General features: G+C 44.2%; 1 protein-coding gene across 2 annotated transcripts; it reads right to left on the reverse strand.

Annotated features, from left to right (window-relative positions):
- Positions 1-5,266: 5,266 nt before the first annotated feature.
- LOC309553655 (transcriptional regulator QRICH1-like) lies at positions 5,267-93,924 on the reverse strand. Of its 2 annotated transcripts, none has more exons than XM_082254956.1 (10): positions 93,698-93,924; positions 69,696-69,800; positions 59,624-60,627; positions 37,017-37,185; positions 32,196-32,350; positions 30,105-30,219; positions 29,922-30,030; positions 22,674-22,825; positions 15,984-16,071; positions 5,267-6,674 (listed from the first exon to the last, which is right to left on the reverse strand). In XM_082254956.1, exons 3-10 carry the CDS (start codon positions 60,617-60,619, stop codon positions 6,485-6,487), a joined length of 1,974 nt encoding a protein of 657 aa, XP_082111082.1. In that variant the 5' UTR covers positions 60,620-60,627; positions 69,696-69,800; positions 93,698-93,924; the 3' UTR covers positions 5,267-6,484. The 2 variants fall into 2 exon arrangements, with proteins under 2 accessions (XP_082111082.1, XP_082111081.1); XM_082254955.1 differs by having other exon boundaries at positions 15,984-16,074.
- Positions 93,925-144,179: the final 50,255 nt, after the last annotated feature.

Below are 144,179 nucleotides of genomic sequence, written 5' to 3' on the forward strand. Positions count from 1 at the left end.
GGGGGAACCAGTTTTCCCTCCAGGTCACGGCGTAGTAACTTTGCCCTTGTCACACACACGTTGACTGAATGGGCTACCGTAAACACCGGTCTCAGTGCAGAGCCCGCCAGGGAGTACATATTGCGGGCCACTTGTGAGTGCCAAACGCAACTTGCGCCCCAGTCGCAGCCGTAGCTGCGTCCTCCATTTTCAGGGTCTCACGTTCAGAAACTAGTGCGTCCACCAGCGCCTTATCTTGCGTGGGAGCGGAGGTAGAAATGTCATCCTCGTTGTCAGAGGAGACAGGGCGCGAGGTAGTGGACCCGGCCGGGAGACTCACGTTTGCAGTGGCTGAGTCAAACTTAGAACCTGAGGCAAAAGATGAGGCAGGGGTAAGCGGAGGGTGTTTCTTAGCACCTCGCCCTTTAAAGACCACCTCCACCCCAGGAAACAAACGCTTCCAGGACCGCCAAAATTGCATCAGTAGACAGCTAGGATCCAGAGGGCCCTGGGGCCTCCCCAAGAAGGTCAGGTAGGGACACATGATCTGTAGGGTCCATGTGGCACCAGGGGAACCCGTCAGCAAAAAGCTACTTTTTTTTTTTTAAAGTCCCACTGCACTGCAGTGCCTCCCGAAGGTCAGGCAATCACGCTGGAGCCCCCTAGCAGCCAGATAGAGAGACCCCCAGACTCGCTGTACTAGAATGCAGCAGAAGGCCCCAGAACCTCTGCACGTGTCAGTAGCAAGCTCCATCCAAAAGGAAAACAGCTGAGAAACTGGGTATAGGGAGGGGCTCCACCCACAGAACGCCGCCTCCAGGAACTCCCATACAGATTCCTAGCAGAAGAATCCACCGCAAAATGGCAGTGCCGGGTGTACCAAGATGGCCACCGATCTCCTCAGCAGCACTGGCTACAAGAAAGTGGCGGCCTGCAGAGCAAACGAGGACCCTCAGGGGGAACTCCAGGCTCCACAGCGGGATCGATCACGATTGTTCGTTTGTCCGCCGGCACCCGACCCCTCCCCCTTTTGGCCTAGAAACGCGGTCCCGGCCCCAGGGAGTAGGCCCAACAGCCCCTAGCATGGGGGCCAGTAACAGAGGGGGTGTGTGACAGGACAGAGGGGAACCTGGGATTGCGAGGGACCTGCGTTCACCCCAAAAACCCACCAGGGGAAGAGGGGGGGGAATTTACTCACCATTCGCCGAAGTGGGTGGGGGGGGGTTAAATCTGTCGGCCAAATAGGACCACTGCGACTTGGGCCTAGACCCAGCCGTTTGCGACCTGGCGAGACGTTTAAGTCGCAGGGTCAGTCCCCATCCAGTGGGACTATGACGGGGCCGACCCGGCGCGGAGCTAAGGCCTGCGCACGCTCGTTGGCCGGTTTGGGTGACCACTGGATCTATACATCCAGCTCTTCGCCCAGATCTGGCATAGTTGCTTGTAGATCTCACAGGAAAAAATCTAAAGAAAAGGGAAGTAAAAAAATTAACTAGAAGAAAAAAAAAAAAAAAAAAAAAAAAAAAAAACTTTGCCAGGACCAGATATCCCAGCAGGGAAACTAGGTCCTTACTCCTGACTAGACAGATTAAAACTGACATCCTATGCAGGAAGAGAGAGGGTGGACCCTCGGACTGCCCATAGGCGTGGCCAGAACTTTTTGTCTAGTGTCCTACTCCTGTAGGGGACAGTATAACCCTACTGATCTGCATCAGGAACTGCATCCATCAATGAATGAGAAATTAAGTCTTAGATTTGCTATAAGGGTACAGAAATGTTCTGATAATAGGATTAACCGATCTTGCCTTTCCATTTGTCTGGTCTCTGTATGGCTCCAGGTTTCCCCCACAGCAGGCATAACCCCTTGAAAGTTCTTCAGAGTCTGGGAAACAAATAAATTGATCACTGTCCTGGACCTTTAGAGCACCCTGTGACTTACAACAGACGTTACACTAAGTGCCAAGGTGAGCGCCCTAGCAAGATCCAGTGCCCAGAACAACATTACAGGCTGCTCCCACAGCATGGAGTCCACATACGGTTCCCAAGGTCTTACTGAGAATGCACAGATCCAGATGTACTGCTTCTACTGTTATAGAACAAGGCAGTGAAGAGTTGATTTAAAGAATTCAAAGTAAATAAAAACTAGTTAAGCATAGAAACTTCTCCTTCGGGTAGAATAAGGGCAATAACCTGCAGGACAAAAAACAGATTTCTCAGAGTGGGGTAGGTTTTTTTTGGGGCACATTCAAGGGGGGTATGTCAAAAAGCAATGCCAGTGTCCACTCACCAGAAGGTAGTAGCCTATAACCCAAGGTCTATGAATATCCAGCCTGGCTCCTTTATTCTACTATAAAGAGAAGCTTGCGCGCGCGCGTGCAGTAAACCAGGCCACAAGCAGTAAGTCCAGAGGTTTTTTTTGGGGATTAACCACTTGCCGACCGCCGCACGACTATCTACGGCAGCGGTCAGCCCCTCACAGGCAAAGTGACGTAGGTCTACGTCGCTCGCCTGTGAGGGTTTAGGGAGCGAGCGCGCGCCGCCGGAGGCGCGCTCCCGCTCCCGCGTGGTCACGGACCCCCCCGCGCGTGTGACCGGCGGACCCGATCGCCGCCGGCCACTCTGCGATCGGCGGGGGAGAGGGAGAAAGTCAGGCAGCTTGTGTAAACAAGCTGCCTGTCATTCTCCTCTCTGTATGAGAGCTGATCACATGGATCTACTATGTAGATCCATTGATCACTCTGCATACAGTTGAAGCCACAGCCAATCACAGTTAGAATCACGCCCCTAGGGACACACACAGCCCCTCCCTCTCAAATAAAGTTAACCCCTTCACTACCAGTGTATTTTTACAGTAACAGTGCATATATATAGCACTGATTACTGTAGAAATGTCACTGGTAACCCCAAAAGTGTCAAAAATGTCAGTCAAGGGTCCGAACTTTCCGCCGCAATGTCGCAGTACCGCAAAAAAAATCGCAGATCGCCGCCATTACGCGTTAAAAAAAAAAACAACAAAAATGACAAAAATCTTTCCCTTTGTTAGTAAACGCAATAACTTTTGCGCAAACCAATCAAAATACGCTTTTTGCGATTTTTTTTACCAAACATAGGTAGCATAAAACAAATTGGCCGAAAATATTAAAAAATTTTGATTTTTACATTTTTTTGGGGGAATTTCATATAAAAAAAGGGAAAAATATTGCTATTTTTGCAAAATTGACGCTCTTTTTTTGTTTATAGCGCGTGATCAAAAAATCGCACAGGTGATCAAATACCGCCAAAAGAAAGCTCTGTTTGTGGAAAAAAAAGGACGCCAAATTCGTTTAGGTACAGCGTCGCACGACCGCGCAATTGTCCGTTAAAGTCACGCAGTGCCGAATCGCAAAATACCCTCTGGTCGTTTAGCAGCCAAATCCTCCGGGGCTTAAGTGGTTAAGGTCATGCAGTTCAACCTAAGCAGAGGAAACCATAACTGGAAATACAGGAAAAACACAAAAAGAGCACAGAGACCTTGTGCATTAAAAAGACACACTGGGCTATAGTTGTAAAAGACAATGATTGCACTCTACAAGAGATATTGGCCTTTGTTAAAACTGGTGGTTCAGTAGTACAGCTGCAATAATGATCAACAACTCACAGGGGGTCTCCATCTCTGGGTGGTCGCAGGTACTGAAAACATTGCAGCCCAAAAGGAGCAACATGAACCCTGGGAGTACAAATCTTCTAAGCACATTGGATTCTGAGAAAAGATAGAAGCAGGTTGCAAACTAGTGCATTAAAACTGGTAACACATATAGTTATTAAAAGAACTTACAGATGACAAATTGGGACAAAAGTCACTCCCCTTCCCGTGGCCTGTAATCAGGAACTGTATTTGGATGTTGCCGTAAGCACCTGCTGAAAGCTGGTGTGCAGCAGTGTCCCAATTGCTGGGCTGCATTGTCTGCTTTTGGGGGGGGGGGGGGGGGGAGACGATGCCCTGAGGCCAAGGCAAAGTGTTTTGAAACCCCAATCCTCTTTATTAAGCCAGTCTTCAGGATGAACACTGAACATCAGTTCTCAGCAGGAGATGTCCCAACACCTAGTTACAGCAACTGAATGCAGGCCCTGAGCCCTTTACCCCATTTGTGGTCAGAGTTCTTATCAAATATTATTTAATAAAAAGGGTAAATGCACTATTTTTCACCCTCAATTTGTGTTACTATTTCCCATCAGAATCCAGCGTGCTTACATTTGTACTCCTGGTGTTCACAGTGCTTGTTTTTGGCTATTATGTTTTCAGTACTCCCCACCACCCAGAGATGGAGATGCCCAAGCCTGAGAGTTACAGCTGGTTAACGCAACCTACCCTTCTGAACCAACATGTCAAAGGCAAATATCCCCTGTACAATTGTGAATGCAAATCTTCATCTTTCACATCTATAGCCCAATGTATTTTTTTTTACTGTACAAGGTCTAGCCAGGCAAACTAGCATTTTTAGGAGGAAGCCTTCAATAGCAGCCTAGTTATTTCTATCCTGAACAGTGTACTTGCATTCTAAATCTGTATGACTTTGTCTTTTGGAAATTATGAACCCTTTAAAGCTACATTACATAGGCTATGTATACAGGTATCTGCTAACATACAGTTGGAATTCATGTTTGAAACACTTATGCCTACTTGTGTTTCAGTCTAGTTAACGACATTCAGAAGTGGGGCTGCAGAAACAACCTGGACTGATTAACAGCTTTCAGGTCAGAGAAGTGCAATTTCTGTAAACGTGTGAAAATATAATATTGATCTTCACTAAGCCAGTTGGCCTGATACAATTTTTCCAATTGGGTGCCAATAAGCATATGCTAGTTGCTCCGTCAGCAATCATGTGTATGAACCTTTAGCTGGCATACCGAGAAAACTGAATGCAATTCAAAATGTATGAAAGATCAATCAGTGGAGATCATTAGAAAGACTAAAAGGTAGGATTTAGATAGGGAAATGTACTGTTCTGCACTTTATATTTAACCTATCTTTTGCATGTATGGGTTCCCTGCCACCATCTAACAACAAAGATTAAATGGCTCTTGGTTCTCCTTCAGAACTGAGCAAAACGAAATGTATTGAAGTGGTGGAGCAATTGGTGTTAACATGCCCAGCACACCCAAAGTGTTCCTTTTTTATTTTTCAAAGCTACAAAAGCAGTTGTCAAAAATATATCTGCTTTCTAATATTTGGACCTTCAGGTCTGCCTGGCAGGCAATCCCGATAAATTTTTAAGTACATATATCAAAATATGTTTCTACAGCCAAATTTAATACATTCAATTGCAATTTTATTTCAAATCAAAATTAGTGCTCAATTTGTATTAAATAACAAAAAGGTACCAGAAATCTAGCATACATCAGATATAACAAACTCATTTTGCTATTAGTCAGTGATTTCCATGTTAAATCTTCTGTGAAAATATACAAATCTCCCTGTAAAAGTGAACTTACTAAAAACACAAGTAATCAAAATTTACATTACAGTCACCACTGAAAGAAATCCAAGTGCCTGGATTGTGTTAAGGCACAACAAGACTGGATTTTGAGGTAAGGTTGTATAGTTTGTCTGTCTTTATCTCAGCATGATGTGCAATCCTTCTGTGCAAACACAAAAGTCGGTCTTAACCAATAAAGTGTCAAATCTGTAGTGACATTTTACTTAGGCACGAAGTACACTCACAACAACAAAACACAAAAAGCTGGAAATAATCCAACAATTCTAAAGCTTCCCATAAACCCAGTTTACACTTGCTTTCAAAATAGAGGAAAATGGTGGGGGGAAAAAAAAGAAAAATAGTTAAGTGTTTCATCTCCCGTTACACTTCAGAGGGGTGCAATGGCTGTATTCTTGCTAAAACCAAAGCATTACCTTGGAAACTGGGTTCCACTGCAAACAGGCTAGCCGTGGAAGCATTCTCCTTTTATAAAGGAAAAGAACAGTACAATTCCATAATTTCAGCATGTTTCATTATGAACATGATTATGGCTGCATTGCACTAAAGTGATTAATAAATTATACAACTGCTAAGCGCTTGGTATAAACAATGATTTCATACATACAGTTTTCTACATGATACATCATCCTTAATTATAAGACTTAAGATAAGTGACTTTGTTTGCACTTGTATATATGAAAAATAGTTAAACAATGAATCTATTTACAAAAAAACAAAAAGATAACTCGTGATCCATTTGGAGTGAAAATTTACTCCATACAAGTGATTTCAGAACTGTATAAACATTGTAACATAGGTGCTCAATGTGATGCTAACATAAATAATTTCATAACAAACATCAATTCTGCAAAATGTGCTTCTTGCAAACATATTAACATAGATAATGGTCAACCATTGCTTTGTATAGTCAAAGCACTCAGCTTTTGTGTGGAATAAGGTACAGTAGAGTAAAGATTATATGTGTTTTATCATGCTTTACAAAATGCATTTGTATATACAAAAGACTGAAAACAAGGATACAGAAGTAATTAATATGCAGAAATGCGGGATGAGGCATGTGTTTCCTGGACCTCTTTAACCAATAAAATGCGCGTTAACATTTGCTCCATCACCTCCTCATTCACAGGCTGCCCGGAGTACCAGATTGGGCTATTCGGTGCAACCACGGATTCAGGGACCAAATAGAAGGCATCCGTAGGTCCTCGGGCCCCTTGAGGACTAAAGAAAAAGAATGATTAAAATGGAGAAATCTTAGCCAACCCTATAAAAACAACACATGAATACTTCCTATACATACAGTATATGGACATACATGCATTTCAATTTGAAAGGAAAGCAAAGCAAGACAAAATTCTATTTGGATCCTCTTTCAAAGAATGTCTTCGGGAGTCATAACATTTTCATTTACACTTTAGTAAAACCAAATAAAAAGTTAGCAAGTAAAACATGCTGGGGACACATGGACAGTGCTCTTATTCACTATAAACAAAAACAAAGACAGAAGAGCATCATTCTAAGTACAGTTTCATAAAAAAGTCTGTTTATTTTAGACAATTGGCAACTTACAAGAGGATGAACAATGGAGCGCATGTAAGACCCACCAGGAGTCAGTAAGGCTCCATTCACACCTGGGCGTTTTTGAGCATTTTCAGCTCCAAAAACGCTCAAAAAAAACGTTCCAAAACGCCCAACAAGTAAAACCCCATTAATTTAAATGGCCCCTGTTCACATCTGAGCGTTTTATCGCCTGAAGCAACGTCCAACGCTCAAAAAAGTACAGGAGCTTCTTTTTGGATTGATTACCAGCGTTTTTGTTAGATGTCAATGCCTGACTCCAAAAAGCCTGAAAACACGGTAAAAAAATTGTGGTAAAAAAACACGCGAAAACGCTACGCTGAAGTGGGAATGCAGCCTAAGGCTGTGACACTGGAAGGACATATAGAGCCAGGTGTATCCGAGGAGGTAGTAAGTGAGGCAGAGAACTTCCAAACAGGCACTCCACAAGGCAGCGTGCACAGACAGCAGAATCCCAGCCGGGCGTGACATCAGCACTAGGGGTGGGAAGACTGGACATGGCTAACACGTTTCAGAGCTGCCCACGGCTCCTTTCTCAAAAGGAATTGGTCACTAGCACACCACCTGCATTTATAATGAAAAGGGGCTGAATAACAAGTCGGGAGGGAGGAGTGGAGGAAGGGAAGGGGTGGGGGACTAAATCTGTTGTAACTATTCAAACGAGCAAGAAGCAAATTAACATTTTATTTATCCCAAATGGTCATTATTATATACTGCTGTTAAACATGTTAAACAATGAGTGCACAGTGTCAATGTCAAGACACAAAGCTGGATGTTGCATACATGTAAATAGTGCATGTATACAGTGCACACCTACAAAACAGCATATGCACAGACATGCCCACACAGGAACTGATGCGAATAAAAATCATGTATGTATATTATAATAAATTATCATATATATATATATATATATATATATATATACATACACATACATATATATACATACATACATACATATACACATATACACACACACACACACACACACGTGATGAGATGGGTTCAGATTACTTAACCACTTAAGCCCCAGCCCTATTTCGGACACTTTTTGTTCACAAGTTAAAGCGGAGTTCCGGCCACAAAATCGACAGTCAATTTTGGGCCATCTGCTTCCTATTGGTCACCTGAAAAAGAAATAGGTAGTTAAGATTTTTTTTTTTTTTTTACTTACCTTGTAATTGCAGAAAAAAATACTCACCTTTCTTCCACCTCCTCCCTCGGCCGCATGACCCTTGCCGTCACTTCCGCTTTGCAATGATTCCTGGGAGCGTAACGTCATCGCTCCCAGGAATCAATGCGCCTGCACCGGCCCCGTCAGTTCCGGTTCAGGCGCGTCATACCTTGCTAAACAGCTTCTGGGCATGCCCACAATATGCAGTGACAGGTACTCTTTATAGAGGGATCAAGGGTCTAAAAAGACCCTAGACCCCTCCACTACACTTTCATGTATGCAAAACGCCAAAAACTGCATTTTTGCATACAGCCGTTTTTTTAAATCTGCCGCCTTTTGCAACAGAGTAACCCGGAAGTGACGTCATGGATGCCGCCTCCGGGTTACGTCATCGGAGACCCGATCGAAGCCGCTTCCGGCTTAGATCGGGACTCCATCCAGCCGGCGGATGCGCCGGCTGGGTGCTCGGGTCTCCTGGTGGGACGGGAGGCCCGGGCGACATCCCCTTCCGCTCACCCGGGTAACAATCTAGCGGCTCCCGAGCCGCATCGGTCGTTACCGACGGAAAGCCGACAGTTGCCTCTAAACCACGGTACCAGGATAGTGCCTTTAGCTAGATGAAATCATCCCGGTGTAACCCCACAAAGTCTGCCGACGTAAATATACGTCACTTTGCAGTAAGTGGTTAAGGTGCAACCGAACCGGACTGGTGGATGGCACAGATTGCACAAATATGCGGCGCTTACTCTTTGTGGCCGAAGCCACAGTCCCACGAGCAGGCAGAAAAGACAAAGGCGCCACTGTGGAGCAGATCCTTAATAATTTTATCTGCATAGGAGGTAGGCGTCCACGGTTTTTCCCTGAGACAGGCCAGCAGTAGCCAAGAGATGACACTAGAGAACCAATCAGGGACTCACTTCTGATAGAGGGCAGCAGTGAAGCGCATAGTCACTGGAGGGCCACATGAACATGATGACGCGTGGGGGCGGTAACCAGTTTCGGAGCATGTGTGCTCAATAAAATTATTAAGCATCTGCTCCACAGTGACGCCTTTCTCAATTCCATGACTTTTCCAAAACTTTGTGGGGTTCGGTCATTTTCCAAAACTTTCCCGGGCCTGGAAAGTGCCATTTCAAAATCCCATGACTTTTCCAGGAATTTAATGACCGTACGAACCCTGTTTGTGGCACCCTTTTCCACAAATCTTCTGTGTTCCCCAAAATGAGCACAAAGCGTTCTGGTGGTTCGGCCTACATAGATTAAACCACAAGGACAGGTAAGGTCATAAATGACAAATTGCTAAGAGTAATTTTCAAATGTACGGATATGGTAAAGTTTACCACTGACTGAACATTTTCTGTCCATGAGTAACAAATTCACATGTCAAGCATGTTTGACACATGCCTGTTAACTGGCCAAACATACTCAAGGTTTTCACCGGGGTAACACGAGATTGGGAGATTTTGCTGGGTGCGATTTTGTTTTTGATGCTGGTGACTTTCCTGTATGAGAACTTGGGGTGGTCTCCAATCGAATTCTTGAGATGTGGATCTTGTTTGAGTATGGTCCAATGTTTAGAAAAAACGCTTTCGATTTTCTGAAATTGGGTGCGATATTGGGTAACAAATCTACACGTGGGCTGAGTCGTGTAAGACTTATCGCTGTCTCTCTCTGTGACACTGGGGCAAGATTGAGGGAATGTGCCTCTTCCACTAGCTCAACTGGGTAACCCTGATCAGCAAACTTCCTTTGTAACACCAAGCTTTGCTCAACATAGTCCTCAAATGGGCGGCACAGTGGTGCAGTGGTTAGCACTTTCACCTAGCAGCAAGAGGGTCACTGGTTCGAATCCCAACCACGACACTACCTGCCTGGAGTTTGCATGTTCTCCCTGTGCCTGCATGGGTTTCCTCCCACACTCTAAAGACATGCTGGTAGGTTAATTGGATCCTGTATAAAATAAAAAATTGGCCCTACTATGTATGTATGAATGTGAGTTAGGGACCTTCGATTGTAAGCTCCTTGAGGGCAGGGACTGATGTGAATGTGCAATGTATATGTAAAGCGCTGCGTAAATTGACAGCGCTATATAAGAACCTGAAATAAATAAACATAAATAAAATAAACCCTAGTGCATTTGTGTTTTAGTCTGCAGAATTGGCTTTTGGGGGTGTTGCGTACCCAGCGGGGATTAAAGCAACTAGAGAAGTGTAAGAAGGAGTTACCAGCTGTGGGTTTAAAATCATTTTTTGCAGTGATGGTATGGTCAAGGCGGCCTAGTTCTAGGTTCAAAAATGCCAAAATATTGAGATTGCACACAAAGATGAAAGATAAACCAAAGGTATTATTGTTGCAGTGAGCAACAAATTCTTCCAGTGTTGTAGAACCATCCCATATAATGGCAATGTCATCTATGTACCTGCAGTAGTAAATAGGATTGGAGATGAATGGGGTTGTCCTGCCATATGTATGCATTCTCCCAAAAATACATAGTGAGGCTGGCATAGCTTGTGGCAAAATGAGCACCCATAGCTGTGCCCTCGTGCTGCAGGTAAAATTGGCCATCAAATTGAAAATAATTATGTTTAAGACAAAAGCACGTGGGCTTCTAGGATGAACTGGACTTGTATGTCATTTAAATGACAGGGGAAAGAAAATTAACAACAGCATGTAAACCTGTGTCGTGGGGTATGGAGGCGTTTCCCACTTATGTGTTGAATCCCATATATAGGGGAGGAGTTGGTCTAAAAGATCGATGCTATCGCAAATATAGGAGGGAGATTGATGTGACTATGGGTTGTACGAAAAGGTCGACACATAGGAATAAGCCATTGGTAACGGCCGAAATGGAGGCTATGATGGGTCTGCCAGGGGGATTGGTGAGGTCCTTATGTACTTTTGGTAAATGATCAAAAGTAGGGAACATTATGAAAAGGTTTGTCTAAAAAGGCGACTTCCTGTTTACTAATGATGCCTTCAGCTCTTGCTTGGCTGACCAAATGTTGAATGCGGGTAGAGGGTTACGTGGTAATTGTATGTGGTGGAATCTGATAGTAGCCTATACACCTGGGCCATGTAGTCTGATCTATTTTGTATTACAATACTTTGTCTGCTGACTTAATAATGATGTTTTTATTAGCTATAAGGGAATTGAGGGCATCCTTTTCACCTGAGGTAAGACTAGAAGATTTCTTGTTGGATACATTATTATTTTTTACACATCTTAAGTAGTTTGCTATAGACCACCTGGTAAAAACTCTCCAAATTAGGTCCTTTTAGCCTAGGTAGGGTAAAAAACAAATTTGGGCCTAAATATGATGTGTTTAATGGGTGCAGGCAAATGGGTACAGATGTCTGTACATGGTTTCCTTCTCAGCATGTAGATCTGCAAGGATGTGAAGGATCTGATCATCTAGGGGATTGGTGTCCTGATCTTTGGAGAGCTTTTGTGGTGGGGGGCTGCAAGGGTTAACAAGTTCATTGTGATTTTTTTTTTATGGTAGTATCATTTTACTGTGAGATTCCTAATAAACCTATTGAGGTCTTTACAAATGACAAAAGGGGTAGTAGGGACAAAGTTAAGACCTCTACCAAGCAGGGAAATGTCATGGGGGTAAGGTTGTAATTAGAGAGATTGACAATTTCGCTGTTATTTTCTCTTTTTTGGCGGTTCCTGTGTTTGCCACCTCTACTTCCTCTTCTAGGTATTTTCGTTTGAGGAGAGGTTGGTCACTAAAAAAGGAAAGCTGCTGATGGACTTGTGAGTAGGAGTGAGCGTATCAACGTCTTGGACATGTGGAAGATTAACTGTACAGTTATTGATACTGGGAACCGAATCGGTGTTGGGTGTGGTAGGGGTCTCAGTAGGAGAGCAACTATGTGAGAATTTGAGAGGCATAGTGGGTTGAGCAGTGGAAGTGGATCTGGGTATTAGATCTGAGAGATGATGTGGATTATTGCTGGAAACAAGTGTGGAATTGGAGATCTTATGTGTCGGGTCTACAAATCCTTCTCCTCGTACAGGAAATGATGGGATAGGCTGAAGGGGATTGGAGGGAGGAACAGGACTGGCATTGGTGAAATTAGCTGGATGGGGAGCATTTGCTATGGGGACCCAGGGCATAGTTCCCATGCCAGAATGGGGACTACGGTGGCAGTTTCTAAGGTGAGAAGAGGAATTATGAAAATATTTCCTCATATGGCCAATATGAAAATTTGGGTGAGGATGTAATGGCATAAGGGAAGGAATTAGAGAACCGGGGTGGGAGGGAGGGTTTTCTCTTTTTCCAACAGAAGACTCTGGGAGTTGTAGTCCTTCAGATCTTTTAAGCTTTCCAAATTTTTTTCCTCAAAAGGGAACCTTCCCTTATTTTGATATTCGGTTTCATTAGTGGTAACCAGGCAGAGGATGAGGGAATAATGTGCAGTGGAACTTCATGAATGAGAGACTGGACTTTACTGCGAGGGATTTATATTTCTTTTGGTGTTTTGAAATAATGGGATTTTTGACTTACCGTAAAATCCATTTCTCTGAGGTTCATGGACTGACACAGCTCCTGATCTTCATAACCACTGGGTTATACTGCCCCCTACAGGAGGATGATACTGGGCAGAAAAAGAATCTGGATACGCCTATGGCCAGTCCCAGCAGGTATACTCCCTCTCTCTCTGCTATAGGTACTCAGTTTGGTTACAAGCAGTGTCAAAAGAATTACAACTCCACAGAGGGGTGGGTGCTGTGTCCATCAGAGAAATGGATTTTACAGTCGCCTTCGTTCATTGACGGATACAGCTCCTGCTCTTCATAACCATTGGAACGCGCCCCCCCCCCCCCCCCCAAAGCAGTGTTAAACATGAGGGGTGGGAACAGCAAAAAAATTCCAAAGGCTAAACAGTAGCCAACCAGGCAACAGGAGCTCAACCAAAACAACTGGAGCCCACCTGAGAAACACAATACAACTTCAAAGAGGATCAGGTCCTCTAAACTGCAGCCTTTAAAACCTTGCGGCCAAAAGAAGCATCCGCAGATGCCAACACATCCCTTTTATAAAAGAACATTGTAAAAGTGTGAACTGTCAACCAGGTGGCCGCCTTGCAAACCTGCGTCACGAATGTCTGATAACAAAAGGCCCAGGAGGCACTAAGCTGACCTTAGGAACCTGACCCCTGATGGAATGGGCCCGAATAACCGTCTGTCTAATCCATCTTGAAATGGTCGCAGAGGAAGGCGGACAACCCTTTCCGAGCCCAATCCGTGAGCACAAATAGTGAGTCTGACTTCCTAAAAGACTCCATAGCTGCCAGGTACACCCTAATTGCCCAGACCACATCCAAGCCATGCAGCGCAATTTCCTTCGGATGTTTTGGCCTGGGACACAGGGAAGGCAATACAATGTCTTCATTCAAATGAAAATCAGACAACCTTTGAGAGGAACGTCAGACAGGGGCAAAGAACCACCTTATCTACAGTGCCTTTCAAAAGTATTCACCCCCCTTGACTTTTTACCTATTTTTATACATTACAGCCTTAAGTTCAATGTTTTGTTAATCTGAATTTTATGTGATGGATCAGAACACAATAGTCTAAGTTGGTGAAGTGAAATGAGAAAAATATATACATAAAACTATTTTTTTAGAAAACAGAAAATTGGCATGTGCGTATGTATTAACCCCCTTTGTTATGAAGCCCATAAAAAGCTCTGGTGCAACCAATTACCTTCAGAAGTCACATAATTAGTGAAATGATGTCCACCTGTGTGCAATCTAAGTGTCACATGATCTATCATTACATATACACACACCTTTTTTTGAAAGGCCTGAGAGGCTGCAACACCTAAGCAAGAGGCACCATTAACCAAACACTGCCATGAAGACCAAGGAACTCTCCAAACAAGTAAGGGACAATGTTGTTGAGAAATAAAAGTCAGGGTAGGGTTATAAAAAAAAAAATATCCAAATCTTTGATGATCCCCAGGAGCACCTGGAGAGGGGGGAACAATTACTCACCATACCTGGAACAGGCGGGCGTCATCTCCTGATAGAACCCCTCTCCACCGAAGTTGGGGGGCTGTCAGCCAATAGGAACGCTGCGAATCGGGCCTAGACCCGGTCGTGTGCGACCTGGCGAGACGTTTAACTCGCAGGGCCAGTCCCCGTCCAGTGGGACTATGTCGCGGCTGACCTAGCGCGGAGTTTCCTGGCCGGCTGGGGTGACCACTGGATCTATATATCCAGCCTGTCGCCTGGATCCGGCTTAGTTGCTTGTAGATCTCACAGGAAAAAAATCTGGAGAAAGAAAAACTAACTAGAAAAAAAAAAAACTTTTTGCCAGGACCACAGATCCCAGCAAGGAAATAGGTGCTTACTCCTGACTAGGCAGATTAAAACGGACATCCTATAGCAGAGGGGGGGAGTATATCTGGGACTGCCCGTAGGCATAGCCAGAACTTTTTTCTTCTGCCTAGTAGCCTGCCTACTCCTGTAGGGGGCAGTATAACCATACTGTTATGAAAAACAGAGACTGCGTCCGTCAATGAACGAGAGAGAAATATATATACACACACATTGTTTTTATTCGCATTAGTTTGTGTGTATGTGCATGTGTGGGCTTGTGTGTGCATTCACGGTTTTGTAGGTGTGCACTGTATACATAACACTGTGTATGGGTATATGTATGCATGCAATGCATCTGTATGTGATATATGCAACATCCAGCTTTATGTGTCTTGACATTGTGCACTCATTGTTTTTAACATGTTTAAAATTTTATTTATCCCAAATGGTCATTATTATTTACTGCTGTTAATTTGCTTCTTGCTTGTTTGAATCGTTACAACAGATCTCCATTTGTTTAGAACAATGGTTACAAGCCTTGTCCTCTGCCCCTTCCTTTCCTCACCTCCTCCCTCACAACTTGTTACTCCACCCTTTCACTATAAATGCAGGTGGTGCGCTAGTGACCAATTAGCTTTGAGAAAGGAGCCGTGGGGCGGCTCTGAAACACGCTAGCCACACCCAGCCTTCCCGCCCCTAGCGTGACGCCATACCCGGCCGGGACTCTGCTGTCTAATGAATTACCTGTTTGGAAGCTCCCTGCCTCACTACCTGCTCGGATACACTTGACGCTACATGTCCTTCCAGTGTCACAGCCATACTGACCCCTGGTGGGTCTGACATGCGCTCCATTGTTCATCCTCTTGTAAGTTGCCAATTGTCTAAAAATAAAACAGACTTTTTATGCATACTGCACTTAAGAGTAGCACTCTCCTCTTTGTTTATGCTGCATAGAGATTCCTTCATTTCCTGTGAGCTGCCTTCTATCCATGCCTGTCAGTGCTGCTGCATTCAGTCAGCTGCCCTTGCTATACTTGCACCACTCAGGCTGTCGCTTTGGATCCTATGTCTCATCCATCAATGCGCCATCCACCCTCTATTTCAATTGACTCCGGCTCTTATTAACTATGCCACTGCCGCCAGGCAACCCCACTCTACATAGGCTTGTGGCTGCTGCTAACTGGGTTCCTACAATTTCCTGTTCCTGAATGTGCCTCTTCACAATCACAATCAATAGATAATAGATAATGTAAACATAGGGCAGAATTTAAAATGTATATGTCCCTCATAATTCAGCAGTTTGTAGATTAATACCATGCTCATCATACATGTCCCTGATCATTTTCAAACAACACAAAATGATAAATCAACCCCTTAACAACTACTTCTATGCGATGGCTTATGGACTACAAAAAAAGTGTGATTTATTGACCAACGCTTACCATTTAAAACGGTAGAAGTCATACAGTTTGATTGGACACTGCAAAGGATTATCTGGATTTTCAAGTTGTTCCACGTAGGTTTCTTCTGCTACTAGTTAACAAAAATGAAAAATCAAATTAAAAAGCATTTGAAGAGTGAATTAAAGTATGTTACCATAATAAAATCATTTTTGCCTACGTGGTAGAGCAAAAGCAATAGATCATGATATGCTAAAAAGGAGTATAAATGAATATCAGAACAATCAGACTTGGTGGAGCTCATTTTGCACATATATTGCATATCTAGGTTACTGAATACATTGCATTCATAAAATAGTATTCATCCTTCAGTACCAGGGTAATCATAGGATAGCTTCCAGCCGTTTGTGTATGAATTTTCTAGGAAGTGGTCAGAGCTTGAATAGATATGATGTTTAGGTCTCCAATCAATCACACACATTTTTAGTACGAAGAAGAATAAATTGGTAGCCAATGCATGTTTGCAGACAAAATAAACTAAAAGGAATTTTGGGGAACACAATGTAATTCTCAATATTTTAGTAAAATATAAGATGTGGATGTGCGAAATGGCGGAAAACTACGATACCTAAAGTTTTTCATAGATGGCGCTTTCCCCCCTTAATGACCTGGCCTATTTCTGACACTTGTTGTTTACTAGTTAAAAATCAGTATTTTTAGCTAGAAAATGACTTCGAACTCCCAAACATTATATATATATATATATATATTTTTAGAAAAGACTCTGGAGAATAAAACAGTGGTCGTTGCAATATTTGTCATGCTTCGAAATTGTGCACGCTCGTGGAATGGCGACAAATATTGGTACATGAAAAATCTCCATAGGCGACGTTTTACAAATTTCTACAGGTTACCAGTTTAGCGTTAGAGAGAAGGTATAGGGCTAGAATTATTGCTCTCACTCTAACAATCGCGGCGATACCTCACGTGTGGTTTGCACACAGTTTACATATGCGTGCTCGACTTGCGTTCGCTTTAAGTTTTTTAATTTTACCTTTTATTTTTATACTGTCCCTTTAAAAGAAAAAAAAATTTTTTGAGCACTTTTATTCCTATTACAAGGAATGTAGTGCGGCTCAGTGGTGTAGTGGTTAGCACTTTCACCTAGCAGCAAGAGGGTCGCTGGTTCGAATCCCAACCACGACACTACCTGCCTGGAGTTTGCATGTTCTCCCTGTGCCTGCGTGGGTTTCCTCCGGGTACTCCGGTTTCCTCCCACACTCCAAAGACATGCTGGTAGGTTAATTGGAACCTGTATAAAATTGGCCCTACTGTGTATGTATGTGAGTTAGGGACCTTAGATTGTAAGCTCCTTGAGGGCAGGGACTGATGTGAATGTGCAATGTATATATAAAGCGCTGCGTAAATTGACAGCGCTATACAAGTACCTTAAATAAATAAAAAATAAATAGAAATAAGCAGGACATGTCCTCTTTAATGTGAGGTCAAAAAGACCTCCGATCTCACATCTACACTAAAAAGCAAAAAATAAAAAAAAGTCATTTATTTTTCATGATGAGAAAAATGGTCCCTTTAAGGCCGTTGGGAGGAAGCGACGCAAGCTGGCCCCCACTCGACTTCCTGTCTAGGACGGCTCCGGTAAGCAGGGAAAACGACCAGGAAGCGGCAGGAGGGGGGGCAACTCTCCCGCCGCCCATGAAAGTGATCCCCTGGCGAACCCGCCGCTGTGACCACTTTTATGTTAAAGCCGACCACCAGCCCAGTAAAAAAAAAAAAAAAAATGGGATTTTTGTCTTACCGTAAAATCCTTTGCTCTGAAGTTCACTGACGGTTGCAGTCTCTGTTCATAATAGTAGGAACGTCCCAAAGCAGTGCCTTAAAGATGAGGGGTGGGAACAGCAGAAAATAATTCCCCAAGGCTGAAACATAGCCAAACAGGCAACATAGGACTCATCAGAATAACAAGATGAGACCCATCTGAAAAAAACATTAAACACCCTCAAGGGAGACTAAAAACATCCTTAAACAGCAGCCTGAAAAACTTTGCGCCCAAAGGAGGCAGATTACAGCACATCCACCTTATAAAACTTTGTAACAACCAGGTAGCCGCCTTGCAAACCTGAACCACAGATTCCTGATGGCGAAAGGCCCAGGAAGCACTAAGTGCCCGTGTAGAATGTGCCTTAACAGGGAAAGGTGGAACCTGACCCTTAATTGAATAAGCCTGCACAACCGTCTGTCTGATCCATCTGGAAATTGTCGCAGCAGACGCAGGTAGCCCTTTCCTTGGTACATCCGCGAGTGCAAAGAGCGAATCAGACTTCTGAAAAGATTCAGTAGTCGCCATGTACACTCTGATTGCACGAACCACATCCAAAGTATATAGTGCCAATTCCTTGGGATGTTGAGGCTTAGGACACAAGGAAGGCAACACAATGTCCTCATTTAAGTGGAAACTGGAAACCACCTTCGGAAGGACGGATTCAGACGAAGCACCACTTTATCCCTGTGAACCACCAGATAGGGAGAACGACAGGACAACGCCATCAATTCCGACACCCTGCGTGCAGAAGCAATAGCCACCAAGAAGGCCACCTTCTGGGATAAGGTAAGCAGGGGAATCTCCCGAATATTTTCAAAGAGAGGCTTCTGGAGAACCAACAGCACCAAATTAGGGTCCCAAGGTGGCAACAGAGGTCGCACCCCCTGTATAAAGTTACGCACTAGGGAATGGGTGGCTAGCGGCCTCTGGAAGAAAATTGCCAAGGCTGAGACCTGACCTTTGATAGTACTCAAGGCCAATTTTTGATTAACTCCCCATTGAAGGAAAGCCAAGATCTGAGCCACGAGTAAGAGCGAGGTGGAACCCCAATACACGACTTCCACGTACGATGACAGATCTTTCAAGAAGTCGCTTTTCTCACTTTAAGCAGAGTGGGAATCACTGAAGCAGACAATCCCGTCCTTCAGCACCTAGCTTTCAACAGCCAAGCCGTCAAACCAGCTACTGTAAAGTAGGATGGAAGATCGGCCCTTGAGACAGTAAATCCTCCCTGAGAGGAAGTTTCCAAGGAGCGTCTGCGACTAGCCTGACCAGGTCAGCGTACCAAGCCCGGTGAGACCACTCTGGAGCCACAAGGATGACCGGAATCCCTTTCGCCTCAATCCTGCAAAGAAGAAGTCTTGGCAGCAACTTGAGAGGAGGAAAGGCATACATCAGCTGATACTCTACATCTGGAGTGCCCCAACTCAGGCCCAACTGCTGAAATACCTCCTGATGGAGAGACCATTGCCCTGCATCCAAGGCCTGCCGACTGAGGTAATCCGCCTGCCAATTTTCCACTCCTGGAATGTGAACAGCGGAGAGAGCTAGAACAAAGCGTTTCGCCCATCAAAGGATGCCTGACACTTCCAAGGCCACAAGGACACTTTTGGTGCCCCATTGGTGATTGACATAAGCCACGGCCGTGGCAGTGTCCGATTGAATGCGCACAGGACAACCCTGGAGGCTCGGTCCAGTGGACTAGGCAAAGCCTGATCGATCTCAGCTCCAGAACCTTGATCGGTAACCTGAATTCTTCCAGCGACCAGAAAACCTGCTGAGAACTCCTCCCCACCCGGACAGACTGGCATCCGTGGTGACAATTGTCCAATATACAGGTAGGAAGGATTTCCCTTGCCTGAGCATCGGGGACCGAAGCCACCATATCAGGGACTCCCTGGTTACCTGGCTCAGCTGGATCTGATTGTCCAGGAAATATGGATTCTTGTTCCATTTGAGAAGGATTTCCTTCTGGAGGATCCTCGTGTGGAATTGAGCGAAAAGGACTGCCTCGAAGGACGACATCATCAGTCCCAGAACTCTCATACAGGTCCAAAGGGACGACCACTTGCTGGACAGCAACAGCTGAATCGCAGTCTGGAGTTTTTCCAGAGGTAAAAATACCCTGGCTAAGAACGAGTCCAAAGTCAGGCCCAGATAGTCCAGTCTCATGGAAGGGACCAAGGACGACTTCTGAAGGTTCAGAATCCACCCAAACTCCTCCAGAGTTCTCATGGTGATTGCCAAATTTGTTTCCAGCACCGTTGGAGACTCCGCAAATAGAAGCGGATCATCCAGGTAACCCAGGACCGATATCCCCCACTGTCGCAACAGTGCCAGGACCGGAGCCAACACCTTTGTGAAGACCCGAGGAGCAGAGGCGAGACCAAAGGGTAACGCCACAAACTGATAGTGATCCTCTCCCACTGAAAAACAGAGAAACCGTATTTTCACAACCGTATCGGGATGTGAAGGTAGGCATCTTTGATGTCTATGGAGGCCAGAAAATCCCCTTGCTGTAGGGAAGCCACCATCGTGCACACTGATTCCATCTTGAATTTTTGAACTCGCACAAAGCAACTCAGTGCCTTCAGGTCCAGGATTGGATGTACCTTGCCTTCCTTCCTGGGAACCGTAAACAGGTTTAACTAAAAGCCCGGAAAACATTCCGCACATGGAACCGGAACTATTACTCCCTGTTGTACCAGGTCCTGTACTGCCCCAAAGAGAGCCTGTAAGCGATCCGGGGACAAATCGCACATTGGAAGGGAAAAACCTTACTGGCGGGACGGATCGAAACTCGATCTTGTAACCGGACCGTATGACCTCTTGAACCCATTTGTCTTGTATCCAGGATAGCCACAGGTCCAGGAACCAGCAAAGATGTTCCCCAACCCCAGATACTGGAGAGGGCACACCTTCAGGCTGAAGCGGCCTTGTCTTTAGGTCTGGAGAAGCTCGATTTTTGTTTGCCAGACCAGGGTTGCTTGGAACCACCCGAGGGAGTCTTGAAGGGCTTTGCCTTATTGACTGACCCTGAGGGATGAAAAAACTTCTTGTGTGCTGAAAAGGAGGGACCCAGTCCGCGACAAGGGTCCTTACCCTTGTTAGCCTGTGGCAGAAAGGTACTCTTACCCCCTGTGAGACCTTTGATAATGTCATCAAGGGTAGCCCCAAACAGGCGATCTCCTTGAAAAGGTAGATCAGTCAAGGCCTTCTTTGAAGTCTGATCCGCAGACCAATATTGTAGCCAAAGTATACGCTGGAGGACTACTGCCGAAACCGACAGTCAGCCCAATGTGGGAGCAGTATCCAGGGCGGCATCGCAAACAAATTGCAGCCCCTGTACCAGCTGGTCCAACAGCTCCTCAAAGGCAGGAGGAAGAGGTTTCCCCTCCAGGTCACGGTGTAGTAACTTAACCCATTCAGTCAATGTTTGTGAGACCAGGGCAACCGTAAACACCGGTCTGAGTGCAGACCCCGCCAGGGAGTACATCTTGTGGGCCACAGACACCGCCTTTCTATCCGCCGGATCCTTAAAGGACGGGGATTCCTCCACTGGGATCATGACAGCTTTATTCAGTCTTGAGATCGGAGGGTCCACCATAGGTGGCACAGTCCACTTCTTTATAAGGGACTCCTCAAAGGGATAGCGTCCAGCAATCCACTTAGGCACACAAGGGGAACACTTTGGGCGGTCCCATTCTTTTTTGAACATGTTGTCAAAAAATGTGGGAAAGGGAAAAACCTTTGCCCCTCTGGATGGAGTGCCAAACATGACAGGACACAGGGGAACCCGGGGTTGTGAGGGTCCAATAGTCCTAGGGAGGGGCCCGCATCCACCCCAAAAACCGCCAGGGGAAAAGGGGGGGGGACATTTACTCACCATACCAGGAACAGGCAGGCACCATCTCCTGACAGAACCCCTCTCTGCCGAAGTGGGGGGTTGTCGGCCAAATAGGAATGCTGTGACTTGGGCCTAGACCCGGTCGTATACGACCTGGCAAGATATTTTAACTCCCCATCCAATGGGACTATGTCGCGGCTGATCCAGCATGGAGCTAAGGTCTGCACACGCTCGTTGGCAGGCTAGGGTGATGACTGGATCTATATATTCAGCCGTCGTCCAGATCCAGCATAGTTGCTTGTAGATCCCACAGGAAAAAAATCTGAAGAAAAAGCTAACTAACTAGAAAAAAACTCTTTGCCAGGACTAGAGATCCCAGCAAGGAACTAGGTCCTTACTCCTGACTAGGCATATAAAAACTGACATCCTTTAGCAGGGAGCAAGAGGGTATACCCCCTGGGACTGCCCATAGGTGTAGCCAGAACTTTTTTCTTCCTAGTGTCCTTCTCCTGTAGTGGGCAGCATAACCCTACTGATATGAAGATCAGAAGACTGCGTCCATCAACGAACGATAGAGAAATATATCCCCAAACATAACCCATATGCCAGACTATTCTACATTCCTGTGTCCCTCAATGGACAATAAAAAAAATTTTGGTTACTTACAGGTAAAGAGGAGCATTAGAAGAATAGGTGCTTTGTCTAATATAATGCAGGGGCAGAAAGACAACCCTGCATGAACTCTGACTGGAAATCCAGCTGGCGCGTATACAGTGCTGTCTTTTTGTTTGCCTTGGCAGAACAGTACAGCAGAGGAGAGAAAGGAGTGTATTCTGTTGGGGCTGTTAATATAAACCCACTGCCTTGCCGTGCATGAACAAATCACAAGTTCACTTTAAAATAATTTATCTTTTAAATAAATATGTTCCCAAATCCTCTAACTTGGTTTTTACTAATTTTAACATTTTCTAATACATCCTCTGTAAACGATCCAGCAAATTAACTCAGTTTTCAAACCATAACACTTCAAGAGACTCCACACCTTTTAAGCCACTTTGAACTTGACCATAGAGGCGCAAAAATCGTATTGTACAGTTTTTGTCTTTTCCTATTCCAGGGTTCTTCCTAGTCTGCTTTGTTATCTTGGAGAAAGCTAGTTGTGAATGCTGCTCCACAGTCTTCAAAACGAAATACCTAATAAAAACATAAAAATAGATATCAAGAGATGGAATCTGCATCTGTCAATGAGCGACAGAGAAATACAAAATTAAAAAACACAAGTTTTTTTTTTTAGTTCTCCATTTAAAGAAAAACAAAGGTTAAAAGTAGAACTTTAGGCAAAGCTTTTTTATTTTGGATAGAGAAAGGGGGGGTTACTACAGTCGCCAGATTTTTTATTGCTATCTGTGTCCCATTGGGGAGATTTACCTACACTTCCTGTCCTTTGGGCCCCCCCCCCACGGTCACCAGGATATCACCAATGGAAGATTTCCCCACTATTACTTTTCTGGGAACAAACTAAAATCCCTGACCACACAGACTGCAATGAAAACCTAACAGGTACTAATCCTTCACTCTACCCAAAACTATATATATATATATAAAAAAAAAAAAAAAGTGTCTCATCTTTAGGCTCCATTTACATCTGAGCGTATCATTTTTCAAGCATTTTGGGTTTTTTCAGGTGTTTTTTGGCCTTTTTTTCACGCGTTTTTTGCAGGTGTTTGGAGGCAGGCATTGACATCTAACAAAAACGCTTGTAATCTGCAAAAAAAGAAGCTCATGTACTTTGAGCTTCAGGTGTTTTGCTTCAGGTGACAAAACGCTTAGATGTGAACAAAGACCATTGAAATGAATGGGATTTTGCTTGTTGGGCGTTTTGAGACTTCAGAGATGAGCGTTTTACGAACTGAAATACGCTCAGGTGTGAACAGGGCCCAAGTTCTACTTTACTATCACAATGTCAGAAGCATTAGCAGAGCAAAGCAAAACACAGCTGAGGGAGTATAAAAAGAAAGAAAAAAAAAAAATCCACTTGTGACTTAAGTAGGGGGACAAGTCAGGGAGCCAAGGCCCCTATCGAAGAAAACATCAATCTATACAAAAGTATTAAACTACAAGAATTGAATCTAATTTCTTGCCGCTCATATAATGGCCCTTTACACCAACTATAATGCCAGTAATATACTGACCTGGTGTTTGCAAAAGACAGGATTATTGACCTTGATCCCATACTAATAGAAGGCTCCCACCTACACAGTAGTTGTGCTGCTAACAGGAGTTCAATAATCAAAATGTTTAAATCTCAAAAGCATCTCAAACTCTACTTTAAGCAGACTGTTCTTACCCTATAATACTGTAATATCACACCTTAAAAGGTTTTGTACTGCAAAATTAACCTTACAACTCATGTGCCTATATACAAGCTTTGGAGGATGTTGTACTTGTACCCCTCTGTTCAATGAAAATTACAAGAGACATAAACGAGAAAAGCATCATAAACATATGCCAAGCAGATTAAACCAAAGCAAGACTAATGGTGTGAATACACGATTAGAATATCGCCCGATCATTCGACCACCGACTTTTGAAAAAGTATTTGTCGGGTCGAAAACATTGCCAACATACACGGCCCGAATATCGCCCGACCGGTGCCCGCCGACTATCGAAACAGTGTTCGTCGGTCGAAAAAGTTGCCAACATGCGTGATGAGGTTAAACTGAACGACCTCAACACAAACGTATAGAATATCGTTTTTTCGCAAACGAGACGACAGAATTTTTCGGGTTTTTCAAACGGTATTTTTCGTTCACAATATCGATATCGCTCATTGAAAGCTGGACATTAATGAGTAGAATATCGGCCGATCGCTCGCTGAACGGAAATTTTCGTCCGATATTCTTATCGTGTATTCCGGCCATTAAGCTCAATTATATGGGCCCATAAGCACACTTTAGGCAAGATACAAAAGCTCCTCGTTTTATGGAGAGGTCAATGAAAATTACTAGAGACATAATAAATGAGAAAAGCATCATAAACGTATGCCAAGCAGATTAAACCAAAGCAAGACTAAAGCTCAATTATATGGGCCCATAAGCACACTTTAGGCAAGATACAAAAGCTCCTCGTTTTATGGACAGGTTAATGCAAGCCTGTAACACAATCAAAATAGGGCTAACAGCAGCAACAGGTAGCTATCAGCATGCATTTAGCCTGGTCTAGAGGTAAAGTGAGACCTTCTGCAGCAAAATAAAAAAGCCAGTACTTTGCACAACAATTCAATACACTGGACATTTGTTTTTTGCTTCCTGAAAAACTTGGTAAATTTGTAGACCTTTACAAACTGAGAAATATAATTTCAGAATGACCGTATCATGTATGAATCTTGAGAAATATAACATTAACATTTAATGACTATAATGTAGTAATATGCATAATGTAGTTAATTATATAATTGTTTCCAGAAGTTGAAAGAGTTCAACAGGGCTAAAAATGTTTTGCTGTTGATTTTCATTTGCACTCAGTGTCTGGTGCCTCTCGCTGCAGTGTCCAACAACAGTCAGCCAGGATGGATGGATTCTGGTTGCCCCGATACGGTTTTTTTATTGTGGCAATGTCCTGGTGAAAACTTTCACCAAGTTAGTGCCGGTTCACATTTGTGCGATGCGGGAACGCTGCGAATATGCAGCGTGATCCCGCATCGCATCCGCACCTCTGGCAGTTCACACTGCCATATGCGATACGCAGGGTGTCAATTAAAAGTTAACGACGCTCCCAGTTGCGATCGCATATCGCAGTGCGATCTGCAAGTTCGCACAGAATCCGATCGCACTAGTGTGAACCACTATGCGATCCGATTCTGCTGCGGATAAAAAAGCCTCATGTGCGAGTTTAGTGCGGATGTGGTGCGAATTCAGCCATACAACGTGTATGGCTGAAATTTGCACCGCACATGAGATCGCATGTAATTTAGGAGCAGTGCGCTCCGAATAACACGCGATCTCCGTGGTCGCACTAATGTGAACCGGGGCTAAGTCACTGACTGCACCTAGATTTTCAGGAAAGAAGACCAAGTGTGAATGCAGAAAATTAATCTTCGGGGACATGTGGCGCTTCACGGTCCTGTATGCTCTAAGAAGTTTGTCAATTAGCTGAATGTAATTCGGTAGTCTGTAGTTGCCAAGAAAATTTTCAACAATGTCCTTGAATGCTTTCCTGGCAATTTTCTCTGGCGCCACTAACAGGTCTTCGAACCGCTTGCCATCAGTGATGTATCTGATCATTAGACCAACAAAAATGCCTTCCTTAATTTTGGCATCAGTTATTCTTGTAAGTATCTTTCTCATAACTACAACCTTTACCTTCCTTGTTCATCGTTTTCACAAAATCTTTAGGTCAGCCTGAGTTTTATGTGAAGCAAAGGTAAAAATATCTTTGTTGAGTCAACAAGTGTTTCATATGGCATATTTTTTTGTCTTGGAACCAATTTTTTTGGCATGGACATTTCTTTTAAATGTAATAAGACTCTTTTGCACGGCTGACCATTTACATATGTAACAATACTTGGTATATCCAAGCTGCATTCTAAACAGGAGAACCACTACTTTTGAATCTGCACAGATATTCCAGTTTTACTTGGTATACTGGATTTGCTTTAACAACAGTTTAGGTTTTCATATGTTTCTTTCATGTATGCAGCATGGCCAACAGGTATTACAAATAGGGGAAGGGGGAATGGCTGCAGCTGCTGGAACAGGTTACATGTTCCACCCTAAATACGGGTGTAACATGTAACATGTTCCAAAAGGAGAACTTATTCTTTAAATTACAGATTATTTTTGGGATTGGAAAATTACAAGTCATTTTTAGTAGTTAGCAGCCAAAAAAAAAGTGTAGAAAGCAAGATCTTGAAAGTGATATTTACTTAACTGATGCTAGCTATACATCTGACACTTTCAAGACACGCAAGCCCAAAAGGGAGCTTAAAAAAAGTGGGTCTACATGTTCCTGATAAGTTGGATAAATGACACCAGCTAAGAATAAATGTAGAAATACAGCGGGTAAAATAAATATTGAACATATCACCATTTTTCTAGGTAAATACATTTCTATAAAGGTGCTACTGACACTAAATTTTCACGTTGGTAAAAACCCATGCGACCTATACATACAAAGATACCAAAAAAACAAATACATTCAGAAAATAAGTTATGTGTAGTAAAATGGAATGACAAGGAAAAAGTATTGAGCACGCTAACTGAAATGGATTTAATACTTTGTACAAAATCTTTTGTTGGTAATGACAGCTTCAATACACCTCCTATATAGGGGAACCAGTCGCATGCATTGCTCAGGTGTGATTTTGGCTCATTCTTCCACACAGTCTTCAAATCTTGAAGGTTCCGTGGGCCTCTTCTATGAACTCTGATCTTTAGTACGTTCCATAGATTTTCGATTAGATTCAAGTCAGGTGGTTGGCTGGGCCATTCTAGCAGCTTCATTTTCTTTCTTTGAAACCAATTGAGAGTTTTCTTGGCTTTGTGTTTGGGATCATTGTCTTTACTGAAATGTTCACCCTCATTTCATCTTCAACATCCTGGGTGATGGAAGCAGATTTTTATCAAGAATATCTTCGTTTTTTTTTTTCCATACATCCTTTCTTCAATGATATGAATTTTGCCAGTACCCTATGCTGAAAAGCAGCCCCACACCATGATGTTCCCACCTCCAAACTTCACTGTTGGTATGGTGTTTTTGGGATGATTTGCAGGTGCCATTTGACCTCCAAACATGGAGTGCTATGGCATCCAAAGAGTTCAATTTTTGTCTCATCTGACCAGACTATATTCTCCCAGCATTTCACAGGCTTGTCTAAATGTTTTGAAGCAAACTTTAAACGAGCTTCAACATGCTTTTTCTTCAATATTAAAAACCCATTGAAGGGGCCAACCCAGTGTAAGTGAAAAAAAAAAAACCTACCAAATAACTGCCGCCCCTTTAAATGTGAAACACACGTGCACACATAAAACAAACAGGTGAGTATACATCGAACCCCCTGGTCCCATTGACCACCAAGCTTTATAGGGGCTTTATAAAGCTTAGTGGTCCCTGGGACTGGGGGACTCTGGAAGACGCATATATTTTGCCTTTCACGAGGATTGAGCACTTTAAGGAAGAAGAGCACATTTATTGGTTGTGGTCACAGTGATTGGAGATCATCACAGATTATTGGCACTTTATTTTTTAGTGGACGGTCACCAATATAAATATATTTCTGGTTATCAAGTGCTAACATTTTGCATTTATTTTTCAGTTTTTCACTTGCACTTCATGTTATTAATGGGGAGTTGATGTATACTTACCTGTATGTACACTGTAAAATGCAAGTTATGTCATAACAGCGCCTTTATTAGAAATGTCCTGCTTTTTCTTCAGCAATGGAGTCTTGCGTGGCGAGAGTGCATACAGGCCATGGTAGTTGAATGCAATACTGTACTTACAATTTTCTTTGAAACAACTGTACCTGCTTATTCCAGGTCTTTCTAAAGCTCTCCACAAGTGGTCCTTGGCTCTTGGACAATTCTTCTGAAAATTTGTTTCACTCTTCTGTCAGAAATCTTGCGAGGAGCACCTGGTTGTAGCCAGTTTATGGTGAAATGATGTTCTTTCTACTTACGGATTATGGCTACAACAGTGCTCACTGGAGCATTCAGAAGTTTATAAATCCTTCTGTAATCAATGCCATCAGTATATTTTGCAACAATAAGGTTGCAAAAGTATTGGAAAAGAGCACTTTGCTTTTACCCACATGAGAGGTTTTTTGTGTGACATCTTGGTAATGAGACTTTTTTGTAGGCCGTCTGTTGAGACTGAAACAGCTGATGTTAATTTGCACTGACAAGGGGCAGGATTGCTTTCTAGTTACTGACAGATTTCAGCTGGAGTCTTGGTTTTCCATGCCTTTGTGCACCTTCCTTTCTTCATGTGTTCAATACTTTTTCCCTGTGTCATTACATTTTATTACACATAATTTCTGAACTTGTTTCTTTTGGTTTCTTTGTATGTATGGATTGCATGGGTTGTTACTGACATGTAGTGAAAATTTAATATCAATAGCACCTTTATAAATAAATTTACTTGGAAAAATAGTGATGCGTTTAAAACCTATTTTTTACCTGCCTTTATTTTCACTTTGCTTTCAATGGGGACCATGGCCACGAACCCACATCAAAATAATGGCTTCTGGAGGTGTGTACGAGAGAGTAATCGATTATCTTACTTACTAGCTATGGATTATAAAGTCAATATCAAGCTAAGACTAAACGTAATATACTGCACTTTACCTATCCCTAGATGTTGTCGCTACCTTAGCTTTCATTCTTCAAGCTAAGAACAGGTTTAGCAAGTACAGAAAATACCTATTGATCTTGTAAGAAATCCAGCATGCTTGTAATGTCTAATGAGCTGAACTAGTACAAAAGACAGATATATTTTAAGTTCAGCTTAGCAAAGAAACAAAATTAAATTTTGGGACTTTGTGTGACCAGTTTAAAAAATGAATATGAACGTATTTTGTAAACAAGAAAAAACGAAAGATGGATAGAAATTGTATGTTTATTATACATTTGAAAACTAATGATAGTAAAGCCAGTATCTCTAGATAAAAACATGTAACCAATACATTTGGGGTAGACATGAATAATAATCATGTAGGTGTAAATGGTATAGTAGAACCATAACAATAGTACAAGGTAGTGGAACAATGTCCGAATAGTAGATATTGGCATAAATACATAGATTGGAGAATTGAAAAAAATGTAAACAGTTGGATACATGATAGAACTTGCAATAATAAAATTGCCTCCTATTAGGCTTAAACACGTTTTTTTTTTTTTGTTTTGTTTTTTTTTCCAATTCTCCAATCTATGTATTTATGCTAATATCTACTATTAGGACATTGTTCATGATAGGACAAAATACAATCGTTGGCTATGCTATGTATGTCCTTTAAGTCATAAGTGGAGAAGGAACTCCATTTTATATTTAGTAAAGGGTCTGATAGGAAGGACACTTGTTTAATAACCTGCCTAACTATTCCACTGCTTAGAAAGAAAAAATATACTGTTTTACTGTTTAGCAGCACCATAATTCTGTATTTCTGCAATGTATATCAAAACATGTTTTATAAGCATTGATTCCTTTGGGTCTACCAATATTAAAGATCATAAATGAATAAAAAAAAACTTGCTATTTTTCCACTGTAATGCATATGTTCTGTAAATTGACTTACTTGGTATTGAAATACATTAGAGTGAAAAGTAACGTAGTAGGTGAATGGGCACCTAACTGCTTGCAATCCCATAGCATTTCTTCAGATATGCAGCTTGCAATGATATAACCTGCAAGAAATGTAATTCAATTATATTGGGTATACAAGCTTTAAATACATCAAAGTCATTTTTAATTTTCATACCAAATGGATTTACGCGTGGACACCATCCTTTAAGCACTTCATGAAGTTTTTCCAAAAATTTTGAATAGTATAGGTCAGCAAAGATATTGTCAATTCTGTTGTTATCAAACATATGCTAAAAGAGAGAACAGATTCAAAAGATGTTAGTAACACACACATTAAAGCCTAGCTCACAGAGACAGTTTATATACAGTAGTATGAGGAGCAATGTGTATCAAAGACATTTGCAAAGCATTTCTCACCTTCAAGCATCTGTCTTAAGGCAATTAAAGTGAACCAGGTTTAAATATTTCTAAAAGTAAAAACGCTGATGTTCAGCCTTTTACAGTATGTGCAAATACCTGCTAAGTCTTAAATATGGGTTTCACAGGCTTTGCTGAGGCAACAGGAGCCATTGGCTCCCACTGCTGTCAATCAAAGCCAGTGACAAGGCTTGGCAGCGAGCATTCACAGGTGCCCCCCCATGGGAAGCAGCTTCCTATTGAGGGCACTAGCCAGAGAGGAGGAGCTGGGAGGCTGGGAGCGCCAGCGGTGGAACCCAAAAAGAGGAGGTTTGGGGCCGCTCTGTGAAATTCTATTACACAAAGCAGGTAAGTATAGACATTTTTTTTTTCTTTTATTCTTAACCACTTTAAGATTTACGTCAAGTCAGGGTAATTTTAAAGACATTTTTAGCTCTAGTCTAGGACTAATGATTACACATGTTAAAGCAACTTTTCCCTTTGCCAATGTTTATAGAAACCACTGCTAAATATGAGCTATTAAGCTTATAAATAAAAGTCACCACTGCATAACCAAGGAACAAAAACACTACTCCAGTCCATCCCCAGATACCCAGTTATTGGGTACGATGGAGATGAGGAGTTAGCACTGACTTCTGTTAAAAAGACAAATTTGCTAATGAGTAACTTCAATGTTAAGTCGGCTGGAGATTCACATTAACACGCATTAGTCAGTGTCAAAATGTAAGAGAACTTTCTGCAGAAACATTGCTTTAATGAAAAACACTTTTATATCACTCAGACTAGCTGACCTCAACTTTAAAGATTTATTTTCAAACCCTTTATTAATGTAGGCTGCGAGTTCTTAAAGATCTATTATTCTTTGTACAGTTCTGTCTGCTTTGGGACAAAGTACACGCAGTACTTTGTCCTTTGTCTTTAGGTGCTTTCTAACCTTCGGTATGAGGTTCAACCTGCCACGGCTTAGAATGAAATTACTAATTTATTGCTGCAACTTATCTTGACTGTAAGCACTTTCCCTAAGACAAGTTATGGCAAAAGGAATGCCGATTATGACATGCCTCCTCCCTCTGCATTTCTCTTGCTTCTGTGGAAAGTGGTCCCAGTCAAGACGAGGTGCACTTGTAAATCAGCTGTCTCTTTCAAGGCGGTTGTTTGAATGGCCGTGAAAGGAGGGGAGTGGGGGCAGGTAAGACCTCATAACTAAGGTTAGAAAGCACTTGGAAGAATAGCAAAAAGTACTACATGTACTTTGTCCCATAGGGGGCAGAACTGTAAATTAAAAATTATAACGATAAGTCTTCTTTAAAGGAGGGGTTCCTTGGCCCTCTATCTGCTATGGTTTGTATAGATCCAGAAGCTGTATACAGTGTTGGTGCCACAGTAGTAATGCACATTATCTTTTCAGCTTAGGGTAATTTCAGATGTTGCAGCCCCTGCCTGCTCGGCGGGGGATCTGTCCACTAATCCCCCGCTGAGCAGGCAGATGACCGGTCTGTGTCCACCTTGCTTATGCAGAGCGGACACAGACACAGCCAGCTCTCCTCTATAGGTGGATGGATACAAATGGACCACCTGTCCATTTGCACCAGACTTCCATGCGATCCAATCCTCTGGATTGAAGGGGAACGGATCCCCATCCATTTGTTTTGAGCAGATCAGATAGGATTTAGAGGGGGGTAAATATGCACATCCAATTACAACCTTCGCTCCATAGAGAATAATGGAAGCTCCAATCGGGTCCGCCAGAAGAATGGACACTACAATCAGTTCTGTCCGAAAAATGGAAAGGTGGACCTAATCGGAACATTCATGTGAAAGAGGCCTTACTAAAATAGACAATCCTTACCTTTTGTAAACAAAGTAGCAAATAAAACAACATGTCTGCATCAAATGGAGAACCATCTTGCCTTTTTGCTTCTTTGGTTATCAAACACAACCCAAAATTTAGTTCTGCAATTGGCACTGAAAGAACATCTTCTTTGAAAATTAGGGGTTTTCTTCCTGTAATACATGAAAGGAATGTCAAATGACAGCATTATATTTGTGTTGTTTGCAGATCTCCACCTTTAAGAATGACTTGTGATTTAATACAGCAGGCTTTAAGGAACACTTCTTTCTAAACAATAGCTTAACCTTTATCTAGCATGAAAAGTGGATGCGGGATGGGCATGTAATGCAAAAGCGCACAGATAAATATTAGGACTCGACGCTGCTTGCCAGCAAACTGATCCCAGTAAGACCTATTTATCATGTTTTATTAAAAACAGAGGTGTATGTTGCATAAAATTTGCTAATACAGCTGTAAGCCTTACACAACACCTAAGGTGTGTTTGCAACTGTGGTTCTACTCTGATCTATAAGAATACCAGCAAAAAGTAGAACAAGGAATAGATAGCAGAATATAATGCAATAAGTAATTTGAGTGCAAGCTTAGCTTCTCAGACACATGCTGACTATACACCCAGTTCTCACCAAACAGGTTTCTTAGACTGATAAGGCAACATAAGCCTTCCAGTGTGATGTGGTAAAATGTTATGTTTGCAATTTCCGTCAGTTCACTGCACCACATCTCTTGGCTGCACTACAGTGTTAACAGAACACATCAAAAACAAATTGTTTTCTATGTGCCCTATTCTTAGGCCGGCCATATACGTACATTTTTTTGGGGTTGCAGGAAATAAATATGCACGATTCCCCTATCAACACAGAGTGCTGACAGAGGAATCCCTCCTTCCGAGCCAGGCAGTGATTATTGCTAGCAGCTATAGACAAGTTATAAGACAATCGGGCAGGCTGGCTGTACCAAGTTGATCAACTTGGTACATTCTGCCTGCCCATAACGGTTTTTGGACGGATAGTGCTGAACCGGCAGAGATTCAAACCATGTATGGCCAGTCCCAATATGTGAACGAGTCCTTGTGAACAGACAATACAATGTTTATCTGCAAAATAATCTCAGGTTTTTAAAATGTTCTCTCTAGTGGTCACTTTGTGACTTGCTAAAGGCCTGTTGAGACCGGCTCATTCAGGTCTGATCTGGCTTACACGCAGCACTTCTAAGCAGGAAGCAGAGTCTGCATATGTAATGAGACAATATGGCTATTCCAATGTACATATTCACAGAAACAAAGCTTTAAAACTATTAAAACATCCCTGATTTCTTCCAATACTAAAACCCTAAAACCTCCACATCTCTTTAAGGGACTACTGATATCAAGGGGTTAAGATAATTGAAAACAACTTGGCTCTGGTTGTAATTTACACAACGCAGAACCACTTGTTTTGGAGCAAATCAAGGGACTTATCAGGCATGCAGGCAACCTATGGTGTAATTTATACAGTCCAGGGGGCCTTCTTTAAAAGGATACTACTAGTTTACTTTAAAACTTGAAAAATGTACAAATAAAAAAGGTTTTACCTGTCACAATGCAGGGAGTATCCTAAATACAAAATCCAACAATGAGAGAAGGAAGCAGTGAGAAAATGATCCTAGGGCTCATTCAGACGGCAGATTAGTGCCATTCTCCATGCAGAGCTGCTGGCAGAGGTGTGTGCATCCATCCTGGAGCTGCGTGCAGGCAGCCCATAGAAGTCAATGCACATGTAATGCCACAATTGCACGTCAAAGTCTAGCTTGAACCAGACTAACTATTTAAAGTTCATTTAAACATGGCGCTTTAAATGATTTGCATTTTTAAAGAACTGTACAGTTTGATGTGAAAATTAGCATGAAATATTTTAAACTATTTTTTTTTTTTTTTTTATTAACTCTGTTATCGTTGGGATGTTCAATATATATATGTATTTATATGTAATATGCAGCTATACCAGAGCTTCAACTCTTCTGGGAAGGCTGTCTACAAGGTTTAAGAGTGCGTCTATGGGAATGTTTGACCATTCTTCCAGAAGCGCATTTGTGAGGGCAGGCACTGATGTGGACAATAAGGCCTGGCTCGCAGTCTGCACTCTAATTCATCCTAAAGGTGTTCCATCGGGCTAAGGCCAGGACTTGCTTTGTGCACTGGTCCAAATCATTTGGTGGAGGGGAGATTATGGTGTGGGGCTGTTAAAGGGTTGGGCTTGGCCCCTTAGTTCCAGTAAAGGGAACTCTTAGCATGTCTTCGTTGTTAGCATACCAAGACATTTTGGACATTTTCATGCTCCCAACTTTGTGGAAAAAATTTGGGGATGGCCCCTTCCTGTTCCAACATGACTGCACACCAGTACCCAAACAAGGTCCATGAAGACATGGATGAGCGAGTTTAGGGTGGACGAACTTGACTGGCCTGCACAGAGTCCTGACCTCAACCCACTAGAACATCTTCGGGATGAATTAGAGCAGAGACCGCGAGCCAGGCCTTCTTATCCCCATCAGTGCCTGACTTCACAAATGCGCATCTGGAAGAATGGTCAAACATTTCCATAGACACAATTCTAAACCTTGTGGACAGCCTTCCCAGAAGAGTTGAAGCTGATATAGCTGCAAAGGGTGGGGCAACTCAATATTGAACCCTACGGAGTAAGACTGGGATGCCATTAAAGTTCATGTGCATGTAAAGGCAGGTGTCCCAATACTTTTGCTAATATAGTGTATATATACACTATTATATATGAATAAGGATTTAATAAATATGAAAAACTTTGTGTAGGTTATTGGAACGGAAGTTATTTAAAGTGGAACTTTAGTCAGAAACTTAGATCCTGATAGGTCACTCTTTAGGCTGGCCCCTTTGCAGGCTGCTTAAGCCAAGACAACTTAATTGCAGAAAGCGACACATAGTTTTTGAGACTGAGGAGAGGAGAGAGTTTCCAATAATAGGGAAGTGAATGATCTGGGCATCAACAAAATGGCAGCCTCCAGCAAGAAGAGGAATCAGGAGCAATGCTGCAGGCAATTTACAGCACACACTAATTTTGGTAACCAAAATAATGTAGAATGTATGTTATTTTGTTAAACAACATTAGTTGTCCTCAAACTGTTATGGGTAAATGCTCTGCTTTAACCACTTCACCTCCGGAAGGTTTAGCCTCCTTCATGACCAGGCCCATTTTTTGTGATTTTTTTTTGCCATTATTTTAACTGCCAATTGCGCGGTCATGCAACACTGTACCCAAATAAAATTGATGTCCTTTTTTTCCCACAAATAGAGCTTTCTTTTGGTGGCATTCAATTACCTCTGCGGTTTTAAAAATAATAAAATGTAAAAAAATCGAAATTTCTTCATCAAATTAGGCCATTATGTAATCCGCTACATGTTTTTGGTGAAAAAAAAAATCCTAATAAATGTATATTGAATGGTTTGCGCAAAAGTTATATAGTGTTTACAAACTACGGGATATTTTTATGGAAAATGTATTTGTTTTTTTACTAGTAATGTCAGAGATCAGCGACTTATAGCGGGACTGACATTGTGGCAGACAAATCAGACACTAAGTGACACTTTCTTGGGGACCAGTGATACGAATACAGTGATCAGTGCTAAAAACTATGCACTGTCATTGTACTGACACTGGCAGGGAAGGGGGTAACATCAGGGGGCGATTAAAGGGTTAAATATGTTTCCTGGGAGTGTTTGCTGTGTGGGGGGGTGCTTTGATTGGGGGAAGACAGAGATCCTTATTTCGGCTTACCATTAACACAGGATCTTCATCTCCTCCTCTCGCAGAACGGTGATCTGCCTTGTTTACATAGGCAGACCGCCGTTCCGCCTCTCTCAGGAATGACCGCCAGGTGGCGGCAAACATCGGGTCCACCAGACCTGCTGACTGGCTCCTGCTGTGTCCAATCTCAGCTTGAGCGGGGGTTGCTGGTAGGGATGCACCGTTTCGATATTCAGATCGGATATCGGCCCCGATGCGGGCAAAATAGCTGGATCGGAGATCAGTAAAATTTAGCCGTCCCACGGGCCGATCCGGGGCGTCGCAGCACCTACGTCATTAATCAGCCTCGTGTGTGTCGCGCCAAAGAGTCGGCAGTGTGGCGATATTACACGCTCGCCACGCCAACGAGTTCCACAGCTGTTTGCAATGTCTGCAAAGTGAATGTTTCGAGGGGAGGTGGTATAACTGCCAAGTTCAATACTACCAATTTAATCAGGCACATCCAGAAACACCCCAAAACAGTACTTCCGGATAGGACTCGGGATCGGGACCAAAAAAGTCAGATCGTTGCATCCCTAGTTGATGGCGGTGTCCATGCGCCGCCATCCAGTCCAGAGTCCAGAAATGTAAATGACATACAAGTATGTGATTTCGCGCTGAAGGACATGTACGTGGGGCGGTCCGGAAACCGTAAAAATTCAGGTAGTATTGAAGGTGTCATTTTTGCCAACATAATGTAACAGACAGTAGAGGAATGTTAAAACGGTCAATTTTTGTCAAGGGTGTGCATACACAGATTGAATAACTAATGGAGTAATATTCACACCAGTGTATGTGCACTATAAATAAAATACCCACTGGTCAACCAAACCCAGCGGCAATTTTTCCTTTTTCCTTTTTTTTAAGCTTGCCCAACAAATATTTCATATGATCACAGACTAGGTTGGAAATCACACTTTTAGTAAATCAACTTATGTATTTCACATGTGAGGAGTCTTCTAGACTGAAAAGCAGGATACTTTGTGTTCTTTAGACAAACAGTATATTTTACAAGCAAAAAGCATACTTCCAAACCACAATTTGTTTTCAGCTTCTTTCAATGTTTCTGCATTTTTGATCTGTGCCCAAGTCTTCCATAGTAAAGCTCCTTCTTCTGGTTTAAGGGTACAAGGAAAATCAGCATTACTTTGTAATCGGAGGTGTGGCTCAGACGTGGAACATTGCAGCCCTTGAGGCTATGTGGGTAAAAAAATAAAAACATAAAAGCACATTTTAGTATTTGTAATGCAAAGAAAAAAAGATGACAAAGAATGCAGTTTATAAGTTTAAATAGATTCACCCCTTGAGGAAAAAATGAGAAACAACTGCTACCTCTTCCTGCTGTTGAGGCACTGCTCTAGGACCCCTATCATTTGGCTAACAAAGTGCTTATTTTTTCAGGGCCCATTTGCACTGCCTGTACACACACAGCTGTCAATTTAGGGCTGCAGTGAGGCATGGTAGGGGGCGGAGTGATGCGTATTTTAGCACATCACAAAGTTCCCTTTTTTTTTTTTTTAACTTTATTTGAAGCGCACAAAAAGGTACACTTATTCATGTCTGCACACAGCAGCGCGATGCCTACCTGTATGCTGCAAAAAATGCAATATGTGTGCATTTTATCACAGCTCACCACACAGCACCTCCAGCGTTCCAGTGTGGAAAAACACCAGTCACAGCACTATGTGGTTGATTTACTAATACGGAGTGCAAAATCTGGTGCAGCTCTGCATAGAAAGCTTAAGGCCCCTTTTCACACAGGCGGACCGTTCAGATCCGCCTGTCAGTTTTTTTGGTGGATCTGAACCATCCCCCCCATGCATCTCTATGGGACATGTCTGCTGACATCCGATCCCTCAAATCTGGACGGATGGAAACCCTATTTTCCATCTGTCCAGTGGATCGGATGAGAATGGACCGACGGTCCATTCCCATCCGATTCCCCCATAGAGATGCATGGGGACCTGACAGCTGTGTCTCCGCACACAGCACGGAGAACAGATGTCATCCTTCTGCTCAGCGGGGGATCGGCGGATCGATCCCCCGCTGAGAAAAACAGAGTCCGCCGACGGACTCCCTAGTGTGAAAGAGCCCTTAATGAACAAGCTGAAAAGGCTACCATGAACAGCTGAACCAGATTTTGTACTCCGCTGATTTAGTAAATCAACCTCTACGTGCGAACGAGCCCTTAGTCCAGGTTCACACTTGTGCGATGTGGGAACGCTGCGAATATACAGCGTGTTCCCGCATGGCATCCGCACCCCTGGCAGTTCACACTGCCATATGCGATACGCTGGGGGTGTCAATTAAAAGTTGTATCTTTTCGTTCTTTAGATCAAAGGAATGAACTTCTGGCTGTAAGGGAGAGCAGTTTAACCTCTTAAAGTATTTTTTGCTAGAAAATTACTTAGAACCCCCAAACATTATATATATTTTTTTAGCAGAGACTCTAGAGAATAAAATGGCGATCATTGCAATCTTTTATGTCACACGGTATTTGTGCAGAAGTCTTTCAAACGCAGTTTTTTGGGGAAAAAATACAAGTTAGCCCAATTGTTTTTTTATATAATGTAAAACATGATGTTGCGCCGAGAATCGTGATCTTTATTCTAAGCAAAAAAAATCGTGATTCTCATTTTAGCCAGAATCGTGCAGCTCTAATACAAAATCTGAATGGGAGTGACTCATTTTAATCAGCTGGTGTACTCTGATAAGCGCTGTTGTGTCTCCATCCCCTTAGAAGTATTTATCCCTTAGGGAGTATCTCACCAAAAATGAAATTTCTTTTGCAGAGCATGCCTAAAACCTGATTTAAGCCTTAGTGCAGACTTATTCACACAAGCAAGAAATTACATTTCTAGGAGAGTTCTGTAAACCAAATGCCTCCAGAAGCAATATTGCATTGACTTTATAGAAAATTACAGAGGCTGCAGTTTTAAAAGGAAATTTAATTTTTAATAACATTAAATTACAATATGACTTGTGTAGCAATTGTATGTTATATTTTCCTTTTTTCTTTTCTTTAACGCGCTATATTTAATTTCTTTCCACACAAGTGGAGTTACCCTTTAATGTGACAATTTCTCTGGGACCAATATGCATACCACAACATTTGGTTCTTTTTATGAGAAATTGACAAAAAGAAAAAAAAAAAAAAAGTTCATAAAATGCATTTTAGGTTGTTTTACAAATAGATCGCAAAACTATGCGTGAGCATCTATTCTGAATGCAGTAAAACTAAAAGACATTTACTTAGTTAACTAAATATTCAAGTTTGTATGGTGGCATTTTTTCCCCTTTACAATACAAAAAAAAACTAATTATAAAAACATACTCTATAAAAAAGGCAAGAACTGAATCAATCAACTGAAAAAAAAAAAAAAAAAACACTGCAAACCATCCAAGATTAAAAAAAAAAAAATTAAATAGCAAGGCAACTTCATATATGTCTAAGGCAGGATTCACATCTGTGCAGGTCCTGCATGTCACGTTTGCACGGGCACAGCATATCATTCTTAAATGTGCTGTGCTACCTGCAGAAAACGCTGGGCCCTTCCTTTTTTTTTTTTTTAAAAAAAGCAGATGCATGAAATCGCATGGTGCTGCTGCACAATACGATATCACTTACCTGAAAACGCAATGCAATTTCAGAAGTGTTGGGGGTTCCATTAAGATTTAAAAAAGAAAAAGAAGCTTTGCACCCCGCCGCCGCCCCTCCAGTCGCCAAATAAACGAAGGTGTGCGGACACCATCTACATCACTGGGTGAAACTGCCCCCTCGTGATGTCATTAAGTGGGCAGGCTGGGTCGATTACATCACATGGGGGGGGGGAAGGAGATGACATCACCAGGTGGCCCCTTTCCCTTAGTTTATTTAGTGACAGACTGCAAGAGCCAGCGTTGGGTGCAGAGCATTCATTGCAACTGACACTGGATTTACTTTGGGGCATGTTTTTATTTAGTTTTAAAAAGGACTTGTCAAAAACGGTTATTTATTTTTTACACTTTTTTTGGTGAATGAGTAGCGGTACCCCTACTCATTCAAATGGGGGAGGCAGGATGTGGGGGCCCCCTTGTTAAAGGGGTCTCTTGGATTCCGAAAAGCCTCCCGCCCACAGACCCCCACAACCACCACCCAGGGTTGTAGGGAAGAGGCTCTTGTCCGCATCAACAAAGCGCTAGTTTGTCCTGCATGCACGTATAAGGGCCTGGTATAGATTGGGGGGACCCCATGCTGTTTCTTTTCTCAAGCAACTGCCAGCAATTATTCTGTTTACACTCAGCTGTCAGGGAGGTCTGCTCACAGAGGGGAGGAAAAAAAAAAAAAAAAAAACGCTGACAACCAGCTCTTAGCAGTGATTAGCAGCGTTTAGCAGAGTATAGCATTCAGCGTTTTTTTTTCTGACGACAAATCACTCCCAAAAATGCAGTTTGTTTTCTGCTCCTAGAAGCTGAAGCTTCAAAAATGCTTTTAGCATAAAATAGCGTGCATGGACACAGGATAACACTGCTTCTAGAGGCAGAAAAAAAAGGCTTACAAGCAGCTGCTAGGAGCTTTTTCTTTTTTTTTTTTAGGGAGGAGAGGGTGAGCGCTAGGGGGAGCACATGCAGGCAGGTGACATGAGTAGCTATGGACTAGGGAAAACAAGAAGTGGTGGGTACACAATATCAACAGTAAGGCCCCTATCACACTTGTGCGTCCTGAAAGTCGCGCAACTTAACTTGAAGCAATGCCTGTGTAATCTTGAGGTCTATGCATCTCACGTTGCATCAAAGTCGGACCAAAGTAGTTGCACAGAAATGAACAGTACACATTGGAAATCATGGGGTATGACCTGTAATGCGACTTTCCAGTACAAAGTGACAGGACAAGTCGCACAAGTGTGAAAGGGGTCTAAAATAAAGGCAGTCCAGGCTAAAAATGTCCATAGGTTCTAAGGAGTGTCACTGTGTGACACTGATGTAGACAGGTAGCCAGCCAACAGAGAAGAAGTTGTGGCTCTGTAGAAACAAGAGTAGGAGATAAGCAGCAACATAGAAACAAGAGTAGGAGACGAGCAGCACTGCTTGTCTCCTACTGTTGGCTCCCGACTGAAACAAGGATTGTACTGACCGTGGTTTATCTCATGGCAATTATTTGGACCTGTGTTCCTTAGCTGCGCCTCCATATTTTTCTGGAGAGCTATATTAGCCAAACACTGCTCTGCATTTGCCTTCTGCACCGCAGCATTAACTACAGGCACTGTTTTAATATTTCCTCCATTGTTCAATCACCAGGAGGGTATTGTCCCTTTAATGACTTGCTTACCAGGCCAATTCTGAAACCTCACTCATATGTAAAATACAAGATTTTTGTAAGAACTTACCGTAAAATCAGTTTCTCCGATGTCCATTGATATACGCAGCCTCATCTTCATGAGCCGTGTGGGTTACGCTGCCACCTGCAGGAGTAGTCTAGTAGGTAGTACAAAGTTTTAACATATACACGCCCATGGGGCTGTCCTTCCAGACATAACCCACACAGACACAGCCCAGCACATCAGTTTAGTTGCAAGCAGTGAAGACACAAAAACCAACCCCATCAGAAGGGCAGGTGCTGCGTCTGTCAATGGACATCAGAGAAACAGATTTTACAGTAAGTTCTTACAAAAAACTGAATTTTTGTAAAATCTTACCTGTAAAATTCCTTTCTCTGAGTCCTCCGACAGTCGCCGCCTCCTCTAAGTCATCACAATTGGGTATTGTCCACCTATCCATAGGAATAGCTAGGCATATAGACTTAGTCAAAAGACATTAGCATGTACACACCCACGGGGGCTGTCCCATCTGGTCAATACCCCCCCTGCATCACCACTCCCAACTCAGTTTGGTAGCATAGCAGTAGGTAATAAGAACCCCAAAAAGAGGGGCGGGGGCGGCGACTGTCGGAGGACTCAGAGAAAGGAATTTTACAGGTAAGATTTTACAAAAATTCAGTTTTCTCTTACGTCCTCCGACAGTCGCCACCTCCTCTAAGTCATCACAATTGGGATGTCCCAAAGCAGTATAGACATGAGGGGTGGGAGACGCAACCGTAGAAAAGGCAACGCAGGACCCACAGAGAAAGGAATCTTACATGCACTGTAAGAACCAACTGGGCAACAGCAAAAAAACAAAGCTCAACAGGAGCAACAGCCCAGGAAAGCAAATGCCAACAGCCAGGGACCCAGAGAAAAAAAAAATCAAGGGTCCATCATGGCACAGCCGCACTGAGAACTTTGCGGCCAAAAGAAGCATCAGCTGATGCCAGAACGTCTAACTTTGTAGAACTTGGAAAAGGTGTGCACCGACGACCAAGTCGCCGCCTTGCACACCTGGGCCACCGAGGCCCGATGCCAATAGGCCCAGGAAGTACTCAAAGACCTGGTAGAGTGTGCCTTAACAGGGAAGGGCGGAACCCGTTCCTTCAAGGCGTAAGCCTGTTCAATGGTCTGTCTGATCCATTTGGCAATAGTCGCTGCGGACGCAGCCATGCCCTTCCGAGGTCCCTCAGGAAGGACAAAGAGGGAATCCGTCTTCCGAAAGGACTCCGTAGACGACAGTTAAACCCTGATCGCCCTGACAACATCCAAGGAATGCAAGGCAATCTCCTTTGGATGTTTAGGCTTCGTACAAAGCGAAGGCAGGACAATGTCCTCATTAAGGTGATAATAGGAGATCACCTTGGGAAGGAAGGATGGGGGTGGTCGCAAAACCACCTTATCCCTGTGAATTATCAAGTAAGGGGAGCGGCAAGACAACGCCACCAGCACCGACACTCTGCGAGCCGAAGTGATCGCTACAAGAAAAGCAACCTTCTTCGACAGCAGAGGCAACGATATCTCCCTGATATTTTCAAAGGGAGCACGCTGTAATGCGGACAGAACCAAGTTCAAGTCCCATGGAGGTAAAGGCTCCTTCCTAGGAGGAGCCAAATGTCGCACACCTTGAATGAATGTGCGCACCAAAGAATGAGACACCACAAGGCGTTGGAAAAGGACCGCCAGTGCTGACACCTGGCCCTTTATTGTGGCCAGCGCCAGGCGCTGATCCACTCCAGACTGGAGGAAAGCCAAGATTCTCAACACCGAGTAAGAACGAGGGGAAAACCCCCTGGACTCACACCAGGTGAAGTAGGCTTTCCAGGTACGGTAATAGATCTTACCAGAGGAAGATTTCCTAGCCTTGATCAAGGTAGGGATAACCTCAGAGGATAGACCCTTGTCCTTCAAGACCTGGGTCTCAACAGCCAGGCCGTTAAAGCCAGCGACTGTAAAGCAGGATGGAAGATCGGACCTTGAGACAGAAGATCTTCCCGCAGAGGCAGACACCACTGCCAGATGAACAACGTCGGCATACCAGGACCGGCGAGGCCAGTCCGGTGCCACCAGAATCACCATGTGCGGTTCCGAGGCCAATCTGCGAAGGAATCGGGATAGCAACTGAATCGGAGGAAAGGCGTACATCAGACGATACTTATGCCAAGGGGCCACCAACGCATCCGAGGCGTCCGCCAACGGATCGCGCGTTCTTGCCACAAAGCTTTCCACCTTTCAGTTTAGCCGGGATGCGAACAGATCCACATCTGGGGATCCCCATTTCGCACACAGCATCTGAAAAACCTCCGGGTGAAGGGACCATTCCCCCTGGTCCAGGGTCTGGCGGCTCAGATAGTCGGCCTGCCAATTGTCCACACCCGGAATGTGAACTGCCGAGATCGCCGGGACATGAGTCTCAGCCCAAGACAGAATATTGGTCACCTCCCGGGCCGCTCGAGCACTCCTGGTGCCCCCCTGGTGGTTGATGTAAGCCACCGCGGTAGCATTGTCCGTCTGTACGCGAACAGGCAGGCCCTGGAGATGGTCCGACCACTGGAAGAGACAGTTTTATCGCTCGTAGTTCCAGCACATTTATCGGGAGGGAGGATTCCTCCTCCGACTAAGTGCCCTGGGCAGACAGGTTGCCCAGGACTCCACCCCAGCCCGACAGGCTGGCATCCGTGGTAACCACTGTCCACACCACCGGGCGGAAGGACTTGCCTTCCGCCACCGCCGGGGACTGGATCCACCACAGAAGAGCCAATCTGGTCTGGCGACTCAAGGAGACATCCAGATCCAAGGACTGAGGAAGTCTGTCCCACCTGGCCAGGATCTCCGTCTGGAGAGCCCGCATGTGGAACTGGGCAAAAGGAATCGCCTCGAAGGCCGACACCATCAGCCCCAGGCCCCGCATGCAGGTCCTGAGTGACGAGGACGGATTGTCCCTGAGGGACCTGAGTTCGTCCCGCAAAGTCCGGAGCTTGTCCTCCGGCAAGAACACCTTCGCCTGAGCAGAGTCCAGAACCATTCCCAGGTAGGGAAGGCGAAGTGACGGAGACAACGCTGGTTTCTGAACGTTGATGGTCCATCCGAACTCCTGGAGCGTCTGCACCGTGATGGACAGATCGCGCACAAGGTCCTGGCTGGCCCTCGATCTCAGAAGCAGATCGTCCAGGTACCCCAGGACCGCAACGGCCTGGGCCCGAAGCAGGCCCAGGACCGGTGCCAACACCTTGGTAAACACCCTTGGTGCCGAAGCGAAACCAAAAGGCAACGCCACAAACTGGTAGTGGTCCTCTGCGATAGCAAACCGAAGGTACCGCTGATGACCCTCGAAAATGGGGATGTGCAGGTACGCATCCTTCAGATCTATCGAAGCCAGGAATTCTCCCGGACTCAAGGAGGCCATAACCGAACGGAGAGACTCCATTCGAAACTTTCAAACACACACGAAGCGGTTCAGCGCTTTCAGGTCCAGAATAGGACGCACTTTGCCCTCCTTCCTGGGCACAGTGAACAGATTTGAATAAAACCCCCGAAACCTGTCCCGATGAGGCACCGGGACAATCACTCCCTGAGTAAGCAGGTCCTGCACCGCCCGATGCAAATCCTGCAGACGCCCCGGAAGCAGATGGAGATTGGAGGGAAAGAATCTGTCCGCCGGCCTGGAAAGGAATTCGATCTTGTATCCTGATCGAACGATTTTCTGGACCCACCTGTCCGATATCCGGAGCAGCCAAGGTTGGAGGAAACCGCGCAAACGTCCCCCCACCCCTGAAATGGGTGAGGGCGCCCCTTCAGGCAGAGGCGGATTGTCCCGCCGAGCCGGCATTGCCGGCCTTCTGCTTACCCGCCCAGGGCTTCTTCTGGTTGCTCTGGGCCTTGAAGGGCTTGCCCTTGGATTGGTTCCGAAAGGCACGAAAGGACCCCTGATTGGATCTAGGCGCAGAACCCCGCTTGCCTCGGAGAGACTTGTTCTTCGGGTTCTGGGGCAGCATAGTGCTCTTGCCCCCCGTGACGCCTTTCACCAGGGTATCCAATGCCTCGCCAAAAAGGCGAGAGCCAGCATAGGGAAAATCAGCAAATGTTTTCCGTGAGGACTGGTCGGCCAACCAGCTCTTCAGCCATATCAGTCGCCGGTTCAGCACCGCGACACTCGAGAGGCGAGCCACCAAGGGGGCCTCATTTAAGGCTGCATCACACAAATACATGACTCCTTGGTGGATCTGGTCCACCATTTCCAGTCATGCAGGCGGCACGTCATCAGACACTAGGGTGCTTCGAAGCACCTTGATCCAATCAGCTACCGCCTGAGCCACCATAACGGACGCGAAAACTGGTTTGAGCAACGAACCCGCCACCGTATAGGAATGGCGGGCTAGAGACTCCAACCGCCGGTCCGTGGGATCCCGGAAAACCGGAGTATCCTCAGTAGGAACCAAGGTAGCCTTGTTCAGCATGGCCACAGTGTGATCTACCTGTGGAGGCACACACCATCGCGATTCCGTAGCCGGTGCAAAAGGATAAAGCAATTTGAACCGACTAGGCACCACGAATGGACGTTTTAACGTGCGCCACAGTTCATTAACAGTGTAATGTGGTGTGGGGTGCGCTAAACAACAAATAAATAATGAATATATAACATATCTATGTGTGAACCAAATCAACAAAAGTAAATATATATAACATATATCAATCTGTGAAGCCAATTAATAATGCAAATCAATTGGTGCAAACGTAAAAGTTCATAAGTGTCCATAAATGTGCTGAAAAAATATCCAATCTCCTTGTGAACAAACACCACGTGTAAATCACCAAGAATTAGCCTCTTACCAGATGGTAATAGGTATGCACTTGTTCAGTGAAACCACCGCCTTGCTTCCTCTTTAAAATCCTGAAGTGGGATGTAGAACCGCTCTACCTTTCTTTCTCCACTAGATGGCAACGAGTACCAGCAAGAAACACAGCCTCATCCTTCTTTACAAGCTCACAAAACCACCGTGTATTAAAGGAAAAAAAAGGGCTAATAGTGTATTACCCTTGAGATTTATTCAAAAAACAGTTGATAATGCACTTACAATTAGATGTCTTGTATTCAGCATAAACATAGGCATACGAATTCCTGCAAAGGCTTGCGGCCGGCTGCAGCACGGACCGCAAGTTGTGTGTGACGTGTGCGCCTCCTAATCTGACCGGTTTCTTCCCATAGGACTTCTACTGAGACAGGAGTACTCCTGTCTCAGTAGAAGTCCTATGGGAAGAAACCGGTCAGATTAGGAGGCGCACACATCACACACAACTTGCGATCCGTGCTGCAGCCGGCCGCAAGCCTTTGCAGGAATTCGTATGCCTATGTTTATGCTGAATACAAGACATCTAATTGTAAGTGCATTATCAACTGTTTTTTGAATAAATCTCAAGAGTAATACACTATTAGCCCTTTTTTTTCCCTTTAATACACGGTGGTTTTGTGAGCTTGTAAAGAAGGATGAGGCTGTGTTTCTTGCTGGTACTCGTTGCCATCTAGTGGAGAAAGCAAGGTAGAGCGGTTCTACATCCCACTTCAGGATTTTAAAGAGGAAGCAAGGCGGTGGTTTCACTGAACAAGTGCATACCTATTACCATCTGGTAAGAGGCTAATTCTTGGTGATTTACACGTGGTGTTTGTTCACAAGGAGATTGGATATTTTTTCAGCACAAGAAAATATAGTTGCACCTTATTTATTTCCGTTTGGTAAGGATGAATTTCACTCGGTGGTGGATACACGTATTATTCGGATAGAATACAATTCTACTCACCTGCAAAATATTTATGGACACTTATGAACTTTTATGTTTATGCACCAATTGATTTGCATTATTAATTGGCTTCACAGATTGATATATGTTATATATATTTACTTTTGTTGATTTGGTTCACACATAGATATATGTTATATATTCATTATTTATTTGTTGTTTAGCGCACCCCACACCACATATACATTTATCTATATTCAAAAGCACTGAATACCGGGAGCAGCTTCAACACACTATCAGCGCACCCATCCCCCCTTACAACATTAACAGTGTAATGAAATTCAGCTGGGCAGGGAAAAACCTGCGCAGACTTGCGGGTCCTGTGCGTCCCAAAAGAGGACACAACGCCTGGAGGAGTGGGCTCATCCTCTAAATGCAAGGTTTCCTTCACAGAAACAATCAACTCATCCATGGTCGCCCGTTCTTCAGGTGACCCAGGGGAGGATGTGTCAACACCCTCAATTTCAGCCTCCCCCTCAGACCCCGGAGGGTCCAGGGATGAGCGGGACCCTGAAAAGGGCACGCCCGCAGCAGCAGCAGCCATATCCCCATCTGAATCAGAAGAGAGAGACAGCCTGGGCCGTTTTCTCGCAGCCCGTTCAGACATCAGCAGTTCCATATTTGCCACTAAAGTCGCAACCACAGCAGCCAGATCAGGTCGCAGCGGAGCCACAGGAGAACTGGGGCCCCCCACTAAAGCTGGAGGAAACTTGCTTTCCTGAGAATCCATGGCTCAAGATAAGAAAAAATTAGTGTACTGTCCCCTTAAATAGCGCTGCGGAGTGCGCAGCCCACCGCTACTGTCACAGCTATGAAGACCCTCAAAAGGAGAAAGAAAACTGAGCCAGAGGCAGTATACAGAAGAAGACAGAGATACACTGCAGAGCCCGCAGAGAGTTGCTACCTGTGTCCTTGCTGCCTGAGAGGAAAAGGAAATGCTGCTGGAAGGGGCTGGCTATAAGCCAGACCTCAGGGAAAATGGCTGCCCATAGGAAATGCATTGGAGGCTACACTAAGATGGCCGCCGACATGCGGCCGAACCGATCGTTCTACAGCCCACAAAATGGTGGCGGAGGGCGCCAAAACGATCTGTATACTCGCCCCAGAGGGGCCATATCCATGTGCAGTAAAAAACATGGCGGACCGCGCAAACATACCCCCGCAGCGGTCGCCGCACAACACTCAAGTCTGTACCCCCAAACATGCACCTACGGTGACACAGGGACAGGGACCCCCAGCAAAAACATACAGATCTGCACAAAGCGAACCCCGCAGGGATTGCACAGGGAGTCACACAGGCACAGACATGGGGACACACAGCAACACAGACTGACACCCCAGACAGAGACCCCACACAGAAAAGTACTTACCTGTACCCGATGGCGTGGGTGAGCCTCTATGCATGGATAAACCTCTGTCCTCTCCTGACAGGGAGTGCCGTGAGCCAGGGACATGAGGCTGCAGCAGCGCAGATGAGTCCTGTGAGGTAGCCACCTCACGGCTGCATCCCTGCAGCGAACAGGGATGGGTCGTTCTTAATGCCAGGGCGAACCATAGCTGAACGCTCGATGGCGGGCTGGGGGTCCATCGGACCCTCTGTGCCCTGGAGAACCAGGGCGGCCAGTCCGAATCCCAGCACCGCATGATCCATCTTCATCCGAAGAATAAACTAACACTAAAGCTGACAAAAATAAACAGCTAGTAAAGTGAGAGAAAAAAACACTGACATTTAAAAAGAAAATCAAATAAAAGATTTAGGAAGGCTGAGACTGAAGCCCCAGCACAAGGGAGCCTGAACTATTCCTGATGCTAGGCAAACTAAAACTTATTACCTACAGCTATGCTACCAAACTGAGTTGGGAGTGGTGATGCAGGGGGGTATTGACCAGATGGGACAGCCCCCCTGGGTGTGTACATGCTAATGCCTTTTGTCTTTTCACTAAGTCTATATGCCTAGCTATTCCTACGGATAGGTGGACAATACCCAATTGTGATGACTTAGAGGAGGCGGCGACTGTCGGAGGATGTAAGAGAAATCTTGTTTTCTCTATCGTCCATTGACAGATGCAGCCTCATTTTCATGAGCTGTGTGGGACGTCCCAAAGTAGTATAGGCATGAGGGGTGGGAAAAACGCAACCAGAAAGTAACGTAAACTCCAAAGGCTAAGCGTAGCCAACTGGGAAACAGGAAGCTCAACCAAAACATGAGCTTACCCAAGTAAAAGACCCCTAAGAGAATAAGAAAAAAAAAACAGAAGAGAAAACAGCAGCCTGCAAAACCTTGCAGCCAAAAGGTGGCATCCGAAGAAGCCAACAAATCCACCTTGTAAAATTTGGTGTGCACAGACAACCAAGTCGCTGCCTTACCGTCTTGTACCACTGAGGCCTGATGGCAAAAAGCCCAAGAAGCACTCAGTGCTCTAGTAGAATAAGCCTTCACAGGGAAAGGAGGAACCTGACCCTTGAGTGAATAAGCCTGAACATCTGTCTACCTGATCCATCTCGAAATGGTCGCAGCGGATGCAGCCAAACCTTTGCGAGGGCCTTTCGTAAGCACAAAGAGAGAGTCCGATTTCCTAAAGGACTCAGTAACCGTCAGATAAACCCTTATCGCCCGAACAACATCCAGAGAGTGCAAGGCAATCTCCTTGGGATGTTGAGGCTTAGGACATAAGGGAAGGCAACACAATGTCTTCATTAATATGAATGTAGCAGGATTTCCAGGCATTGGGCCTGATGTGGGTCTGCCATGGTTACCGTTAACACCAACAGCACATTTAAGCCGATAACCCAAGTGTGAGATCTGAGACAATGAACAGTCCGTCATCTTTGGTTTATTTTGTTTATTTTATATGGGGATGGAAGAAAGAAATGAGTGGGATACTCCTCTGGCTCAACTAGGTACAAATCAGGACACTTTGAAGAAAAATGTCTTTCAGCGCTGTCTTGACGCCGGCTGAATGCTGACCAACGCTTGCTGGCGCTTGAAATCACTGACTTGCTGTACTGTAATGAAAACTGACTTCTGACACTCTGGTTAGCTCAAGAGTCCTTGACACTGCGCTTCCTCCAGTCCTTCCTGACTGAGGTAGCCTCTTGTAGATACTGCTACAAGTCTCAACACTAACATTGTACACTTCAGGGCCCAACCGCTGGCACCCCCTTTTACTCCTCAGGGTTAAACTCTGGCACCCCTTTATTTCTCCACTGGCTAGCTAGCTCCTGGATCCCTCTGACCTTCTCCGGAGTGGTCCCCTCTGACAGGCAGACCCCCAGGGACAGTTCACAGTACTCATGACTCAGAATGCTTTCCTGGAACTCGACCCCCACAGCTCCGCTGGTCCTCAGCACACTGGATCCTTCCTGCAGCTCAGCCCTGTATCCCCTCAGGCAAGCCGCCTGGGATACCCGATTCTTCCTGACAGGAGGAGAGACAGCCGTACACTCCCTCCTGGGACTCTGCTTCCCGCCAAAGACAACCTGTCATGTGCTCCCCACAAACTTATACCCCCTCCCAGAATGCTCTGCAGCTGAATCTGCCCTTTCAGGATGGATACAAGCCCTGGTGTGCTATTGGTCAGGTTTCCTCCACTGCCCAATAAGAGCCCTCATTGGGACACAGTGGGGAGACTCCCTAACTCAACAGGCACACCTGGAAACACATGCCAGCCTAGGTGAAAATCATGGCCATCCTGATAAGCAGACAAGGCCCACTATACTTTACCTAGCACCTACCTTGGAGGGTGCTACATCAAAATCCGACACCACCTTAGGAAAAAAGGACGATTTTGGCCAGAGGACCACTTTATCCCTGTGGACCACCAAATAAGGTGGACAGGATAGCGCTGCCAATTCAGAAACTCTGCGAACAGAAGTGATAGCCACCAGGAAGGCAACCTTCTGTGGCAAGGTAGGCAGAGAAATCCCCCTAATATTCTCAAAGGGAGGCTTTTGAAGAACAGACAAAACCAGATTGAGATCCCAGGGCGGTAACAGGGATCTCCTCAAAGGAGCCAGGTGACGCACCCCCTGGATGAAAGTGCGACTCAAGCTTTTAGTAAGCCAATGGACGTTGGAAGTAAATAGCCAAGGCCGACACCTGGCCCTTAATAGTTCCAAAACGCCAAGCGCTGCTCAACCCCTTATTGTAAAAAGGCCAAAACCCTAGCTACAGAAAACAAACGAGGGTGCAGTTGCAGCGATTCACACCAAGAAATGTACAATTTCCACGTACAATGATAGATCTTCCCGGAAGTCGACTTCCTAGCCTTCAAAAGAGTCTGAATCACAGAGTCAGAAAGACCTCTATCCTTTAACACCTTGCTTTCAGCAGCCAGGCCGTTAAAGCCAGCGACCGTAAAGTTTGGTCCTTGAGATAGTAGATCTTCCCGCAGAGGAAAACGCTATGGAGGACCCACGACCATCTTTACCAGCTCTGTGTACCAAGACCGCCGAGGCCAGTCTGGTGCCATCAGAATGACCGGAATGCCTTCCATCGCCACCCAGCGAAGAAACCGCGGCAGGAGTACGAAGAGGAAAGGCATAAATCAGCCGATACTGGCTCCAAGGAGCCACCAGAGCGTCTGTGGCGTCGGCCAGAGGATTCCAAGACCTGGCCACAAACTGCTGAACTTTCCTGTTGAGGCGGGACGCAAACAGATCCATGCCCGGGATCCCCCACCAGACACACAGGAGATGAAACACCTCTGGATGAAGGGACCATTTCCCTTGATCCAAAACCTGATGACTCCGGTAATCCGCCTGCCAATTCTCCACAACCAGAATGTGGACTGCGGAAAGAGCCGGAAAAAAATTGGCTTTCGCCCAAATCAGAATCTCGGGCACCTTCTTGGCCACCAGAGCACTCTTGGTACTCGCTTAATGATTGATGTAAGCCACACCCGGGGCATTGTCCGGCTGAATCCAAACCGGACAGCCACGTGGCCGACTCGTCCAGTGAAGCAGGCAGAGCTTGCTCGCTCTCAGCTCCAGAATATTGATCGGCAAAGAAGACTCTTCCTTCGCCCAAGTCCCCTGGGCACAGAGCTTCCCCAGCACTCCACCCCAGCCTGACAGGCTGGTGTCCGTGGTGAGCACCGTCCAAAACACCAGCAGGAAGGACTTGCCCCGGCACAGGACAGGAGACTGGAGCCACCAAGAAAGAGACGCATTTGTAAGATGGCTCAAGCAAATCTTCTGGTCCAACAACCGAGGATCTCTGTTCCATTTCGCCAGAATCTCCTTTTGCAAGAGTGAGACTGAGCAAACGGGACCGATTCGAAGGTTGATACCATCAGACCCAGGGCACGCATGCAAGCCCCCAAGGAGGACTGATCGATCTCCATCAGCAATCTGACTGCTTTTTGCAGCTTCTGAAGTTGTCCAGGGGGAAGAAAAACCCTCACCAGAGCAGAGAGTCAGCCCCAGATAAGTGACCCGTATTGAAGGCGTCAGAGCAGATTTTTTAAAATTGATCGTCCACCCGAATTCCTGAAGGGTCTGAATAGTGATAGAGACCTTGCCCAGCAGATCTAAGTGGGAGTCTGCTCGCAACAGGAGATCGTCCAGATATCCCACATATGGGATACCTTGCTTACGTAACAAGGCCAGCACTGGGGCCAGGACCTTGGTAAATACTCTGGGAGCCGAGGCCATACCAAAGGGTATCGCCACAAATTGAAAGTGCTCATCTGCCACCGCAAAGAGGAGGAATCGCTGGTGTCCCTCAAAAATGGGGACGTGAAGATGCACAACTGAGATCGATGGAGGCCAGAAAATCCCTGATTCAATGAGGACACCACTGACCGAATGGACTCCATTCGAAACTTCTGCACCCGCACAAAGCGGTTCAGAGCTTTGAGGTCCAGAATTGGGCACACCTTGCACTCTTTTCTGGGCACTGTGAACAGATTTGAATAGAAACCTTGAGAGTGTTTCCTACAGAGGAACAGGCACAATCACCCCTTGAGCCAGGAGAGCTTGCACAGCCTCCCGCAGATCCTTCAAATGCCAGGGAGACAGGTATAGATTTGACTGAAAAAACCTGTCCCCTGGCCGGGACCAGATTTCGATCTTGTACCTGGAACAAATCAGTTTGCAAACCCATTCGTCTTGAATGAAGGAAGTCCAGGGTTCCCAAAAGAAGCACAGGCGCCCACCTCTGAACCGGGTGAAGGCACCCCTTTATCCTGAAGGACTTGTCAGCAGCACCTGATGGACCGGACTTGGGTTTGCCCTAATGCTTTTTAGCCCCTCCAGAAGCTCTGAACGGCTTACCTTTTTCTTGCGCCCCGGAGGCATGAAAAAAAAAAAAAAAGCTTGTGAGCAGTAAAAGGACCCCGCTTAGTACGGGGAGTCTTACCCTTGGAGGATTGAGGAAGAAGAGTACTCTTCCAGCCAGTCAAGGCCTTGATCAAAACTCATCCAATGAGTCGCCAAACAAACGCTCTCCCATTGAAGGGAGGTCAGCTAGGGCCTTCTTAGAAGCTTGGTTAGCCGACCAGCTCTTCAGCCAAACCATGCATCTCAAGGCAATGCCCACGCCCGAGACCCTGGCCACCAGGGGAGCCGTATCCATAGACGCATTACACAGGAACACCAGAGCCAGGATCACCTGGTCTAACAGTTTCATCTGTTCTGAAGGAACAGTCTCGGGGTCCAAAGACTCCCGCAAACCCCAAATCCATTCCGTCACCATCTGTGAGACTAAAAACAGACACAAACACCGGTTTCAATATGGAACCCGCCAACACGTGAAGATGGCGGGAAAGGGATTACACCCGCCTGTCCACTGGGTCCGTAAAGACTGGTGTATCTTGCACAGGCACAAGGGTAGATTTGTTTAATCTGGAGACAGGATGGTCCACTTTAGGAGGGTCCAACGTTTGGAAACCTTTTCAGCAAAAGGATACCGGCGTTAAAAGCGTTTTGGCACCACTAACACGTGCTTAACGTGCCCCCATTGGTCATTCACAATAGCGTGAAAAGTGTCGGGACAAGGGAAAACTGTTTTCTGAGACTTCTGGGAGCCGAAAGCCACCCGCGTGCTTGCCGGTGTGGGCTCATCAGCCAATTTTAAGGTATCCCATACTGAAATAATCAGGGCTTCCACGAAAACGCATTCCCGCGCTGCAGCTGAAGACAACAGGTCCTCTTCACCATCAGACTGCGAGGACAATGACCCCTCAGGTAGGGGAGCATCCAGGGAAGCCGCTTAAGCCTCTGAATCAGAGGACACCTCCATAGATGGAGAAGGCAGCGGCTGTTTACAGCTATCAACCTTTGTTATGAATAAATCAACTTTAGACGCCAGGCTTACCAGAGTTGCTGAAATCGCGGCCATCGACTGTGATCCAGACTGTCCGGGAGTCGCACAGAGTGGATCTGAGGGTGACATCACAGTTTGGGACTCCATAGTGCAATTTGCAAAAACCGGAGAACTGTCGCTTTAAGAGCGCCGATCGTGGCACCCACCACCAAACACAGCTGTCTGCAGGGAAACCCTTTAAACCAAACTGACAGCAGAATGTGCAAGGATATGTCCGCAAGGACCCCAAAGTACTGTACCACCTCAGACAAACCCTCCTCCTGATTGCTCCAGCAGCATGGCAATACAGGAAGCAACCTCAGTCCGCAGCAGGAAACAAATGCACAGGACGTTATGTCGCCTGAGGAAAGGTCACGCTGCTCAGCATAACACAAAAGCTACACAAAAATGGTTGCCCATACAGATCAATAGGAAGTTCAGGGAAAATGGCTGCCCCATACAAGTCTATGGGGGAAAAAAATTGCATTGCCCACACTTAGGATGGCGGCGCCCACTGCGAGCCATGCAGCCAGGGACCAACACATGGAGGCCTCAGGAATCACAACAGGAACCAGCAAGCCCAAGGTACCATGTCACCCCCCCCCCCCCCCACCCCAGGGCTCCAGACACACAGCCACCACAGGGAAGAGGAGGATAGGCCACACAGCCCGGGCACCGGGCAGGCCAGGGGGATCTTTTAGGAGGCACAAATCCCATTATACCCAGGAGAGGGCCCACATTCCCCCCCCCCCCCCAAGGCCAGCAGGGGCAAAGGGGGACACATTTACTCACCATACCATGGACCGGGTGGGCTCTGCTCTGGGCAGACTGCCTCCCACCCAAAGTGGGGGTGCTGCAGCCGAGGGGTACGCTGGAAATGAGGGAGTTCCAGGTCATCGCGTCCGGGCGAGGCATCCGCTCGCAGGCTCGTCCCCATCCAGAAAAGGGACACTGTCGTGGCTAGGCCTAGGTCGGCACTATAACCTGTCTACACTCGTAGGCCTGGCTGGGGGGACCATAAGGATCTAGATTATCCAGTGCGAAGCCCCAGCCGGCATCGTTGCTCATAGATCACCAGTAAAATTCTTCCCTGAACATTAGCTAGCAAGTGAGTAAAGAAAAATAAAATATTCTAAAAAGAACAAAAACCACTGAAACTGGAGTCCCAGCAGTAAACCTAGGTCCTACTCCTTCTCTAGGCAGAAAAACTGATGTGCTGGGCTGTGTCTGTGGGGGTTATGTCTGTAGGGACAGCCCCGTAGGCGTGTATATGCTAAAACTTTGTACCAACGTACTGCCTAGACTACTCCTGCAGGTGGCAGCATAACCCACAAAGCTCATGAAGATGAGGCTGTGTCTGTCAATGGACGATAGCGAAATCAATGTTTTTTGCTAGACAATTACTTAGAACCCCCAAACATTTATTTTTTTAGCAGGGGCCCTAGAGAATAAAATAGTGGCTATTGCAACTTTTTAAATCACAAGGGATAAAATGCAATTTTTGGGGAAAAAATACACTTTAACCACTTCCCACCCATGCTATAGTGACGGCTACAGCACGGGCTCACATGGCTGGGAGGGTGTACACAGATGTCCTCCCGTGATCACGCTTCCTGTATGCCCCCTGCAGCCCGCATCTGCATGGATCTGCGATGGCCTTCAAACACAGCTTATCACAGATCGGGTAAAGAGCCAATCGCAGAGCTCTTTACCATCTGACTAGCTGTGTCCAATCATGCTGAGGAAAGGAGAACCGATAACTGGCAAATCCACACAGGGGACATCTACACTGATAATCAGGGCACTGATCCGAGTGCTGCCCCATCAGGGCCGCCTATCACCCCACCTCTGTGCAGCCTCAGCGCACATCAGTGAAGGAGAAAAATTACTTATTTAGAAAACTTAACAGTAAAGAAGGAAAATCCTATCTTGATCTAATGCTGTACACCGTAATCCTGTAAAAAAAAACAAAAAAAACAAATGGCCTTGTTAACATTGGGCCAGAACCGGATGTGACCTCATGACATGGATCCAGTCCTCCTAGGCCATAGGGGTGAGTGGAGGCCATCTTTCCTCATCTCTATGACAGCAGCCACAGGATCGGTTTTAGTCTTCCTGATCCACCAGGTAAACCCGAAAACCACCGGGAAGCGACCACTCAAGAGGCTTCTAAAAAGTGATCCAGTGGCAAATCCGACTCTCAGACCACTTTTATCAGTTAGAGAATCACCGGCTGATAAACAATACAGGGTTAAGGCACATTGCTGCAGCCATAACCCCGGTATTCCACCTGGGACATCTTGACTATGGCCCAGTAGGGAGTGGGTTAAATGGCATGTCTTTTTATTTATTTTTTTTTTTTTTTTAAGTTTTACCAGCACACCTGTCCTAGCACCAGCTATACTTGGGGGGTCATCAAGATCTCAGGACACAGGCTTCTTGAAATAAAATGCTTTATTCAACTCAAAAGGCTTGTATGCAGAAAATAAAGTCCATAACGGGGACTCAAAATGCTCCTTGTATGAGAGTCTTCTTAACATTACAGAAGTGTGCCTACATCACTAAGATAAAGTCCAAGACAACAGAGTCCATTTCAGAAAGGCACCACAGAGCCCAGCCATAGGCAGAGGTTTCTTGCCAATCTCCCAAACTCACACGTGTAACTACTAACAGTCCTCCCAGAACTCTTTCTAATAACTTTAAAAAGGTTGTAAACCTGAAGCATGAAATCTGAACATAGCACATCCTTCTATACTGTGTACTTGTCTCTATCAAAAGCTCCAAGTGTGATTTCTCTTCACTGCTCCTTTCCTCTAGTTATCTGCAGGAGTCACTCCTAACAGATTTTTGGACACCAAGACTGACAGCCACAGCTGTGCTTATTCTCTGCGCAGTGTGTGTGTGTGTGTGTGTGTGTGTGTGTGTGTGTGTGTGTGTTCTCCCTGAGCTGTTCAGTGTTTGAATTCATATCCCCTCTCCTTGCTTTGTGCTGCGGAATGATCCTGTGTGTTGGAGAAGACGGGAGGGGACAGATAGCTGCAGATAAACAGACACAATGCATAGAGGAGAATTTGTTTAATCTTTGTGTATCTGAGACTATTCGCTTCACTGGGAATATGTAAGGGTTTACAACCCTAACCCTTGTTGCATCTCTTAAAAGGTTCCTGCACCTGTTGCCCAAAACAGAGGGAATACATACCCTACCACCCAGCACGCAGTATACATATTCATGGACTACCCTGAAGCAAAAATTCATGCATTTCAGTTGTGTATGCAGCTACAGCTGTACAGATAGATACTAAATATATTGTCTAAGGGTTTTTTTACACCAGAAATTCTGCAGCAGAGACCTGCAGCAGCCACAAATATATATGCTTGTTTTCTCCAAAGACTACAAAAGCTTATCCAATCAGCTAAAAGTCGCTGGTGTGTAATTGCCACTGGCAGCTGAATTGGCTAAAAGGAGCAGTCACTAAAGTAGATTCTGTCACAAGTTACAAATTCTGCAAAAAAATCAGCCAATGAGTGAATTGACCTTCAAATCACTTGGAGCAGCAATTCCGCAACACAGATCTTTTATTGACTGCAATGAGTTTCCTAACAACATAAATACTAAACTCGGCTATCATGTAGTGGCTACAAACCACTGTCACAACATCGCCAGAACATTAAAATCCCTAGAGCATGCATGTAGCCATTGTTGTACAGTAGCCATATCTGAAAGGCACACCACTTGCAATCGCTAAAGCAAAGTATGCATGTATGATGTCTACGCTACAATGTGTGACCTCTGAGCACTACCACTGTGATCCTCTTACGTTTATCAGCGTGACGAACTTATACACCAGGAGAACCCCTAAAGTTACAGGTGAGATTGTAAAATAAGGTAAATATCCCCCCCCCCCCCCCAAAAAAAGAATTCTTGGTAAATAGCAGTACACATGGAACAGGCAGTTTAAAATCCGATCTGAACAGAGAAAGGTTTCATTTATAAATTCAATGGGATATATACATTGAGGGGAATTTGCTAAGACTGGAGGAACCAGAATCTGGAGCAGATCATTGGTGCAATGTAAACGGTTAATTCATTTTATTTTTTAAAATTTTTCTCTTTCAACTTTATCTGACTTGTTTGCAGAGCTCCCTGGTCTTCATGTTGCTTAGTGGTTTTGCAAACTCTGGGGCATTTCAGAAGAGGTGTATTGTATTTATACTGACATGTGACACTGGTTGCATACAGGTGTATCTTACGTAATCATGGGACTTCTGAAGTCAATTGGTTTGACCCAATATTGTTCGGGTGATTCATAGCAAAGGGGGTGAATACTTCTGCACTCTCAAGATTTGTCTTTGTCTTAGTTCTTGTTTGAATCACACTAAACAATTTTGCACTCTCAAAGTAGTAGTACAGTTCTGTACATCACATAGTGCAAAGTCCCCGGAAATGTATTTTCATTCTGGGTTGTAATGCAACAAAACAGGAAAACAAAGAGGGTGAATACTTTAAGGCACTGTATGGTTTTTTTTCCCTTTCGGTCTCAAAAGCCTTTTTCCCCTACTGTGGTTTTCCTTAATAAGCCTCAGTATATTTGCATAGGGATGACTTGGAATGCTATGACTTCATTCCACCTAGGTCTTGGCTGTGTAAGACAGCTTATAATAACTGCTGTATTTAACCCTTTTTCTGCTATCGACGTACAGCATACGGTGGCACACAACTTCCAGCTTACCAGGTCACTAGGCATTATGTCAGCTGCATTTCCCACATGCTACAAAGTTTATGGTCTCTTCAGCAACCATGAACTTCGATCAGAATATCTATCTGGAATGGACATCAGTGTGATCATTCATAAATACAGTACTGACACAAAAAGTGTGGAATATCCCACGATACCTTATAGGTAATATATGGCTTGTCTTGTGATGGGTGGCTGTGTTTGTGTGAACACATTTAGACAGTACTGAAATAAACATGAATGGCCATTCGTGTTTAATATTTTTTCTTTTTGTGAATGAACCGGAAGCACTCTGTACAGAGCACAATCTGTTCAATGCGTGAGTGTGGCTGCAATGGAGAAAAGAGTACTCAAAAAAAAAAATTTTAAAAAATTTAAACTATGCTATAAAAAGATTTAGTGCAAGCAAAATAAGCATAGGATCATTTATTTCATCATCCATTATAGGTTAACCAACCTGCACTTGCTGATCCCAGTATTTTGAAGACTGATATACCCGTCCCCCTGTTTGCAAGGGTAATGGAATTTGAATATTCCCGTTCATGTTTAGTATTGACATAGGAAACCCAGATGTGCCAGCATTATGTGTCGTTTTATCAGAGATGTTCTTTTTTGCTTCAAAAGTCTCTTTGCATTCTTCCAATTTAATGTTGCTTGGATTCATTGGAATTTCTCCCATCTGTACTAATCCACAGTTATCCTGAGGAACAGAATTATTTATTAAAGTTTGAGACTCCGGGCAAGTAGCATGGGCAGAAAATATTGCCCAAGACTCCACATTAGGCAACTGTCCAGCAGTCGAAGAACTCGCAGGTACTAGTCCATACAACTGACTACTATCTACAGTTAGCAGCTCTTGGCGAAGAGGAATGTAGGCTTGTTGCTGGCTCTGCACAGGCAGTGCAAGGACTGCAGCAGGAGCATTTTGTATGGATGTGTGATTAACAGTGTAGCCATCTTCAATTGGCAAATCAAATTTTCTTTTTTTTACTGGTTGAGACAATCCTGATGAACATGACCTCCTATCCTGTGAGGTTGATGTAGCATTTTGTCCATCAGAAACAGTCTGTACATCAACCTGCTGCTGCAAAGTCTTATTTGTCTGGCCTTGCTGAACATCAATATTGTGGCTCTGTCGCAACTGCACATGGTGCATTGGGAGGTGATGCTGATCAAGCGGAACTCCAGGACTTACTGTAGGATGCTGTAAAGGGGATGCAATGGGCCTAGCAAGCTCCAACAAAGACCCAGCCACATCTGCACTATCCATGTAGAAGAAATGGTTCCTTTGTTGATAGACAGAAATCGGAGAGTGTACAAACTGCTGCATTTCCTCAGCTCCCTTTCCATTGAGTGAATCTAAGAATTCCTTCATGCGGTGTGGGGGTATGGTCTGGGCTTTCATTCTTAAGTAATCTTCATATGGAATGGAGTTTTCTAAAGAATGGTTCATGGTTCTGGCTATTAGAAACAAAATATATAAAATCAGCATACAGAGAACACTGATCAATTAAACATCACACAAGCAAAACAAAAAAATGTATTTAAAAAAAAAAAAAAAAAAAGTAAAAGACCCTATACACAGTGGGGAAATTATTTGATCCCCTGCAGATTTTGTAAGTTTGCCCACTTGCAAAGAAATAATGGGTCTAAAATTTTTTATCATAGGTGTATTTTAAAACTTGCAAAGAAATGAAGAGTCTAATTTTTATCATAGGTGTATTTCAAATGATAGAGACAGAAAATTAACATCTTACAAATGTTAGAAATTGAGTTGCAGTTCATTGAGTAAAATAAGTATTTGATGCCCTACTAACCAACAATAATTCTGGCTCCCACAGCCTGGCTACAGTATGTCCTCATGTGGTACACAGATTAGTCCTGTCAATTTAAGAAGGTGCTCCTAACTACAAATCATTATGTGTATAAAAGACACCTGTACACATTTGTACACGCTTTCTTCCATTCAAACTTCACCATCATGGGCAAGACCAAAGAGCTGTCAAAGGACGTCAGGGACAAGATTGCAGACCTGCACAAGGCTGGAATGGGCTACAAGATCATCAGAAAGAAGCTTGGTGAGAAGGAGACAACTGTTGGGAGAGATTATTCGCAAATGGAAGAAATACAAAATAACCATCAACCGTCCTTGGTCTGGAGCCCCATGCAAGATGTTGCCTCATGGAGTAAGGATGATCATGAGAAAAGTGAGGGATGAGCACAGAACTATATGGGAGGAGCTTGTGAATGATCTCCAGGCAGTTGGGACCACAGTCACCAAACCATTGGTAACACGATACGCCACCATGGAATGAAATCCTGCAGTGCCCACAAGGTCACCCCCTCCTGAAAGAACATGTACAGGCCCATCTGAAGTCTGCCAATGGACATCTAAATGATTGAGAGAAGGATTGGGAGGAAGTGCTGTGGTCAGAGAAGAGCAAGATTGAGCTCTTTGGCATTTACCCGATTTGCCATGTTTGGAGGAAGAAAAAATGGTGACTATGACCCTAAGGGCTCATGTACACACAGACAAGGTTGACCGCCGGCCGCTGGAAAACTCCAAACGTGGCAGTCAAAACTTCCCTATCCCGAACGGGATTCTTCCACTTTCAGGAGAGGGAGATTGAGCCTCCCCTAACCGCAGCAGCTTCTAAACTCTAGTAAAAGCCTATGTGTACATAGACAAATAGGCTTTTTAGGGAGTTAAGTTTGGGAGCTTTGACAAAAAAAAAAAAAAAAAAAACAATGCTGAAAGCTCCTAAATTAATTTAAAATTTAGAAGCTGTAGTGTACAGGAGCCTTAAGAACAACATGGATGGGTCTCCCAGCATGACAATGACCCAAAACATACAAGGCAACAAAGGAGTGGCTCAAGTAGAAGCACAATAAAGGTCAAGGAGTGGCCAAGCTAGTCTCGAGACCTTAATCCTATAAAACATTTATGGAGGGAGCTGAAACTTCGAGTTGCCAAGCGACAGCCAAGAAACCTTAAGGATTTAGAGAAGCCCTGTAAAGAAGAGTGGAACAAAATCCCTCCTGAGATGTGTGCAAACCTGGTAACCAACTACAAGAAACATTTTACCCTCTGTGCTTGCCAAGAGGGGTTTCTCCACAAAGGGCAGCTGTACTGGGAGAGAAGATGGCCGAAAAGTTAGAGGGGCTTTTTAACTGGGTGATGGGGGGGGGGGGTAGCAAGGTTCAGTGGGCAATAATGGGAGCATTAGCAGAAGGGTTACCAGGGTGCATTCCATACAGACATTTTGGGATCGAACTAAGTCATTTTGAGCCTTCAGATCCAAGATTGGGTGTATTCACCTATTGCTTTTAGAACCGTGAAAAGGTTAGCATTAAATCCTTGGATCCTTTTCAAAATAGCAATTGGGGTGAAAACCTCTTGCTCCAGAATAACCACCAAAGCTGCTAATCTGAGAGATGACTGAGACTGGAATGTTGAAAGAGTGAGGTGCGGGTTGGAAGCAGACCTCTCACTTGTAGCCTGTTACAACCACCTCTCGTACCCACGCCTTTGAGTTGCGGTCTGTCTTAATGTCTGCAAAAAGTAAGCGACTTCCTCTACTTTGGAAAGTGGGGAGACCCCTTCAGACTGAAGAGGACTTGTCCGCAGGTTTGGGGGGGGTTTAAGGGACCTAGGGCTTGCAGTGCAGTAACCAATGGAATTCTTCTCAGAGGAGGGGTGATTCTTCTCAGCTAATAATGGGTAGACGAGTACGCTCATCCCCCCTATCCTCCTTGATGGGGAGGGGGGGGGGGTTTGAGGGGTCCAAGGGAGCTCCAAAGCTACATTTACCCCTGAAGAGCATGTGCAGCAAATGCGTTCAACATGCCCACTCCGCAGCCCCACATTTCAACCACAGAGTTCTCTACATTTACACTAATAGGAGACCTATATGGGAGACATCCACTAAACATCTACACACAACTTCAGGGCTGTCAGCATAAACTCTAAACACTCCACAAATGAGGGTTTAGTGAGGAGTAAAGCTGGATACCTTGCCACAAGTTTAGTCTATTTCCCTAATGCTTGTCAGACTATTATTGGCCATGGCAGGTTCTAATGAAAGGGCCTGCCAGGGAAGATGGGATTTTTGACTTACCGCAAAATCCATTGCTCTAATGTTCATTGACGGACACAGCTCCTGATCTTCATAACCATTGGGTTATACTGCCCCCTACAGGAGTAGGACACTAGGCAGAAAAAGAACTGGACTATGCCTATGGGCAGTTCCAGAAGGTATACTCCCTCTCTCTGCTATAGGTACTCAGTTTTGTTACAAGCAGTGTCAGAAGTATTACAACTCCATAGAGGGGTGGGTGCTGTGTCCATCAATGAACATCAGAGAAATGGATTTTACGGTAAGTCAAAAATTGAGAAAATTTTCTCTTTCTTTCATTGACAGACACAGCTCCTGATCTTCATAACCATTGGGACGTCCCAAAGCAGTGTCAAACATGAGGGGTGGGAACAGCAAAATTTCCCAAGGCTAAACCGTAGCCAACCAGGCAACAGGAGCTCAACTAAAACAACTGGAGCCCACCTAAAAAAAACAATACACCCTCAAAAAGGATCAGGTCCAACAGCAGCCTGCAAAACCTTGCGGCCAAAAGAAGCATCCGCAGATGCCAACACATCCACTTTATAGAACTTAGTGAACCGGCGACCAGGTGGCCGCTTTGCAAACCTGCGTCACTGACGCCTGATGACGAAAGACCCAGGAGGCACTGAGTGCCCGAGTAGAGTGACAGGGAAAGGAGGAACCTGACCCCAGATGGAATAGGCCTAAACCACCGTCTGTCTGATCCATCTGGAAATGGTTGCAGAGGAAGCAGACAAACCTTTCCGAGGCCCATCCATGAGCACAAATAGTGAGTCTGACTTCCTAAAAAAGACCCCGTAGCTCCCAGGTACACCCTAATTGCCCAGACCACACCACATCCAAGGCATGCAAGACAGGATGCCTTGGATCCTTAGGATGTTTTTTTGCCTGGGACACAGGGAAGGCAACACGTCTTCATTCAAATGAAAATCAGAGACAACATTTGAAAGGAACGACGTACAGGGGCGATGAACCTTATCACTGTGAACCACCAAGTAAAGTGAACAACAACCAATTCCAACAACCTGCATGCAGAGGTGAAAGCCAACAAAAAGGCCACCTTCTGGGACAGCGTAAGCAGGGGAATCTCCCAAAGATTCTCAACAAGAGGCTTCTGGAGGACAGAGCACCAAATCAAGGTCACAAGACAGCAACAGAGACCGCACTGGAGTTGTCAAGTGCCTTATTCCCTGAAGAAAATTACGCACCAGGGAGTATGTGGTCAAAGGCCATTGAAATAAGACCACTAAGGTCGACATGACCCTTGAGAGTACTTAAGGCCAGTTTCTGCACATCCCCACGTTGAAGGAAGGTCAAGATCCGAGCCAACGAACAAGAGCGAAGATGAACCCCAAGAGACTCACACCACGCAATGTAGTTCTTCCACGTACCAAGGAAGATCTACCTAGAAGTAGGTTTCCTGGCTTTTAACAGCATTGGAAACACCGACTCATGACTGTAAAGCAGGATGGAAGATAGGTCCTTGGGATAACAGATCCTCCCAGAGAGGAAGCTTCCAAGGAACGTCGGCGACCAGCCGCACCAGATCAGCATACCAAGCCCGGCAAGGCCAGTCCAGGGCCATTAAGATGACCGGAATCCCTTCCGCTTCAATCCTGCGTAGAAGTCTTGGCAGAAGCTTGAGAGGAGGAAAGGCAAAAATCAGACAATACTGACCCCACGGGACACCAGCGCATTTGTGGCATCCACCAGAGGATCCCGTGACTGAGCCACAAACCTCTGCACCTTTCTGTTGAGCCAGGAAGCCAACAGATCCACCTCAGGGATGCCCTACCAGAGACACAACTGATGAAATCCCTCTGTGTGACGAGACCAGTCTCGCCACATTGCATTGGAGGAGCCTGGTTGCCCGCCTGCTGCCTTTGGACTATGGACCAGACTTTAAAAGACTTTGACTCCCTGGCAATTAAACTGTATTCGTGGGGTCTGAGTGCCATTCACCTAATAATGTGCACTCAGACCTGAGCTATCTGGGGATATGTAACATGTCTATGTTTAGTGTATAAAAAGTAACTTTATATATTTTAAAGCAGAATACTGTATTTGGGTCCCCATGCGTGTAATGGAGTCTCGCTGTGAAAACTAGTTCTAGCTGCAGAGAGAGAGAGGGGGGGATTGTTTCCAGCAGCCCCCTCCTGAGGAATGTCTACTGATTAACTGAGACTATTGATAAACATGTTAATGAGCTCACCTGGCTGTCTACTAAGGGAGGAAGCCAGGATGCATTGTGGGGATGTTTTGCTTCTGGGAGTCTGTAATGTGATACATGTCTGTTTGTGTTACAGTCTTCCATCTGGTCCTCTAGGGGAGTGTCCACCAGGTGGGAGACCTGCATAAATACAGGGGCAGGGAGCCCTCAATAAACATTCCACTGTTTGACCTTCCACACGGAGCTTTGTCTCGTCCTTGGGGGGATTCACTGTATGCTGTTGGAGACCGATTGCTAGGAATGTAAGCTGATGTATGCTTCTCCTGTTCGTCTGCTAGCAACTATTCGTGAGGTTCCAGGTTGGAGTGCTATATTGTATCCAGTTCGGGAGTGTGATCTCCTGCAAGTAGCTGTGCCTGTTCTCTCAGAAAGGGGCATATCGCCTAAACGGATTTTAACCCCTTGTCTGCTGAAACGGTCCGTTACATTTGGTGGCAAGCGGCGTGATCGTTCCTACAGCCAGAAGGACAGCTACAGGAGACACCATTGCTCTGGATTTTACAATTGAGGGCAACGCATGTCCCAGTACAGCGACCCTGACAGCACCAGCATGGAACCAGCAGTGGAGTTCGATGAGGGTGCCATGGATGACCGAGATGCAGTCCGTAAAGGCATCTGGTACCAGGCACTGGGCATTGTGGAGTACCAGCGGGGTGAGAGACTCCCCAAGGAAGACCAGCGGTTGCAGAAGCGTGTAGCCCTGCGGATGCCCTTCCTGGGGGAGCAGCCCCGGGAGGAATGGGTAAAAGAATTGGAGCTCCGGGTATGGCAGGAGATGTGGCTGGAGGATGCCTACCAGGCGCTGTGGTGGTGTGTTGCACAGTACCTGCCCTGGACAGCCGAGCATGACAAGCCAGAGGGAGAGGAGTTTGATGGTCCTGGCTTGTTATGGGAGTCTTTTTCAGAGCTGGAATTTGGGAGCCCTACACAAGCCCGGTTCAATGATCTCTTGGAGTGGAGGGAGAGCAGGTATGACTGGGACGACGCTCACGAAATTGAGCAAGACCTGGTCCACCTGGTGACCCGGGAGATGGAGCTAGAACAGGGCTACCAGCAGCTGTTCCAATACTATGAGAAGGCTCAGCAGGAGAGCAGCAGGACAGACCCAGAGCCAGACCCATTCAGAGGGGATGACATGGTAAAGTTTTACTGGGAAGAACCCCAGGTGGCCGGTAGAGATGGGACCGAGGTCTCTCCACCGGTCCTGCAGGGAATTGGGAGCCCAGTCTCCATTCCCCAGCGGCAGTGTAAAGTGCAGGGAGAGGAGAGCAGCGTCCTCCCTCCCCAGCGGCTGGCTGAGTTACAGGGGGCAGAGGTAGTTGTTCCTGCCCCCCAGCAGCAGAGTGATATGCCAGGAAGGCAGTGTGAAGTGCAGGGAGAGGAGAGCAGTGTCCTCCCTCCCCAGCGGCAGCATGATTTGTTGGGAATTGGGAGCCCAGTCTCCATCCCACAGCAGCAGAGTGTCCTGCAGGAAACAGAGAGCCTAGTCTCCTTTCCCCAGCAACAGGACACTGTATTGGGAGCAGAGACAGACGGTCTCCCTCCCCAGGGGCTGGAAGTATATTTGGGAGAGGAGCTTGTTACCCCCTCTCCCCATGGACAGTTTGATTTGTTGGGAATTGGGAGCCCAGTCTCCATCCCACAGCAGCAGCTTAACGTACCAGGGGGAGACAGTAAGCCCCCCAACAGTGCAGATGGGACTGTGGTCTCTGCACTCACAGCACAGGGGGTAGGGACAGTCGGTCCTGACCCCCAGCAACAGGGCTGTTTAGCCAAAGGGAAGACAGTCGGTCTTCCCCCACAGCAGCATGGTGGTGTATCTAAAGGGGAGACAGGCGGTCTCCCCCTCCAACAACCCGTCTCCAACCAGGCTACTTCTGTGGTAGCGCTGGCACCAGGGCAGAGTACCGCTGGTCTCTGCCCACTCAGCAACCCACCAAGGCAGTCTACCAGTCCCCCACACAGCCAAGGTGAGGCACCTGGACATGGACAAATTTCTCTTCTACCCAGGTGTAGTAGCCAGTTCTTTTGGGTGGGCTGTACTGCTGTTTCTGTTTTGTGGGTGGACTGCTGGACTAACAAGGGCACTGACCGGCAGGAGGTCAGGTACCCTGTTAGTCTTTTTGAAAAGGGGGAGAGATGTGACGAGACCAGTCTCGCCACATTGCATTGGAGGAGCCTGGTTGCCCGCCTGCTGCCTTTGGACTATGGACCAGACTTTAAAAGACTTTGACTCCCTGGCAATTAAATTGTATTCGTGGGGTCTGAGTGCCATTCACCTAATAATGTGCACTCAGACCTGAGCTATCTGGGGATATGTAACATGTCTATGTTTAGTGTATAAAAAGTAACTTTATATATTTTAAAGCAGAATACTGTATTTGGGTCCCCATGCGTGTAATGGAGTCTCGCTGTGAAAACTAGTTCTAGCTGCAGAGAGAGAGAGGGGGGGATTGTTTCCAGCAGCCCCCTCCTGAGGAATGTCTACTGATTAACTGAGACTATTGATAAACATGTTAATGAGCTCACCTGGCTGTCTACTAAGGGAGGAAGCCAGGATGCATTGTGGGGATGTTTTGCTTCTGGGAGTCTGTAATGTGATACATGTCTGTTTGTGTTACAGTCTTCCATCTGGTCCTCTAGGGGAGTGTCCACCAGGTGGGAGACCTGCATAAATACAGGGGCAGGGAGCCCTCAATAAACATTCCACTGTTTGACCTTCCACACGGAGCTTTGTCTCGTCCTTGGGGGGATTCACTGTATGCTGTTGGAGACCGATTGCTAGGAATGTAAGCTGATGTATGCTTCTCCTGTTCGTCTGCTAGCAACTATTCGTGAGGTTCCAGGTTGGAGTGCTATATTGTATCCAGTTCGGGAGTGTGATCTCCTGCAAGTAGCTGTGCCTGTTCTCTCAGAAAGGGGCATATCGCCTAAACGGATTTTAACCCCATGTCTGCTGAAACGGTCCGTTACACTCTGGATGAAGGGACCACTCCCCTTGGTCCAACGCCTGCCAGTTTTGAACCCAGAGAATGTATACGGTGGAGAGGGCTGGAACAAACCATTCTGCCTACCCTAGAATGCGGGCTACCTCTTGAGCTGCCAGGACACTTCTTGTGTCCCCCTGGTGACTGACATATGCCACGGCCGTGTCTGATTAAATACGCACTGGACACCCCTAAAGATGATCTGTCCAATGTTCCAGGCACAGTCTGATCACTCGTAGTTCCAAGACATTGATCAGAAGTCTGGACTCTTTCAGTGTCCAGATCCCCTGAGCAGAATATTTGCAGAGGATGCCTCCCCAGCCAGACAGGCTGGCATCCATCGTGACCACTGTCCAATACAAGGTGAGGAACCAGAGACTGCAGATTCTTGTCGCATTTGGCTACAATCTCCCATGCAGAGACCTCGTATAGAACTGTGTAAACGGAACTGCCTCAAAAAGGTAGACACCATCAGGCCCAGCACCCGCATGCAAGTCCTGGAGGGATGACCATCTGCTGGATGGCAGGAGATGAATTGCAGCCTGTAGTTTCTGGAGTTTGTTCAGAGGAAGGAGCACTCTGGCTTAGGCCGAATCCAGAGTCAGACAAAGATAGCCCAGCTTGTGGACAAAACTAGAGCAGACTGCTGAACATTCAGAATTCAGCCAAACTCCCTCAAGCTCGTATGGTGATTTCCAGGTTTTCCACCAGAGCAGTAGGAGACCGCGAACCTCCATTGGCATAACATGAAAGGACTGGGGCAAACACTTTTGTGAAGACCCAAGGAGCGGAGGCGAGACGAAAAGGTAACACCACAAACTGAAAATGCTCCTCTCCCCACAGCAAAGCGGAGGAAGTGCTGAAGACTGACACATATTGGAATGTGAAGGTAAGCGTCCTCGATGTCGAAGGCAAGAAAATCCCCATGATGCAGGGAAGCCAACACCATGCAAACAGACTCCATTCCGAACTTCTGCACCCACACAAAGCAGTTCAGTGCCTTGAGGTCCAGAATTGGATGCACCTGCCTTCTTTACTGGGGACTTTAAACAGGTTTGAGTAAAACCCCTGAAAACTTTCCGAAGTCGGAATCGAGACTATCACCCCGTAGAGAAAAGGTCTTATAGAAGTATTTGCTGCCTCTTCTTAATAAAATTGACAAGTTAAATATAGGTTTCTAAGAATTCATCATACCTTACTCTGACATTGATCATCAAGATAATCACTGTCCTCATGTCCACAATTATCAAGGAAGTCACCAGCTGAGAGATCACTTGCTTTGTTGATAGTACTGGGATTCTAAAATGAAAAAATATATATATTAAAAAAAAAAAAAAAACAACAACAATCAACCCAACATATCTCAGTAGTAGTTTTTTTTTTTTTTTAAAAGTGATTTTTTTTTTTTGGCCCATGTTTTACAGTAAAAAGATGATCTGTAAGTTCACACTAGGAGTTCTAGAAATGCATAACATCTGCATCCTATGGCATGATTTTAGTGAAGTTGTACTTTGCCAATAAAAGGTCAAAGTACTAGTTTTGCTCCTTCAACCTTTTTGCCCACTCCACGGTTTCGCTGCCAGAGCCAGAGTGGAGATCAAAACTCGTTAGGGTCTGTGTGCCCATTAAGAAGATTCACCCTCTCAATTTGTCCCATTTACCATGATCATCAAAAATGAAAGTAAAAGAAAATTCTAAAATTTGGGTTGAACCCCAGAACAGGAATAGAGGGGAAATCTTCCAATAGGGACATTAGTTCTGGTGACACCCCAGGATTCCTCTCACTTTGTTTTGGCTATGGGACAGGATGTGAAGGAAAATCTCAAACACAAATGGCAAAAAAAAAAAAAAAAACTGACAAGGGTTCTAACCCTCCCTTTATCCAAAAAGAAAAAAATGTTTTGCCACTCGTTCTACTTAAAAAGTGGGATCACACATGCTGCGGCTCACAGCAAGGGGTCTGGTGCATCCCTTTTCTGTTTCAGGTGCAAATCGGGTCCGAAATTTGTGCCTGAATTCGGACCTGAAAACGGATCAGAAGATGCACAGGACCCTTTTCCAGTGTGGACCGCAGCTGCCCCGGAGGTGTGTGAACCGCCTCCTGTCATGCGAATTGGATGCGGGGAAACTCACATCAGCCTGAACCTCAAGTCGAATCTGAATAGTATTACTAGAATTGTTCTTCATAAAAAGGTATACAATGGTATATCTGGCTGACTGACAGTGCTACGGTATTACTTAAAAAAAAATATATATATATCTCTCTCTCTCTATATATATATATATATATATATATATAGTATTTTAAATATGGGTATAGATTAGATATATATGTGTGTGTGTATTTTTTAAAGTTAAGAAAAAAAAAAAAAATAGATTTTTAATATTTTGTTCTGTGCTATACTGACTTTACAAAACCTTTATACTTCCATTTCTAGCTTCTGATCTAATACAGATTACAGACAAAGATACAAGTATTTCCTGTTTTCTAAAATAAAAATTTCACCATTCTTGGTAGATGTATGGGAACTCCCAATGCCAGTAAAGAAACAATTCAGGGAATTGTATCACTACAGAATTATGGAAATAAGTAACACGGCACTAGAATTTAGGTAGTAATGCAAAGCATAAGAATTTAGACTAGTCATCTGAAAGAGGCAGCCAATCCCTGTCATAAGGACTACAGCCCATCACTTTCTGCCTACACAATATACATTATCCACTCTATAGCTCATGTTCCTGTCATTGTCGTTTCTGATTAGTTCCTAAAGTGGAACTTCACTCTCCCAATTAACATGATTTTTAATCCCATGCTCCTAGCATTAGTAAAAAGATAAGTAAATATGATGTACTTTCCGGTTTTAAACTAGATTTTTTTTTTTTTTTTTTTACATTTCTTCAGTTACCCCCTGGTTTCATGTCTAAGCAAATTATGTCATACATCCCAGGAGTCTTCAGGAGGGGGTTTCACAGCTCATCACACTCCTGCATACATACCTGAACTAAGGGCAGGAAGTAAATGCTACATTAATCATTTCCCCTTACTCAAGATGGTCACAGCCATCTTGGGGGTGTTTTTCAAAGTGATTTCTTACCAAAGTAAAGCATGGAGACATGGATGGATGGATGGATGGGGGGGGGGGTTGTTTTAAATATTAAAAATGAATTAAATAGTGTTTTTGGTTTGTGGTGCTCAGATGCAGTGAAGATCCGCTTTAAATACATGTAACCAACACTTATCAGTAGTACCACGTCCCTGTCACTCAGGTCTTTGATCACAACTGTACCATTCACTGCTCAGAAGAACCACATCCCTATGCCTACTATGAAATCAATCTTAGTAGTGCTGCAAACTAACTGGGTATTATTTGCTTTGAAAACTTCCATGTGTGACAGGTAACAGGGCCACTATTGCTGTACAACAGCATTTCTGCTTTTCAATTCCATTTTGCTGGTAAACTTTATTTCCTACCTGAACATGCATGAAATTCACCAGGATTCATGCTAATCCACTTCCTAAATAAACCAATTTTCTTTAATTTGCTTTTCTGCTGCATAAATATTGAAAGTTCCAGGTATTGAATCCAAGTAAATAAATAAAAAAAAAAAAAAAAACATTTTTTTTTTATACAAGTACCATTCCCTGTTGCTACATCAGCAACCTGGGGTGTAACCGAGGGAAAGCCAGTCATCTCATTTTTTGATAGAACCTCATCTTTACTTCGGGCCTGTTCACACTGCCCTGTCAGCTGCCGCACATTAAACTGTGGAGGTTTAGTGTATGGCAGCTGTCCGTTCCAGGTGCAGAAAGCTGGCAGTAGGGGGCAGTGTGATGAGCATTTCAGCGCATCACACAATTCCTTTTTTTTTTTTTTTACTCAACTTCATTTGAAGTATACAAAGTGACACTTCATTAAAGAGGAGTTACGCCCCCCATGAAAAAATGTAAAAGTCAGCAGCTACAAATACTGTAGCTGCTGACTTTTAAATATTTGAACTTACCTGTCCAGGGTTCCTGTGATGTCGGCACCCAAAGCTGATTTTCATATCAGCTATCGGGAGCTGCCACCGCCATTAATGGTAAGGGAACTCGGCAGTAAAGTTTTTCGGCTTCACAGCTGGTTCTCTACTGCGCATGGGCGAAGCACTCTGCGCTTTGTAATTGGCTTGGAAGCGGAGGAAAAAGGAGGGGTCCGAACTTCAGAGGGAGAGCGCCGCGGCGCTGTCTCCCAAAAGTGGGGGAAGGGTGCCTGTCAAAAACAGGTCCCCGTTCCCCCGAAAGGTGACAAAGAAGCATATAAGTGGAAGTTCGACTTTTGGGTGGAACCCTACTTTATGAATATCAATGTTGAGCAGCATGGTGGGCTGTGATAAAATGCAGCATATCGTCAACCTATTACAGCTTGCTGGAGTGCAGCTCTAGGCTGCATTGCAGTGTGAATAGAAGAAAAAGAAAACACTGGTTTCCTGTGTGTCCAAAAGGTGACTTGCATTCCTCGAGTGTGGGAAAAACATCAGTCACAGCACTTTATGTGAACTGGCTCTTAGAAAGAACAAATTCAAACATTTTGCTTTCCTTATGCAGATGTTTAAAAACATTATTGCATATTTATGCAAGTGTATTGGAGTGTAAATTCTTCAAACTGTTTCCAGCAATAAAACATTAGCTCGCCAAAGCCTCACATCTCTGAACACGGTTCTATGTTCAACTGAATCAGTATGTAGCCACTGAAACCCTACCAAATGTATTTTTCCTGTTAAGATTGCTGTCTCCATTTTGTAGGACATCTGACATATTTTCTACACCATCGTGAATTGTGCATAAGTAAAACAAAAAGCATCAAATCCAGAATATCTGTACAAATATGGCTGAATACTTCCTGTCCTAATATCTGTCACCTACTTAAGTTAAGGGTCAGTCTACCAAAAAAAAAAAAATTATTTTAGTTATAAGTAAAGCCTGCTTGATACCACAACAATGAGCTCTCCCTGCGATAATTACTACATTTGTTACTGTCCATAGTTGTTTCACTCAACCTTTTATTATTATGTTCCAGCAACTATTGAAAATTCCCCATAAAATAAAATGGAAAGTCCCAATAAAGGCAACACGTGTAGAATCAAAAAATCCAGATTTCCATGCAATTGAAATAGTTTGATTGGGCCAAGTTAAACAATGTTGCTACTTTGTGTGCTAGAATATACTGCAGTAGCATTAGCTATACAAAGCAAGTGGTGCTGTGGCAAGGAGCATTACAGGCAACTTCTGACTACTGCCAGAAAGAGAGTCACACTGAGCATTTCTCTGCATTAGGGGAAAGCCTTGTATAGTTATCAATGTATACAAGGCTTCCACTGAGAGTTGGTGACATGGCAGCGCTCTGTAAGGCTGGGTCACACTGGTGTGATGTTAGGACATTGCATGTGGTTCGCGCCGCACTGCTGTGCAGATCACATGCGATGTCTGTGCAATGCGAATTCAGCCATACAGATTGTATGGCTGAATTTTCATCGCATAAGCACCAAAAATAGTGTGCAGGACCCTTTTTTTGGTCCGCACTGGAATCGGATTGCATGAGTGTTTACACCCACGCTATCCGATTCCTGCACCATTTGGCTGTTCGCACTGCGATTTGATTAGGGGTGACAACTTTGCATTGTCCTCTTCCAAAGATTATGGCTAATACGTTTTCAACCAGAAAGCCCTCCATCCCAGGCTTTTCAATAAAATGGAATCAAATAAGCAACAAGTTACAAATAATAGCCAGTAACAGAAATCCAAGATGGCGCCTAGGCTCCACCCAGAGTGATTACTTCACACCAATCCGTTCACCTTAAGTGCATGCAAATAATTCACTATATACAGTGGGGATCGAAAGTTTGGGCACCCCAGGTAAAAATTTGTATTAATGTGCATAAAGAAGCCAAGGAAAGATGGAAAAATCTCCAAAAGGCACCAAATTACAGATTAGACATTCTTATATGTCAACAAAAGTTAGATTTTATTTCCATCATTGACACTTTCAAAATTACAAAAAATAAAAAAATGGTGTCTGCAAAAGTTTGGGCACCCTGCAGAATTTATAGAATGCACTGCCCCCTTTGCAAGGCTGAGACCTGCCAGTGTCATGGATTGTTCTCAATCATCGTCTAGGAAGACGAGGTGATGTCAATCTCAAAGGTTTTAAATGCCCAGACTCATCTGACCTTGCCCCAACAATCAGCACCATGGGATCTTCCAAGCAGTTGTCTAGAAAACTGAAACTGAAAATAGTTGATGCTCACAAAGCTGGAGAAGGCTATAAGAAGATAGCAAGGCGTTTTCAGATGTCAATATCCTTTGTTTGGAATGTAATTAAGAAATGGCAGTCATCAGGAACAGTGGAAGTTAAAGCAAGATCTGGAAGACCAAGAAAAATATCAGACAGAAGAGCTTGCAGGATTGTGAGAAAAACAAATTCAAAACCCACGTTTGACTGCACGATCCCTCCAGAAAGATCTGGCAGACACTGGAGTTGTGGTATACTATTCCACTATAAAGAGATACTTGTACAAATATGGTCTTCATGGAAGAGTCATCAGAAGAAAACCTCTTCTACGTCCTCACCACAAAAATCAGCGTTTGAACTTTGTAAATGAACATATAGACAAGCCTGCTGCAGTTGGAAACAATTTCTGTGGACCGATGAGGTTAAAATTGAACTTTTTGGCCGGAATGAGCAAAGGTACGTTTGGAGAAGAAGGGGCGCAGAATTTAATGAAAAGAACCTCTGTCAAACTGTTAACCATGGGGTGGATCAATCATGCTTTGGGGTTGTATTGCAGCCAGTGGCACAGAGAACCTCTCACGAGTAGAAGGAAAAATGGATTCAATAAAATTTCAGCAAATTTTGGATGGTAACTTGATGCCATCTGTGAAAAAGCTGAAGTTAAAGAGGATGGCTTCTACAAATGGATAATGATCCTAAACACACCTCGAAATCCACGGGAGACTACATCAAGGAGGCGTAAACTGAAGGTTTAGCCATGGCCTTCACAATCTCCTGACCTCAACATAATTGAAAATCTATGGATAGACCTTAAAAGAGCAGTGCGTGACAGACAGCCCAGAAATCTCAAAGAACTGGAAGACTTTTGTAAGGAAGAATGGGCAAAGATACCTCAAACAAGAATTGAAAGACTCTTGGCTGGCTACAAAAAGCGTTTACAAGCTGTGATACTTGCCAAAGGGGGCAGTACAAGATATTAACTCTGCAGGGTGCCCAAACTTTTGCAGACGCCTTTTTTTTGTTTTCTGTTATTTTGAAAGTGTAAATGATGGAAATAAAATCTAACTTTTGTTGACATATTATAAGAATGTCTAATCTGTAATTTGATGCCTTTTGAGATTTTTCCATCTTTCCTTGGATTATTTATGCACATTAATACAAATTTTTACCTGGGGTGCCCAGACTTTCGATCCCCACTATATACTATTCATGTATTATATATTTTAAAGGTAGAGTGATATGTATACAGATTGCATGTCCATTTCTGAAATTGAGGTTTTGCATATTTTGTAGTTTTAAGAGAACTTCACTATTTCATTTTATACAGTGTTACTATGGTGGCATTCTACCGCTATGGCGGTTAGGTACAATGACTGGCTGCTGTATGTCACCACCACAGCAGTACAATGTCACCAGACCAATCCTGCCAGTCAGTATCCCCAATCGCCGCCACATTTGTCCCAGTGTCCCCAATCTCCACCTTACCACTCCCAGTGTCCCTGATCCCCACCAAACCAGTGTCACCAATTGATGCCAAACAGTTCACTCTTGGTTTTATCAGTCCAGAGAATCTTGTTACTCACAGCCAGAGTCCTTCAGGTGCTTTTTTACAAACCCTAAGCAGGCTTGCATGTGTTTTGCACTAAAAATAGGCTTCCATCCAGCCACTTCTCCCCTGATTGCTCAGTTTGGCTGGGTGACCAGCTCTTGGAAGAGTCCTGGTTGTGCCAAACTTCTTCCATTATGGGAATTCTGGAGGCCACTGTGCTATTGGGAATCTTCAGTGTAGCAAAATGTTTTTGTAGTCTTCCCCCAGATCGGTGACTTTGAATAATCCTGTCTCCTTGCTGGAGGAATCCTCCTAACCTTTCTCCCACTGGGGGAGCTATGTCATTGAGTCTTAGCGGGCTGTTTCCATTTGAGAATTATGGAGGCCACTGTGCTCCTGGGAACCTTCAGCGCAGCAGAAATTCTTTTGCAGCCTTCTCCAGTTCTGTGCCTTTTAAAAATCCAGTCTCTTTCCGAGAGGAATTCTCCTAACCTCTTCTTTCTCTGTGTCACTGGGTCTTAGTAGGCTGTTCAGGGTTAAACAAGATCTCCCTTTTTTTCCCCTGCCCTTGTGCCCTGTCCACCGTTTCTTAGACCTGGCCTCTTTATCTAGCTGGCATTGGGACCTCTGGTATTGACATCATTTTCTGTATACAGATTCTTTTTATTCTCCGGGAAAGCCTTATTCTTGCCGGCCGTGCGCTCCAGCGCATCTTTCAAACGTGGACCAAAGAGATGGTGTTCCGAAAATGGGAGGCTAACCAACAGCATCTTTGATGCTGAATCCCCAGACCAGATCTTAAGCCACACGGTCTTTTGCACTAATTTACCAAAGTCGATGGCCTGGTTGTCACTTTCACATATTCTGCCAAGGTGTACATCAAAAACCCCACAGCATTAACAAGGGAAGAGACTTCAAAATCTCATCCCCGGGGGTACCAGCAGCCAAGTGAGATTGCAATTGTGTGAGCCAGAATTTCTAGTTTCAAATTTATAGCCACATATAGATGCTAGTGCAGGCTTAGGAGATAGAAGAATCCCAAGTTTTCCACAAGAGCACATCACCCCTCTTATGCATGGGATCCTTGAGGTTCCCCTTGTCCTCAAAAGCTAAATCTGAAATTGTAGAGAGGGGTGCATCAAACTTAGGGCACTTGTTCAAAAGATGTGCGAGATCCTCATTTAAATTTCTCTTTAAAAACTGTTGAAGAATGGTTTCTTCTTTGGATCATTTAACTCCAACTAGAAGTAACATCTGAAAGGGTTTTGTGTACTGGGAAAAATCTAGACCGGGGTAGGCAACCTTTGAGAGGGAGAGATCTACCATGACAACATGGAAGAAAGCAAAGACCATCGTGGTTTCGCAACATTTTTTTTTTTTAACAAGGCAACTAGCAAACCCCCGGAGGTTAACAGTGGGTAGGGCAGTAGACAGTAAGAGGTTTTCAGTGTTCAAGGATCAGTAACGCAGATGACAGCAGTGAGCATGACAGAGGTCTGCAGGGCCTCAACAGGGCCTCAACAGGGCAAAGGACAGAGGCAGGTGGGCACAGTGCTGGGTGGGAAGGGGTCAGGAGGGCATAGTTCTGGGCAGGAGGGGGAGAAAGGGTTGGCATGGTACTGGGGGTTAAGAGAGTCCTGTCAGAAGGGCACACTACACGCAGGTCTGGAGGACATGATACTAGGGGGGTCAGGAGGGTATGGTATTGGAGGGGGGGGGGGTCAGGTGGTCACATTACCGAGGTATTAGGAGGCCATGGTACTGGGGAGTCAGAAGGGTCCATATGTGGTTTCCTGATGCAGAGCAACACAGGGAAGATGCTGTGACGGATCCACCTGTTCTGGTGTGCTGATCCCTGATGGTCCTCCTCTCTCATCGCATGATGTCACCCATAAGCACCTTGAATTAACTGGCCTGTGGGGATCAGCACACTGCACACAGGGGGACAAGAGCCCAAACTTGCCTGAGCACTGTCAAAGACAGCGAATCCTAGGTGGCAGAGACTTTCCCTACCCTGCAGCCTCTGCTATCTAGAACTTGCTTTGATTACTTCCTGGCTTGAGAGCTCAGGCAATCATACGCCTGAGCTCATCACTTGTTTGCTCTTCCACTCAGAGTGGGGGAGGAGCACTTGAGAGTCGGCAGGGCATGGACTCAAATGTGAACTACCTGTCACCTGCCAGCGGTCAACAGGTAGATTGCGATCAATGGGTTACCGACCTCCGCTCTAGACTTTTAGCTATGGAGACCCTGATACATAAGGCCATGCTTTGAAAGTTGTACCTTAATCTTCCTCAATTTCCAGCGTATCATATATGGTCTTTAACAAATCATCAACATCATTTAATGACAATTTGCATCTGGAGCCCGTAGGAGGAGGCTCCTCTTCCTCTTTTGAAACCACCTCATTGTGTGCTTCATTCAGGGATGAAGAAAAACATCTGCCATCTCCCCAAGTGCAACACTGTCCAATACAGGAGAGGATTTGGTTGCAGATGGTCTAGGTAACTTTAAAGATTGCAGTGAAGGTATTTTGGGGGGGGGGGTTTATTTCTGCCAGAAGTGATCTAAAATGCATTAAAGTTGGTAGTCAACTCCTTTTTCACTGAAGGCAAAGGCTTAGCACAGGTCGTGGCTGATTTAACCTTCACCCAGTTGCTAATACAAGCAGCAGCATAATCGTTTACTCCAAGAGGATCCCAATTTAGCTGCACAAACTGCACATTTCGTTTTGGGGCCAGATGCCGGACCTTTGTGCTGGGATTTAGCCTGCAATCAACAGAAGAGGCTAAAGCAACCACTAAGGTGCTGCCAAACACCCATGTCAAAAAACACCAAGATATGCACTGTAAGCCTGAGCCCAACACTCAGAGGAGCCCCAGGTGACATAAATAAATAGATCAGAAACCAGAGGATTTGAAAGTGGAATGAATTCCCAAGCTTATTTGAGGAGCTGGTGCCAGAAGAGCCAGTGTCCACCGCCTGAGTAGGAGTTCCATCCATGTAGTGCTGGGCACCGCCGAGCGCAAAGCACTAGCCACCTTCTAGCCACCTGCCTGTGCCACTAAAAGACTGGAACCAGCATCTCTGGTGATGTCACCAAGCCCGGAAGTGATGCCCCTGCATCCTCTGGTCAACAAGCATGGAACACGAATGCTCTGCCCAGCAATGAGTGAGAGCCCATGCTCCGCCAAGAACTAGGATGCCTAACGCTTTCTCCTGCACATACCTCAGAAAGGACAGGCTGCCAAGATGAACACTCACCAGTGCCCTCATCAGGCAATGAAAAATGAAGAGCTGCAGCCACCACCAACACGTAAAGAGGATACATTTTGGGCAGGCATCAGATCAGGTACGGCATTTACCGCCCGAATGACAGGCTTCGCCTATAGGTTCCAAAAGGAAACATTTTACCACTGTCCAGAGAAAACACTAAAAACTAAAACAAAGGCCTGGAGGACTGCCTTTTAACTCTTGTGGGTAACATGTTTCCTGTTCCGATGGGAGGAGCTCACGGGCTGTCCTGGAATACGACTGAGCAAAAAACTTTATCCTACAGGGTTTCTGCTTTCAGTAAATATACCTTTTGGGGTTTAAGCCAACAAGTTCTGTGCATAATAGAACGAAAATTAACTCATTCTGGAAATACCTTAATATCCACTAATCTGTAAACACAGCAGACTAATGTATTAGGTATGAGCTCAAACTGTCCTATAACTGAATGATTTGTCAGGACAGTTTCAGATGTGTCAAATGACAAAAGGGCAGGTTGCATAAAAGGGCCTGCCAAAAAAAAAAAAGGACTAGGAAAGGGGATCTCCTCACTTGTCAACTTGATCCTGAAACACTAGGACCACTTAAAAGGGAACAGTCAGGATCTACCTATGATAAAATCAGACCCTTTTCAAGAAAGGTCTCCTCAAACAGATATTGATCTTTTAAACATTGAAAAATCGAGAGGCAAGCTTGTCAGTACTCTAGTCACCAAACAATAGGTTTTAGTAGGGAGTGTAAAATGTTCCTTTCTTGGGACCATTAAGTGAGCCTAGACCAGTAACAGGAGAAATATGAGATACTAGTTTAAACATATGTAAACTGAATTAATAAGAACCATTATGCGATCTTCAAGCTTGGGCACTATATCAGCAGAAAGATTTCTCAGACAGAGACTTCTCAAAAACAGATTTATGGGACAACACTACCAATAAAGCATCCTCAGCCGAGTACTCAAAGGCTGCTACAGCTGGAGGAATGTCAAATAGAGATGCTGGAGAAGGTGTGGAAGTAACCTTACAGCTCCTGTGTTCTGAGTCCGCTATTGTGGTTGTGATTTTGTTCATAAAACCTAACGAAGATGTAGAAAATGTATTGCGGGATAATGCAGAGAAGGAATCATGCCAGAGGGAGCCAGGCTATCTGCTTCAGGTGCTTGAGAAGAGACACTGTAGGATCCATTAAAAAGGATCTTGAGCTGGAAGACCCGCTGGACTGCATCCTTTACATTTGGGATCATGTTGCCTACAACTGAGGAAACTGAAAAAATATATCCAGGAGAAACTTGCTCACAAACCAGCTGCAGAAAGCAGAATTTAGATGGTCAATGGTGATCGATAGGTGCAAAAAACTGTAGACAGCAGCAAGAACAAACTGAGGTAAAAACCGCATGATATTTGAAAATAAAGCAAAAAAAGGAAAACTACCTTCACGTTGAAGGTGGGAACAGATACTGTAAACTGCGCTCATGTAAAAGCTGTTAGTGACACACCACTTGTTTTTGTAAAGTATTAACCCTTTAGGGAAAACAAAGGTTGGAGAAAAGTACAGTATGTCATGCTCATATAGGACTAAGTCCACAAAACTTTCCACAGCTGTAGATCTGGAAAGCAGCACACACGCACAGTACTAAGGTACTAGAGAGTAACATGCAAAACCCAGTGGGGCCATAGAAGTCCATTGGGCTATAATAGGCAAGTGTGATGAGAAAAGAGGGGTTGCCGCAGGCCTGGATATAAACAACACCTAGAGGTAGCAGCAGTCAGATCGAGAGATATGCGTCTGTGGTGGGATTGATTAAAGTATATGTAAACCCTCTCCTCGTAAAACAGCCCATTCAGTTTAGAGCCAGTGACACTAATACAGTGATCAGTGCTAAAAATATGCACTGTCACTGTACTGACACTGGCTGGGAAGGAATTAAACATCTAGAGCAATCAAAGGGCTAAATGTGTGCCTAGCCAGTGTTTAAGTGAAAGCGGTATTTTTTGTAGGATTTTCTCCTTGTGTGTACTAGGCATAAGCCCCCCGTCTCTAAACACTAACCTGGCTTCTGTAACTGCTTCAGCATCTCAGCTGCAGCACCACTCCCCTCACTTCCTGAGTTAACAAGAGACACCGAGGGCAGTGGGAGCCATAGGCTCTGCTTAGGTCAAACTTCTGTGATGAGGTAGCGGGGACGTGGCTTACCAGGGCTGTGTCTACACAGCCCAGCTCATAAGTATGCAGGCACTGGTGCCTCCATGGCACCTAGTCTGCTAAGGAGGCCCCTGGAGCATGAAGCAGTTGACAGCGATAGCGGGAGATTGCCAGAAGATGATGCTTTCTGTGCAATCGTTGCATAGTGCAGGCAACTGACTTTTTTTTCTTAAATAAAAAAAAAAAAAAAAATTATACTTTAACATCACTTTAATTGTACCATTTAAAGGTTTAAATTTTACATTAAGGTATTTACAGAAGAAAGTCTGTATTCCAAGATGAATAAATTGAAACAAATATAGACCAAAAGGTTTGATGAATCGATGACCAATATTGTGTTTGCTTTTACAGAACAGCATAACAAGCATTATACTGTGTCACACAAAAGCACTCCACATAATTCCATTTATTGATTTTGTGTGTGGGCTCTCAGTACTAGCTCACCATTCTACAGTTTTAGGGCTCTTGCACACAAAACTGGCTGAGCTCGTTCAGCATAATGGAGACATATTTCCTCCACCCAGACAGCCCAGGTGCACAAATGACACAAAGCCCTTTACAATCTGAGCATGGAAGGGGTACTGTGTTAAGTTCTGTGTATAGAGGAGGGAAAGCACATCCCGCTCCTCCTCTGGGCTCTCTCCTCTATGCGGTTATCTGTACTTTTGCCAGCAAGTAGGGAAAGCGGTCTAAATCTGCCACGAGAGCCCCTACGAACTGATGATGTCATCAGTTGCTAAGGGTAGGTCGGGCAATTTTCAGTTTTGCTGACAAAAGTACAGATAACAGCATAGAGGAAGGAGCAGGATGTGCTCTCCCTCTCTGTACACAGAACCTAACACAGTAACCTTGACACAGGACTTTGTGTCATTTTGCTGTAGCAAGGGCAAAGAGGGGATATTGGAAGCGGAGTTCGTGGCTAGTAGGGAGGATCTGTGTCAGGGGAAGGTTTGTGCTAGACGAGGTTTTTTTTTTTCACACATATAAGTAAATGGTGGTAGAACCACAAGTGAAATATCAACGCGAACATCAGAGCGAGCAATAATTCTAGGACCAGACCAACTTTTCAACTCTAAACTGGTAACCTGTAAAAGCTTTTAAAGTGTCGCCTATGGAGATTTTTTAGGTACCGTAATTCCTCACCTTTCCACGGCCATATGTATTTTGAAGTGTGACATGTTGGGTATCTATTTACTCAACGTAGGGCTGGGCGATTTTGCCTAAAAAAAAATCTTCGATTTTTAAAGAAAAATTCGAGTTGATTCGATTTTCGATTTTTTTTTCAATGCACTTAAAAAATGACTGCAGACATCAGATATAGTGTCAAAAGTGCAACTTTATAAAGTGCTTGTAGACTGTCTTGCTGAAGAAAGCATAGTAGAGTTCTATTGGAGTAGTAAATAGAGTGCTTGTTGACTGTCCTAAGCAATGTAGAATGTTTGATGACTGTCTTGCTGGAGAGAGCAGTATAGAATTCTATTGGAGAGAGCAGTATAGAGTCTGTAGACCGACTTTGTGGAGAGAGCAGAATACAGTTCTTAGTGACTGTCCTGCTGGAGAGAGTGGTATAACGTACTTGTTGACTCTTGCTGGAGAAAGCAGAATATAATTCTGTTCAAGAAAGCAGTATAGAGTGCTAAATGACTGTCCTGCTGGAGAGAGCAGTATAGAGTGCTAAGTGACTGACCGTCCTGCTGGAGAGAGCAGTATAGAGTGCTAAGTGACTGACTGTCCTGCTGGAGAGAGCAGTATAGAGTGCTAAGTGACTGACTGTCCTGCTGGAGAGAGCAGTATAGAGTGCTAAGTGACTGACTTTCCTGCTGGAGAGAGCAGTAAATAGTGTGCTTGGTGATTGTCCAGGGGCTGTGATAGGTACAGAGAACTCCCCAGTAACCGGCCACCGCCGAGCCTGGATGTGACGTCAGCTGCCGGGAGAGGAAGCGAGCGGTGCGTCTGTACAGGGGCTGTGATAGGATAGGTACCTATCCTATCACAGCCCCTGGCCTGTACAGATGCACCGCCCGCTTCCTCTCCCGTCAGCTGACGTCACATCTAGGCCGGGGAGTTCTCTGTACCTATCACAGCGCGCCGCAGCCCCTGTACAGACGCACCGCCCGCAGCTGACATCACATCCAGGCGCGGCGGTGGTCCGTTACTGGGGAGTTCGGTTCCTGTGCGGCGGACTAGGAGCTGGCTGGAGCCCAGGGTGTGTGTAGTTACGCGGGGGCTGGCTGCACAAGGCGGAAAAAACAATTGTAGAAAAAACCTCGAGTTTGAAAAAAAAAATCGTTTCAAACTAAAAAATTGATAAATCGATTTATCGCCCAGCCCTAACTCAACGTAACATTTTTTATATTTTACCCAAACTTTGGATATTCTATTATGTTTGTGTGCACTAAAATAATTAAAATGTATTTTCTGCTGTCAAAAATTGGGGGTTTTAAGTAATTTTCTAGCAATAAACAATGCTAATTTTTACAAGTATATGTGAAGTGTTAGAATTGGCCTGGGAGCCAAGTGGTTAACCTAATATTTTGTTACACAAACAGGCAATCACTGCAAACAAGCAATTTCTATAGCGCTCCATGAGCTTTCTGCACCTGCCAACAGGTAGCTTGTCTACTCTTCTCATGAAAACTGCTCAAGCTGTCCCAGGTTTTTTCCTGCCCAGGCCACTTTTCAGTACTATCGCAATTTGAATGACAATTGCATGGTCATGCAACACTACCCATAAAATTTTTTTTTTTTTTTTTTTTTTTTTTTTTTTTTTTTTTTTACGCAAAGCTTTCTTTTGGTGATATTTATTCACCACAGGATTTTTAATTTTTTGCCTAAAAAAAAAGACAACATTTTTAAAAATAAATTTGGTTTGGGTTATAAAATTTTGCAAATAAATAATTGTTCTTCATAACTTTTTACATTTCTTTGGTGAAAACAACCCAAATAAGTGTATATTATTTGGGTCTGTGTGAAAGTCAGAATCCACAAACTATGGTAAATATCTGAAAATTAATCAATCCTGATGTACCCTAAAATGCCAGGACAGTACAAATTCCCCAAATTACCCCTTTTTGAAAAGTAGACAGTCCAAAGTATTTAGTAAGTGGCATGGCAGGTTTTCTTAAAGGTGTAATTTTTTATTTTTTTTTGTCAGGAGTCCTTAAAGAGGAACTTTGCTTTAAATTACAGATCCCAGTCAGCATTGCGCATGCTGATTGTGCTGTGCATGCAAGGGTAGAGACTTAAAGTATAGGAGATTTACATTGCTTGTACGAGCTGGCAGAGGAGGGTGGCTGACACTGCCATCACCAGGCAAAAAGAAGGGACATTAAAGCGGAACTTCACCCAAAAGGGAAGTTCCACTTGTTTTAATTCCCCCCTCCATCCACTGCCACATTTGGCACTTTTTTTTTTGGGGGGGGGGCGATCATGTTACACTGTACCCAAATGAAATTTGTATCATTTTTTTCACACAAATAGAGCTTTCTTTTGGTGGTATTTAATCACTGCTGGGTTTATTATTTCTTACAAAAAGAAAAAAGAAGAAAAGACAGAACATTTTGAAAAAAAAAAAAAAAAAGGTTTTCTTATTTTCTGTGAGTAAATTTTGAAAGTAAATTTTTTTTCTGCTTCACTGATGTGCGCTGATGAGGCGGAACTGATGAGGTGGCACTGATGAGGTACTAATATACCGCACTGATGGGCACTGATAGCCGGCACTGATAGGCAGCACCATCAGTGCCCACAATCAGTGCCCATAGTGCTGCCAGTCAGTGCTCATCAGTGCCTAGATGAGCAGGCACTGACTGGCAGCACTGTGGCCACTGATAGGCACTTTATTTAGATTTTCTGTAATCGGGGCACTGATGATCAGTGTCCTGATTACATGTCCTTGTCTCACCTGCGAGGAGGAGCCGCTGATCAGCTCTCCTCTCCTCACCTCACACAGTCAGAGTAACGGCACTTCCTTATATACATGTGACCGGCTGTGATTGGACACAGCCAATCACATGGGTAAAGAGTAATTTCATTGACTCTTTACCGAGATCGGGGTCATGCCATGTCCTAGCAACATGGCGCGGCCACGATCGCCGTTCTGCGCGCCCCCAGGGGCGTGCGAGAGAGGCTGTTCTGGTGTGCCATCATATGACGGCGTCCCAGAACAATGGATACACCACTCAAATGACGGCGGGCGGGTAAGAAGTGGTTAAGTTTAGTGACATTTTCAGTCAACCACTTTTCAGGAGAAATGAAGCACTGTTTAACCACTTGACGACTGCTCACTGTGCCTCTACTGCGGCACAGTGGCTCGTTATCGTCCAGCGACGTAGTACTACGTCGCTGGACTCCTCCCATTGAGGGCGGCGCTCGCGCGCCGCCGGAGGCTCGCTCCCGCTGTATTCATTCAAAAGTGTCAAAAATGTCAGTCAAGGGTCCGATCTGTCCCCCGCAATGTCGAAGTCCCGCAAAAAAAAAAAAAAACGCAGATCGCCGCCATTACCAAAAAAAAAAAAAACCAAAAATGACAGAAAACTTTACCTTAGTTAGTAAACGCTATAACTTTTGCGCAAACCAATCAAAATACGCTTATTGTGATTTTTTTTTACCAAATATAGGTAGCAGAAAACAAATTGGCCAAAAATGTAACAAAAATTGATTTTTAAATTTTTTTGGGGGGGAATTTCATATAAAAAAAATGTGAAAAATAGTTATTTTTCACAAAATTTACGCTCTTTTTTTGTTTATAGCGCAAAAAGTAAAAATCGCACAGATGATCAAATACCACCAAAAGAAAGCTCCGTTTGTGGGGGAAAAAAAAGGATATAAATTTTGTTTGGATACGGCGTCGCACGACCGCGCAATTGTCAGTTAAAGTCGCACAGCGCCGAATCGCAAAAAGTGGCCTGGACGTAAGACAGCAAAATCCTCCGGTGGTAAAGTGGTTAAATGAGCTGTAAGGGTACCAATACAGTGGGGTAATTTTTTTAAACCCCTGCAGATTTTGTAAGTTTGCCCACTTACAAAGAAATAAAGGGTCTATAATGTTTATCATAGGTGTAATTTTAAATGATAGAGACAGAATATTAACCAACAATCAGGAAAAAACACATGATACAAATGTTATAAATTGAGTTGCAGTTCAGTGAGTAAAAAATGTATTTGATCACCCACCAACCAAACAATTCTGGCTCCCACAGACTGGCTACAGAAAGTACTCAACGTGTTATGTGTATAAAAAAAAAAAAGACACCTGTCCACAGAATCTCTCATCCATTCAATCCTCACCATCATGGGCAAGAGCTGTCAAAGTATGTCAGGGACAAGTTTGTAGACCTGCACAAGGCTGGAATAGGCTACAAGACCATCAGCAAGAAGCTTGGGGAGAAGGAGACAACTGTTGGAGCGATTATTCGTAAATAGAAGAAATACAAAATAACCATCAATTGCCCTCGGTGTGAAGCTCCATGCAAGACTTCGCCTCATGGGATAGGGATGATCATGAGAAAAGTGAGGGGGGGGGGGGGGATAGGCCCAGAACTACACAGGAGAAGCTTGTAAATGATCTCAAGGCACTTTGGACCACAGTCACCAAACAAACCATTGGTAACACAATACCCCACCATGGATTGAAATCCTGCAGCACCCACAAAGTCCACCTCCTCAAAAAGGCACATGTACAGGCTAGTCTAAAGTTTGCCAATGAACATCTAAATTATTCAGAAAAGGATTGGAAAAGAGTGCTGTGATTGGATGAGACCAAAATTTAGCTCTTTGGCATTAACTCGACTCATTGTGTTTGGAGGAAGAAAAATGCTGACTATGAACCTAAGACAGGGCTTGACAAATTTTCCTGAAATCTAGGAGCCAGCTAAAAAAGTTAGGAGCCAGTTTTTTTTTTTTTTTTTAAACTAACAACCAAGCTTATTTAATAAAACGGATACTAAATTTACACATAAATACAACTAGAACCCCACTCTCCTCTAGCGCAATTGGATGAAAACAGACTGTCTGTCTCTTTCCATCCGATGCCATCTGATCCGATCCACGGGATGGATAAAAAATAGAACCACCATCCGTCTGCTTTTGGTGGACAGGATCAGATGGCGGCAGATTACTGCTCCATAGAGGAGAATGAAGGGTCCGATCAGGTCTGCCTGAAAAACTGACAGGCGGACCTGATCAGACAGCCCGTGTGAAAGGAGCCTTCGGCTGTGGCATGGCGATGAGGAAAAAAAAAAAAAAAGATTATATATATATATATATATATATATATATATAATTTTTTTTTATAATAACAATTGTAAAAAATATATATATTTTTTTAATAATTAAAAAAAAAAGAAAAAAATATTATTTAGTTTTTACATTAAAAAAAATAAATTTAAATTAATAATAAATAACCACACTCCCTGTCAAAGGTAACTAACTGGACAGGGAGATGGTAATGCATTGTGAACAAACAGTGGAAACAGTAATTACAACAGTCATTACTCCCGGCCACCACAAGAGGGCGCCAGTTCCCCATTGGAAGCCTCATCTCAAGTAGGCCGAAAAGCCGGGGCCTCAATTTTCGGACGGCCCGGAAGTCCGTGCGCGGAAGTCCGTACAAAAATGACAGGACACCCTCTGCAGGGCACCCCAGGCGCCAGGTCGCTAATTCTAGTCGCAAATGCGACCTGGCGCCCGGGTTTTGTCGAGGCCTGACCTAAGAACACCATCCCTACAGTCAAGCACTGAGGTGGAAAAATTATGCTTTGGGGCTGTTTCTCTGCTAAAGGTACAGGCCGACTTTGCCACATTAGGGGCCAATGGACGAGGCCATGTATTGTAAAATTTTGAATGAAAACCTTCTTCCTTCAGCCAGAAAACTGAAGATGGGTTGGGGATGAATCTCCCAGCATGACAATGACCCAAAACATACCATAAAGGCAACAAAGAAGTGACTCAAGAGGAAGCACATTAAGGTCATGGAGTGGCCTAGTCAGTCTTCAAACCTTAATCCTATAGAAACTTTATGGAGAGAGCTGAAACTTCGAGTTGCCAAGCGACTGCCAAGAAACCTTAAGGATTTAGGCCTCATGCACACTGGATGTTTTTGGAGCTGTTGTTAGCAGCGTCAGACGTTTTTTTTTGTGCAGCTGCAGAACGCCCATCCATGTTATTCTATGGCCTCATGCACACATAGAGCTTTTAGGAGCTCCAAGTGGCATAGGCGTTTTACAGCTCCAAAAAAAACCCAGGAACTGTGCGTTCTGGAGCTGCAGCGTCAAGCTGTAAAAACGTCTGACGCTGCTAAAGGCTGCATAACGTTGCTTAACGTGCGTTAAGCCACATTATACGTTTTTTTTCTTCCATTCAAAATCAATGGTTCCCTATGGGAGCCTATTGATTTGAATGGAAGTCGCACCGCAATCCTGATCCGACTTGCGGCGCGACTTGCGCTGTGAGAATCTTGAGGGGGAACTCCACGCCAAAATGGGGAAAAAAACGGCGTGGGGTTCCCCCCAGGTTCCAAACCAGGCCGTTCGGGTCTGGTATGGAATTTGAGGGTAGCCCCCCCCAAAATCCATACCAGACCCTTATCCGAGCATGCAGCCCGGCAGGCCAGGAAAGGGGAGGGGACGAGCGAGCGGCCCCACCCCCCCAGACCATACCAGGCCACATGGCTTCAACATGGGGGGGTGTTGGTTGGTGCTTTGGGGCAGGGGGAGCTCTGCACCCCCCACCTCAAAGCACCTTGCCCCCATGTTGATGAGGACAAGGGCCTCATCCCCACAACCCTGGCCGGTGGTTGTGGGGGTCTGTGGGCAGGGGGCTCATCGGAATCTGGAAGCCCCCTTTAACAAGGGGGCCCCCCAGATCCCGGACCTCCTCCCTATGTGAATGGGTATGGGGTACACTGTACCCCTACCCATTCACCCCATAAAAGGCAGTATGTGTAAATAACGACAGGAGACGTTTTGGAAAGTTTATTAAAAATCTTCATCTGTTCTTCTCCCTCTCCGGTCTTCTGCTGTTTTGCTGTCCTCTCTTCTTGTCTCCGGTCTCATCGGGAGACCCCACCCCTTATGTCATCTGTGACATAAGGGGTGGGGTCTCCCGATGACGTCATCTGGCGGCCACGCCCCTAATGGCTATATAATAAGCTGCAGAGACCGGCATAATCACCGGAGACGTCGGAGGAGGAGGACCGGAGTAAGAAGAAAAGCTGACAGCAGAAGACCGAAGAGGAGAAGACAACAAGAGCGGACAGCAAAAGAGCAGAAGACCGGAGAGGAGGAGACAAGAAGAGAGGACAGCAAAAGAGCAGAAGACCGGAGAGGGAGAAGAACAGATGAAGATTTTTAATAAACTTTCCAAAACGTCTCCTGTCGTTATTTACACATACTGCCTTTTATGGGGTGAATGGGTAGGGGTACAGTGTACCCCATACCCATTCACATAGGGAGGGGGTCCGGGATCTGGGGGGGTCCCTTGTTAAAGGGGGCTTCCAGATTCCGATGAGCCCCCTGCCCGCAGACCCCCACAACCACCAGCCAGGGTTGTGGGGATGAGGCCCTTGTCCTCATCAACATGGGGGCAAGGTGCTTTGAGGTGGGGGGATGCAAAGCACCCACACGCGTGTGGTCTGGTATGGTCCAGGGGGGATGGGGCTGCTCGCTCGTCCCCTCCCCTTTCCTGGCCTGCATGCTCGGATAAGGGTCTGGTATGGATTTTGGGGGGGACTCCACGCCGTTTTTTCCCCATTTTGGCGTGGAGTTCCCCCTCAAGATTCTCACAGCGCAAGTCGCGCCGCAAGTCGGATCACCCTGATCCGACTTGCGGTGCGACTTCCATTCACATCAATAGACTCCCATAGGGAACCATTGATTTTGAATGGAGGCAGAAAAAACGCTGCTAAAAGCTACTGTGGCCAAACGTGCAATAACGCTAATGGAAAAAGCTACTGAAAGCACGTTTTTACCGCTGCTTTTTCCCGGCGTTAATAAAACAGCTTTAGAGCTCGTTTTTATGACGCCCTGTGTGCATGGAGCCTTAGAGAAGATCTGTAAAGAAGAGTGGACCAAAATCCCTCCTGAGATGTGTGCAAACCTGGTCACCAATTACAAGAAATGCCTTACCTCGAGGTGCTTGCCAACAAGGTTTCTAAACCAAGTACCAAGTCATGTTATGCTTAGGGATCAAATACTTATTTTACTCACTGAACTGCAACTTAATTTTTAGCATTTGTATCATGTGTTTTTTTTGGTTGATATTCTGTCTCTATCATTTAAAATACACCTATGATAAAAAAAAAAAAAAAAATATAGACCCTTCATTTCTTTGTAAGTGGGCAAACTACATTTACAAATACATTTTTTCCCCACTGTATAACTGTCTGTACAATTTACAATTTCTCCATCTTCTCCCCATGGCACCGGCATCTCTAGTGTGGGCAGAGCTTGTGGCTCGAGTCACGCTGCGCATCCTGAATGGACAGGCAATCTTCTGGGACCTGTGATGTGTCCAAAAAGATTGCAGGGAGGGAGGGGGGAGAGGAGAAATACCGCCTAGGCGGCCAGAGAGGAAGTGGGAGCGGGTACCAGTCAAAACTAGGTACCCGCTACCCCCCCCACCCCACCCCCAAGAAAATAACATGCCAAATGTGCCATGTCTGGTGGTCAGGACCACTTAAAGCGGAAGTTAACACTTTTCAGTGGAACTCTGCTTTAACGTGCTTCAGAACACACTAAAAATATATTTCATCAAAAGGTAACTGAGCCTATTCATATTTGTGCACTGCCCTGCAACGCATTTTTGAAAATAGCTCAGGTCCATTTTCCTTTTGTCCGCTTTCATGCATTTTGGAGGACTATAGAAGAAGTCAAGAGTAAAAATATATGTATGATGCATTTACAAGCATTTTCAGCCCCTGATAAGCCTAAATAGTTTTTTCCTTGACCAAAATGAAAAAAAAAAAAAAAAAAACAAAAACATGCCACAGGAAAATGCATAGAAAAAAAAAAAAAAAAAAAAGACACAAACACACACATATAAAACGGGAGAGCAAAATGTGTAAATCCCCAACCATTACCCATTTGATATGCTTCCATAAAAAAATACATATGCACAAACATACAGGTTATCCTGTATCCTTCAGTTATCCTGAGCAGATGTTGCCACATTCCCTAATAAAGATGTGCCGAGACACTCCCAATACTAAAGAGATACAATTACTGCAAGTTCCATAAAATACCAAAGTTATCATCATGCAAGTAAAAATACAGCACCCCTCACCACAAACTATCATAATTACTGCACACCTCATGATGTCTGTCACAAACTTGGGGCTACAGAACCGTTGCCGGGAGAACTCTGTGTTTTAGGCTGGCCATACACAGTTTGAATCGATTTGAACCTTTAATGGGCAGGCTGAATGTACCAAGCTGATCGATCAATCAACTTGGGTACAACCAGCCTGCTGGATTCTCTTGCAATCAGAAGTGGCTGCTATAGCCGCTAGTTACAATCACTGTCTTCTCCCGACAGGGGAAAACAAGGGCCCAGCAGGTGGGATTCCTTCGTCAACACTGTCTGTGTTGATTGGGGAATCAAGTGATTTTCTTTGCTGCAACCATTCCCTCCGTGTTTTGCCAAACCTTACTGTGTTTTCAAGTTATCCAGTGGGAGCTGATCACTGTGACTTTTGGCTTCCTATTTATAATGTATTCCTGTGGAGGCACCGGACTCTCTGAGGTGGGAATTGTCTATGATAATGTGATTAGCTCTTAGCTGATGGTTTTCTATATAAATTCAGCGGGTTTCTCTAATAAAGCAGTTCTTCAGGTTTACTCCAAAAACGGGTGTGGTCTAGTTCTTTGGGGTAGCTACAGCTATAGTCACTTGCCTCATGTTCCAGAGCTTGGGAAGCAACTTCTTGGCGGAGATATCCCAGTCTGGGTGTCCGAAGTCCGTCACAATGTCTTCTATGGTAATTACAGCACCACTTTATGATGGTCTTTATAATAATTACAGCACCCCTCATGATGAGCTCCATTAGAATTACAGCACCCCTCATAAAGGTCTTTATTATAATTACCACATCCCTCATGATGATCTCTATTATAACTACTGCAGCCTTTATGATGATCTCTATTAGAATTGCAGCACTCTTCATGATGATCTCTACTAGAATTGCAGCCCCCTTCAAGGTGGTCTCTACTAGATTTGTAGCCCCCTTCATGATGATCTCTATTAGATTTGTAGCCCCTTTCATGCTGGTCTCTATTAGAATTACCACTCCCCTCATTGTGGTCTCTATTAGAATTACAGCACCCTTCATGATGGTCTCTACTAGAATTGCAGTCCCCCTCATTGTGGTCTCTATTAGAATTACAGTCCCTCTCATGATGGTCTCTATTAGAATTACAGTCACTCTCATGATGGTCTCTATTAGATTTGCAGTCCCCCTCATGATGGTCTCTATTAGATTTGCAGTCCCCCTCATGATGGTCTCTATTAGAATTACCACTACCCTCATGATGGTCTCTATTAGATTTGCAGCCCCCCTGGTGATGGTGTCTATTAGATTAGCAGTCCCCCATATGATAAGCTCCATGATGCTGCCAGCAGTGGATTGCTGTGTGGTGTAGAGGCGATCCCTCCATGCAGTGGTGCCTGTCCTCCTGCTCTGAGTAGGGATGAGTGGTGTGGCCCAGGAGTAGAAAGTTGTGTGGGATGAGGAGATAAGGGAAGTGATGATGTCCTGTGATGGAGCCGGCCCTCCCCTCCCACCCCCGTGCTCCAGGCTGCCTGTGGGTGTCAGTATGGCACGGTCAGGCAGAGAGATGCTCCGGGCCAGGCTGGAAGGCGCTGAATCACTGCCGCCTGTGCCGGAGGTGGCCTCGGCTCGGATGCTCATTTACCTCTTTGTTGTTTCCGGCCTTATTCGCAGAGCGGGGAGGCCTCAGTACCAGACACTGAACCCTCGCCAGGAGCAGCAGTGGCCGTGGTCCGCCTCTTCCCTACGCTCTCGCTCTCTCTGTTTAGTCACCCCTGTCACAGACGGCAGGGGGTCTGGGGCGCGCCGCCCGCCATCTTGTTTTTACTCACGAACTCCGACCCCGAACACACGGCGGCGGGAGCGCGCTTCGCAACGTCACGCGACAACACAACGGTGCGGTGCGCGCGGCCGGCCGCTAATATTGATGTGTGAGGTGGTCAGATAGTTGTCATTGGAGAGGCCGTAGTATAGGGATGGTGACTGGGTGGAATACTGACATGAAAACAGCTCGGCACGTTTCTGTTATGCGTATGAGGAAAGCTGGAGTACACGGTGTATAATGCGTATGAGGAAAGCTGGAGTACACGGTGTATAATGCGTATGAGGAAAGCTGGAGTACACGGTGTATAATGTGTATGAGGAAAGCTGGAGTACACGGTGTATAATGCGTATGAGGAAAGCTGGAGTACACGGTGTATAATGCGTATGAGGAAAGCTGGAGTACACGGTATATAATGTGTATGAGGAAAGCTGGAGCCTTCCTCATGGCTTTCCTCATACACATTATACACCGCGTACTCCAGCTTTCCTTGTACACATTATACACCGTGTACTCCAGCTTTCCTCATACACATTATACACCGCGTACTCCAGCTTTCCTTGTACACATTATACACCGTGTACTCCAGCTTTCCTCATACACATTATACACCGTGTACTCCAGCTTCCCTCATACACATTATACACCGCGTACTCCAGCTTTCCTTGTACACATTATACACCGTGTACTCCAGCTTTCCTCATACACATTATACACCGTGTACTCCAGCTTCCCTCATACACATTATACACCGCATACTCCAGCTTTCCTCATACACATTATACACCGCGTACTCCAGCTTTCCTCATACACATTATACACCGCGTACTCCAGCTTTCCTTGTACACATTATACACCGTGTACTCCAGCTTTCCTCATACACATTATACACCGTGTACTCCAGCTTCCCTCATACACATTATACACCGCGTACTCCAGCTTTCCTTGTACACATTATACACCGTGTACTCCAGCTTTCCTCATACACATTATACACCGTGTACTCCAGCTTCCCTCATACACATTATACACCGCGTACTCCAGCTTCCCTCATACACATTATACACCATGTACTCCAGCTTTCCTCATACACATTATACACCACGTACTCCAGCTTCCCTCATACACATTATACACCGTGTACTCCAGCTTTCCTCATACACATTATACACCGTGTACTCCAGCTTCCCTCATACACATTATACACCGTGTACTCCAGCTTTCCTCATACACATTATACACCGTGTACTCCAGCTTTCCTCATACATATTATATACCGTGTACTCCAGCTTTCCTCATACACATTATACAGTGTACTCTAGCTTTCCTCATACACATTATACACCGCATACTCCAGCTTTCCTCATACACATTATACACTGTGTACTCCAGCTTCCCTCATACACATTATACACCGTGTACTCCAGCTTCCCTCATACACATTATACATCGTGTACTCCAGCTTTCCTCATACACATTATACACTGCGTACTCCAGCTTTCCTCATACACATTATACACCGTGTACTCCAGCTTTCCTCATACACATTATACACCATGTACTCCAGCTTTGCTCATACACATTATACATCGCGTACTCCAGCTTTCCTCATACACATTATACACCGCGTACTCCAGCTTTCCTCATACACATTATACACCGCGTACTCCAGCTTCCCTCATACACATTATACACCGTGTACTCCAGCTTTCCTCATACACATTATACACCGTGTACTCCAGCTTCCCTCATACACATTATACACCGTGTACTCCAGCTTTCCTCATACACATTATACACCGTGTACTCCAGCTTTCCTCATACATATTATATACCGTGTACTCCAGCTTTCCTCATACACATTATACAGTGTACTCTAGCTTTCCTCATACACATTATACACCGCATACTCCAGCTTTCCTCATACACATTATACACTGTGTACTCCAGCTTCCCTCATACACATTATACACCGTGTACTCCAGCTTCCCTCATACACATTATACATCGTGTACTCCAGCTTTCCTCATACACATTATACACTGCGTACTCCAGCTTTCCTCATACACATTATACACCGTGTACTCCAGCTTTCCTCATACACATTATACACCATGTACTCCAGCTTTGCTCATACACATTATACACCGCGTACTCCAGCTTTCCTCATACACATTATACACCGCGTACTCCAGCCTTCCTCATACACATTATATACCGTGTACTCCAGCTTTCCTCGTAAACATTATACACCGTGTACTCCAGCTTTCCTCGTACACATAAGGCTCCATGTACATGGGACGTTGTTAAAAGTCCCTTTGAATGCTGGAATTTTTAGGACATTTGAAACGTCCGTTCGGTCGCGTTTGTACCCGCATGAGGAAAGCCATTGTGTACATGGAGCCTAATACACCGCTTACTCCAGATTTCCTCGTAAACATTATACACCATGTACTCCAGCTTCCCTCATACACGGTGTATAATGTGTATCAGGAAAGCTGGAGTACACAGTATATAATGTGTATGAGGACAGCTGGAGTACACGGTCAGGTGCGTTTTTAAATGCAGGATAAACACTGTACATAGTTAGGTTGAAAAAAGACACTGGTTCAACCTATGATGAGTGTTTGTATGTGTTTGCTATCAATAGTCCATTGTATACCCTGTATATCGTGGTCGTTAAGGTGCCCATCTAATAATTTTTTTAAACTATCAAGGCTTCCTGCTGATACCACTGCTTGTGGAACAGAATTCCACATTCTTACCGCTCTGAAAGTAAAGAACCCTTTATGCAGTTTAAGGTTAAACTGCTTCTCTTCTAATTTTAATAAATGGTCGCGTGTCCTTTTTATATTCCCTTTCGCTGAAAAGTTTGTTCCCTATGCTAGGGTTGCAAGTACGGTATTTGTACATTGATATCATAACCCCTTTCAAATCATCTCTTCTCCAGAAAGAATAAGTTCAATGCTTTTAGTCTTTCCCCATATCCCTTTATTGCCCTTCTCTGGACATTCTTCCTGAGGACCGGTGCCCAGAACTAGATGGCATACTCGAGATGCGGCCGGACCAGAGTCTTGTAGAGTGGGAGAATTATCGTTTTATCTCTGGAGTGAATCACCTTTTTTATACATGCCAGTTTTCCTGCAGCAGCCTGGCATTGCATGCCATTGCTGAGCTTGTTGTCTATTAGGACCCCCAGGTCCTTTTCCATCTTAGATTCCCCCAAAGGCTCCCCCCCTAGTGAGCAACTTGCGTTCGTATTTCTGGCACCCAAATGCATTACCTTACATTTTCCAACATTAACCACTTGCCTACCGGGCACTTTCACCCCCTTCCCATCCAGGCCAATTTTCAGCTATCAGTGCTCTCACGCTTTGAATGACAATTGCGCGGCCATTCTACACTGTACCCATATGACATTTTAATCATTTTTTTCACACAAATAGAGCTTTCTTTTGGTGGTATTTAATCATCTCTGGGTTTTTTATTTTTTACAAAAAAAAAAGAAAAAAGACAGAAGATTTTGAAAAAAAAAAGTTTTCTTATTTTCTGCGAGTAAATTTTGAAAATAAATACATTTTTCTCCTTCACTGGTGTGCGCTTATGAGGCGGCACTGATGGGCACTGATAGGCTGAACTGATGGGCACTGATGAGGTGGCACTTATGGGCACTGATGAGGTGGCACTTATGGGCACTGATGAGGTGGCACTGATGAGGAGGTACTAATATGCCGCACTGATGAGCACTGATAGGTGGCACTGATAGGTGGCACTGCTGGGCATTGAGAGGTGGCACTGCTGGGCACAAAGGTGGCACTGCTGGGCACTGAGAGGCGGCACTGATGGGCACTGGTAGGCGGCACTGATGGGCACTGATAGGCGGCACTGATGGGAACTGATAGGCGGCACTGATGGACACTGACGGGTGGCACTGATGGGCACTGATAGGCAGCACTGATGGGCACTGATAGGCGGCACTGATAGGCGGCACTGATGGACACTGACGGGTGGCACTGATGGGCAGCACCATCAGTGCCCACACTCAGTGCCCATAGTGCTGCCAGTCAGTGCTCATCAGTGCCTAGATGAGCAGGCACTGATGGGCACTGACTGGCAGCACTATGGGCACTGATGGTGGGCACATTGTTTTTTTTTTTTACCTCTGTAGTAATCAGGGCACTGGTGATCAGTGCCCTGATTACATTCCACTGTGTCCCCGACGGCTGATCGGCTCTCCTCCTTCCTCACACTGCAGTCTCCGTGTAAGGAAGGAGCGCTGGCGATGATCTCATATGTTTACATATGAGATCATCTCTCATTGCATGGGCCGATCACGTGGTAAATGGCCGCTGTGATTGGCCATTTACCACGATCTGTGATTGGCTGTGTCCAAGGGACACGGCCAACACAGATTTTCCCCGATGCGCGCTCGCGGGAGCTCACAGGGAGACTGTCTCTGGGAGGCCGTATAAAGACGGCCTCCCGGAAATTCGAGTCCGCACTGTAGCCGTACTTCGGCTATAGCGCGGATGGCAAGAAGTTAAACCTCATTTGCCATGTAGATGCCCACTCCAATATTTTGTTCAGGTCTTCTTGTAAGGTTTCCACATCCTGTGTAAAAGTTATTGCCCTGCCTAATTTAGTATCGTCCGCAAATACGGAGATTGAGTTGTTTATCCCGTCCTCTAGTCTAGATCATTTATGAATAAATTAAACAGTATTGGTCCCAGGACAGATCCTTGTGGGAAACTGTATCAAATGCCTTTGCAAAATCCAGATACACCACATCCACGCTAGATGACAGCTCACTTCTTCATAGAAGGTTAATAGATTGGTCTGGCAAGAGCGATTTTTCATGAATCCGTGCCGAATACTACTAATGATACCGTTTTCATTACTAAAGTCCTCCATCATGACTGTGGCTTGGGCCTAAAAAAGTAAGTGCTGCATTTTGTGCACCTGACTGTGCCATTCATACCAGTCCTCCTGCACCTCCATCATGACTGCCTGAACTGATGCTTTATCCCCAAGCAGGAGCAGCCTCTAATCTTTCTCCAGTTAAAGTATATTGGTCAAATTACAACTGGGGTAACACAGTTTCAGCTAAAGTTAGTGTGTTCACAGTGTTACAGCAATGCCAGGGAAATGCAGCTTTAAAAATGTATGGCTTCATGATGAAAAGTATGAGAGGTGGCTGGAGAAAGATCAGGACCCGGGACGTGCTAAATGTACAGTGTGTCGTAAAACATTTGACATTTTGAACATGGGAGAGGCAGCGCTGTCCAGCCACGCTAAAGGTGCAAAGCACCAGTCTGCAGCTGCATGCTCGACAGCTTCCAATCCGATCGCTGGCTTTTTCACCTGTGCGCCTGAAGTGACACTAGCTCCCAGCTGCGGCAGCGGTGCTTCCATCTCATCCACTGTAAAACAAGGAACCATTTTGAGTCACGCTGTATCCAGAAACGAAACCCTAACTGCAGAGGTACTGTGGGCTCTAAAGGTGGCTAATTCGCACTATTCATACAAGTCTTATGAAGACACAGGCCAGCTTTTCCAGACTATGTTCCCAGACAGCAAGATAGCGGCCAGCTTTGCATGTGGCGAACGTAAGTGCTCATATTTATGCACTTTTGGACTGGCTCCTTTTTTTAAGAAACTGACTTTGACAGATGTATCGAAGCAAAGCGTCTATGTTATGCTCTTTGATGAAAGTCTCAATCACTATTTACAGTCTAAACAGTTAGACATGCATGTCAGGCTATGGAACGGGTCCGAGGTGAAAACTAAATACATCGGCTCAGAGTTCATGGGCCATTCATCAGCTCAAGACATCGCTGAAAAAATGAATAACTTGCTCTCAGAGATTGGAATCAAAAATCTTGTCCAGATCTCAATCAACGGACCGCACGTCAACTGGAAAGTATTCAAAATACTCCAGAAGCAAGTGCAGGAAAGTCCCTAATTAACATTGGTTCGTGCGGGTTGCACATACTGCACAATGCATTCAGAGATGGATGTAAATCCACCAGATGGGAAGTTGAACACTGACTCTCTAGCTTGAACTGGCTGTTCCATGATTGCCCTGCACGTCACAAGGATTTTATGACAGCAACCGGTTGTAAAACTCCCATGCTTAAATTTTGTAAGCAACGGTGGATTGAGAATGTCAACGTTTCAGAAAGAGGATTGCAATTCTGGCCACAGGTCAAACAATACATCGAGATGGTAGAGAGAGGGAAACTATCCAATCCAAAAGTAAAGTCATTTGAAGAGGTGAAGATGCGCTGTGTTGATCCTCTCTTCCCAGTGAAAGTGGGAATATTCAACAGCATTGCAAGAGAAGTCGACCCATTCCTCACCATGTATCAGTCTGACCAACCAATGCTGCCGTTTCTCTCCGGTGATATGTACAAACTGATTAAAGGTAAGGATAAACAAAAATTCTGTTTTTGCTAATAATGTTTATTAATATAATGATATACACTGCAGTTCATTACAATTTGGCTTGTAAATTAGCAAAAAACACTTAATTATACTTTTTCATAGGCATCATGGGACGATTTCTAAAGGAAAAGCATCTGGAAGAGGCCACATCCACTCTAAAGCTCCTCCATGTCCCTTATCAAGACAGCAGTCTGCACAAGGACAGTTCAAAGATTGACATTGGGTTTGCAGCAGAAACCACCCTGACCCAACTCAAGTCTTCCAAAAAAATTTCAGATAGGCAAAAACTAGAGATTAAGATGGACTGCAAGAAATTTTTGATCACACTCCTTGACAAGTTGCTGAAAAAGGCTCCAGTGCATCAAATGTTAGTGAGAAGCATGCAGTGCCTTGACCCGAGACGCATGGCTGGAAGTAAGGAACTCTGCATAACTCAAATGAGGATGTTACACATACTTGTTGAGGCTAAACATGTAAATGAGGCAGTGTGCGATGATATCCTTAGAGAGTTTTGTGATTTGGCTGCTCTTCAGGGAAAGTTCAGGGAATTTGACCCCAAAACTGCTCGAGTGGACACCCTGCTGTATGAGACAATGGGAACAAAACCATCACTTTCCAGAGTGTGGAATGTGGTGAAGCTTCTTCTTGTGTTATCACATGGTCAGGAAAGAGGTTTTTCAATGAACAAAGAATTAATAGTTGAGAATCAGAGGGAAAGATCTCTGGTGGCTCAGAGGCTCATTGTTGACCATGTCAGATCTGTAGGAGGCATAACCAAGGTAGAAATCACAAAGGAGCTGCTCCTTTTAGCTGCAGGAGCCAGGCAGAAGTACCATGGGTACCTGGATGAAGAGAAAGAAAGAACAACAAGCTGTTGACTTAAAGATGTTGATTGTTTTTTTGGCAATGTTTAAGTTAACTTGTTAAAGACTGTTATCGGGTCAATTTATGGCACTTTAAGTTCAGAACAGTGTTGCTGGACACTTTTATTTATTTATTAGTTGCTTCCCCTTGATTTATGTTATATCTCCCATGGATTACGTTAATCCATTTCTAAGCGGTTCTCAGGGTTTGATTATGTTATGAAACGTTGTTACTGTGCAAGCGTTATTTAAATAAAGATTTCATATTCCACTGTACACTACAAAGCATGTCATTTATATTAGTAAAAATATGCTGGGTGTGACATGGATTGTCTTCTTATTTAACATGTTTACATAGACATTTCATGAAACATTAGGTCATGAATATTTACGTGAAGTCATGGAAAAGTCATGGAATTTATTGGTGAAAATGTGTATGAACCCTGTTAAGGACCCTCGGGTGTAAGCCATCTGGTCCCTGGGACTTATTTATGTTAAGTTTTTCAAGTCTAGTTCTAAATCTGTCTTCTGTTAATCATGAGGGTGCTTCCTGTGACGTGTTAATAACACTAACATTACAGTCTAGGTTACTGAACAAATGCAAATACAAGAAAAATGCATATACAAAAAACATGAATGTATTTCAAAGATCCTAGTTAATAACATTGAAGTGTGTTTAACCACTTACCCCCATGCTATAGCCGAATGATGGCTACAGCGCAGCCAGCCAGTTCTGGGAGGCCATCACATAATTTCCTCCTGTGATCCCGTCCGCTGGGGCGCATGGGAGGCACGCTCTGTGATCGCTGCGTCCTCCGGACACAGCTGATTACAGATCAGGATAAAGAACTGATCAATCTCTCTTTACCACATGATCAGCTGTGTCCTATCATAGCTGATCACGGATGCCAACACATGCCAGTTTTTCGACATTTCCTTTCCTCGCTCTCACAGCATGAGGAGAAGAGAGCCAATAACCAGTTTGTGTGAATGGGACATCGGCACTGATTATCAGTGCAGCCCCAAGAGTGGCCACCACATCCTGTGTAGAAGTTATTGCTCTGCCTAATTTAGTATCGTCCGCAAATACGGAGATTGAGCTGTTTATCCCATCCTCTAGTCTAGATCGTTTATGAATAAATTAAACAGAATTGGTCCCAGGACAGATCCTTAGGGGGCCCCACTTTCTACACCAGACCATTCCGAGTACTCCCCATTTATCACTCCCCCTTGGACTCATCCCTGAAGCCAGTTTTCAATCCAGGTACACACCCTATGGTCCATACCTATGTATCTTAGTTTTTACAGTAATCGTTTGTGGGAAACTGTATCAAATGCCTTTGCAAAATCCAGATACACCACATCTGCGCTAGATGGCAGCTCACTTCGAAGGTTAATAGATTGGTCTGGCAAGAGCGATTTTTCATGAATCCATGCTGAACACTACTAATGATACCGTTTTCATTACTAAAGTCTTGTATATAGTCCCTTATCATCCCCTCCAATAGCTCGCAGAATATTGATGTTAGGCTAACTGGCCTGTAGTTCCCAGGGATATATCTCAACCCTTTTTTAAATATAGGTACCACGTTGGCTTTTCTCCAATCAGCTGGTACTATTCCTGTCAGTAGACTATCCATAAAAAAACAGGAACAATGGTCTGGCTATCACCTGGCTGAGTTCCTTTTCGACTCCATTTCGATGGAGAGGGGTTCTGTCTGGAACAATTCCCCCCTGGTTCCTTGTATGTATTTACACAAGTACAAAGCATACATCTATGCAATTTTACAGCCAGCTGTACACCCCCAACTGCAGCATCTTGGTTGCAAGGAACTTTATGCTAGGCAAATTTTTTGCAAACATCTGTGTGCATAAAGCCTTAAAAATAAAATATTTTTATTTAGAGCTGAACCAAACCTAACAGTTTAGCTTTCTCAAAATGGTTCCATTCAAGGCATTCTTTGAATGATAACTATGACATACTACTGTGGTTATGGCATCTCTCAACCAAACTGTCAAGCCATCAAATGGCTGGTGTTATAACTGAGCACATGTGTAACACAATGGCAACTGCAGATCAAACAGAGGCTACAATGGCCGCTTCCTTTGCTAGAAGTGCTTAGCTCTGCTTTAAAGTGGCATTCCACATTTAACTAGCTTTAAAACTGTCTGCTTCTATCACCTATGCCAACTAGCCAAGAAAGATGTATATGCTTTCCTATTTTTCGGCCACTTCATTCTAGTGACATGATCTCCCGGGGTCAGCATACAGCGGCTGCGGGAGAGAGTGTGCCCACAACGGTTGGTAAAGCCTGGAGCAGTGACATTTCCCCACTTCTATCCCCACTTCTATGGCCTATCTGCTGTCTGAGCTCCCTCTCCTGGAAAAAAAACTACGCTGGTTCACACAGGGAAGCAGGATCACAGGAGCGGCCTGAAAATAGGTAGTATATACAACTTTCTTCCACAGATTAGTCATCATAGGTGTTAGGAGGAGAGGGCACAGTTTCTAAGTGCCCTGTTCCCTTAAGTGTATGTATATACAGTGCTTTGTGAAAGTATTCGGCCCCCTTGAACTTTGCGACCTTTTGCCACATTTCAGGCTTCAAACATAAAGATATAAAACTGTAATTTTTTGTGAAGAATCAACAAGTGGCACACAATTATGAAGTGGAACGAAATTTATTGGATATTTCAAACTTTTTTAACAAATAAAAAACTGAAAAATTGGGCATGCAAAATTATTCAGCCCCCTTAAGTTAATACTTTGCAGCACCACCTTTTGCTGCGATTTCAGCTGTAAGTCGCTTGGGTTATGTCTCTATCAGTTTTCCTCCTTGCAAAACAACTCAAGCTCAGTGAGGTTGGATGGAGAGCGTTTGTGAACAGCAGTTTTCAGTTCTTTCCACAGATTCTCGATTGGATTCAGGTCTGGACTTTGACTTGGCAATTCTAACACCTGGATATGTTTATTTGTGAACCATTCCATTGTAGATTTTGCTTTATGTTTTGGATTATTGTCTTGTTGGAAGACAAATCTCCATCCCAGTCTCAGGTCTTTTGCAGACTCCATCAGGTTTTCTTACAGAATGGTCCTGTATTTGGCTCCATCCATCTTCCCATCAATTGTAACCATCTTCCCTGTCCCTGCTGAAGAAAAGCAGGCCCAAACCATGATGCTGCCACCACCATGTTTGACAGTGGGGATGGTGTGTTCAGGGTGATGAGCTGTGTTGCTTTTACGCCAAACATAACGTTTTGCATTGTTGCCAAAATGTTCGATTTTGGTTTCATCTTAACCAGAGCACCTTCTTCCACATGTTTGGTGTCTCCCAGGTGGCTTGTGGCAAACTTTAAACAACACTTTTTATGGATATCTTTAAGAAATGGCTTTCTTCTTGCCACTCTTCCATAAAGGCCAGATTTATGCAGTATACGACTGATTGTTGTCCTATGGACAGATTCTCCCATCTCAGCTGTAGATCTCTGCAGTTCATCCAGAGTGATCACCTCTTGGCTGCATCTCTGATCAGTCTTCTCCTTGTATGAGCTGAAAGTTTAGAGGGACGGCCAGGTCTTCGTAGATTTGCAGTGGTCTGATACTCTTTCAATTTCAATATTATCGCTTGCACAGTGCTCCTTGGGATGTTTAAAGCTTGGGAATTTTTTTTGTATCCAAATCCGGCTTTAAACTTCTCCACAACAGTATCTCGGACCTGCCTGGTGTGTTCCTTGTTCTTCATGATGCTCTCTGCGCTTTAAACGGACCTCTGAGACTACCACAGTGCAGGTGCATTTATACGGAGACTTGATTACACACAGGTGGATTCTATTTATCATCATTAGTCATTTAGGTCAACATTGGATCATTCAAAGATCCTCACTGAACTTCTGGAGAGAGTTTACTGCACTGAAAGTAAAGGGGCTGAATAATTTTGCACGCCCAATTTTTCAGTTTTTTATTTGTTAAAAAAGTTTGAAATATCCAATAAATTTTGTTCCACTTTATGATTGTGTCCCACTTGTTGTTGATTCTTCACCAAACATTACAGTTTTATATCTTTATGTTTTGAAGCCTGAAATGTGGCAAAAGGTCGAAAAGTTCAAGGGGGTCGAATACTTTCGCAATGCACTGTAAGAAGAATCAGGAGCTGTGTCTGCCAATGAACAAAAGAAAAAACTGAATTTTTGTCTTAACGTAAAATCCTTTTCTCTGAGGTTCACTGACGGACACAGCTCCATGTCTTCAGACCATTGGGCTTTATGCTGCTCTCTCTTCAGGAGTAGGACTAGGCGGAAACCTTTTTGGTTATGCCCCTGGGGCAGTCCCAGAAAGTACACCATCACTTCCTGCTATAGAACTCCAGTTTGTAACAAGCAGTGTCAGAACAACATATAACACAACCCAACAGAGGGACGGGTGCTGTGTCCGTCAGTGAACCTCGGAGAAAAAGATTTTACTGTAAGACAAAAATCCAGTTCTCTTTTGTTTACTGACGAACACAGCTCCATGTCTTCAGACCATTGGGATGTCTAAAGCAGAGTCAATATGAGGGGTGGGAAAAAACACAGCAACACGCAGAATTCACAACAAGGCTAAACATAGTCGATCAGGTAAAAACAGGAGCTCAACTACAACAGGAGCTTACCACCAGGAAAAAATTACACCCTCAAGAAGCCGAAGCCTCTGCAACTGCAGCCTGCAAAACTTTGCGGCCAAATGCTGCATCCGAAGATGCAAGTATATCCACCTTAATGGAATCAAATGATCTTCTGGGTATCCACTGAATAGTCAGGGAATATCAAAAAATGGTTATTGCCATGTATAAGCTCGTCCGCCACTCTAGCTGCCTGCAGTATTTAATCCTGGGCTCTAAAGTTAAGGAGTCACAGGATGAATGTGCGAGGGAGACCCCCTACAGTCCCAGCTGAGGAGGCATGCGGTGGGCTCTCTCCCTAGTGAAGTAGGGGGGACAGCTGGGCCGTAGGTAGTAATGTTTTTTTCATCTCCTCTACAAATGTAGTAGAGTTCTTCTCTTTCGCCAGGCCAATTATTCGTAGATTATTTCGCCTGCACCTATTTTCGGAATCCTCTGCCTGGTATTCCAGTGCCTTAACTTTGGTTTGCAGGGAACAAATAGCCACCGCATGCTCTGCTTTAGTGTCCTCCACATGTCCCACTCCCACCTCAGCTACGGTCAGCCTGGAATGGACCTTGCCCAAATCCAGTCTGATCAGTCCAATGTCCAGCTGCACAGCCTCTATTTTATTAGTTAGCTTGACAGGAGGCTATAGCAGCCATCACTTCAGGAATCCCTTGCACTGACCCAGCAGACTCATCCAAGCTTCAATCAGTTTAGGACGCCATATTGGCGCGTAGTGTTAGGCCTTCGCTCACCCGAGGCTCGGGGGCTGGATGTATCAGGTTTTTCCAGTGGAAAACAAAGTTTCTTACCCCCTTTCCCTCTCCCAGATGATTTATACGGCACCCGCAGCCCAGCCAACAGCTCAGAGGTACTTGATAGTCCAGAAAAGGGGTAATAAAACAAATTCTCCCAGCAGAGCTGGTGTAGACATTCCTACTCCGGGGAGTGGTCATTTATTTCCAGATACATTTGTGGCTAAGATCTCTGTAGTCCTATGGAATGTGAGGGGGTTAAATTCCGCGGTTAAGAGGTCATTCATTTTTATCTACTTACAGAAATCTACTCCCCAGATCTGCATATTATAGGAGACCCACCTCCTGGGCTCTCTTGGGGCTTAAACAGGCCTGATTGGGCTCCCATTACCATGCAACATACTCCAGCTACTCCAGGGGAGTTAGTGTCCTGGTGCACAGATCTCTTCCCTTTAGGCTTCTGGATATCATGACTGACCCTGGGGGGGGGGCGTTCTATAGTGTTAAATACTATGATCGCTGACTTCCACCTTGTCTTACAGGGGTTATACTTGTTCCTCCGGCAGACGTCTCCGTTGTATCCACTATTATGCAGCTGGTCATTAGTTATGATGTTGATGATGTGTTGATGGTGGGAGATTTCAATTTGACCCCTTGCTCAGATCTGGACAGGCTCTACTCAACCTCACTGTGGGCACCTGGATTAGCTCAATGGGCAGATACATTTTCACTCACGGATATCTGGCGACATTTTCATGCTACAACTATAGAGTTTACATGTCACTCATCCTCTTTCAAAACACAATAACGGATTGATTTGGCCTATGCCAGTAGGTCTACACTCCACAAAGTCTGTGAGGTGAAGATTCTGCCCAGGGGCATCTCTGATCATGTCCCTATTTTGGTGAAACTATCCTTGGCACCTCCGGGGGGAAAGGTTGTGGAGACTGTCCAGATACTGGGTGGCAGACCCTTCTATTCAGGGGTTTGTCATTACTGGCTACAGAATGACGGGACCACTACCCCCCCCCCCTCCCCAGTGACCTGGGACACATTTAAGACCTGGGCACGGTGGGAATATGTCTCTCGAATCCGTGCAGACCTTGGAGAGATTGGAGGAGCTGCCTAGGTAAGTGACCCTAATCAGAGTAATTATGGGACCTGGCAATTTGCATTGTGGGAGGTTTCATTGCTGCGAGTCGAGTTGACCCAGAAATCCCTCCTTGGTACGGCTCAGCGAAACTTTGAATATGGCAATAAAAAAGGCCGCTTACTGGCATGGCTAGCTAAGGGACAGTTTAATATTAAACACCTTGGGGGCATTAGAAGCTCTGCGGGAGAATTACTGTGCGCACCTGGTGCTGTTAACGAATGGTTCCATCAGAAATACAGACAGCTGTACTCCTCCCAGGTCGAGTATACCCCCTTTGAATTGTCGTCTTTTCTTCACAGGGTTGACATCCCTATTCTTGACCTAGAGGTTAGCTCCTGACTGGACCAAGACATTACCCTGGAGGAGGTCCAACTGGCTATGGGTCAGCTCCAATCTGGAAAAAATCCTGGGGCTGATGGTCTACCGACCGAGTTCTACTCACAACATCTAGACCTGCTTGCACCTAATATTCCTTAAACAATTCCTCACGTTAGGTTTTCTCCCTAACTCTATGGCTGAGGCGGTCCTGGTATTGGTGCTCAAACAGGGGAAGAAACCGTTTTTTTTTTTTTACTTAACGTAGACACCAAGATCTTGGCAAAAATACTAGCTAATCGTTTGTCTACGGTACTGAAGAAGCTGATCCATGTTGATCAAACCGGATTCATGCCTGGGAAGAGTACCGACATTAACCAATGCCGCCTCTTCCTGAAACTTTCCATTGATCACACTAATAGTAGACGTAGGATTATAGCCTCTCTCAATGCCAAAAAGGCATTTGATTCAGTGAAGAGGGGGTTCTTATAGGAGGTTCCGCATCGATTTGGTTTCGGACCTAAATTCCTTCAGTGGATTAAAATGCTATACTACACACCCAGGGCCCAGGTTAGGACGAACAACAACTTATCGGCATCCTTTGTTTTGCAGAGGGGTACCCGACAGGGATGTCCCCCTCCCTCTTTGCTCTGGCCCTGGAGCCACTGGCTATCCTCATTTGAGGATCTTCACTGGTGGAGGGAATGCGGATTGGATCTCTAGAGGAGAAAATCTCTCTATATGCCGATGATGCTCTGAGTAACGCCTCTTCATCCCTGTTGGCTTCCCTTAAGCTCTTCAACGAGTTTGGGCGGTTTCAGGGATATGCACCAATTGGTCAAAATCAATACTTTTCCCATTGGACATTCCCCTTTCCCGGTTGGACGCGGCTGATACCCCCTTGATGTGAGTCGAACAATTTAGGTGTTTGGGTATTCAGGTAGAGAGGGATATTGGGAGATTTTCTGACCTCAATCTGGTTCCTCTGCTCTCTGAACTCTTGTCCAAATGTGCCTCTTGGATGTCCTCCCTTCCATTGAACCTCATAGGCCGTATTAACCTCCTTAAAATGATCTTTCTCCATAAATGTCTTTATTTCTTCTGAAACTGCCCCACCTGGATACCTTATCCTTTCTTTAGAAACATACATAAATGTGTTGGTACTTTTATCTGGGGGAGGGGGTGCTCTTCCCCAGCTGGCAAAGACTCTTTTCCTCCGAGTGAGGTGCAGGGGCTTGGCACTGCCGGACTACCGGACGTATTACTTGGTGGCTGCCCTTGTGACAGTCCGCTGATGGTTTTTTCCTTTCTCAGGCCAATGCGGCTGTATGCCCAGAAGCAGCTGCTTTAGGCTCACTACGTGAGCTGGGAAATTTGGTGTACAGAGGTTTGCGAGCATATGACGATCTCCCACACCCCACGAGGATGACACTCAGGGTATGGGTGGTGGCTAGACGTAGATTTCTTCAGACTAATAGATGGTCACTGTTTTGTCCACTTTGGGGGAATCCCAATCTCCCACATTTCCGCTCCCTGCCTGACCCCCAACTTTGGGCCAGGTATGTGATTAAAACCCTGAGGGATGTGCTGTCAGCAGGGACACTACTTCCTTTACCTGACCTTAAGGCCAAGTTTAGCCTTCCAGGATGGATGTTCTTTCGCTTCCTCCAATTACGCCATGTGACCTGCATTCAGTTCCCTGTTCCCCCTAGCCTGGCCATGGACCCTATTGAAGAATGTTTGGTGAAACTGTCGCTTGAGAAACCTCTCTCTTCCCCTAATCTAGCTCTGCTAAGCATTGACTCTCCCAAGATGGACAGGCTGTTGGAGTCATAGAAGGTTGACCTACCTGACCTTGACAGGGAGAACTGGGAAATACTTACCTTAAAACGAAGCCCCGACACGGATGCCCGGACACCGCTGTGGGTTTGATGGCTCCGGCGCTGTGAGTGACCGGAGCCGCGATGATGTCACTCCCACGCATGTGCACGGGAGCAAGTAGCCGGCAAGGAACTCTGAAGGTCCGCCGGACCTTCAGAGCGCATGCGCTGCTAGTGTCAGTGGCTGCATGCAGGGCAAATATCTCCTAAACCGTGCAGGTTTAGGAGATATTAATTGTACCTACAGGTAAGCCTTATTATAGGCTTACCTGTAGGTAGAAGTAAAAGCATTGAGTATACTACCGCTTTAATAAATATAGAAAGTGCTGCGCAAATACATAATAAAATAGAGACAATCTGATATGAAAACTGTAAATCTATGTAAATCCATAATAAAATTGCTCATGTGATATACTATAACTAGTGAAAAAACATCCAGTTTATCCAGTGATAAAATATATCTATATTTTATATTTATATTTTGCTAAGTTCTACACCCACCAACCATGACAGTGTATATAACTCCTGCTGTGACAAAACGGTTGGGGGGGGGGGGGAGTGGTAAAAACACATCTTAATTATGGGGTTATACCATCCCCAAACTGCAAATGTAAATGAACCCTTACTTTTCTGAGCCCCCTATAAGGCTGGTTTATTTTCTTTGGTTTACCTGCACTGTAGGTGCAGCGCAGTGCATCTGTGGCTTTCCTGAGTTAGCTGCGCTTTGCCGTAGACTTCTATTATATCCTGTAGGTGTAGTGCACTTTCTGAAATACTCCTGCTTTCAGAAAGTGCACCAAACCCACAGGATATAATAGAAGTCTATGGCTAAGGGCAGCAGACCCACAGGAAAGCTGCATGTACACTGCACTTTACCCACAATGTGGGTAAACTGCAGCAAATTAGTGTGAAATCAGCCCTATACTATTATGCACACTGTGCTTCACACTGACCTGAAGATCTTTTCTTTCCTGCTGCTGGCACCACTCTGGAGATTGCTAGCCAGGATAAGAGATGACGTGCAGTTGGTATCACTCCGTAAGGGACAGGAGCCAGCACTACAGAAGCTTATGCAGCTCTTGCTCTTTACTACAGCTCCAACTTTTCAAGTAGTCCCTCTGCATTGCACTCTATTTGATTCTCACGGTTGGCGGGCCAGCAAGCCCCGACCGTGATATACCAGTCACCTGGCCATGATCTATTTGTAGATCGCGTTCTACAGGTTGCTGAACCCTGAAGTAGAGCATGCAGATACATTTAATTGGAACACATTGAAAAGATGAAAATCAGCATTAAACAACATGTAATGCAGAGTACCACATGTAGAAAGTCTGATAAAAAATAGATCTCATGCAAATTACACCTGTAGACTATAGCTGTGTTGTGGGGACATTGGTACACATAAATCACTGTGCAGCTGGGAAGCTAGGGCAGCAGCTGGAGAGCCTTATGCAGGCACCTCTCGCCCTAGGGTACTTTTATACCTTAAACCCAGGGTAATTCACATGAGTGTGATGAAGAGTTGGAGTACATTGTTATTCCAAGTGATACTGAGGACGCTAAGTCATGTTGTGACATCTGTAGACCTGCATGTTCCAATGCCTACGCAAGGATCCTCGATTTCAGGTGATCAAGGAGAGGGACCACTACTTTTGGGATGGAGGTGTATGAAATTTGGACTGGTGGTGTGAAATGTTTTTGTGCACTCTGTTTTAGCATTTTTTTTACACTATTGCAAATTGCATCCAATTCGCATGTTAGGAGCCTGTGACCGGCTCTCAATGGAGCTGGATCACACACCTCCAGGACAGCTGCGGAGCGAATTGCACAGGAGTCTGGTGCATCTTCTGGTCCATTTCAGGTCTGAATTCAGCCCAAAATTTGGACCGAAATCGGACCCGAAATGGTGAACAGGGACGCACTGAACCCCTGCTGTGAACCGCTCTGCATGAAGATGAGAACCCAGCCTTAAAAATTATTCACTGGGGCTTTGCCATGAAACAAACTCACAAACTATGCTACTAAATTATTTTGCTACTGGATAAGTAGCCAGCTACAGCTGTAATTTTTTTAAGATGACACCTTCCTATAATTTTTTGGTCTGTTGTGGTTGCTTACAAATTATGCCATCAAATTATTGTGCCACTGGCCAATTTTAGCCAGTTATAGCTATAGCAGTAATTTTTAAAGACATTCCTAATTTTTTTCTTGGTTTCGGCTTCTACTTTTGCTGGTCAAAGTAGACCCAAAATTGTCATTTTTAACAGGAATTAATCAGACTGAGATGCTACCACTGTATGAAAGCCAAGCTAATTGTCCATGGCAAAACATGCTATTCTGTAACACTACATACAGCCTCAGTGACAAAAGCAATGAGTCCTGATGGTATTCATCCCAGATTTCTAAGAGAATTTCGGGATATAGTTGTTGGACCATTACCAGATCTTTTTAATCCATCTCTTCTAACAGCAGAAGTTTCCCATGACTGGCCGACAGCTAATATTGTACCTATTCACAAGAACTGCAGCAAGGTAGCTGGCAATTACAGGCTAGTGAGTTAAAAATCAGTTGTAGTCAAGTTAATGGAATCACTCCTAAGAAAGAAGGATCATTGATCACTTACAAAATGCACAACTTGCTGAACCCTAAGCAGCAGGACTTTACTGAGGGCAGATCATGTCAGACTAATCTGATTACATTTTTTGACTATATTACCAATGTTTTGAACCAGGGTGGTGCTGTGGACACAGCATATCTTGATTTCAGCAAGGCATTTGATAAAATTCCACATAATGATCCAATACAAAAGTTGTACAAGCTAGAACCTAACCCTTGGGCAGTTCAGTGGATATGCAGTTGGCTAAAGGATGGATACTAGAGTGTGGTTGTAAATGGGGTTCACTCAGAACAGAGACCAGTCACTAGTGGTGTACCACAATGCTCTATACTGGGTCCTGTTCTATTTAAACCTATATGTAATGGATATAACTAAAAGTTTGTTGGGCAAAGGTATGTCTTTTTCCTGATGATACAAAGATTTGCAATAGGTCGATAACCCTGGAGGTGTCTGTAACATGGAACATGATTTGGCATTGCTGGAAGATTTCTCAAATCAGTGGAAACTGCAATTCAATGTTTCTAAATGTAAAATAATGTATATAGGAAGAAAGAATCCCATGAGAGAGTACAACATTTGGGATACAGTGTTAGCCAGCTTTAAAGAAGAAAAAGATTTGGGGGTTCTTATTTCAGATGATTGCAAAAGGAGCAAACAGTGTGAACAGGCATTGGAAAAAGCAAATAGAATTCTAGGATGCATCACTAGCGGGGTCACCAGCAGGAGGAAGGAGGTTCTGATTCCTCCATATAGATCTTCAGTGAGACCTCATTTAGAATACTGTGTACAGTTCTGGAGACTTCACTTCCATTAAGATATTGACAAAATAGAACGAGTCTAGAGACGAGTAACAAAAATGGTGAAAAGTTTGAGGCATAAAACATATCGAGAGCGACTTCTGGAACTTAATATCTACTGTCTGGAGGAAAGAAGGGAAAGAGGAGACATGAATGAAACCTTTAAATACATCAAGGGGTGAATATTAAGGAGGGCAGTTTTTTCAATATGAAACCAAAATCAAGAACATGGGGACATGACCTCAAACTAACTGGAGGAAAGTTCAATACTAATCTTAGAAAGTGTTATTTTACTGAAAAGGTAGTTGATGCTTGGAATAAATTACCAGCAAAGGTACTGAGACAATCAACAGTATGTGGCTTCAAACAGCTTGGGGCAAACATAGATCTATACTCAGACAATAAAGTTAAGGAAAAAAAAATGGGCAGACTCGATGGACCACTCTGTATTTTTCTGCAGTCACTTTTCTATGTTTCTATCAGGTCATGCCCTATAAGATCATCTCAGCAAGGGGAACACAGAACCAGGATAACTACACTATGGAGATTTGTCAGCAGCAATAAGCAAGTCAAGATACAAGCTGAGGTCAGGACAGGAAGCAGGCAAGAGTGATCATTGTTCAAGCATATGTTAGGGCAGGTGGCAGGCAAGAGTAGGCTTGGGTTAAAGTAGACTGCAGACAAAACCTGTCAGAGTCCAAGCAGGTGTTGAGGCAGGCAAGAGCTAAACAGGACTGAGCAGAGTCGGCAATTAGGGCAGGAGATTCTGGCAGAGCCAAGCAGTCCAGAGGAAGGACAGTTGGGTTAAACAAAGGTAACAGGTTCTCTACAGTCATTTGAGTACAGGTTTCCCTTTTTCATAAGACCCAAATACTCCCTAATGTAATGACTAAGCTAGCTTTTATTAACACTATGCTGCCTTCTTCTTTATTTCATTATTGTCTACAGCAGGGGTCTCCAAACGGTCTAAATAAAGGGCCAGTTTACTGTCCTTCAGACTTTTACTGGGGCTGGATTGTGGCAGTGAGAGTAGAAAATGCCTCAGCATCAGTGGGAGTAGACAATGTTCCAGGCTTGATGGTTGGTAGGGTAAATAAAAAGAAATGACATAGCACCTGTGGTCAATAGCAGTGCCCCGTCATTGATGTCAGTGGGAGAAATGATGCCCCATCATTGTTGTCAGTGGAAGGTATAGTGCCTTGTATCAGTAGGAGAAACAGTGCCCCATTGTTGGTGTTAAAGAAAGGAGTAGGGACCCATCATTGGTGTCAGTGGAAGGAATAGTGGCTCATATCAGTGGGAGAAACAATACCCCAAGTTTACAATAGAACAGAAGGAGTGTAAAAAATAAATCCTCCATAAACTATAAATAACTGTTAGGTAGGGATGTCTTGGTCATATAAAATATAGTTCTAGAAAACAAATAATTTATACTGATGTTCAGATGTTGAGAATAGTTGTATAATACAGTAAAACCTTGGATTGCGAGCATAATTTGTTCCGGAAAAATGCTTGTAATCCAAAGCACTCTTATGTTAAAAGCGAATTTCCCCATAAGAAATAATAGAAACTCAGATGATTTGTTCCACAACCATTTATTTATAAGTCTTTTAGTTTATAGTCTATATAAAAAGAATATAGCAATGTTGTGTAACCATTAAATGTCCATCCACTAATGGAAGCCTCCGCATGGGGATTAGAAGCAAAATCCAGCAGGAGCTACAGTGGATAAAAGAGAAGAGAGGTGCCTCTAAGTGTAGCAATATGGTTACATTTAATGAAGGTACAACATTTAGCAACTCACATGGTTGATGATTAAAAGAGGCACATCTAAGTATGCAGGAATCTGCGGTAAAGCTGTCCACATAATCAATCCTTCGCACCGCCCTCAATGTCATCCCTTCCATGCTGCGCTCCACTAGCACTTCAAGCCTCACTTCAGATCGCCCTACTGCAGGGTAGTCTTCCCAGTCACGACTGCAAATTGACAGCGGTGAGAGCCAGCGGTGCGGAGGATGGTATATGTGGACAGCTTTACCTGCCTGCATACTTAGATGTGCCTCTTATAATCATCAAAAATGTGAGTTTCTAAATGTTGTACCGTCATTAAATGTAACCATATTGCTACACTTACAGGCACCTCTCTTCTCTTTTTGACATGACACTACTTGTACACCAACACATCACTATCAAGTCAAAATATATTAAAAAATGTTGCTTGTCTTGTCAAACTAAGCTACTCTCAATCCATGGTTTTACTGTATATATTTATTTTCTTTATTTAGGTTAGTGAGCTTGTTAAATCTTTTCATATAAATGTGTAGTGTTACCCCATGGAACAGATCTTGTGTTACAATAACACTATATTCTATATTGGAAACTGCAATTGTTCTGTCTTGATTATCTAAATGATTATTAACACTATCAGGCTGATAGCATTGACTATCAACACTAACAGGTTAGCCTTGCCTCCTGGATAACCCCATAGGACCGTTTTATAAATGTTTAGTTTAAGTTAAATCACACAGTCTCATGTTTTGGGGTTAAACATTTTAGAACATTGTTAAAAAGAAAATTTAAGTCAAAACTGTGGGGAGGTACAGAAAATATGTTTGCATTAACATATATGCGGCAGATATTCACAATAAATATATATATATTTTAAACCTTTATTTTTCGTTTAAAGGGTTGGTGAAATCCTCGCGCTGTCTCTTTAATTATTATCAAAATAATAACAACTTTAATGCCGCAGGTACTAAAATTGGTAACCTACACAATTCAGATAAATATGGTTGGGGGGAGTACCGCGCTTTAAAGTGCTTAATATAACATAAATCAAATAAAATACATATGTGAAAAAGTGCCTTAGTGCTTCTTAAATATAATATTCATAAATAATGTATCTCAATGTGCATAATAAATACAATCTAATATAAATCTTACAATAAATATGATAGGTGGTAAATCTGTTAAACTAGAATGGATCTCAGTTAAACCAACTATATAAATACAATCCCTGGAAGAAGCTGTGTTGGTACGCAGCGTAACGCGTAGGATAGCCAAACCGGAAGTGACGTATCGGCAAAGGAATGTTTGTTATGTGAGAAACAAGACGCAATGAAATGTGAGTGTTACTCTTATCTTTTTTAATAAAATTTATGGGACGTACTTCACCATGTTTGGCCCAATTTGATTTCTTGGAGATAAAAAGGACCGCATATACCCCCTGGAGTAGAGCTGTCTGTATAAAGGAAATATAATCGAGGATTCAGAATGGTACATATATGCCAATAAGGAGAAAGGCACAGCATACTGAGGCATATAACTTAAGGCTCTCTTAAAAAGAGCATTGAGGTGAGCGCATAGGACACCTAGTGGGCACCGCACGAAAAAGCACCTGCATGCCATATTTGGATAAGAAGATTCGTTTTATCACTATATATTTATATATTTATTTAAAGGACACTTTAGCACCTTATATTTGTAACCACCTATTTGGAGCACATAATTTTATTTTATTTTAAAAAGGTCACGGACTTATAACTTTATTTATTTTTCTCACTATATATTGTATTTATATAGTTGGTTTAACTGAGATCCATTCTAGTTTAACAGATTTACCACCTATCATATTTATTGTAAGATTTATATTAGATTGTATTTATTATGCACATTGAGATACATTATTTATGAATATTATATTTAAGAAGCACTAAGGCACTTTTTCACATATGTATTTTATTTGATTTATGTTATATTAAGCACTTTAAAGCGCGGTACTCCCCCCAACCATATTTATTTTTCGTTGTACCATATTTTATTACAATTTTTTACATTGACTATTCAATAATTTGGTATATGTATTCTGTAACTAACTGTTTGACCACTATATTATATATTGTGTATAACATTTTGGATAGTTTTATAGGTGGAAAATCATTACAATAATTAATGGTGTTTCTCGTGTGGATGTGACATGCTTTGGTTTATTTGCTGAAATGTGAGTTTTTTTTACCATTTTCAATAAAATTTGTGAAAACAATCTGCACATATTATCTTGCCATTGGGAGACGGTCTGTGAGGAATGAGGAAGACTGGAGAGGAGTTACGTTTGTACACATGTAATTCAAGTTCAGTTGGCCTTTTTTTATCAGTGGGCAGATACCCATAAGGTGGGATGAAGGGGACTCTGGTGTGCATGGTGTAGAAACTGTAGCTTCCTTTCACTGTCCAAAGATCGACTTAATTACAATAGGAGATAGCACAAAAGTTGAATGTGTAAGGGACTCACTTTTTATTTTATTTAAATACTTTTTTTTTTTTTACCACTCTTGCACTTTATATTGACTTTGAAATGAATATATTTAATATCACTGTGACATGTGGAGCTATTTGTTACTTTTTCCACTAGATGGCAACCTTTTACAAACAATTGTGTTACTGAGTGAAAGGTAACAGCAATAGTAAAAATAAATTGCTGTATAGTTTTTATGCAGTAGTTACAATCAGAGTGCATTGATTAAGAATCTTTAAATGTAAGAATTTTTAAATCTATACAGCGAATTTGAACATTATATATTTGCTTTAATCTAAGCTTTTAAGTTTGTTAGGTATTTAGGTTTCTTGAATAGCCTATTTTTCTGCAGATGTGACTATTAATATTATCATTATTGTTATGCTCTCGGTAGAGGCATTCTTTGAGGCTGCAGTATCTTTTCCTGTTGCTTTTTCACATGTGGGCTCTATTTTTTGTGTATTGCCATAAAGGCAAATCTTTAGCTCGAATGAAGCTTGTGTGCATATATCTATATTTATGTTCTGATGGTTTTTATTGGAATCAAGGAAACATTACATAAGATACAACATATAATGTACCCTCCTAGATAGGTGCTAGGAATAGTTCAATTTAGTGCTGGCTTGCTGTGTTCAGTGGAGCTGGGTGTGTTTTGATAGGCAAATTTAGCTTGCCTCACTGTACCCAGTGTGGCTGCAATTATTGTAATAGGCAAGTTTAGTTCTGTTGACTGTAGCCAGTGCAGCTGATTAATTAGGTCTGTTCAGTGTTCTCAGCTGCTGCCAGTATGAAAACTCCCTCTGCTTTCCAGAGAGTGTTAGAGTTCTCTGGAACATAAGTGTGGCGCTATCCAGATGGCAGTATGAATATTTATGCACCCCTGGCCAATCCCAGGGATTAGAGCCCTAAAGGCATGCTGGGAGTCTGTATAATTTTTTTGAGCAAACTGAGCTCAGGTCTTTTCCTGGAGAGGATTAGTCCAGCCCAGAGGGCTTGTTGCCCCCCCAGGGTAACACGGCCATGTGCTTGATGTTTGTGGGGCCTTAGGTGGGCGACCTGAGGGCCTGGATGCTGAAGCTAAGGAGAGTTGACTGAGGGGCAGTCTGCCGAAGATCTAGTCTGGTGTCACTGATGAAAGGTGTTGCTTGGAAGTTGGAAGGAAGCAACCAACTGTCCCTGGACATTTTGTGAGTGCAGACTGATAAGAGATCTTAGAGACTTTTGGGCTGCTGCCACCCCTATTGTGTTAGAGAGTCAGCTGTGTGTTTGCTAAAGGGGACATCAGCTGGTGTCCCCAAGAGCTCTGTCTATCTGATTCCTTGTGAAGGGACACTGCTCTTGTTGCTCTGAAGAAAGAAGTCTGCTTCTGGCTGCTTATACTACAAGCCATGTCCACGGTTTGCTTTATGCAAGGATTTTGCTTCAGCTTAAAAGAAAGGAGTTTACTGTCCTCAACCTGTACATAGTTTCTGTTTTTGGAGTATCCCAGTCAATTTCTTTAACACTATCCAAGTTCTCCAAAAATAATAACAACAAAATCAACACTCCTAGACTGGTTATTGAGCAAATGTGGGGCTAAGATGATGTGCCTGGCTGCAGGGCAATCCACTAGGGCGGGGATTCCGAAACTATGGGCCTGCAGTTGTTCAGAAACTACAATTCCCATCATGCCTAGTCATGTATGTGAATGGCTAGAGTTTTACAATGCCTCATGGGATGTGTAGTTCTGCAACAGCTGCAGGGCCATAGTCTGGGAATCCCTTCACTAGGGGATATTTTGAGTGGCTCCTACAGGAGTAAGCTCTACAAATACACAATTGTTTTGGTAAAACACAATGACTTTGTCTATGTAGGCAAATCAGCATTGCACAGTGGATAAACAAATTAAAGAGGAAGTCAAGTCTGATTTTTTTTTCTCACCTGCAAAGTAAAGGCATAATGTGCTAGTATGCATGCATTTATTTTGGGGGGGGGGGGGCAGAGGTGGGGGACTTGAGTCACATGACTTGAGTTAAGTCAGACTTAAGTCACCAGTTTGAGGACTTGAGACTTGCTTGACTAAAATTTATAAAAGACTCAACTTGACTTTGACTTGGTATTCATGACTTGAGACTTGACTTTGACTTGAGACATATGACTTGAAATGACTTTACTTTTTTAAGTTGTTAAATATTTGCATTTTCTCAAGATGTTTTAAAGCAAAATTAATGTGCCCGTTATGTTTCTGACACCACAGTCACTTAAGACACATCAGTGTGTTCTGATTTTAGGACACTGGCTGTTTAACAATGGAAATACTTAACATGTTTTTAGTGACTGTGGTGTTGAAACATGACTGGACGAAGGATTTTGAGCTGTTTGGGCATTCAAAGTGTTTCTTTAATATGCCAATAAAAAAGCACTAAGCACTAAGTTAATGTTGAAAATAAAACAAAACCTTTCCTGACCACTGACTTTTAACTGATTTTAAGGTGAAAATTGGGGTAGATCAGTATTTTGACTTGATTTTTGACTTGACCAAAATAAATGACTTGACTTGCTTGACTTCTAGCAGGGACTCGACTTGACCTGCTTGCTTTTCGCCACAGTAACTTGGGACTTGCTTGAGACTTGAAGATTAAGACTTGAGACTTGCTTGTGACTTGCACATGCGTAACTTACTCCCATGTCTGGGGGGGGGGGGTCATGTGTAGATACTCCTACTTTATTTTAGCCATTTTGCAAATATCTTTGTGGCTAAAATAGAAGAGGAGATCCTATTCACATGCCCTAAAAAGCCCATGGCCTACTTCTATTGCATTGATGATATTCTGGGCTGCAAGTGAGTAGTATCTTTCCCAATTTCAACAACTTCCACCCCACAATAAAACTTAATTCCAATAACTAACAAACAGAAAAAAACTTCCTGAACAATACAATACATATTAAAAGGAATACATTTGCCAAATTCCATCTCCAGAAAACCCACAGACTGTCCTATATTACCTTAGATATGATAGCTTCAGTCTCAGGCACATGAAAGAAAATGTCATCTATAGTTGGGCTATACTGTACAACCAAATCTGCTCAGACACCACAGACAGAAATGCCCAACTAGAAAACCTCAGGAGACATTTCATAAAACAGCGATGTAATCCACTGACAATAAACATACAGATTAGGAAAACAACTAACATCCCCTGAACCAGTTATTTTACAATATAAAGAGAAAGAAAATGAGAAACAGATCCCTTCAGTTGTCACTGACAATCCATGCCTAGAAACTCTAAGGAAGATTAAAAAAAGAGTTCCAGCCTCTACTGTACACAGTTAAAATAAAACTATAGGCAAAACTTTTGTTTTCAGTTTGGATAGAGTAAGGAAGGGTTATAACCACTGTCAGATTTATTTCCTTCCCTCTGTGTCCCTCTGGGGAGATTTCCCTATTCTTCCTGTCACAAAGCCAAACAGGAAGTGAGAGGAAATCCCTGCAAATTAGGGAATTCCTTGGGGACCCCCAGGTCACAGGAACTAGTGTCCCAATTGGAAGATTTCTGCTCTATTACTTTTCTGGGGGACAACCCTTAATTTGGGATTTTTTTTTTTACTTTCAAAGAAAATGGTAAACAGGACAAATATAGAAAATGAATCTCCTTAACGGGGGCACAGAGCAATAAAAACTGATAGGTGTTCTAATCCGTCTCCACTCTATCCAAAACTCAAAAAAAAAAAAGTTTTTCCTTTAGTTATAGTTTAGTGTTACTAAACTCAGGAGCCTGCATACATTATATCTGGTCTCCCACAGTACACAGAGCATGGAAATTAAATAGTTTTAGCAAATATAAACTGCTAAATACCTTTTCTCATCAGCAGTTAAAGCAGTCTTGTGACTTCTATCAGTGTCTGGTTAAAGCATGTAGGAAGAGTTTTCATTCTGCTCTGACTGTCCTATGAATTTGTGGGACCCCTGACCCTCTGTCTGGACTGTGCTGATTGGCCCTGTGCTGATCACATGCACCCTCCCAAAAAAACTCTTTAGCAATACACCCAACTAAGCATGTGCAGCTTGGGCCCAAGGCTCTGTTCTATCAGGAGATGGTTTAGGGACTGTAGAAGGGGAGGATCAGAATGCAGGTTTTTAACCCCTTAGGTCCCACAGTGAGTATAACAAGCATGCTTTACTGCATATATACACTGATTTTACTGTTGTGGGTTTAGTTACAATTTAGGAGACGTCAAGAAATATTCCCAAAACCACCACTATTAGCATATCGACAACCTCCCAATCTAAGACAGCTTATCATCATATGTTCTCTAAACAGCCCAACACTAAATGGAACATCTCCCTGCATTAAGAAGAGATGTGAGACCCGCACACATATCAATGGCACTGATCGGGTACCAATACCAGCCTCACAGCAAAAGTATAGAATACAGGGTGACTTCTGCTGCACATTCTCAAATGTGGTATACCTGATATTATGTGCAAAATTCCCTACAGGACTATATAAGTAGAGAGGTCAAACCATCAGCCAATGCATAAACCAGCATAGATTCACAATTAACAACTATAAAATGGATGTTACTGTAGTGGCCCATTTCTATAGCATAAATGATCCAAAAATGATGTTACTAATGTGGAGCTTCATATTACAGAAAGAAGGATTGGAATGGCAATGTATATTCATACACAAATTCAATGATTTTAATTAACCTTCCGACTTCTCTCAATAAAAGCCTGTTTTCATCCAACCTTTGATCAAAAGCATGGGCAGTTCAAAAGGACTCAATGAGTTGGCATCAACTGTATTTCATTACTTCTATGGAAATCACAAAAGGACTGTCATTTGAGGTAAAAACTGTGCCTTATATTTTATAAGTTACCGGAATAACACCTCTAAACTCTGATCTCTTGATTTTATTTTTTTAAATGTGTATATTTCATTGCCCTCCTTGTAACTCTGTGCATAAACATGTGAGTTTCAGAACCATTTTTCAGAAATGTAAAAAGCCCGACAAAGGAATCTGAGTTCTCCTGAAAGTTTGCTTCTATAACTCAAGGTATCCAATAGAGGGTATCACTTAACCAATTACCCCCTTCATGACCAGGCCACTTTTTGCTCTTAAGCTCTTCAGCACTGTGCTACTTTACCTGGCAATTGCGCAGTCATGCAACACTGTATGCAAATTAAATTTATATAATTTTTTTTTTCTTCACACAAATAGAGCTTTCTTTTAGTGGTATTTTATCACCACTGTTTTTTTTTTTTTTTTTTTGCTATATAATTAAAAAAGACCAAAAATTTTGAAGAAAAAAAAAAAAAACATATTTTCTACTTTCTGTTATAAAACATATCCAATAAAATCAAATTTCTTTATAAATTTAGGCCAAAATGTATTCTACTAAATGTATTTGATAAGAGAAAATCCCAATAAGTTTATATTAATCGGTTTGTGTGAAATTTATACAGTCTACAAACTATGGTATATATATATATAGAATATTTAAAAAATGATAAATCCTGATGTACTGACAGTCTACCCAATTTCTTGAGGTCTTGAAAACGCTACAACAGTACATATACCCCTTTTTGGAAAGTAGACAATCTAAGGTATTTAGTAAGAGGCATGGCAAGTTTTTTTTTTAAATACTGTCATTAGTGTAGTAGAGCGTCATCATATGACTTGTTGTGGTGATCAGGAATACTCACTGATGACAGTATGTAAAAAAAAAATATGAATACATTTTTTTTGGGTACATCTTGTCATCAGCGTAGTTCAATGCCACCATAGTGACATTGTTCTCTGGGGGTGATCATTGATTTTTTTTTTTTATTCTGTTATTGCATATATAGTGATGATTACTGCATAAGCAATAGTTTTAACTGTGTATAAGAAATAGTTTTAGCTGTCATGAATGAGTTAACATTCATGAAGAGCTTGCTTATGGTTGTGATTGGTTGCAGCTAATCACACGATACAGGTAGCCAGGTACCATGTGATTTCTGTGGGCCAATTACAGATCACAGCCCTAAGCAAGCTGTTAATGAATGGAAATCCATTTTTGGCAGTTTGTTTACATTGTTATCGCTATGACTTATCAGTGATTACATGATGCCCGGTTACTGGTAATTGTAATCCACTGTGTCCAGTCACAGGAGCGGCACGCTGCACGCCCCTTATCCCGCATCGGGTTAGATGACGTACAGGTACGTGGTACAGCCTGCCTTTGCCGTCCCCATTTACTGAGGACGGCCCAAAAATAGGTAATGTCCAAACTTTCATAATTTATGTATCTTACATAGAAACATAGAATGTGTCGGCAGATAAGAACCATTTGGCCCATCTAGTCTGCCCAATATATCTGAATCCTATGAATAGTCCCTGGCCCTATCTTATATGAAGGATAGCCTTATGCCTATCCCATGCATGCTTAAACTCCTTCACTGTATTTGCAGCTACCACTTCTGCAGGAAGGTTATTCCATGCATCCACTACTCTCTCAGTAAAGTAATACTTCCTCATATTACTTTTAAAACTTTGCCCCTCTAATTTAAAACTGTGTCCTCTTGTGGTAGTTTTTCTTCTTTTAAATATGCTCTCCTCCTTTACTGAGTTGATTCCCTTTATGTATTTAAAAGTTTCTATCATATCCCCTCTGTCTCTTCTTTCTTCCAAGCTATACATGTTAAGGTCCTTTAACCTTTCCTGGTAAGTTTTTTCCTGCAATCCATGTACTAGTTTAGTAGCTCTTCTCTGAACTCTCTCTAGAGTATCTATATCCTTCTGGAGATATGGCCTCCAGTACTGCGCACAATACTCCAAGTGAGGTCTCACCAGTGTTCTGTACAGCGGCATAAGCACTTCTCTCTTTCTACTGCTTATACCTCTCCCTATACATCCAAGCATTCTGTTGGCATTTCGTGCTGCTCTATTACATTGTCTTCCCACCTTTAAGTCTTCTGAAATAATTACTCCTAAATCCCTTTCCTCAGATACTGAGGTCAGGACTGTGTCAAATATTCTATATTCTGCCCTTGGGTTTTTACGCCCCAGGTGCATTATCTTGCACTTATCCACATTAAATTTCAGTTGCCAGAGTTCTGACCATTCTTCTAGTTTTCCTAAATCCTTTTCCATTTGGCGTTTCCCTCCAGGAACATCAACCCTGTTACATATCTTTGTGTCATCAGCAAAAAGACAAACCTTACCATCGAGGCCTTTTGCAATATCACTTATGAAGATATTAAACAAAATTGGTCCCAGTACAGATCCCTGAGGTACCCCACTGGTAACATGACCTTGTTCTGAATGTTCTCCATTGACTACAAAACTCTGTTGTCTGTCACTCAGCCACTGCCTAATCCACTCAACAATATTGGAGTCCATGCTCAATGACTGCAGTTTATTGATAAGTCTTCTATGTGGGATAGTGTCAAAAGCCTTACTAAAATCTAACTATGCAATGTCTACTGCACCTCCACCGTCTATTATTTTAGTCACCCAGTCAAAAAAATCTATAAGATTTGTTTGACATGATCTCCCTGAAGTAAACCCATGTTGTTTTTCATCTTGCAATCCATGGGATTTAAGATGTTCCACAATCCTATCCTTTAATAGGGTTTCCATTAATTTGCTTACTATTTATGTCAGACTCACTGGTCTATAGTTGCTCGATTCCTCCCTACTACCCTTCTTGTGAATGGGCACGACATTTGCCAATTTCCAATCTTCCGGGACGACTCCTGTTACTAATGATTGGTTAAATAAATCTGTTAATGGTTTTGCCAGCTCACCACTAAGCTCTTTTAATAATTTTGGGTGTATCTCATCAGGACCCTGTGACTTATTTGTCTTCACTTTAGACAGCAATCTTAGAACGTCTTCCTCTGTAAAGACACATGCATCAAATGATTCATTAGTCATCCTTTCAAGTGGAGGTCCTTCTCCTTCTTTTTCTTCTGTAAAAACTGAACAGAAGTATTAATTAAGGCAGTCGGCTAGCCCTTTATTCTCTTCTACATACCTTCCGTCCTTTGTTTTTAATTTAGATATTCCTTGTTTTAATTTCCTTTTTTTCATTTATATATCTGAAGAATGTCTTATCCCCCTTTTTCATAGACTGAGCTAGTTTTTCTTCTGCCTGCGCTTTAGAAGTTCTTATAACTTGCTTGGCCTCTTTCTGCCTAATCTTGTAGATTTCCTTATCTTCATTGCTCTGGGTTTTTTTATAATTACAAAATGCTAGCTTTTTATTTTTAATGATTTGGGCCACTTCTGCTGAGTACCACAGTGGTCTCTTCCTTTTTTTGCTTTTACTGACAAGTCTAATGCAATTTTCTGTTGCCCTCAATAATGCACCTTTTAAGTAGTCCCATTTCTCCTGGACTCCATGTAATCTGTTCCAGTCTGATAAGGACTCATTTATGACTAATTTCATTTTTGAAAAGTCTGTTTTTCTAAAATCTAAAACTTTTGTTTTTGTGCGGTGAGACTCTTTCACAGTTCTTACATTAAACCACACTGACTGGTGATCATTAGATCCCAAGGTTTTGCCTACAATGACATCATATACCGAATCCCCATTTGTGAATACCAAATCCAAAATGGCCTCCCTCCGGGTTGGCTCCTCAACCACTTGTTGCAGAGACATCCCCAGTAGGGAATTTAGAATATCTGTACTCCTGGTAGAACTTGCTATTTTGGTTTTCCAGTTTATATCTGGAAGATTGAAATCTCCCATAATGATAACTTCTCCTTTCATTGTCGTTTTAGCTATTTCTTCAACTAGTAGATCATCTAGTTCTTTAACTTGACCAGGTGGTCTATATATCACACGTACACGAGTTACTGCATGATTAGCAAACTGCAACGTAACCCAAACTGACTCTATGATGGCCTCACCAACTTGTATTAGGTTAGATTTAATGCTATCTTTCACATACAGGGCCACTCCTTGTAACGCTCCTGCGTTTTCTGAACAGTGTGGATTTGCAGCTGCAGAAATACTCCACTCAGTAGTCATGTAGAGAAACGCTGAGATACCAATCCCAACTCCCAAGACTCATCACTGTGGATAGTCTCTGATTCAGCATACAAATATACACACTCAATAAGATGTTCCTGGAGTGATCTATGTATATAGTAGTATAGTGGTGATAGGCTGAAGAGACAGGTTTAAGTAGAGACAATAGTTGACAGACACTTGAGAGGAATGTTCTTGAGAATGAGATGGTAACAGGTAGGATGCAGATAGGTTAGCAATCATGTATGGTAGTAGATGATAGGATAGCAGATGACATACAGGAGAGACTAACCCAGTGCAAGGATAGATGTTAGTAGGCTCAAGAGCTAGCAATCTAGATAGTGCAGATGATAGTAACAGTCCTTAGTATGCAGAGCTAGATAGTGTAAGCTTTAGTATGAAGGTTTATGGAGGATTCCCCTGCGGGGTACTTATCACTAGTAGCAAGCAGTAGTAGAGAGGTTCGGTATGAGCGGGTGATCCGGTAGCGGGATACAGGGATCAGCAGCGAGGTTCCGACAGCGAGGTATGCTTGCAAGCATGTGAGCTTCAAGGCAGGTTATGCGGTGTTGAACGAACAATGTTAGTGAGACCGCCGGCGGTTGAAATATTCGCTCCTGCGGCGCTCAATGATGACAGCATCGGTCTTAAAGGTGTATGCCCACCTTACCAAAAGAGAATGGTGGGGCGCATACACTAAGGAAAGTGGAATTAGGGTACCAAAGGTACCAGAACATTACAGTACCCCCCCCCCTTAAGGCCGGCTCCTGAAGGCCTCTGGAGCTGGTTTTTCCGGGTATTTCGCGTGAAAATTGCGAATTAGTCTAGGGGCATGTATGTCAGAGGTATTTAGCCAGGTGTCGTCTTGGGGCCCATATTTCTTCCATCGGACTAGATATTGGAGTCTTCTTCTGTGGATACGAGAATCCAGAATCTCTTTTATCTCATATTCTTCTCCACCTTCAACTTGTACAGGAGGTGGAGGTGGGATAGTAGGCCTTATTCCTTGGTCAGGAACATGGGGCTTCAGTAGCGACACATGGAAGATGGGATGTATTTTGAGGTCTGTTGGTAATGTGAGCTGTACTGCAGCTTTTCCAATAAGTTTCCTGATTGGGAAAGGTCCCAAGAACAGAGGCCCAAGCTTTTTGCTAGGGATCTTTAATCTTAAGTTTTTTGTTGAGAGCCAAACGAGGTCCCCAATAGCATACTGAGGAGAAGGTCTTCTACGAAGATCATAGTACTTCTTTTGTTGACTATGAGCGTGTGAGATGGTAGTATTAAGTAACCCCAGAGAGTCCTTTATTTGGGTAAGATAGTCTGAGGCTACTGGGTTATTTGAAGGAAGGATGCGTGGTGGAAGAATAGTGGGATGAAACCCATAGTTCAAGTAGAACGGACTCTGTTTGGTCGTACTGTGGGTTGTGTTGTTGTAGGCAAATTCTGCCAGAGGGAGGAGATCCACCCAATCATCCTGTTGGTATGATGTGTAACAACGTAAATATTGCTCGATGCACTGGTTGACTCTTTCAGTCTGTCCGTTGGTCTGAGGATGGTAGGGAGAAGTGAGCTTCCGCTCAATTCGTAGTATGTGACATAGTTCTTGCCAGAACTTGGAGATGAATTGCGATCCACGGTCAGACAAACGAGTTTTCGGAATACCATGTAACTTAAAGACATGTTTCATCAGTAGTTCCGCTGTTTGTTTGGACGAAGGTAGTCTGCGAATAGCAACGAAATGTGCCATTTTTGTCAGATGGTCCACTGACACCAAGATGGTAGTAAATCCTTTGGAAGGAGGTAGTTCTACTATAAAGTCCAAGGACACAACTTCCCATGGAGTCTGGGGTATTGGTAGACTGCATAGTAGACCGGATGGTTTTGTAGTGTCTATTTTGGACCTGGCACAGACGTTGCATGAAGAGACGAATTTCTGTATAGATGTCTTCATGTCAGGCCACCAGAACTGCCTGGTAAGCAAATTAAGAGTCTTTGTCATACCCATATGTCCTGCCATAGGCACATCATGCGACAATTCCAAGATCTTGGTGCGCATGGTAGGGGGTATGTAAAGTTTGTCGTTGTAGTAGAGGAAGCCTTCTCCATCAGTACTTAGTTGTGGTGGGGGTGAATCCAAACTTATACTGTGCAGAACCTCTTCCTTCAAGGAACGGACAACCCCAATAATACGCTTGTAGGGTATTATAGGAACGGAAGGGATTTCAAAGTAATTATCTTCAGTTAGTCGTGATAGCGCATCCGCTTTTTTATTCTTGTCTGCAGGTGTATAGGTCACTAGAAAGTTAAACCTTAGGAAGAATAGTGACCATCGTACCTGCCGGTGGGAGAGGGTTTTGCTAGTCTGAAGATATTGAAGATTTTTATGATCTGTATATATGAGTATTGGTAAGCGGGTGCCTTCAAGTAGATGTCGCCAATTCTCCAGAGCCAGTTTTATAGCAAGCAGTTCCTTTTCACCCACTGGGTAATTTACCTCTGGACTGCTTAAAGATTTAGAGAAGAAGGCGACTGGATGGAGTGGTGAAGTATTAGTTGGTCGTTGGGAGAGTATTGCTCCTACTGCCATGTTTGACGCATCTACTTCCAGAATGTATTGGAGGGATGGGTCTGGATGGCGTAGTATGGGAGCAGAGGTAAAACTTGCCTTTAACAAGTGAAAAGATTCATTTGCTTCATCTGACCATTTGAATGGTCTCTTAATACTCGTGAGTTGTGTGAGGGGTCTCACAATGGCAGAGAAGTTCTTGATGAACTTCCTATAGAAGTTTGAAAATCCAAGGAATCGCTGTAGTGCTTTGCGGGTGGTTGGTATAGGCCAATCCTGAATACAGGATATCTTACTCATATCCATTTTGATTCCTGTTTTGGATATGATGTATCCTAGGAATAGTACTTCTTCTTTATGAAATAAGCATTTTTTTAGTTTCACGTATAGGTTGTGTGCAAGCAATCTGGATAACACAAGTCTTACATGTTTTATATGTTCAGACAAGGATCGTGATTGAATAAATAAGTATATCGTCCAGATATACCACAACACAGACATCAAGTAAGTCTCTAAAGATATCGTTTATAAATCGTTGGAAGGCTGCGGGAGCGTTACATAGCCCGAATGGCATTACAAGATATTCGAACAAACCGTATCTGGTTCTGAATGCTGTCTTCCACTCATCTCCATCACGGATTCGGATTAGATTGTATGACCCTTTCAGGTCCAATTTTGAAAAATAGGTAGCTCCACGCACTTGCTCAATGAGCTCAGGGATAAGCGGTAGAGGATAGCGATCTTTTATTGTAATGGCGTTCAATTGCCTATAGTCGATAATAGGCCTGAGACTTGAGTCCTTATTGCGGACAAAAAAGAGTCCTGCTGCTGTGGAAGAAGTGGAAGGTCTAATAAAACCTTTTGTCAAATTCTCATCCAAGTATTCCTTGAGATGGGAAAGTTCATCCTGCGAAAGAGGATAAACATGACCAAACGGCAATTTGCTATTTGGGAGTAGAATCGAATAGTACAATCATAGTACAATCATAATCCCTATGGGGAGGCAGTACTTGAGCATTTTTCTCAAGAAAAACCTCGGACAGATCCTGATAACATAGTGGTGCAATCTCATCTGACACCACAGACAGGATCTTTCCATAAGACGGGAGGTTACACGTACCCTCGCAATAGCAAGAGAGGAAGGCCAGGGTCCGTTTCTTCCAATCTATACTTGGTTGATGTGTGTGTAACCAGGGAAGTCCCAAAACAATGGGAAAGTGGGGTGAAGGTATTAGGTCGAAGGTGGTGGTCTCCATATGAGACTCGTTAGTGGTGACTAGGAGTGCTTGTGTCTGATCAGTGATCGGGCCAGAAGATAAAGGAATACAGTTAATAAGACTCACTGAGACAGGTTTAGGTTTAGAAATAATAGGGACTTTATTTAAAACAGCAAAACGTATGTCGATATAATTTCCACAAGATCCTGTGTCGATCATGGCCTTAGTAGTAATCCTGGTCTGGTCCCACTGCAATGTCAAGCGAACAAAAAGGTAAGGGTTAGTAATTGAAGTTGTCAATCCCCCTAGGAGGACATATGAACACTCACCCTTTTTTTTGTAGACAAGGGGACAGACGTTTATCATGTGATCCGGGGATGCACAGTACAAGCAGAGATTACTAGATCGTCTCCTGGCTCTTTCAGTAGTTGATAGAGGTGGGCGTATGGTTCCTACCTCCATAGGAGTAGGGTCAATGGCCGAAATCCGAGAAGAACTGGATAATGGCATTCCCATTTTTTCAGCCTTTCTTTCTCGTAGCCTTCTATCTATGGTGATACTGAGTTGTATCAAAGCATCCAGGGTTTTCGGCAAATCCGCTCGGGCGAGCTCGTCTTTAACGGCCTCTGATAGGCCAAGTCTAAATTGAGTTCTCAGAGATGCATCATTCCACCCTGAATCAAGGGTCCATCTCTTGAACTCCGCCACAAAGTCTTCCACAGGTCTCCTACCTTGTTTTAAGGACCTCAATTGAAGATCGGCAGTACTCTGCCTATTGGGGTCATCATATAGACTAGCAAGTTCCGCTAGAAATAAAGCGTAGGAGTTGAGAAGCTGATCGTTTTTCTCAAAGAGAGAGTCTGCCCAGGCCCGTGGATCGCCTGTTAGGTAAGAAATAATAGTGCAAACCTTGATATGATCAGTAAGGTAGGTACGAGGTTTTAGCAAGAAAAGTAACTCACATGCGTTTTTGAATTCACGAAATTTTTTGCGATCGCCTGTAAATACTAAAGGAGGATTTATTTTGGGTTCAGGGTGCTGAGCAGCGGCAAGTTGTGACAGCCTGGTTACCTGCTGCGTCAGAGCCTGATTGTCTTCTTTTAATTCAGTAAGTGCGTGTATTAACGCAGTTACTTGTTGTTTTAATTGTGTCACCTGAGTGGTTAATTCTGCTGAATCCATTTTAAGGTTCGTTCAATCTGTAACGCTCCTACGTTTTCTGAACAATGTGGATTTGCAGCTGCAGAAATACTCCACTCAGTAGTCATGTAGAGAAACGCTGAGATACCAATCCCAACTCCCAAGACTCATCACTGTGGATAGTCTCTGATTCAGCATACAAATATACACACTCAATAAGATGTTCCTGGAGTGATCTATGTATATAGTAGTATAGTGGTGATAGGCTGAAGAGACAGGTTTAAGTAGAGACAATAGTTGACAGACACTTGAGAGGAATGTTCTTGAGAATGAGATGGTAACAGGTAGGATGCAGATAGGTTAGCAATCATGTATGGTAGTAGATGATAGGATAGCAGATGACATACAGGAGAGACTAACCCAGTGCAAGGTTAGATGTTAGTAGGCTCAAGAGCTAGCAATCTAGATAGTGCAGATGATAGTAACAGTCCTTAGTATGCAGAGCTAGATAGTGTAAGCTTTAGTATGAAGGTTTATGGAGGATTCCCCTGCGGGGTACTTATCACTAGTAGCAAGTAGGGATGATCGAACGGTTCGGGTCGACCATCGGTTCGCCCCGAACATTGGATGTTCGATATTCGGCCGAATACCGAACTTTTTGCGGCAAAAGTTCGGTATTCGGCCACCAGAACCGCCCAAAATGCACTGGGACAGGAACTGGGCTTTAAAAGCCCGTGATTGGCCCAGAAACGTCTGCAAAAGCCAATGAGGGGGCAGGAGTCTCCTAGGAACGTGATTGGAGTGACTACGGGGACCAGAGGCCAATCAGGAGTGAATACGCCCCACACTATATAAGATGGCCCCGCCTAACCCCTAGCACAGTTATCCAGAGCCTGTTGAAGAGAGTTGAAGCAGTTCTGTCTGACTCCTGCTTGCTACACTACATTTCCTACATATCGAGTGGTTCTAAAGCTCCATATAGCAGAATTGTATTTAGCTTACAGCCAGTGTAGTTAGATACAGCGATTGTGCTGGTTCTTAGAGTTAAAAAAAAAAAAAAAAAAAAAACTTAAGGGACAGTGTCAGTCTTCTGCTGTATGGAGCTTTCTATTTAGTGGAAAGGGATATCTAGTGTAGTTAGGGAACTTTGTACTACATTAGTTAGATTTGAAAATTTAGTTTCTGTAGGGAAAGTGTGAGGGTTCTGTTTAGTGAGCACGTGGCACAGTGCTGCTGTATCACAGCAGGTATACGTGCTTGCTAGGCAGCAAAATACAGTGACAACTTAACGCCTGTTGTTCAAAGCGTTAGGTGCACTGTACAAAAGCCTTTGCAACTGTGCGTGACACGCAACTGCTGTGCTGTATCCAGCGACAACTGTGGGTCGCATAGCAGTGTGCGTTTTTCACCGCACACAGTTGCCAACGCATCAGTGACAACCTAACGCCTGTTGTTCAAAGCGTTAGGTCCACTGTGCAAAAGGCTTTGCTACTGTGCGTGAACCGCAACTGCTGTGCTGTATCCAGCGACAACTGTGGGTCGCATAGCAGTGTGCGTTTTTCACCGCACACAGTTGCCAACGCATCAGTGACAACTTAACGCCTGTTGTTCAAAGCGTTAGGTGCACTGTACAAAAGCCTTTGCAACTGTGCGTGACACGCAACTGCTGTGCTGTATCCAGCGACAACTGTGGGTCGCATAGCAGTGTGCGTTTTTCACCGCACACAGTTGCCAACGCATCAGTGACAACCTAACGCCTGTTGTTCAAAGCGTTAGGTCCACTGTGCAAAAGGCTTTGCTACTGTGCGTGAACCGCAACTGCTGTGCTGTATCCAGCGACAACTGTGGGTCGCATAGCAGTGTGCGTTTTTCACCGCACACAGTTGCCAACGCATCATTGAGAAATATGCCTGGTAGACCAAGAAAAGGCATACGTGGCCCTGCTGCGGAAAGGGGCACAGCTTCTAGGGTGTCTAGAGGCAGGGGTGGACGTGGTGGTCAGTCCTCAGCCAGGCCACCATTTGGATTGTTCTCCGGCAGTGGCCAAGCTATACGTCCACAGTATGTACAGGAGGTGGTGGACTATATGAACAAACCCTCATCATCGGCATCATCTGCAACTACAGTGACCCAGGCAGAGAAAAGTGGTCAGTCTTCTGCAGTTGTCAGAACAAATACAGATGAGTCCATGTCCACCTCATGTCCTCCCTTAGACCCAATTTCAGACATGGCAGAGGAGTCAGCTGAGCTGTTTGACCACAGTGTCGGCCATCTACTCCAGCCTGATGCTCAGTCCTTTATGGAGTCTGATGTTGGGTCTGAGTTTGAGGAGGAGGCAGAGCAAACAAGAGGGGAGAGCAGACGGCCCGCTCCATCTAAGGCCGCACCTGTTGTCTCCCAGGCCAGGCCTGATGCTCAGTCTTTGATAGAATCAGATGTTGGGTCTGAGGTTGAGGAGGAGGCAGAGCAAACAAGAGGGGAGAGCAGACGGCCCGCTCCATCTAAGGCCGCACCTGTTGTCTCCCAGGCCAGGCCTGATGCTCAGTCTTTGATGGAGTCAGATGTTGGGTCTGAGGTTGAGGAGGAGGCAGAGCAAGCAAGAGGGGAGAGCAGACGGCCTACTCCATCTAAGGCCGCACCTGTTGTCTCCCGGGCCACTATACACACCTCATCTTGCTGGGCCTTTTTTGAGACATCCCATGCAGATAAAACAGTTGCGATCTGCAAGATTTGTAAGAAGGGTATAAAACGTGGCAAAAATGTCAACCACCTGGGTACAAGCTGCCTAAACAGGCATTTGACAACCCACCACTCGGCCCGTTGGCAGGAGCATTTAAAGAACCCACAAAAGGGCCAAAGATTGGTCGGTCGGCCTCCTAGTTCTCCTCGCGCTCCTCCTCATGCTCCATCTGCTCCACCTGCTCCACCTGCACATCAGTCTGTTCCTGGCCCTGCTATAGTCACTCGTCACCTGTTGGCAGCCTCCACTGGCAGGGATGATGATATAGCAGGCAGTGTCGCATCTACCTCCAGCACACCACCAGCTGTATCATCTAGACGCCAAATTTCGATTCCACACATGCTGGAACGAAAAAAAATGTATACTCCCCGCCACCCACATGCCCAGCGTCTAAACAGTAGTTTGGCTAAACTACTGGCTCTGCAACTATTACCATTTAACCTGGTAGAGTCTGCTCCCTTCCGTGACTTCGCAAAATGTGCAGTTCCACAGTGGCAGGTGCCAAGTCGGCATTACTTTTCCCGTAAGGCCCTGCCATCCCTATACCAACATGTGGAAGGCAATGTAGTGTCATCCCTGGCCAAGTCAGTCAGCCGTAAGATACACTTGACGGCTGACACTTGGTCAAGCAAACATGGGCAGGGACGGTACATTTCTGTCACTGCTCACTGGGTGACACTGCTTGCCAGTGGAAGGGATTGTAGCCAGGGCTCGGTGCTGCAGCCAGTGTTGCCCCCACGTCTGCAAACAGCTGGTGGTGTCGCTGATCCGGGTAGATCGATCACTTCTACCCCCTCCTGCTCCTCCTCCTCTACCTCCTCCATGCCCTCCTCTGCAGAATGGTCCTTTGAATATGATGAGATACCACGTAAACGTTCAAAGGGCTATTCTATGTCTCAGGCCAAAAGGTGTCACGCAGTGCTGCAGCTTGTGTGTCTAGGGGACAGGCAGCACACTGCCCCTCAGATTCTTGGGGCTCTGCAGGCACAGGCCCAGAGGTGGTTGACACCACGCCAGCTGCAGCCAGGGATGGTGGTTACTGATAATGGGTCAAACCTCCTGGCCGCCCTTCGTCAGGGAAAGTTAACCCATGTGCCATGCCTGGCGCATGTCCTGAATCTCGTGGTACAGCGGTTTTTGAACTCGTACCCGGGAATGCAGGATGTGCTAAGGATGGCAAGAAGGGTGTGCAGTCACTTCAGGCGGTCGTACAGTGCCACTGCACGTTTGGCCGAAGTGCAGCGCGAGTTTCACCTGCCGGTACACCGCCTCATCTGTGACATGCCCACCCGCTGGAACTCCACCTTGGCTATGCTGCAGCGCCTGTACACGCAGCAGAGGGCCCTCAATGAATACCTATGCGAGTACGGCACCAGCACTGGCTCTGCGCGCCTGGGCTTCTTTTCACCACGGCAGTGGCTTTTGATTAAGGATGCATGCGCTGTCCTCTCGCCATTTGAGGAGGCCACAAGGATGGTCAGCCGGGACAGCGCATGCATCAGTGACACCCTACCGGTACTGTTTTTGTTGGAGCACACTCTGCGTGGCATTATGGACAGGGCACTGGAGGCAGAGCAGCAGGAGGAAGAGGAGGACTTCCTTGCCTCTCAAGGCCCCCTTTATCCTGAGAATCCTGACCCCATTATGCCTAGCTCCCAGAGGCCCGAGCAGGATCCAGGGGTGGAAGAGGAGGAGGAGGACGATTCTGCGGGAACTTTTGCAGGGTTTGAGGAGGAGGAGGAGGAAGACATGCGGCAATCTGCAAGGCCTAGTTTGACTCCCTCGGGACACTTTGGAGTAGTACGTGGCTGGGAGGAGGAGGAGCCCGTTGAAGATAATGTCGTTATGAGTGACCCCGAGGAGTCAGCTTCTCAGGCCTTCGCTAATTTGCGACGCATGGGAAACATCATGCTCCAGAGCCTGCGAAAGGACCCCAGAATCAAGGCCATTAAAGAGACTAACCACTATTGGTTGGCCACCCTACTTGACCCCCGGTACAAGTGTAAAGTCTCGGAGCTTTTCCCATCCACCCATAGAGTCCACAGGATCAAATCCCTTGAGGACAGTCTCAAGAGGAATCTGGTGAACATGTTCCCCGACTCCCGTAGGGTGCAGGGGCGGGGACAACCTACCATGGATTCTACTGGTGGTCACGAGAGGAGCGTTGGAGAAGGCGTGCGGTTGACGGATGCCTTTCGGTCTTTTTTTAGTCCTCACCGCCCAGGCCTCTCAGCTGCCACATCGCATCGACACCGTCTGCATCACATGGTGGACGATTACGTGAGGGCACAAAGTGACACAGAGGGCTTTTCATGTGACGAATCCGATCCACTGGCATACTGGGTCTTAAGATTAGACCACTGGCCAGAACTGGCCCAGTATGCCATGGAGTTGTTGGCCTGCCCTGCTTCCAGTGTCCTATCGGAACGGGCATTCAGCGCAGCAGGAGGATTTGTCACAGACCATCGAACTAGACTCTCCACCGACTCAGTCGACCGTTTGACATTCATTAAGATGAATCAGTCGTGGATATCAAGCTTTGATGCACCTGATGCAGACCTTGTAGACTAGGCTATCGTTGTGATGTGGCAGTTGAGCCTCAGTTTAAGCCTGGACCATGGTGCCACCCTCAAACCCTCCTCTCATTCTCTTTACGTTCACAGAACCTCATTTTGGTTATGACAAAAACGACAATGTTTGCGCACCTGTTCCACAGGTGCACACCTTTACAATTTTTGGGCCTCCTTCAACACCAGCTCTTTGGGGTTAAGGTGGGGAGGCTATGCTAAAACAAAAACGACAATGTTTGCGCACCTGTTCCACAGGTGCACACCTTTACCATTTTTGGGCCTCCTTCAACACCAGCTCTTTGGGGTTAAGGTGGGGAGGCTATGCTAAAACAAAAACTACAATGTTTGCGCACCTGTTCCACAGGTGCACACCTTTACAATTTTTGGGCCTCCTTCAACGCCAGCTCTTTGGGGTTAAGGTGGGGAGGCTATGCTAAAACAAAAACTACAATGTTTGCGAACCTGTTCCACAGGTGCACACCTTTACAATTTTTGGGCCTCCTTCAACACCAGCTCTTTGGGGTTAAGGTGGGGAGGCTATGCTAAACAAAAACTACCATGTTTGCGAACCTGTTCCACAGGTGCACACCTTTACAATTTTTGGGCCTCCTTCAACACCAGCTCTTTGGGGTTAAGGTGGGGAGGCTATGCTAAAACAAAAACGACAATGTTTGCGCACCTGTTCCACAGGTGCACACCTTTACAATTTTTGGGCCTCCTTCAACACCAGCTCTTTGGGGTTAAGGTGGGGAGGCTATGCTAAAACAAAAACTACAATGTTTGCGCACCTGTTCCACAGGTGCACACCTTTACAATTTTTGGGCCTCCTTCAACGCCAGCTCTTTGGGGTTAAGGTGGGGAGGCTATGCTAAAACAAAAACGACAATGTTTGCGCACCTGTTCCACAGGTGCACACCTTTACAATTTTTGGGCCTCCTTCAACACCAGCTCTTTGGGGTTAAGGTGGGGAGGCTATGCTAAACAAAAACTACCATGTTTGCGAACCTGTTCCACAGGTGCACACCTTTACAATTTTTGGGCCTCCTTCAACACCAGCTCTTTGGGGTTAAGGTGGGGAGGCTATGCTAAAACAAAAACTACAATGTTTGCGCACCTGTTCCACAGGTGCACACCTTTACAATTTTTGGGCCTCCTTCAACGCCAGCTCTTTGGGGTTAAGGTGGGGAGGCTATGCTAAAACAAAAACTACAATGTTTGCGAACCTGTTCCACAGGTGCACACCTTTACAATTTTTGGGCCTCCTTCAACACCAGCTCTTTGGGGTTAAGGTGGGGAGGCTATGCTAAACAAAAACTACCATGTTTGCGAACCTGTTCCACAGGTGCACACCTTTACAATTTTTGGGCCTCCTTCAACACCAGCTCTTTGGGGTTAAGGTGGGGAGGCTATGCTAAAACAAAAACGACAATGTTTGCGCACCTGTTCCACAGGTGCACACCTTTACAATTTTTGGGCCTCCTTCAACACCAGCTCTTTGGGGTTAAGGTGGGGAGGCTATGCTAAAACAAAAACTACAATGTTTGCGCACCTGTTCCACAGGTGCACACCTTTACAATTTTTGGGCCTCCTTCAACGCCAGCTCTTTGGGGTTAAGGTGGGGAGGCTATGCTAAAACAAAAACGACAATGTTTGCGCACCTGTTCCACAGGTGCACACCTTTACAATTTTTGGGCCTCCTTCAACACCAGCTCTTTGGGGTTAAGGTGGGGAGGCTATGCTAAAACAAAAACTACAATGTTTGCGCACCTGTTCCACAGGTGCACACCTTTACAATTTTTGGGCCTCCTTCAACGCCAGCTCTTTGGGGTTAAGGTGGGGAGGCTATGCTAAAACAAAAACTACAATGTTTGCGCACCTGTTCCACAGGTGCACACCTTTACAATTTTTGGGCCTCCTTCAACACCAGCTCTTTGGGGTTAAGGTGGGGAGGCTATGCTAAACAAAAACTACCATGTTTGCGAACCTGTTCCACAGGTGCACACCTTTACAATTTTTGGGCCTCCTTCAAAGCCAGCTCTTTGGGGTTATGGTGGGGAGGCTCCGCCAACACCAAAACTACCATGTTTGCGCACCTGTTCCACAGGTGCACACCTTCATAATTTTTACGCCTTCTTCAACACCAGCTCTTTGGGCTTACAGTGGTATGGCTCCGCCAACACCCAAACAACAATTTTTGCGCACCTGTCACACAGATGCATATCATTGTAATTTTTTTCCTTACAAAGGCAATTATTGCTTTCATTACCAGCACTTTCATAGGGATATGGTGTCAAGGCATCGTCCGCACCACCAAATGCCCAATTTTTAAGCATCCTTTACTTCTATTCAAAGTCAAGAGACAACAGTATTCATCCAAAACATCTCTAATCTTGTTCAATCTGCACTACATTATGGCCCCTACCCCTAACCCTCAATGTATCCGTGCATATATGTCTGTTTCTTGTGAGATTTCAAGTTAAAGTGCACCAAACACCATTTTACATGAAATAAAGTGCAATTACATACATCTTTGGACTTCTTGAAACATTTGGTAATAAAAGCCCCATTGTGGAAATACACCCGTTAATTATATGCACATTTAAAGAGACAGCACCTTTTTCCAAAAAAACCTCTAATCTTGTTCCCAGTGCACTGCATTATGTCCCCATCATACACATTGGCTGAGCCGTTGATTAGGAGCAAAAGAAAGGTGCGGTTAAGCAAAAAAGTCATTTTTGAAGGTTTGGTATGCTGTAATTCTGGTTCTGGACATGCTACAGAGCTGAAACTTCACAGGTACACCTTTTAGACCCCCCAGACACTAAATCCAAAGAAATCTCTTTTTTTTTTTTTTTTTTTAATTTTTTCAATAATTGGCTATCTATCAAAAACGACAATTTTTAAGAACTTTTTTTTGTGTGATTAATAGTCCCTGGGGCATGACCCAGAACCCTAGGCACTTTTTAGGGGCATTTATTGGGTTTTAGGGCTTAAAAATTGTGTTTTTTGATTACAGAAGTTCGGGTCCCATTGATTTCAATGGGGTTCTGAAATCCGAACCGAACTTTCGTGAAGTTCGGGTGTTCTGGTCGAACCGAACTTTTCAAAAGTTCGATCATCCCTAGTAGCAAGCAGTAGTAGAGAGGTTCGGTATGAGCCGGTGATCCGGTAGCGGGATACAGGGATCAGCAGCGAGGTTCCGACAGCGAGGTATGCTTGCAAGCATGTGAGCTTCAAGGCAGGTTATGCGGCGTTGAACAAACAATGTTAGTGAGACCGCCGGCGGTTGAAATAGTCGCTCCTGCGGCGCTCAATGATGACAGCATCGGTCTTAAAGGTGTATGCGCACCTTACCAAAAGAGAATGGTGGGGCGCATACACTAAGGAAAGTGGAATTAGGGTACCAAAGGTACCAGAACATTACACTCCTCCTCCTTTCTTGCCTTCTCTGTCTCTTCTGTATAAAGAGTACCCTGGTATGGTTATGTCCCAGTCATTTCTTTCATTAAACCATGTCTCCATAACAGCCACTAAATCTACATTCTCAGATGCCATTATTGACCCAAGTTCATTGATTTTTTTACCTAAACTGCGAGCATTTGTGGACAGGACTCTGAGCTTATCATTTCTTAACCTCTGTGCTTCTGACCTGTTCTGGCATTGTTTCGGGGGGCAATTGGACTCTTGTATTTTCACTCTTTTTCCCCCCCTTCCTAGTTTAAATACTCCTTCGCAAATTCTTGGAGTTGTTCACAAAGTACATTTGTTCCTTTGAGAGAAAGATGCAAACCATCTTTTTTGGACAGTTCCTTTCTATTCCAAGTAGAGCTATCATGAGAAACAAAGCCAAATCCTTGCTCTTGACACCATTTACTAAGCCATATGTTGAACTCCTTTATGCGCCTCTGCCTATCATTCTGAACATTATGCATTGCACAGGCAGAACTTCAGAAAATGAAATGGTGGATGCAAAATGCTGTACGTCATTACCAAGTGTGATAAAATATTTTTTCACCTCTGACACTTCATTGCAAGCCAGGTCATTTGTCCCTAGATGGACAAGAACATCAACGTCCCCTTCCTGCTTTGCTTGCTTAACAATATTAATAATACGTCTTCTACCTCGTCTAGCAGTAGCACCAGGGAGACATCTCACAAAACCATTTTCTTTAAGCTCCACACTTCTTATGATTGAATCACCCAGCAACAGCTGCTTCCTTTGAGACTTCACTTTATCTTTTTTGTCCTTGGCTGCAGTCTTGCATACATTAGACATAGGAGTCGATGGTTTCTCACCCTCTGTGCTTGAGTCCATATCCATGTTGTCCTTACATTCTGAGAGTGCTGCAAATGAATTATGGAGAACCACCGACTGTGGGACATGTCTTCTATCCACCACTCTAAGTCTTCCAGAACCTGCAGTAACCCATCTGCCCTTTCTGGGGGTCCTCTGTGGCAGTGGCATTGCAGCAGTCCCAGCTGGAGTTTGTTTAACAGATAATTTAAATATCTCTAATTTCAAAAATGCAATTTCCTGCTGCAGTAAGGAGAATTGTTTACAGATCTGACAGCATCCGAATCTCCAAAGAGTGCAACATGAAATAAATGCACAACAATTCCTGCACTGAACCAAGTCTGCCATTTTTAAGAGGAAAAAAAAAATTGTAAATTTAAGTCAAACAAATCTTACCTTTTTTTTTTCTTTTTTTTCCCCACCTTCCAGCCTACCTCCTGACTATCTCCTGCAATATCTCTTCACTGTACTTAAAATGTTGTACTTGAATGGAGTACTTGCAGCTAATGAATTAAGGAAGATAAAACATTTTCTATAAATTTTTTGGGAGTGATTAAGGAAGCCCTATGTTTTATTGTGGTTGTGGTGTTCCAGTTGGAAACTTTCACATTAAAGTAAATGGCAATTAAAGGTTGGCTTTTGAAATTGCAATAAATGCAGGTGTATAGTCAATGAGTTTGTTATCTCTCACATGGATGCACTGAGCAGGCTAGATACTGAGCCATGGGGAGCAGGAAAGAACTGTCAAAAGACCTGCATAACAAGGTAATGGAACGTTATAAAGATGGAAAATTACATAAAAAGATATCCAAGCCTTGATTATGCCAGTTAGTACTGCTCAATCACTTGTTAGGAAGTGGAAAATTCAGGGAAAATTCAGGGATCTCTTGATAGCAAACCCAGGTCAGGTAGATCAAGAAAGATTACAGCCACAACTGCCAGAAGAATTGTTCAGGATAAAAAGAAAAACCCACTGATAACCTCAGGAGAAATGCTGGCTGCTCTGGAAAAAGATGGTGTGGTTGTTTAGAGAAACACAATACGACCATACTTGAACAAAAATTAGCTTCATGCTCGAGTTGCCAGAAAGAAGCCTTTACTGCACCAATGCCACAAAAAAAGCCCAGTTACATTATGCCTGACAACACCTTGGCACGCCTCACAGCTTCTGGCATACTATAATCTGGAGTAATGAGACCAAATTAGAGCTTTATGGTCACAACTATAAGCACTATGTTTGGAGAGGGGTCAACAAGGCCTATAGCGACAAGAATTACATCCCTACTGTGAAGCATTGTGATGGCTCACTAATGTTTTGAGGGTGTGTGAGCTCTAAAGGCACAAGAATCTTGTGAAAATTGATTGCAATATGAATGCAGCATGCTATCAGAAAATACTGGCAGACAATCTGGATTCTTCTACATGAAAGCTGTGCATGGGATGCTCTTGGACTTTCCAGCATGACAATGACACTAAGCACAAGGATAAGTTGACCATCCAGTGGTTACAGCAGAAAAAGGTGATGGTTCTGGAGTGGCCATTACAGTCTCCTGACCCTCAATATCATCAAGCCACTCTAGGGAGATCCCAAAATTGCGGTTCATGTAAGATGACCAAAGACTTTGCATGTACTGAAGGCAGTTTGCTAGGATGAATGGGTAGCTATACCACCTGCAAGAATTCGGGGCCTTATAGGCAACTATTTAAAAAAACTGCACGCTGTCATTGATGCTAAAGGTGGCAAAACACAGGATTAGGAACTAAGGGCATGCAGACTTTTGAACAGGGGTCAATTGAATGTTTACTTTGTTTACTTGTTGCCATGTTTTGTCTTATGATTGTGCCATTCTGTTATGACCTACAGTTGAATATCCATCCCATAGGAAATAAAATAAATTTTGCCTGCTCACTCGGTTTTTCTTTAAAAATTGTACTGTATATTACCAATTCTCCAAGGGTATGCAAACATTTGAGCACAACTGTATATATTTATGACATACTCACCCAGCTAGCTAATAAACCATTGCCCTGCTGTGCTCCTCTGTGCTGATGTCACACACTGGGTCCCGCACTGCCATCTTCTTTGTTGATATCATTGGGAGCCAGCTGCCTCTTCCTTGTTGAGGTAGCCCAACCTCTGATGACATGTCACAAGGTCCTCCCTCCTCTAGCCAGTGTATTGAACTTGGAACATATCCCAGTAGACTTCAGAGGGGAGGAGCTGTAATTGTTGCCTAGTGTATATACCAATGTAAAGTCCGGTTTACAGCCCTGCACACATCTAGTGCTAATGTAAATAACTACCGTGGATGGTACTGTAACCTAAACTACAGCTGATAACTGCTGCAGGACTTGTTCCTTTGTTGCTGCCGTATTTGCCTTCTACAGTGTGAACAGGGTTAAAAGGAATATTCTTTAATGCAGAAGTGCAGCAGTCATCTTTAAGAAACCACTTTGTAATGCTTGCCTATTGAGTGCCTCCAGTGAAGGGGCAGCCATCTTGACTGGGTCTGATCAAGCCTGGAGGAAGGTGATTTACTGATGCAACAGAGCAAGGACAGGTGGGTCTGCAGGCTAGTGAAGAAAGGAGAAAGGATTGTTTGGAAGCAAGTAGGTGTATTGGGAAAAGACTGGGCTGCTGCTGCTAGCTTAACAAAACCCTGCCGACCATAATCGGGAGAAGCAAAGAGACTACTTGCCTCAGAGATCAGGAACTTCCTCCCTGGGAGGGTGTGAGGTGTGTTTTGGGTTCCTGGTGAGATCAGACTATACTGGAGAGAACTTGTACTACTTGTGAGGAAGGAAAGGAGGGACTGTTTCAGCAAAATTGGAAGAGAGACATCACAGCAATTCCTATCTCTGGACTTAAAATGGACCAGAGCCAACTTTGGCATGAGAGCGTTAGGACGTGCGGATCTTGAGCTCTGGGCAACCTGCTTTTACTATAGCACATTACAGGGGTGATTCCACACCAAATGATGCCTCTCAAACGGTGACAGTTCTCTCAGCCTTA

The sequence above is a fragment of the Pelophylax lessonae genome (genome assembly GCF_965119305.1).
Source record: "Pelophylax lessonae genome assembly, chromosome: 4".
In the NCBI taxonomy this organism is placed as follows: Eukaryota; Metazoa; Chordata; class Amphibia; order Anura; family Ranidae; genus Pelophylax; species Pelophylax lessonae.

Bases quoted from the DNA above. Each gene is read 5' to 3' on its own strand.
- LOC309553655 (XM_082254955.1), bottom strand. From the start codon at position 60,619: ATGAACCATTCTTTAGAAAACTCCATTCCATATGAAGATTACTTAAGA. The intron at 37,186-59,623 runs GTTGGTTAACCT...TTACCCACATAG, and splicing joins ACTGGGATCAGCAAGTGCAG to CCTCAAGGGCTGCAATGTTC. The intron at 30,031-30,104 runs GTATGAAAATTA...CATTTCTTGCAG, and splicing joins TCCACGCGTAAATCCATTTG to GTTATATCATTGCAAGCTGC.